General features: G+C 40.9%; 5 protein-coding genes and 6 long non-coding RNA genes across 16 annotated transcripts in view; 9 read left to right on the forward strand and 2 right to left on the reverse strand.

The window, feature by feature from the left end:
* Nucleotides 1-36,104, forward strand: part of LOC145422849 (NACHT, LRR and PYD domains-containing protein 3-like) — a 126,642-nt gene extending 90,538 nt beyond the window's left edge. The window contains exons 5-8 of the mRNA XM_080294710.1: nt 25,413-25,589; nt 28,595-28,774; nt 30,838-31,011; nt 35,596-36,104. Coding sequence (XP_080150836.1) covers nt 25,413-25,589; nt 28,595-28,774; nt 30,838-31,011; nt 35,596-35,788 — 724 coding nt within the window. The 3' untranslated portion in view covers nt 35,789-36,104. The remainder of the gene's footprint in view (nt 1-25,412; nt 25,590-28,594; nt 28,775-30,837; nt 31,012-35,595) is intronic.
* On the forward strand, nt 978-4,405 carry LOC145424516 (uncharacterized). Of its 2 annotated transcripts, XM_080297888.1 has the most exons (3): nt 978-3,256; nt 3,612-3,991; nt 4,088-4,405. In XM_080297888.1, the coding sequence occupies exons 2-3, from the start codon at nt 3,662-3,664 to the stop codon at nt 4,199-4,201; spliced, it is 444 nt and encodes a 147-aa protein (XP_080154014.1). In that variant the 5' UTR covers nt 978-3,256; nt 3,612-3,661; the 3' UTR covers nt 4,202-4,405. The 2 variants fall into 2 exon arrangements, with proteins under 2 accessions (XP_080154014.1, XP_080154020.1); XM_080297894.1 differs by lacking the exon at nt 978-3,256 and having other exon boundaries at nt 3,475-3,991.
* LOC113018450 (uncharacterized) lies at nt 11,748-14,699 on the forward strand. The gene is made up of 2 exons (XR_013905785.1): nt 11,748-11,917; nt 14,456-14,699. It is a non-coding gene; the product is annotated as an uncharacterized LOC113018450 (long non-coding RNA).
* LOC145426139 (protein NLRC3-like) lies at nt 15,205-21,209 on the forward strand. Its single transcript, XM_080299665.1, has 3 exons — nt 15,205-15,226; nt 16,132-17,932; nt 20,790-21,209. Exons 1-3 carry the CDS (start codon nt 15,205-15,207, stop codon nt 20,989-20,991), a joined length of 2,025 nt encoding a protein of 674 aa, XP_080155791.1. The 3' UTR covers nt 20,992-21,209.
* A 1,971-nt stretch (nt 36,105-38,075) lies between the features above and the next one.
* Nucleotides 38,076-44,090, forward strand: LOC145425138 (uncharacterized). Its single transcript, XR_013905806.1, has 2 exons — nt 38,076-39,434; nt 40,067-44,090. It is a non-coding gene; the product is annotated as an uncharacterized LOC145425138 (long non-coding RNA).
* Nucleotides 44,091-57,384: 13,294 nt separating this feature from the next.
* Nucleotides 57,385-67,939, reverse strand: LOC145424247 (uncharacterized). Of its 4 annotated transcripts, none has more exons than XM_080297421.1 (3): nt 66,628-67,939; nt 64,562-64,667; nt 57,385-60,600 (listed from the first exon to the last, which is right to left on the reverse strand). In XM_080297421.1, the coding sequence occupies exons 2-3, from the start codon at nt 64,577-64,579 to the stop codon at nt 58,795-58,797; spliced, it is 1,824 nt and encodes a 607-aa protein (XP_080153547.1). In that variant the 5' UTR covers nt 64,580-64,667; nt 66,628-67,939; the 3' UTR covers nt 57,385-58,794. The 4 variants fall into 4 exon arrangements, with proteins under 4 accessions (XP_080153547.1, XP_080153540.1, XP_080153550.1 ...); XM_080297414.1 differs by having other exon boundaries at nt 64,562-65,014; XM_080297424.1 differs by having other exon boundaries at nt 66,540-67,939.
* Nucleotides 67,940-70,666: 2,727 nt separating this feature from the next.
* Nucleotides 70,667-73,143, forward strand: LOC145425133 (uncharacterized). The gene is made up of 2 exons (XR_013905801.1): nt 70,667-72,286; nt 72,437-73,143. It is a non-coding gene; the product is annotated as an uncharacterized LOC145425133 (long non-coding RNA).
* LOC145424713 (uncharacterized) lies at nt 71,980-75,114 on the reverse strand. Its single transcript, XR_013905713.1, has 2 exons — nt 74,737-75,114; nt 71,980-74,113 (listed from the first exon to the last, which is right to left on the reverse strand). It is a non-coding gene; the product is annotated as an uncharacterized LOC145424713 (long non-coding RNA).
* Nucleotides 75,115-89,981: 14,867 nt separating this feature from the next.
* Nucleotides 89,982-99,627, forward strand: LOC145424745 (uncharacterized). 2 transcript variants are annotated; one of them, XR_013905717.1, is made up of 4 exons: nt 90,027-90,071; nt 97,313-97,453; nt 99,027-99,156; nt 99,412-99,627. It is a non-coding gene; the product is annotated as an uncharacterized LOC145424745 (long non-coding RNA). The 2 variants fall into 2 exon arrangements; XR_013905716.1 differs by lacking the exon at nt 97,313-97,453 and having other exon boundaries at nt 89,982-90,071.
* Nucleotides 99,628-100,132: 505 nt separating this feature from the next.
* LOC145422852 (protein NLRC3-like) lies at nt 100,133-111,945 on the forward strand. The gene is made up of 4 exons (XM_080294716.1): nt 100,133-100,154; nt 101,061-102,861; nt 105,426-105,599; nt 111,640-111,945. The coding sequence occupies exons 1-4, from the start codon at nt 100,133-100,135 to the stop codon at nt 111,860-111,862; spliced, it is 2,220 nt and encodes a 739-aa protein (XP_080150842.1). The 3' UTR covers nt 111,863-111,945.
* Nucleotides 111,946-114,503: 2,558 nt separating this feature from the next.
* LOC145425127 (uncharacterized) lies at nt 114,504-120,552 on the forward strand. The gene is made up of 2 exons (XR_013905794.1): nt 114,504-114,871; nt 115,859-120,552. It is a non-coding gene; the product is annotated as an uncharacterized LOC145425127 (long non-coding RNA).
* Nucleotides 120,553-121,896: the final 1,344 nt, after the last annotated feature.

A 121,896-nucleotide genomic window follows, 5' to 3' on the forward strand; every position in this document is an offset into this window, starting at 1 on the left:
CCACCCCCATGCTTCACAGTAGGTATGGTGTTCTTGGGATGCAACTCAGTATTCTTCTTCCTCCAAACACGACGAGTTGAGTTTATACCAAAAAGTTCTACTTTGGTTTCATCTGACCACATGACATTCTCCCAATCCTCTGCTGTATCATCCATGTGCTCTCTGGCAAACTTCAGACGGGCCTGGACATGCACTGGCTTCAGCAGCGGAACACGTCTGGCACTGCGGGATTTGATTCCCTGCCGTTGTAGTGTGTTACTGATGGTGACCTTTGTTACTTTGGTCCCAGCTCTCTGCAGGTCATTCACCAGGTCCCCCCGTGTGGTTCTGGGATCTTTGCTCACCGTTCTCATGATCATTTTGACCCCACGGGATGAGATCTTGCGTGGAGCCCCAGATCGTGGGAGATTATCAGTGGTCTTGTATGTCTTCCATTTTCTGATGATTGCTCCCACAGTTGATTTTTTCACACCAAGCTGCTTGCCTATTGTAGATTCACTCTTCCCAGTCTGGTGCAGGTCTACAATACTTTTCCTGGTGTCCTTCGAAAGCTCTTTGGTCTTGGCCATGGCGGCGTTTGGAGTCTGACTGTTTGAGGCTGTGGACGGGTGTCTTTTATACAGATGATGAGTTCAAACAGGTGCCATTCATACAGGTAACGAGTGGGGGACAGAAAAGCTTCTTACAGAAGACGTTACAGGTCTGTGAGAGCCAGAGATTTTCCTTGTTTGAGGTGACCAAATACTTATTTTCCACCCTAATTTATGTATAAATTCTTTACAAATCCTACCATGTGGATTCATGGATTTTTTTTTCACATTCTGTCTCTCACAGTTGAAGTGTACCTCTGGTGCAAATTACTGACCTCTGTCATCATTTTAGGTGGGGGAACTTGCACAATCAGTGGCTGACTAAATACTTTTTTGCCCCACTGTGTGTGTGTGTATATATATATATATATATATATATTTTTTTTTTTTTTTACATACATAGTTTTTTGTGTCCTTATGGTTCCAAGCGCTGTCACCAATCTTTGCATTTTGTTATTATCTCATGACACTTGTTTAATCAGCTACCATCTCTCCTGTGGACTTTTTAATGTTTACAGTCTCAGACCAACACAGCCCTGCCCTTCCCATATTAGATTCTTGATGAATGTGTGTTGTTGTTATTCAGCCTGGTTCAATGTGCCCCTTTTTAACTTTGAGCACCCGCCCCTTTAAACCTCTCTGCACAGCCCTGCACTGAACTCACTATCTTCTCCCTCTAACAGCCTCCACATGTTCTCACTGTAATTTCCCCTCATGAATGAATTTATGCTGCACTAATGTGAATGTTTGCAGGGAAATCAAACGCATTTCACACGCAGTACTCGAGCTGACTTACCTTTGTTTGAATGACGACTTGTACGCGCTGACTCCACAGATAAGGTACAAAAATATATCAGGCTACGTCTTCAGGGTTTCTACTCCACGGCCGTATTTCATACGGGTCCACATTTCCACTGCACGCTATTTTCTGCAAGTACCGCCGCTTCGCCTCTGGACGCAATCGGTCTCTATACAGTCCGTTCTCTTTTGAGCTGCTTTTAAGCATCTTGTAATCGTCGTTCCAACACAGTGTGTTTGTTTTGATTCGTAGACCTCGAAAATGGTGCCGCGCTCCCACAATGCATTGCGGCGTGACGTCAACTCCAAAGCCCTATAGAACATGTTCTTTTTCATTGTCAAAATAATCAGGAATAAAGAAGAAAACTGATTCAAAACCTGTGGAACCTGCCAAAAAACAAGTTTTACTGCAAAGGATTTCTAGATGTGAAGGTTTTGTGGCTTTTTTCAGTTTCTAAAACAAACTCATTTGTACAGAAGGATATGAGGATGTATATGTCCGGTGGTGGGTTTTTTTCTTCTTGATTTAATGTATTCATTTATCTCTTCACTTAATCTTTCTTTATGTTTTTTTTTTTTTGATTTGGCATGAGCGATTTCCGGTCCTCACTCCAAGCCAGTTGGTGGCGGTAATGCACCACATGTTCTATCACAGCTGCGTCCGAGAGGACAGGAAACGTCTGTATGCGTCTGCAAACCAGGTAACTACACTCAGCTGAGCCTCTCTGCTAGTCGTTATTAGTTGGAGGGTTTTGCGTCACTTTCTCTCGGCTTGATAAAGGGCTGTATAGAAATCTCTGGTACGTAACACGTAACGTCATTTTTAGGGAGCGTCGCAGAGAAGTGAGGCTGTTTCTTTGTTTTTGTCGAGTTTTGATTGAAGACATGTTTCCAGTCCGTTTTTTACTCGTTTGTTTTTTCATTAATAACTTTACATTATCACAGAGAACAAGAAGGCGCTTTGTTTGTCACATTCACCTTATGTCTGTGAAGGTTCTCAGTCATCCAGGTCATCGTAGTCAAAGAAGCTTGCAAAGAAAAGCGTCTGGACTTCTTTAAGTTACTTGAAGACGTTTCACCTCTCATCCGAGAAGCTTCTTCAGTTCTAAGGTCAAATGGTGGAGAGTCCCAGATATAAACCTAGTGGGAGTGACCCCCCACAGAGGGACAAAAGGACCCCCTGATGATCCTCTAATCACCTGAGCCAAGGTGTGAAACTGGGTGTGGGCCCCAATCAGCCAGAGTTTTGGGTGTGTTCATTGTGAAACCTGGCCCCACCTTATCATGCGAATTCCTGAGGTCAGATGGCCCAGGATGTGAGTGGGCGTTAAGGCGTCTGGGAAGGATCTCAAAACTGGATTATAGATGGCAGAGAGTTGGTGTCGTAAACCCCGCCTCTGTTCAAAGATGGTCGCTCACAGTGGACATAGATGGCTTCTTTCACTCCTCTTTCAAACCATCTGTCCTCTCTGTCCAAAATGTGAACATTAGCATCCTCGAAAGAGTGACCTTTATCCTTAAGATGCAGATGGACTGCTGAGTCTTGTCCTGTGGAGGTGGCTCTTCTATGTTGTGCCATGCGCTTGTGAAGTGGCAGCCACTTGGCAGCCACAGTGATAAATGGCTGAGATGGCTGCAGCTGTACGTGTGAGGTACCTACATGTTTCAAGATGAATTTGCAGAGATGTCATGTTTGGTGCTTACAGACATCACACTGCATTTTGTGATTTCGTAGCTATTGTTGTGATATTTTGGAGCTTCCCATGATCACCGTGACAGTCATTCATTTTAACATAACCTTTCTATTCCTTTCAGGGATCCTCATTTTTTTGGTGAGGAAGATCAGCAGCTGTGTCGACAGGCAACAGGTAACGGCATGCTTTTCTGTTAGTACTGTAGACCTTGGTCTGGTGCTCTTTTTTAGTTTAACACAGTATTTTCATTTGCCGAAGTGTAAAAAGCTTGTTCCAGGAGAAACAAACTTTAGTGAGTTCTGCAAAATGATTCCCACCATTGCACACTCTGTCAGCCTCCAGTGTGCCCTTTTTTTGTCCTTTAACTGAAGAAAATCGGTAGTCAGAACATATGAGATAAGTGAGATCCTCATTTTGCCTGCTTATTTCAAGATACAACATTTTCACAAACTGCTGTAGGATAACCTTGCTATTTGTCTTTTCCAACACTTCTACATTCATCCATATTTCCTTGTCTGCTTCTTTCCAGGTGAAAAGTACCTGAAATGGGTGAAAGATTTTGTTTCCAAAAACAAAAGCATGTGCGTTCACCTGAAGAAGCCAAGTGGTGCTGACCTGTGGATAGAAGAGCTTGAGAACACCAAATACAACGGGGATGATGATGAAGTTAACGCCTGGGGAAAATTCTACCTTCCCGAGATTGTAAAAATGCAGGTTATTGGTGTGGTAAAGGGCACCTCATGTCCATGTGACGAGCTTGTGCTGATGACGCGTGAGGACAAAAAGCTGTACGGCTATGACGGAGAGGAGCTGCATCTGGTGGCTTCCAGTTTCCTGGAACTATGTGACAAAACGATAGAGTATCCAGCATCCAAGCGCTACTACAATGGAGAGGCCTTCAAAGATATGGTGAGAAGTTAGACTGCTAAGAATAAGACTGGGGATGCCTAGTGTTAGAGATCAATCACCTGAGCTTTTCTTTGTATTGTTGTGTGTTCTGTTTAGACTGAGGAGGACTGGAAAAAAGTTAAGATGAGTGATGTGGGGAGGAAACTGCAGGAAGAACATAAAAAGCTGGTAAATGAAACCCAGTCAGCGTTCGTAAGCCTAATATCATAGGTGGGTATTGGAGCTGAGTATCATCACTGATTTCTAGAACCTGTTCAATTCCAATTCACAAGGTCCCAATTAGATTCCATTTAATTCTTACTCAGAGAGTCAGAAACATTATAATTCTGATCATTTATCAGTACTGACACTTGTGAAACTTCATCAGAGGTGTGAGCATCACAGCAGATGCTTTTGTGTCAAAGTAACTGAGGATAAAACACAAAAGCATGAAGCAGATTTTCCTGGCCTAGCTTTTTACAGTAGATAACCTTAAAAATATTATTCTGCAGTAGAACAAAAGCAGACGAGAACCACGACTCAACAAATGTACATTGGCTGATGCTGCTGAAGTGATTCAGAGGTTTTAATAAGAGGTTTTAATAGAGACACAGCAGAGCATTTTGCAGTTTCACTTAATTTGAAAAAAATAAATAAAATTTGGTATTGAACAGGAGAAATGAGGCTGTCTTGTCGGAAGTCATTAAAAAAAATGGCTGTAAACAACGGTAGACTGCTTCATAACAAGCAAGCGAATAATGCCAAAAACAGAGATTTGAGATGGGAAACGGTGTTCTTAAAGTACACTGAGAGAGGCAGAGAGCTGTGCTGTGTTGTTTTTCTGTGTGTGTTTTAATGGTGGTGGAAGCAAACCAGCAAAAGTAAGAGGGAATTCATGACAATGTTTATGTCAAGCGAAATGTGTCTTCTTTTGCTGCTGGTTTGGTTAGAGAGAGACAAAACGTGCAGCTTCAGGATCTGAGCAGCTTTCAGCACCAACGGCATCACAGCTCAGACTTGGATTCAGGATTAAGCCCTTTATGTTTGACTGTAGTGATTGTAGCTCTGTCCTTGTTATTAATCGCTTTAGTCAAACACAGCTATTGTTTGCTGGGATGTGTATATCCTTGACAGTTTGTATCTCAGAGTTATCAAAGACACTGTGGATAATCATCAAGAGATTGTTGTTCTCTTAATAATGACCTATTTGATTGTTTGTTTTTTCTTCTTCTTACAGATTCTGGTATTTGGCCAAAAGAGAGCTTCACAATTCTTGGCTTCACCTGTGGTAGAAAAATGACTAAAGTTATGCAACACTCTCTAAAATTAAAGCTATGCAACGCTTTAACATGAATGGCGAAGGAGTGCATCTCTTTCACTGTCTCTTCCTGTCCTCTTCTCAGTCTTTGTTGTGGCACCTCTGCTATGTGTTATAGAAAGCACTTGGAATCATGTTCAATACAAAAACACCAAACTCGTGGGATTGCCCTAGCAAGCAGTTGGTAAAAACTAATTAAAACTGATATATATCAGCTTCACTTTCTAGCTGCAAAAGCACGTTTCTGCAAAAGCATGCAGTTTCCTGTCAGCACTTTTTGGCACAGAGTGTACTCAGAGTTAGGCCTTTCTTATATAAAGCAATATAATCAGCATATAAACATTTAAGATGATAAATTTAAAGCTCAACAGTAACTGCTATAAATATTATAACTACACATGTAGTGCTTTTGCTTAAGTAAATTATAGTTGGGATCATAATAAGAAAACATGTGTTTTTATTTTCTGTGTACCCTGGGTACAGACCAGTATAAATATGGGATTCTTCCCAATAAATGCTGTCTGATAATGCTTCATATTGCATTAAACACTAGATATGTAAGCAAACAAACAAAAACCCATAGAAGCCAGTTTTAATTATTAAATGTGACAATTACATGGAGATGGAAAGTAAACATGCTTATACACGTCTCTGTGATTACAGAAAATCCACACAGATGCTGTCAGAGCAGAGAATCTTTGATTTATCAGAATGATGAATGCAAACGATTTCATGAAATCTCACTCTTGTTCTGGGTTGTAAAATTCACCTGTCCAGTTAAACCGAATCCTTTGCAACATGGTTCTAAGAACCCTACCAACCTCATCCTCAGCTCTCTGCCTGTTATCCTTTTCACCTGAGTATTCATCCACATGTGTTTCAACTTCTCTCTCATTTTCAAGCAAATTGCTCAGGCTCTCAGCTTCAGCACAGTTACCATATGGCCACTCTCTGAGGTCTTCTGTGTTCAAGCCAAACAAATTCTTACATGATCTGCAAGGCTTCATTCTGGCACCATCACGGAGACAAAAAGCCTCACACCTGATATTTCCAGGTACTTCAATTGTTCCATCAAAGTAATCTTTCTGGACTGTGTTTGGATAATAGGTCATCACCGCACCAGATACATATTTATGCCATTTGCTAAGACAGGAGGCAGCAATCATAATTTTCCCAGCGTTAGGACCTTTGGTGGACATGGAGACTCCGCAGTACCTTTCTGATTTGTTGGTTTGGGATTTTTGAGAAATGCAGATGGTGGACGAGACGAAAGCTGTTTTTTTTATTATTCTCTTCTAAGTCCAAGTCTGTGAGGAGATCTTGCAGACTCTGCTTTATTTGCTCTTCATTCTCTGAGTTATTTTGCAGGACGATCTGAAAACAGTTACAGATCTGGTCAAAGTGTTGCACCTGATTATATAGTTGTTTTTCATAGAAAGTTGATCAACATGTTTGTTTCGCTGCTTGACTTATTTAACTATGCAGGACCATTGGATGCTTTTGATTTAGACATTTTAAGATAGGGGGTGAAACATGTCACAAAAATCTATTTAATTTTAAATCAATAAGCAAAAATCCATCTTTGTTCTCACTAATTTATAATTAAATTTGCTAATTGACCTTTTTTTTTCTATTTTGCTATGCCGGGCTGTCAAAACACACTGAATTTAGAGTCTTTGAGCTTAACAGATCCAGCAGCTACACAGTGACAGCATCATATACGCCTTGAAGACTGTAAGCATCTCCAATAATGAGTCTGTTAGACATTATTTAGAACTAACAAATTCTGAAGCAAGTCTCCAGCTCTCCTGCAGTCTCTGTGTTTGGTGGAGAAGTATAGCTAGAAGCATATGTTGAAGTATAAGGTACAGTATGGATTTTCTTTGGATTTCTCAGTAAAAAAGCACTTTGCATTATACTTTCCTAAAAACTGGAAGTTTGTCAGATTGACTGACAATGTGAGAAGAGTTATCTTACCATGTCGAGCACACAGGAGAAGGGACTTCGCCTGGGAAGCTGAGTCGAATACAACTTAAAAGGCCTGGGATATCTTCTCATTAAAGAACCCAAAACAAAAGGATTAGGGAAGATTTCTTCTGGAGAAAAGGGGATGTTGTTGATTTTGCCCAGAAACAACATGCTGTGAAGGATCTGTTGAGTGAAAACATATTTGCTTATTGTTAGTAGTGATAAACAGGACTGTCTTAAAAGTGTCAAAGGTAACACACCTCATCCACCAAGTGTTGACTTCCCGGAGTCATGTAAGAGCCCCGAACCATCCTCTTGGTAATCTTGTAGGCATTAGTTTTGAACCTCCTTTGAGAAATTGTTGTCTTCTAAAATGATAATGATCGAGCAGTTAGGGATTTAAAGACACAGGAGATCTGATAACTTTGGCTACAGCAGAGTCTGCAGACATACCTATTTTGCTCTTGGTCGGCCTATTTTAAACATGAGAGAAAACATAGTTAGTGAAATGTTGATAACATACAATGACTATCATTGGTGGCTGAAAAGATGCCAGGTAACAAGTGAAAAGCTGCTACTTACCATCGCCACAGTCTAAGAATGAAACAGGAAACACTGAGCGAGTTGCCTCCATCTTAAAGCTGTTGATCATGTGATTTAAAGGAAAGCCACACCCAGCTCTTTCCTGGAATTTTACTCGACTGTAGAAAACTGCTCCATTTGCCCCGCCCACCCATGATCTTTAATATCTACCAAAAACAACCTTTTGGTTGTCAGTAACCAGTCGATCGTTTTCGCGATTAAAAAATGACTTTTTGCGGCGGCGTTCCCACCGCGAGCAGAACTCCGGCTCAAAAACCGCTGTTTTTGAACACTTTTATTTACTTAAGCATTTTAATGGGCTTACTTTGAAACAAAGTGCGATTGAATGATTATTGTTATGTGTTGCCTTGAATTCGGCTATGCTGTCTGTTAGACAGCTGTTTTCCTTTATTGTTGTTTTTGTATTGTTTGTAGCGAACGCTACTGGAATGTATAGATTAAGCTACGTAGCCAAGATAATTAATAATTTAACTGTTGTACATTGGTTGATGATGATTTGCATTGTTACATAGGCTTGCAGAAAAATATATTTGTTTACCGGTAAACTGAATCGAACTTGATGTGCTAATGGACGTTTTTCTGACCTACAGGTCAGGTTTTGTTCCCTCCCTTTGAATTAATCTTCTTCATATTGAAGTGGCGAGCCGGTAGGACCATTCTTTGTTTCCCCTCTTTCCCCCACTTAGCCGTCTTTGGATTACGGACATATTTCCCCATTTGTATGAAGCTGGACTCTAAGGAGGAATACCTTAAAAGTGAACTTTAAAAAGAAGAGGACCAAAAAGGACTTTTGCACAGAAAGATCACAGCATTGATTTATTATTTAATTGTGGGCATTTATGTTGTGTGTTGTGTTAATTATTTTGTTCCATTTCCCCTTTCCTCCATTTATTCAATATATTTTTGGTACAAGATATTGCAGTCTTTGGTCTCATCATTCACACCATCTAGGCTCCATAAAGAACTATTTCTTCTGCGCGTCAGTCAGTAAACTCATCCATTGAAATAAACTAGTCCTTAAATAACTTTGAGTTACACAGTGGCAAATGTAATAGAGAAAGACACAGGGCCACCTGAAATCTGTCGTCCTATCTGATTCAAAACCAACATGTAGGAGAATCTGGAATCTTTGATTTTGAGTTAAAAATAAAATATGGGTAAAATGCAGAAATGTTTTTACTAACATGTACTAACAGAGACTTGGAGGAGAGAGACCTAATGTTTAATAATCCACATTTCACTGTTTTACTCTTTGGTTCAGATGTGGATACTGTATTGTTCTTTCTTTGTGATTGTTTATGTTTAAGTTGTTTGTTGCTGGTTTTTAGTTTGTTTTTTGTCTTTTTGGAAGCTGACACAGTCTCTATGGAGATGGGTTTTTGGGGGGTAGCAGGAGGAGAGAAGCTGCAGAGAGGCGTGTAAGACTGCAACTCTGCTTCCTGGTCCCAACTCTGGATAGTCATATTTTGGGGGGTTTAATAAACTACTACTCCATGATGTAAAGCTGAAGTATTACACAGCTAGTTTAAATGCTGTAGGCTGCAGCCGTTGCTCTAACACTATAACTGTAACAGGGCTCAGTGCTGCTTCTAACAGTCTGAGCTGCTTCAGGCTTTATTTGTGAGGAGCACAGCAGCTTACAAACACGTGGCTGGGCCTGGACCCAAAGGAGTGTTTGTTAAAGCCTGCAGTGAATCCAGCAGCAGAATGATGGAAATGCAACACAGCAATGATGAAGAGGAGCAGCATTAAAGCCAAAGTCCAGTTCATACAGTTAGGTCCATAAATCAAATAAGGGAAAATAAAATGTTGTTGGATGCACCTGTCTGCACCCTTAATGCTCTCTGGTCGCTATGGTAACGCGTAAACATTTCTTTCAAAATAAGACACACGACTACAACACGGGAAAAGACCCAGGGAAACGAAGTTAACGATAAAAACCCTGAAAACCATTGTTGGATTTATATTTTATCATTGTCATTGTTATTGGGGAATATCTAACCATATATGCTTAGAGGTGTAGAACCAATTGTGTAATGATAGTAGTCTTTAAAGACTTTGTGTGACTCCAGAGTGTTCTGGCATTCACACCCACGTCCTGGGATCATGGGAGAGGTGCTACCTTCTTATTGTTTTGTGGTAGGATGTCTGTTTTAGTCTAAGTGCCTTTTGTTTAGATGAACTGCTGGACTTCCAGACCAGCAGGTTTAGGGAAGTCGTTTATGGGTCACACTCTGACTCCACACACACACACACACACACACACACACACACACACACACACACACACACACACACACCTACATAACATACAGACTGGTACCTTTGTTCACGTGTATGTTAATGAACCTATGTATATTCATGAAACCTCAATAAAAGAACAGTGTTACGAGGGAACGGACGAGAGCGACTGTGGTCAAGCGAAGGAACGGCATTGGTCCAGTTCTCTCCCGTGCACGAGAAACATAAAGAACTACTCGTGTCTTGCTTTGCTGTGTAGCTGGATTGAACGATCCAGCGAACAGGTTTATGCTACAAACCTATCAACCATCAATTTCACACCGAGCCTCGACTCTCACGGCCCGGTACCAAACGACTCACGGACCGGTCCGTGACCCGGGGGTTGGGAACCGCTGAGTTAACGCATGAGTAGTTCAGGGCTGCACGTCATTTTCATTGTTAATATCTTTGTGAAAAGCACATTGATGTGAAAATCTTCATGAGAGTCAGAGGCCCTACAACACGATTAAAGATTCATTCAAAAGAAAATCACAAGTTATTATCATCTTCAGAACATTTCATTAAACATTAGAGACAGACTGCTGTGTACATCTCATCTCTATCCAAACAACCTACAGTCCACAAACACATCATGAACCAGTGCTCTGGGCTGTGGTCTGTCCCCAGTTACATGGATCAGCTGGTTCCCTGGAGGTGACTGCTGCTGTGGTTTGGAGCGGATGAATAAACCTGAACTGAATCAGATGTCCAGTTACTTTTGGTCCCTTTAAACCAGGCTGTCACATGTTCAGGATGTGAAACTCCTCCTCCGTGAAAACGGGTGTGGGTCACAATCAGCCAAGGTCTTGGGTGAACCCATTGTGAGATCTAGCCCCACGCTATCATGTGATTTCCTGTGATCAAATGTCCCAGGATGTGAGTGGGCGTTAAGACGTCCATGTCCCTCTTCAAGCAACTTAAAGAAGTCCAGACGCTTTTCTTTCCAAGCTCCTTCAACAACATCATTCATAGAACAGCTTCCAGCTTCTTTTGCTCGGCTACAGTTTGGATGGATTTGCATTTAAAGATGCAACAAGACTAAAATGGTTAGGGTCAGGAGGTCAAAGGTCAGAGCTCCTGTGGGTCTGAGGGCGGCCTCACGCTGGAGAAGGATGAAGGAGTCTGACCTGAGCCAGTGTTTGACATGAACACATCAGCACTGCTGTCAGTGAGCCTAACGACAGCCGTTAGCATCATTTCAGTGTTTCAGTCATAAAAACACTTCCTGTCTCTGTGGTGGTTACAGTGACATCATGCAGTTTGTGCTTTGACCTCCAGAGGGCGACAAATCAGCACAGACAGAGAGCTCCATTCAAACTTTGCTGCCATCAGGAATAATTCTTCAAATATAATCATCAGTGTTTGAGCAGCTATGATATCAGGGACAATCTAGACATGTGTGACAATACTGAACATGTCACATGACACACCTCAAACATCATGTGATCCACTCTCAGTCTGCACTTTCATTCATGACTTCAACAGGTTGAAATGAGCTTTGAAGAAACATCAGTTCAGTGCTGAAACATTTAAACGCTGCAGGAAGAACAACAACAAAGTGATGACGGATGTTTGTGCTTCAAACAGGAAAACCAGCAGAAATAAATCACAGCCTGCCAGAGGTTGGGAGTTTCCCAGGTGCACCTGAACGCAGCACAGTGTCCCAATGCTCCTTATTGTCCTCAAACGTCTCTTTGGGTGTTTCCTTCCTGCTCAAAGTTTAATTTCACTTCCTGAACTTCGTGGAGTGGAGCTTGTTGTTGGTGTGTGAAGAAACTGTAAGTTTGCTTTGTTTCCTCCTTTAACAGTTTGTCTTTAGGAACTTTACTGTTTGTTCAGCTCGTGTTTGATTTCTTCACACAACAAACTGTGTGTGTTTGTATTTCCGGTCTCTCCATTAAAGTCAGTGTGTAATGTTTCCTGGCTAACATCAGCTGTGTGCAGCTTAGTTCAGCACAAATCTGCCGCTCCATAGTTCACGGTAACGGACTCACAGCTGGACCAACGAGGCCGAGTGTGTCCGCCACTCTGAGCTACGTTCGTGTTTGTGTACTTGTAGTTTGTACTTTGAGTTCACTCAGAGCCCACAGAGGACGCAGCGTACGTGATGACGTCACAGCCCTTTACCTCCTTTACTGTCACTGTGATTAATATTTACACACGAGACACCTGCAGAGCTCTGACGCTAAGCTAGCACACAGCATGCTAACGCTAAGCTAACACTAAGCTAACCTAGAACCCAGAGTGAGGTTAAAGCTGAGTAAACACTGACCCCAGACCAGCACCGTGATTTGATTTTGATTTTATTGATTCGCATTCAAATATCTCAGTGAAAACAGAACAAAAATCAACCATAAAGCAAGTAAGCATGAAACAAGGCTAATCAAAAGGTATTGGCTGAAGCATTTGCTTATTACGCCAACCCTTTTCACAAAATATCTTTTTGCATGCAGCTCCTGTACACAGGGCCTGAAGCAAATAAGAAAACAAAGCAAAAACCAAACAAACAAACAAGAAAAAAAAAACTTTCCACCTTAGATAAGTAACTACATCAAAGCAAAAGAATCAAGAGGTTGTTTTTTTTTTTTTTTTTGCTCTTTTCATTCTTGATTTATATATTTTTCTAATACTCTATTTTTAAACATGTTTTTAAACAAGGAAAATGAACTACACCTTTTTAAATCCCTGTCAGAACTATTCCACAGGTTACCTCCTCTGACAGAAACACATCTCTGCTTTATATTTGTCCTTATCTTGTTTTTTTTTTTTTTTAAAGAAATCTCTTCCCCTTAAGTCATATTGACTCTCTCTGACTTTGAACAGCTTCTGAGTACTGGGGCAAAGCAAGTTATTTTGTGCTTTATACATTATCTGTGCCATTTTATATTCAACTAAATCATAAAATTTCAGGGTATTCAGATTAATAAACAAAATGTTAGTTGGTTCTATATAGTTTGATTGGTTTATAATTCTTATAGCTCTTTTTTGTAACTTGAAAATATGAAGAGTGTTCGTTTTATATGCATTAGCCCATATCTCCAGACAGTAAGTCATATATGGAAGCAACAGAGTATAATAAAGTGTGTGTAATGATTTTTTGTTCAGCTTTGTTTTATAGAGAATAGCAATGGTTTTTGACATTTTTGTTTTCACAATGATAAAGTGAGCTGCTGCTGCTGAACTTGAACAGGTAACAAAGTGATGAGCAGTCAGGCTGCAGGTTTCTACCTGTTCATGTTTCTACAGTAGAATCACTTTGAAGTGTCTTTGTGCTGTTTCATCTTTGATTTGTGTTCATAAACACTCAGAGAAACATCACGTGACCTCATCAGGATCTGTGTTGGTGTGTGGGGCTGTACCTCAGCTTTATGTTGTTACATGCTCATTTGTTCATTTTAACATCAAAGTAATGTTATGAGGAGTAATGAAGTAACGTACTCCATTACTTTTAATCAAAGTGTTCTGTGTAATATGTGTAATAATGACTGTTTTGAGTAATGACCAACACTGATCACAACAAAGAGGAAATGCCTCCAACATGCACAAACATTTGAGCCACAACATGCAGTTAATGTGCACAAATGTCTTTGATATGCTGCTCAGTGATGGTGGTGACTGTCAGAGCAGAGCTACTGAGAATCAATAAGTAATATCAATGATGGGATCAGAATCACTAAATTCTTCTCATCCCTGTCAGTATCATACATGTGCTGTATAATGTGATAAATGTAGAGGTGCTGGCTGTTCTCTCACTCTGCTGTTTAGCTGTAAAGGACGCCTCCCTGCCTTTGTCTCATTCATGACCTTTAATAGTCTCTTCTAACATGCAGAGATCTGTATGATCTGTTTCATAGAGTCTAACCAGCCTGTACAGGTAACAACAACAGTCACTGCATCACTGACACACAAACGTCATCTCTGTCAATAACAACATTCATACATGGAATAAAAACACATCAGTGGATCATTGCTGGAGCTGATGTTTGTGCTCCTGGTGCAAAGGCTCTCAGTTTCCTCCTTGAAATAACATCAGTGGTGGGTCAGCGACATGCTTTCTTTCCCTCTCAGGTTTAAATATCTGGGACTCTCCACCGTTTGGTTTTAGAGCTGAAGAAGCTTCTCAGATGAAACGTCTTCCAGAAACTTAAAGACGTCTCTTTTCTCTCCAAGCTCCTTAGATCACATGACCTGGATGACTGAACCTACAGACATATTGACCTGGTTTCATGGTCACATGACAGGTCAGAGGTCAGCGACTGTAACTCAGTTCCTCCTGTTAATGTGAACTCACTGAGTGTTTGTGGTTTACCTCTCAGACTGACTGAAGATGATGATGGAGGAAGAGGAGGACAGAGCAGAGTCTGCAGGGTCCAGCTGTCCGTCTGTGAGGAGTGACCGGTCCAAAGATTTCCCTCCAGACTTCAGTGGTGAACCTGGAGCAACGAGGTCAGAGAGCTGTGATGACTCCTTTACATGTTTGTGTTTCCTGGATAAATATGACCTGAAACATCCTCAGATTGTTACAAAGATTCATTAAAAAGAAAACAATGAAAGAGAAAAGATCCAAATGTTCGACTTGGTCATTTGCTGTTTGAGGACAGTGATGCTCATATCTGTGGGGAAAGTGTGACCTGAGTGGGTTCATGTTTGTCTTTAAAGAACAGAGCTGCTCTGATTCTCTTTGTGTCTGATCTGTTAAACAGTCTGAGAGGTCACACAGAGACCCAGCAGCTAAAGCCTGGATCATACTGGCTGCTGTTACTCCATCAGGACAACACTGAACCACAGTGGTGTGGATGTAGTGGATAAATCCCACCATACTGATGCTCAGAGTTAACCACAGGGAACAAAACCAGATGTTACCTTCAGATTGTGACCTTTGGAGTGGACGATGCAGATTTCAATAGAGAATAAATGTTGTTGTTTTTCAGCTGTGAAGAAAGAATCTAATTTTCTGAACTTAAGAATTTATGATGCTGGAAACAACATGGAGACTATAACACAACATTTCCACTGTGTTCATAGAATGAATGTAAAACTGTCAGACATTCATTAAATATGCAAAATGTCTACAGAAGCATCAGAGGGTCAGACGTGAAGCACTCAGTGATTTTGATCAAATGACTCATCAGTTATTGATCTGTACTACACTGATCTACCACGTTAGTAAAGCTGGTGTTCTGGTGGTGGAGGGAGACTCGGATCATGTTCTGGTTTTGGAGCAGTGATCTGCTGATGGTTCAGTTTGATGAGCTTCTTCAAAATCATCCCTGACATCACCACTGAAAGGACGTCCATGAAAACAGACTGAAAATTACTGATATGTTCACAATCTGAGAGTTTAAAACTTGACAGACTTGATTCAGATGAGTTATTTGAGCAGAAACTCCTGGATCTTTATCCTGTGTTGATCTAATCCTTCATGGTTCCTCCACAGAGTGGACCAGCAGAGCTCAGAGGTTCCCAGTGGTCAGTCTGCCCAGCAGCATCAAACACAGCTGGACTCCATATTTATGGTCTGTACATGTACAACAACTACTGTTACATCTGTTCTGTTCACAGTCATCTCCATGCTGCTCTTTGTAGACCAGTGGATCGTCAGTGTGTCCAACATGGATCTGATGTTTGGCTCCATGATTTCAGTCTGATTGGCTCATTCATAAATATTCTGTTCCAGCTGCTGGAGGACAACATCATCACTTTTGTGAAGAATGAGCTGAAGAAGATCCAGAAGGTTCTGAGTCCAGATTACCCAGAATGCTTAGAGAGTCAGAGGAGCAGCAGCAGAGAGGCGTTTGTGAAGATCACAGTGGACTTCCTGAGGAGAATGAAGCAGGAGGAGCTGGCTGACCGTCTGCAGAGCAGTAAGAGGATTTATCTAAAGATTTAAGCTGCTGGATAAATGAACATTTTCCAGAGATGGAAGATGGAGCAACATGTTTTAAAGATTAGTTCTTTTTGGAATTGAGTGTTTATTTTTCTTCTCATTCAGAACTTCAAGCTGCAGTTTGTCATCGTAACCTTAAATCCACCCTGAAGAAGAAGTTCCAGTGTGTGTTTGAGGGCATCGCTAAAGCAGGAAACCCAACCCTCCTGAATCAGATCTACACAGAGCTCTACATCACAGAGGGAGGGACTGCAGAGGTCAATGATGAACATGAGGTCAGACAGATTGAAACAGCATCCAGGAAACCAGACAGACCAGAAACAACCATCAGACAAGAAGACATCTTTAAAGCCTCACCTGGAAGAGACGAACCAATCAGAACAGTGCTGACAAAGGGAGTGGCTGGCATTGGGAAAACAGTCTTAACACAGAAATACAGCCTGGACTGGGCTGAAGACAAAGCCAACCAGGACATCCAGTTCATATTTCCATTCACTTTCAGAGAGCTGAATGTGCTGAAAGAGGAAAAGTTCAGCTTGGTGGGACTTGTTCATCACTTCTTTACTGAAACCAAAGAAGCAGGAATCTGCAGCTTTGAAGACTTCCAGGTTGTGTTCATCTTTGATGGTCTGGATGAGTGTCGACTTCCTCTGGACTTCCACAAAACTACAATCCTAACTGACCCTAGAAAGTCCACCTCAGTGGATGTGCTGCTGATAAACCTCATCAGGGGGAAACTGCTTCCCTCTGCTCACCTCTGGATAACCACACGACCTGCAGCAGCCAATCAGATCCCTCCTAACTGTGTCGGCATGGTGACAGAGGTCAGAGGGTTCACTGACCCACAGAAGGAAGAGTACTTCAGGAAGAGATTCAGAGATGAGGAGCAGGCCAGCAGGATCATCTCCCACATCAAGACATCACGAAGCCTCCACATCATGTGTCACATCCCAGTCTTCTGCTGGATCACTGCTACAGTTCTGGAGGATGTGCTGGAAACCAGAGAGGGAGGACAGCTGCCCAAGACCCTGACTGAGATGTACATCCACTTCCTGGTGGTTCAGGCCAAAGTGAAGAAGGTCAAGTATGATGGAGGAGCTGAGACAGATCCACACTGGAGTCCAGAGAGCAGGAAGATGATGGAGTCTCTGGGAAAACTGGCTTTTGATCAGCTGCAGAAAGGAAACCTGATCTTCTATGAATCAGACCTGACAGAGTGTGGCATCGATATCAGAGCAGCCTCAGTGTACTCAGGAGTGTTCACACAGATCTTTAAAGAGGAGAGAGGACTGTACCAGGACAAGGTGTTCTGCTTCATCCATCTGAGTGTTCAGGAGTTTCTGGCTGCTCTTCATGTCCATCTGACCTTCATCAACTCTGGACTCAATCTGCTGGAACAACAACAAACAACCTCTACATGGTCTAAACTATTTAACAAACTAAAACTTCAATCTCTCCACCAGAGTGCTGTGAACAAGGCCTTACAGAGTCCAAATGGACACCTGGACTTGTTCCTCCGCTTCCTCCTGGGTCTTTCACTGCAGGCCAATCAGACTCTCCTACGAGGTCTGCTGACACAGACAGGAAGTGGCTCACAGACCAATCAGGAAACAGTCCAGTACATCAAGGAGAAGCTCAGTGAGAATCTGTCTGCAGAGAAAAGCATCAATCTGATCCACTGTCTGAATGAACTGAATGATTGTTCTCTAGTGGAGGAGATCCAACAGTCCCTGAGATCAGGAAGTCTCTCCACAGATAAACTGTCTCCTGCTCAGTGGTCAGCTCTGGTCTTCATCTTACTGTCATCAGAAGAAGATCTGGATGTGTTTGACCTGAAGAAATACTCTGCTTCAGAGGAGGCTCTTCTGAGGCTGCTGCCAGTGGTCAAAGCCTCCAACAAAGCTCTGTGAGTACATTTGTACTCATGTCTTTACTTTTAACATCCAACTGTGTCAGTAATTTATTTCACCAGGCTTTCTGTCTCTGTATGAAATTGTATCCTAAAGTTTTGGGATTTCTCCAATACAACTGTAACCTCTTTGATGCCTCCAGAACTCGAGACACTGGATTCACCATAAACTCTGATCATCACTGCTGCTGTTATGTTATCAGTGTTTGTTTAAACACTTAGGCTGCATGTGCCTGATGTTGTGATACTTTATATTCACATGCATGCTCCTAGATACATTTCTACTGCAGGTCTATTTTAGTCACAAATGTTGGTGAAACACTTGCGTTTACATGCATGGTGGGTCCTGCATTAAAGAAAGCATTTGAATTACTCAGTGAATCCTGGCAGCCAGAGAAACATCCTTAGTTCCACTTTAAACTAAACTCTGCTTCGGTCTTCCACAGTGTGTTTGTTGTTTCTTTGTTGTTGTTGGCCTGCTCTCTCCTCTCACTCCAATCTGGTTGCAGCAGATGTTTGTCCCTCCCTGAACCTGCAGACTTGGGTGCAGCACCTCAGTTCATCTTCAGTCTGAAACCAGCTGTTGTAGCTATATCCCCTCAAGCACACCTTCCCTGGTCATCTCTGCTGTGGTTGCTATAAAATTTAATCTTGATTTAAAAAAAAGAACAAAAAAACCTCAAGTCAGACTTGATGCCATTTGTTGGCAGCATGGTGCCTGTTTGTCTTTGATGATAAACTGCAGCACAGTCTAAAGCAAACCTTCTAACTTTATTGACTTTATGCATGTATATATTCTTCCTGTTCACCTTGGACACACAACAGCTCTCTGTTTGTTGTGATTGGATCTAGAACAGCCAACATATCCTAATCTAGATGATTTCTAAGGTGGTATCTGGGAGGAAAAGTTAAAATCAGCTTGGATGGCCTGTACTGTATGATGGCCTTGGTTGCACCACATTGATGGCCATGCAGGGTGGTTCACTCCTTGGGCAAGAAGACCGAGGAGTGAGCCACCCTTGGTCAAAGCTTGGTCATTCAAGCTCACTGTTTTCCCCTTGTTGGTTGATGATAGTATTTTTTTTTTTTTTACCTGACTTATAGTCATCATTGTCTTCAAATTAACTCACACACTGCTGACTGCTGTAGCTTACCTGGCTGAGCAGGTGACCCATGCACTGAAGGTTAGAGTCGTGACTCCAGGGCCTGGTTTGAGTCTGCCCATGACCATTTCCTGTGTGTTATTCTCCTCACTTCTCCCTCCCTTCCTGTCTTCTTTGTCCTATACAGTGAAGACAAAAGGCCTCAAGTTGTGAAAACTCTTCCCCTTCATCATCTTCCATCTCTCTCATCTAACATCACCAGTATTCTCTGAGTAGAGAATCTTTTCACAATCTTGAATGATAAGGATCCAAGTGGGTAAAGTTATTTATTTGTTGTGTTCCTATTTGCAGCTGGGATAGATTAATAAAAACTATCGGCTGCCCAAATTACATCCAGTTTAGAAGACAAACATTGAGTGAAGTGTTTGTTTCATCATCCTTCACAACTCATCAACCAGGTGTCACAAACTTCAGCAGAACAGTACAAAGCATGTCATACTGGATGGCTGCAACAACCAGAGTTTTACCTACCTTTGGTATTTCTTGACAGCATGAGCGTAATATTTACTGAACAGAGTCGTCTTCTGTAATCTTTTCAGATTCAGATTCAGAACACTGTATTTATTTTCAAGGGGCAATTAGGATACTGACCTTGCCAACCGTACATACAATACACAAACATCACATTGGGGAGACGGGTCAGGCTAGGTAGCTGGCCGGTCAGCTGCTAGAGCAGCGACCCGGAACCAAACAGCAGAAAATGCACAACATCAGGAAAGATGAGGAGAAAAAAGAACTCCTCCCAAACTGAGCTCCAACAGGGAGATCAGTTTGAGAACAGACAAAAAAAATGACCTTAGCGCAGAACACATGAAAACTCTTAATACGCCATAGAAGCACATGACAAGCAACAGGGATGGGTAAAAGGTGAGAGACAGCCGGTGTAGACAGCGCACCCGGGCCTGCAGCATTTGCGCTGGTCCCCTCGACCCACCGTCTGCACCGGGAGGGGATAAGCATGCTTAGGATGGGAAGGAACAGTCTAAACACCGTCTGTTATCAGGGTGAGATTTGTTATGTTCAGCTCCAGCCTTGAGACCACAGCTGGCGCCGGTATGTTAGCCGCATGAAATGATGGTGGCTTTCTTTGGTGCGAACAACTGCATGTCAATTTCACAGCTGATCTAACAGTCCGTCACTCGTCTCTCAATCTCCCGTTGGAGAGCCACGAGCTTCTCCGAGAGGTTATCGGTTTTGTGCTCAAAGAGCAAAGTCTGAGAACTCACGACCGCCATGAGCTTCTTCAAGATCTTATCCGTGCTGCGTTCAATGAGCCCATTTTGAGAACTCACGACCCGTCCCATTGTTTCAGTCACAGCGGGCAGCCTTGTGGGGGTTTGAACAGCTGATTCTGCTTTCTTTAATCTTCAATAAGCCAGGGCCAAGCCAGCTCAGATCAGCAAGAACCCTTTGCTGCTGTGAATGTCCGTGCTGCTATATTTCAGGATCAGGCTCTAAATGTACAAATGGATCTGAGAAGATTTCCAATCATGTTTCTACTAGATTTACAGTTTGTTTTCATGTCTTCTGACTCAGATGGTGGAGCAGGTGGAGCTTACAAGGAGTAAGTGCTGCTATAGAAGAAGAGTTGTGTTTTAATGAAGCTATTTAGTTAACCAATAATTGTATTGCATGCTGGCATTAAAAATGTTTCATTTGACTGATTTAATTGTTTGTTTGTTTTCTTCCAGACTGAGTGGCTGTAACCTCTCAGAGAGAAGCTGTGGTGCTCTGTCCTCAGTTCTCAACTCCCAATCCTCTAGTCTGAAAGAGCTGGACCTGAGTAACAATGACCTGCGGGATTCAGGGGTGAAGCTTCTGTCTGCTGCACTGCAGAGTCCACATTGTACACTGGAAACTCTCAGGTCAGGATCCAAACATATCATTAAATGATATTATTGTACAAACAACCAAGCTTTATAGAATTGGCAGGTGAACTTTTCTTTATCTTTGGATTGCTTAGGAGATTCTTAATTACTGTCTGAAGATTTTTTTACAGTCACATATTTTGTTTTAATGGTCAAACAGAATTATTGTTCAGTTCAATGAGCAGGTAGCTGTGAGATTCATAATAATGAGGTATATTTGTATTAAAGATGACTAAACTTGAACAGTAGCTGTGAGTTACTTTGTTTACTCATGTGTGCTGATGTTGTGAGTAATTTAAAGCTGAAGTAAACTTGTAATGAGTTTAATAGAGTTTCTAAAGTAAGTGTACTTGGAGACATTTATGTGTTTACTAAAGTCCAGGAGCAGGAGGCTGTGTGTAGCATAGAGGAACCCAGACCTCAGCTTTGTCTCCTGGTTTCTGTTGCTGCTGTTACAGTTTCCCCTCATCGTTCCTTCAACAGTCTCCTCACTGTAACAAATCAAAGTGTTACTGTATAGATTCACATCTGAATGTTGCCATGTGCTATTAACACTGAAAGCGATGTTTCATACACCCACGTGGTTCAGTCACACAGTAACTGATGGTAAATAATGTTTGTGTTGAGCACATCGTACAGGTCAGCTGCTCCACACAGATCTCAGGTTTACATGCAGGAACAGTTTGTGATCATGAAGGATAAACCTCACTTCCTCTTTGTTTCATACAGATGTGACATGAACAATAACACATTCATGAAATCCTTTTAGGAACACAAACACTATTGTAGCTGGAGAATATATTTGAATGTAGGATAATGTAGGGGATCATAAACAACAGTAAGAACTAACCACCACCTCACCATTTGGGTTGGTAGCTGCATGTTGACGGACAAAGTGTGGACTTTATACAAGTTTTTAAGTTGTGTTGATCGGCCACGTAAAACCAGAGTTATGATAAAATATCTGCAATGTTTGGTTTTCTTCCTGAATACTATCGTTTTTTATAACAACGATAGTATTCAGTATTTATTGCAACAAACTTTGTTGTTTGCAAAACTCAGTAACTTTTTTGAAGAAGTAACTATATAATTAATTGCCCAACATTGGTCATTATATCCTGTATTTTGCAGACAGAGTTACAGACTCTCTCCCAGACCACAGACTCATAATACAAGTCAGAGCTTTATAAGAATAGAAAAAATAAAGTTGTGTTTTCAAAATTGGAGTTCAAGTTATTTTTACTTCCAATAGTGTTAACATGCTACAGGTCATGAACAAGGTTGTTTTTAATTTTCATTGTAAGTGGGCTAAAGCAGTTAATTAAAAGTAGTCTAACATAAATGTAAATGCCGTAATTTGATTACTTTAATAAACCATGTAACTTGGATGGATAAGATGCTGGTGTGACCACAGTGCACACGTCTGCTGTTGCTCACAGAGGTCCAAGGGACGCTCAGGGAGTTTGTGTGTTCGCTCAGACACATGAAACATTAGAGGGAACATTGGCGGTGACTGGCAGGGAAAAGGGGAATGATAAGACTTACTGTAAATATAATTATGTATGTATGTATGTATGTATTGAAAAAGGAACAACTAAAATGTTCCAGCTGAAAAAATGAAATCAGTTTCAGTTTATGAGCTCTGTTTGTTTTCTTTACAATTCCAACCTTTTATTTTGAAATGAGCTGCTCGTTCCTGTTTAGAGTTGATGAGCTGGTGTGGGTGAGAGGACTCAGGCAGCCTGACAGAGTTCATGTCCAGGTCTTCCCTGCTTGTCCTGATATACATAAACATGAGTATCCTTGCAGGTCAGATCTCATCAGTCACACCTGTTCGTGCAGCTCTCCTCTAGATTGTAGTGTTTGTAAAACTAGGATGATTTTAGGAGCCTGGACCGCAGATCTAAGGGAAGATATGACTTGGAAAGACTAAACCAACCTATTAGAGGTGTTCGCACTAACATAGATTAATACTCAGATTTACACCTTTAGTGTCTCACAAAGGGTTGAAAAGTGAATGTGCACAGAGAGGTTGGTGGTGAGACGGGCACTTCCAGCACTGTAGATGTGATCCAGCTCAGTGTTCATGGAAATAATCTGGAGAGCAGGATTCCTTGATGAATGTCACATCTTCTTAAAGTTATAATCCACAGGGAAAACTGTGAAACTGTCGATCTGATATCTAGTCAACCAATCAGGTGTTTACATGCCCTTCACTGATCTCCAGCCCCACCTTATTATCAGTTTCTCTCTCTTTTACATCTGAATTACCTTCACTTCACATTTCAGTCAGTTCAGATTTCATTAGCACGTTCACTTTAGCATAATCCATTTTAATCCAAACACCTTTCTCTTTAAACTCTGTTTGTCAGTCACAGTATATCCAGTACAATCCTCTTTTTCACTGCGTCACACACATTCAGAGATCAGAGTGTCCTGTGTGTGCTCTCATTCACTCACACTCACTCTCATATGGCTGAAGTCTGTTTGTACACAGGCTGTCAGCTGGCCTGAGTTAGGCCTGTCTCTAAAATCATTATTTTATTACTTTTATTCTGATTCATCAAAGCCAAACTCAAACATATTTATATTTACTGATTATGTTCTCATCAATAATTAACAGTCAGTACATTCAGATATGAATCATAATTCAGTGTTTAACATATTATCACAGATGGACTGCACAGGAGATCTCCTTTATGAAGAAACTGTGAAAGTTTGTCCAACAGTGGGAAACATTTCAGAGAACATCTCAGAGAATATCTGTGAAGCAGAAACTAAACATAATAATAGAAGAAAAGCCAAATAATGATCCAAATCCTGCTCTGAGACTATCAGACAGTAAAGGCCTCCAAAGACTGCTCACCTCTCAGACTTACTTAAAGATGCTGGTGCTGTCCACAGATCAGCTGACCTGCTGGGTCTCCATGATCAGCTTTGTTTCTTGGAGATAAAGGCTGAAGCCTTTAGAGCTTCCGTTCTCCAGAGCAGCAGGATGTCTGAGGTCCGCAGAAACACAAAAACACAGCAGCTAAAAATAGTTGTTCAAAGAAAACGAGGTGGGAGCTGCTGATTCCTGAGCTTTGATACTGGATTAGCTTCAGTAGTTATTCCAATCACTGCTGTAGGAGCTACATTTAGTCACAGCTGACTGTCTTCTTTGAACAATCACAATGACTACTGTTGTAAAAAACAAGCACACAAAGAACCAATGAGAGTGTAGAACATGATAAAGAGCTCCTGTGATGGTGGCAAAGAAATGAGCAGCAGACGGCCGTCTACATGTTGTAGTGGTTTACAGTCACCAGGGGGCGCCGTCACGGCCACGCAGTCAGTGGGCTGCTCTGCTTGTGCTGTTGTTGGTGAAGCTGATGTGAAAGCGAATGTTAAAACAATGAAAAGTGTCCACTGCAGCCTCCATCTGAGCTTGTCATGTTCTTCTTCTTTGATCCTTCGTGTTTGTGCTGAACACTGCTGTCGCTCTCTTCCCTGTTCCCGCCCACTTTCTAACCAATCAGCATTGGAGCGCGCACAGCGTCGTCCACACTGAGCTTTGTTGTGAGCGCATGGACTCGTCTGCAGAACATTTGTATGGGCTCAAAATGTGGTCATAAATATTTTGTACTTGTAAATCAGGATTTGTATGTGTAAAAAGAATTTGTGTGTGCGTGAAAAAAATTTGTGTGTGTAAAAAAGATTTGTGTGTGTGTAAAAAAAAAAAAAAAAAAAAAAAAAAAAAAAAAAAAAAAATTTGTGTGTGGACTTAGCCAAAAAAAAACCCTGCAAGTTACAAGTACGAATTTTGACCCTATTTTTCTTCCTTTCATCTGATTGGTCAATGTCATGTCAATCACAAATGTAACTATCCAATCAGAGAACAGATGGGTTTGGCTGTCGGAGGGGCACTTTTTTGACCTGACGTTCCCGTCACAAGTGTCTTCTAAGTGAAGCTACCAGGTTCAGGTCCAGCTCTGTTTATCTGGAGCTGCAGTAAATGATCCGTCCTCACAAAGCAACACAGACACCAGATATGCAAACACAGCATCATACAACACAACCAAGAGATCCAAAGAATTATCTCTGCATTTCTGTGGCTGATGCTGCTGGAACGAAGCTGTTTGAAACCTTGTTGTTCTGCACTTTGGGACCTGAAGAGGAACCTGAACCTCTGTGCAGAGGGTTCAACTCTGAGGATTCCTGTTCAGTTTTTTTTATTTCACACGGCAAAACTTGACAACTTTATGATAAATGTACGACTTCAATGTGAAAAATTCATTTTTTTCTCTTGTTTGTTTGAAGCTGCTTCCTGTTGGCTTCAGCTGTTTGGAGTTTCCATTTTCTAAACTTCTACATTCTGAACCTTCTTCAGCTCTGAACAGATGATGAAACACTGAATGATTTCAAGCACTTTGTCTAATAAACTTACATCTTTCATTCTTTATACAGATTGTGGGGCTGTGGTTTGTCAAAGATCAGCTGTGATTATCTGGCAGCAGCACTGAAGTCCAACCCCTCCCATCTGAGAGAGCTGGACCTGAGTAACAATAACAACCTGCAGGATCCAGGAGTGAAGCATCTGTGTGGTTTCCTGGAGAGTCCAGGATGTGGACTTGAAACTCTGAGGTCAGTCAGCATGTTTTAGTTGTGCTGAGATGAATAGGATGTGTAGCTTCTTCCTCACAGTTCTAAGTATCAGACACAACAATGAATAATCCACAGCTGACTGTCTTTAGCAGGTCAAAGGTCACGGCACACAGCAGACAGTGGGAAATATTATAATTCTGATCATTTATCAGCACATATCCATATGTATAAAAACAAAGCTGACACTGTGAGACTTGATCAGAGGTGTGATCATCACAGCAGAGGCCTTTGTGTCAAAGTCACTGAGGATCAAACAGAAACACATGAAGCAGATTTTCCTCTTCTGGCTTTTTATAGCAGATAACCTTCAAAATATTCTGCAGTCAATCAAAAACTGAAGCAAACCATGAATCAACATGTGAACATGACCTGATGCTGCTGAAGTGAAGCAAAGTTACAGAGGTTTGATTACAGACACAGCTGAGAGTTTGTAATCTGTCATCATTTTAAAAGGTTTAAATTTCTTCAGTATTGAACAGCAGAAATGAGGCTTTGTTTTCGGAGGCCGACAGCAGTGGACACAACAGCAGACTGGTGCGTAATAAGCAGTGAATAATGCAGGAAACAGATTTTTGAAGGTAAACTGTTCTTGAAGTACACTGAGAGAGAGAGAGCTGTGCAGGAAGTAAACGTCAAAGTCAGAGAGAATTCATGACGATGTTCATCAAACGTAAAGCAGAGTTTGGATCTTCTTCTGCTGCTGGTTCAGTCAGTTTTGGTTGGAGACAGATGAAACCTGCAGCTTCAGGATCTGTGAGCTGTCCACTTTCAGCCCCGACGGCGTGTCCGTGTACGTGCCGTCGAGTGAACGATCCACGCTCTGTGTTTCAAATTCAATTCAAATTTTTATTTGTTACGTACACAGTCATACACAGTACGATATGTAGTGAAATGCTTGGACAACTGCTCGTGACCTAAAGAGAACAAAAAAGGAAAAGGCTATGAATAAGATAGGAAATAAATATGAAAAATTAAAAAGGGTAAATTTAACTAGGAAGGAATAAAATATAAGTTAAGGTTAAAAATGAAATAACTGTACAACAAAATACACAATATAGAACTATATAAGAATGTATGAACAAAATACACAAGAAGTATAAATAAATATATACACAATAACAGCAGCAGTGATTTAAGTGATGAAGTGAAAACAATGTCCAGAAAGTCCAGTGTGTGTGTAAGAACTGTATGTGTGGGTCAGTACTGTGTGGTGGTGTGATTGAGAGACCGTATCGCCTGCGGGAAGAAGCTCCTCCTCAGTCTCTCTGTGTTGGTCTTCAGGGAGCGGAATCGCTTTCCTGACCTCAGCAGAGAGAACAGTCTGTTGTTGGGATGGCTGAGGTCCTTCACCATCTTCCTGGCCTTGGTCCAGCACCGCCTGCTGTAGATTGAGTGCAGGTCAGGGAGCTCGGAGCGGATGGTGCGCTCAGCTGACCGCACAACCCTCTGTAGAGCTCGTCTGTCCTGCATGGTGCTGTTCCCGAACCAGGTTAAGATGTTTCCCGTCAGGATGCTCTCTATGGTGCACGAGTAAAAGTTCCTGAGCACCTTGGAGGGCAGTTGGAAGTCTCTCAAGCGTCTGAGGTGGTAGAGACGCTGACGGGCCTTTTTCACCACGGAGTTGATGTGACAGGACCATGACAGGTCCTGCGTGATGTGAACTCCGAGGTATTTGAAGCTGTCCACTCTCTCCACTGGGCACTCGTTGATGACGGGGGTCTGGTAGTTCCTCTCCTGCTTAGTGCTGAAGTCCACTATCAGCTCCTTTGTCTTACTGACGTTTAGAAGGAGGTTGTTCCTCTGGCACCAGTTCTCCAGATTCCTAATCTCCTTCAGGTAGGCCGTCTCGTTGTTATCAGAGATCAGGCCCACCACGACAGTGTCGTCAGCAAACTTTCCATCTTTGTGTGTTTAGCTGCTCTCATTTACTGTTTTATCTGTTTGCTTGTTGTTGAAATACTTTTGGGAGCTTTAACCTGAGATTCTGGCAAAATACATTTATATGAAAAATCGATTCAGGATTGAATGAATCAACATCGCTTTATTCAAATTAAAACCATTTAAATAGGAAAATCCATTTTTTTACAGCCGCCTCTAATGCTGGGTAATGTCAGCTGGTCCATGTGCAGCTGGCTGTGAGGCTCAGGGAGCATCTACAAAGTGCAACACTGAAAGAACATCATCCATAAATATTGAGTAATAACTGGACTCTCATACAGCGAGACTCAAATGCCTTTAAACATCAGCTTATCCTGCTGATCCAAGTCCAACACTGAGTTTGTAAAAACATGTTTGTCAATCATTTTGTTTGGTTTCTGAGGAAAATGATTCAATAACTTGCTGCTAATACACAACATTTCATCATATTTCCTCATAACCCTCTTCTGTCTGACTATTTGATCCCATTTGAATTTGCAATAAAGGATCCACAGAGTTTGGTGACAATAATGACAGTAGATGTTTGTGTGAAAGTGCTGGAAGCAAATGAGTGTGTGATGTTCTTTCAGTGTTGCACTTTGTAGACGCTCCCTGAGCACTGGTCTCACAGCCAGCTGCACATAGAGACCAGTGTTGTTAGTCCAGGTCAGATGACAAGATGACTTGTTGGAATGAAAATGAGCTTGTAGTTTGTCTGCTTTAATAATGTGACTGGAAAAAGGTGTTGGACTTCAAATATGTCCATTTCTTTCACACTTCACCTTTAAAAGTGAAGCCTTGTGGTTCCTGGAAGGAAAAACACGACTTTTTCAAGTCTTTGTCCTGTTTTTATGAGAAATGTACGACTTTAATGTGAAACATTCAGAGTTTTTTCTCTTGTTGTGTTTGTTTGAAGCTGCTTCCTGTTGGCTTCAGCTGTTTGGAGTTTCCATTTTCTAAACTTCTACATTCTGAACCTTCTTCAGCTCTGAACAGATGATGAAACACTGAATGATTTCAAGCTCACACTTTGTCTAATAAACTTACATCTTTCATTTTTTATTCAGATTGAAGGACTGTGGTTTGTCAGAGATCAGCTGTGATTATCTGGCAGCAGCGCTGAAGTCCAACCCCTCGTATCCCAGAGTGCTGGACCTGAGTGTAGACTGCAACAACTTGCAGGATTCAGGAGTGAAGCAGCTGTGTGTTCTTCTGGAGAATCCACGATGTCGATTTGAAACTCTGAGGTCAGTCACATGTTTTACTAGTGCTGAGATGAATATGATGTGAAAGTTGTGCTGACACTGTGGATCAGTAGGCCCACACACCTCTATACAGGAAGTCTGGTTCTACTCTTTGTAGAACTTCTGATCCCTGATCCTCTGAGTCTGACTCAGTAGATAATGCAGAGTTCTGAGCTGATGTGGGTGAGAGGACTCAGGCAGCCTGACAGAGTTGATGTCCAGGTCTTCCCTGCTTGTCCTGATACATAAACATGAGTATCCTTGCAGGTCAGATCTCATCAGTCACACCTGTTCGTGCAGCTCTCCTCTAGATTGTAGTGCTTGTTAAACTAGGATGATTTTAGGAGCCTGGACCGCAGATCTAAGGGAAGATATGACTTGGAAAGACTAAACCAACCTATTAGAGGTGTTTGCACTAACATAGATTAATACTCAGATTTACACCTTTAGTGTCTCACAAAAGTTTGAAAAGTGAATGTGCACAGAGAGGTTGGTGGTGAGACGGGCACTTCCAGCACTGTAGATGTGTTCCAGCTCAGTGTTCATGGAAATAATCCGGAGAGCAGGATTCCTTGATGAATGTCACATCTTCTTAAAGTTATAATCCACAGGGAAAACTGTGAAACTGTCGATCTGATATCTACTCAGCCAATCCGGTGTTTACATGCCCTTCACTGATCTCCAGCCCCACCTTATTATCAGTTTCTCTCTCTTTTACATCTGAATTATCTTCACTTCACATTTCAGTCAGTTCAGATTTCATTAGCACGTTCACTTTAGCATAATCCATTTTAATCCAAACACCTTTCTCTTTAAACTCTGTTTGTCAGTCACAGTATATCCAGTACAATCCTCTTTTTCACTGCGTCACACACATTCAGAGATCAGAGTGTCCTGTGTGTGCTCTCATTCACTCACACTCACTCTCATATGGCTGAAGTCTGTTTGTACACAGGCTAATCTGGGACTCTCCACCATTTGACCCTAGAAATAAAGAAGCTTCTTGGATGAGAGGTGAAAGGCGAAACGTCTTCAAAAAACTTAAAGAAGTCCAGATGCCTTTTTTTCTAAGATCTTTAGATGACTGCGAATCTTCACAAACACCTCATCAGTGGGACTCTCAGAGCTACCAGCCCTTTGCTACAATCACAAAGCTCTTCATTGAAATCAATGATATCAAAGCTGGAATTATATGAGTCCAAGTCTTCTGCTGATTCAGCATCACATTCATCTTTGCTCCTTGTTCTGCATCCCCAACATGGACTTCATTCCTTTCCAAGCCAGCCTTGAGTGTCCTTTATTCAGCTCATCCTCTGCTTTACTTTTACACCTGATTTTAGCTGCTTTTCTTCTCTCCCTCATAACAAGACAGCTTCTTCTGCCTGAGAACATGTTGGAGTGATTTACTAATCCAGGGCTGATTTTTGGGGAAAATAGTTCCTGTTTTCAAAGTAATCCCCATTTTTCCCAGAATGAAATGTAAGTAGAAATAAATGATCTAAGTGAGAACATGAGCCTTTAAAAAGGCTCTTCTGAGGCTGCTGCCAGTGGTCAAAGCCTCCAACAAAGCTCTGTAAGTACATATGTGATCATAGCTTTAGCTTTTAAATGTTTATTCTAGTTAACACAGATCAGGTGGAACAACTCAAATAAAATATCAAAAATATTAAGTGGTCATCGGTACTCAGTTTGTTCAATACTGAATACAATGGAGCACAAATTGTCCACGTTTCTGAAATATTTCTGGGTGTAACTGTCACCAAAGTGCAATTTAGACCTGGCCTGTGGTTGTTATCTAAGTGATAATCATCAATTCTACTAAAACAAATACAAAATAAAGAAGTTTGACACATTTTGTTGATATCAAAAGCACACTGAACAATTCAGTGTTGTTTTACTGCTGTTCTCTCTTCACTTCTTCTCCTCTGATTCTCTCCACATGTTGCTCTGCATCAGTGCTCAGTTTCCTGACAAAACAAGATGAAATATTGCTAAATATAATAGTATCTCATTACACTTCGACATAAGTGTTTTATTTTTGTAATTGTTTATCTGTTATTTTTCAGACTGAGTCACTGTGACCTGTCGGAGAGAAGCTGTGAAGCTCTGGCCTCAGGTCTCAGCTCTCAGACCTCTAATCTGAGACAGCTGGACCTGAGTAACAGTAACCTGAAGGATTCAGGCGTGAAGCTTCTGTCTGAAGGACTGAAGAGTCCACACTGTACACTGGAAACTCTCAGGTGAGATCAAGCATTTTTCTTTCATCAACTGACAGAATTAGCAGATTAATAATAAGGCAGTCCTCTAATAAGAGGAGAAGTGGAGGTGCTTTGAAGGGCAACGTACTCTTATGTTAACAAGACAGGAAGTAGTTCCTGGGAACTGCTTCCTTTGTTATTGTCTCAGTAGAAACATGATGGTGAAACAGTGATGAGTTTGCAGAGGTGGATCCACAGCACACAACACAACAATGCTGTTGCGTGCTGAAAGCAGACTTCTCACAGATTCTGAGGCTGCAGGTTTCATCACTGTCCAACCAAAATTCACTGAACCAGCAGTAAATGAACGTCCAAAACTACGCTTCATGTTTAAAAAACAGATGATCAGAGGGATTTGTGTTTACATCTTTTTTGTGTGATCTGTTCACCTGCTGTTTCAGCTGTTTGGTGGTTGTTGAGATGGTTTTGTGAACTTTTGGCTGAGATCCTGACGTTTCTGTAGATACCACACATGTCTAATTACTTTGTACAGCATGAATGGCCATAACGAGGTTTTTAACAGTAAGAAAAGTTGTAAAACTTCAGAAAATATAGTTAAAAGTCCAAAACCTTCTACGTCTGGTGGCTTGTGGTAAGGAGCAGATCAAACGAGTAAAGAATTACGTTATAATTATAAATGGCTTCAACAGCACATTCAGGTCTGTGAGACTCATTCAGACACTGAGCCGTGGCTCTGTGCTACATGCACATATTTCTGCATCTCTGCCATTCAGACACACTTTATATATAGTTTATTTTATGTAGTGTTCAATACTGAACTGTACATTTAGTCTTTTTAAAGGCAGCAATTTGTATTCAGTGTTTTCATAAAAGCCTTATTTTTATCCATTTACTGCTATTAGGAAGAACAGGTGAGGTTTAAGACCTGGACCAGTTTGAAACCTTTTGTCCTCCACAGTGGAAAATGGGTGGAAATAAAAATGGGTCTCACTTTAGCCAGCTCCTAATTTTATCAGTTCTGCTCTCAGCGTCTCCTGTATATCTCCTGTATAAATGTTGCACTCAGCTTTGTGGTCTCCAATATCACTGAAATGCAGCCAGATGCTGCTCATTTTGCCTTTTCACTCTTTCCTGACACGCTTGCATTTCAATACAGCTCCCATTTCTCTGTGTACTGGTCTCTACCACTACCCTTGCTGTCTATGGGACATGTCCTCTTTCACATAATGGTATGATCCCAGTCTGTCTCTGAAAGTGTTTGGCCACATGGTTTGCTCATCAGAATAAAATCTCAGCCGTGCTCACATTGATTATCAGCAAGCCTGAAAATTCATCAATATTTGACATATGAAATTATCTCATGGGCTGGATTTGGCCCACGGGCCATATGTTTGACACCCCTGGTTTACACAGTTTGGTATTCAATGTACAAGTGAGCTAGCTCTCAGCTAACTAGCAGACAAGCTAACTGCTGGGACTGCGTCTTTCTAACAAGAGCGTCAGACACTCAGACTGGTTTCCTTTGTGGATGATGATGTGTTCTCACACTGAGCCTTCATGATGATGCTGCCATCCACCCACTGCTCCTGGATTCCTCATCATCATCTCCATCAGCCCTCACAATACTCCACCTTCTTCAGCTCCATGTTCAGCAGCCTGGATGGACAGTAATTCTTTCCATGGGTTATGGTGGGACATTGAGAGCTGAAGTCAAACAGCAGTGAGAATGAAAGACTGATTCATTTCTATTTAGTCTTGTGATGTGCAGCTTTGTTCAGAGCATTAAGGCCCAGCAAAGATTACTGAGGTCATAGAGTCCTGATGAAACCTGTGTGCTTATAGAAACTGAGACCAGATGAACCAGAATAGAAGGACATTAAAATGAAGTGTCAGCTACACAAAGGCAAAGCTATTCAGTTGTTGCTGTGAGTTATTTAAATGGAGGATGGAGTCAGACTTTAAGCTGCTGGACTCAGTCACTATATCCTGTTGTCCTCATAGAACCTGGACACACAGACTCACCTGTGACACAGTGACACACAGTGTGGGCTACACACACATTAGAAAGTGGATCAGTCACACTTGTGCAATCATTTGTTGTGCTGGGAAACCATGAACACTTTGAATAACATTAATGGCTTTGTTACAGCAACATTCAATCATGAGTTCAAAAGTAGTGCATTGTGTACTTATTGTAATAGTACTGCAGTATGAGAAGTGCAACATTCAGTGTGCAGAAACAGATCAGGTGCTTTCTAACAGCAGTGTTCCCTTTAACACAGCAGCAGTTCAAATATTTCTGTCAGTCTGAGCTGAAACATGAATCTAATCAAATATCAAATCAAAGTTCTTTGCCTCTGCCAGGACGTTAACATTTGATCTAGTTTTTTACAAAGTTCCCTCAGCGTCCAGAGCCACCAACATACCTTTGATCAACAGCAAGTGAACATTTATAAATGTGTGTTTCCAGAACAGGAAGCAGCAGAACTATTGTTCTGTTATCAGGCAGCAGCACAAACGCTCATCAGCTCATTTACTGTGCAGGACTTTGAGTGTGTGAAGTGTGTGTTTGTGCTGGATTTCCTTTGGAGAATCTCAGTCAGAAACCAGACAAAGAAAAACTCTTTCAACAGTCCAGGTTGAGTTGACAACATGAACTGCATTTATCTTCCTCTGACTGACATGTTCTTCCTCCTCTGCACCGAGCCAGCTGCTAAGACTCACAAGCTCATTGACATTTTCTGATGATAAAGAAACTCTCTTCTTCTGCACAATATGAGCAGCAACAGAGAAGAAGCTTTCACAGGTACAGATGTTGCAGCTGTGGCCAAGTACATGTGCTGCATGTTGGAGCAGCACTCTAATGGACAGGCCTCTGTACTGATGGTGGGCTCTGCTCTGTGTCCACCACACTGTTCTCAGCTGAGTCTTCCTCCTGTTCACAATCACACTCTGATCAAGCATGTTCATGTTGTAACGCCGTGGCTTTCGTAGTCTCTCCTTTTTCTACAGCTCATGTGTTCTTCTTGTGATGCTGTGTCTTGAGGCTCATACATGCCGTCATTTGTTGATCCTAAGAACGTTCCTCAGACCGACTTCTTCAACAACAGATAACTTTAGTTGTATCAACACTGCCTCCTGGAACAGTTTAAAATGAACATGTCAAAGATCTGTACCTGTCTCCATGTTTCTGTCCCCGCCCCTTTCTTTCTGTCCTGGGTCATGTGAGCGCTGCAGTAGTATTAGGCCCACCCTCAATGCTCCCATTGGCTGAGACGCATAATGACGCCCATTTCAAGCCAGCACTGATCAACATCCCTCCTGTGACCCATGGCTGTTATATTCAGAGCCAGTGAGCACTTTCACAATAATCATGATTTTAAAAACTGTGATTAAAATAATTGCTGACGTTAATCAGTTAATGAGTTAACGAGATAATAACAGGTTAAGTTGCCCTAATAATTAGACTTTGATGACAAACTGATGTGATCTCCATGTTTCCTTTGTTGGACTGTGGGCGAGTGTCAGAACTGGATGTACTGAGTAACATGTGGAGTTTAAACATGTGTCAGTTCCAGTTTTAGAGCTCTAAAGTGCAGCTATCATGTTAGGAATATGTTAGGAATAGACAGGAACACTGAGCACACTGAGGTCAAATCTTTATTTTACCACTCGCTGCATTCTTGATGTTCATGAATTCAGCAGCTTCATGATTGTCTGCAGCATTAATCTCATATTTCCATTAAAGTGTTGAATTTGACTGTTTGATGTTCTTTATGATCTCTGGCACCAGTTCATCTGTAGGCTGAGCTCAGTCCATCCAGTTAGTGAAATGATGTTTAAAGGTCTCCTTGTTCTGTGAGCGTGCACAGATCCTGAAGCAGAAAGCCTGGGTTACAGAGAAATGATCATCACTGTGATGATGCTCATCATCTCTGACTGGGATTTGAGGTTTTGTCAAAGCAGCAAAGAAAGCCTGGCTATGTTGGACTGGGTGTGGCAGCAGATCCCAGTTTGAGTTCAGGAGACAGACACCCTCTCTACTTTGAAGATCAGCTTCAAACTTTCCTTTTTGATAAAACTTATAGTTCGAGCTGGATCAGGTGACCCTGAACCATCCCTTAGTTATGCTGCTATAGGCTCAGGCTGTTGGTGGACTTCCCAGGATGCTCTGCTTTCTTCTCCCCTCTTTTCACTCCTGATGCTTTTATATGTCACTACTGCATGTCCTTAACTTTTGTCTCTCTGTTTAGTTCTTGTCTCTCTGAGCTCATCTCTTCTCTTTCCCCTCACCCTGCAACCAGTCATGGTAGATGCTCCTCCTGGAGCCTGTTTTCACTGGGAGGATCTTTGTGTCAAAGGGAGTTCTTCTTCCCACCATCACCAAGTGCTGCTCACAGTCGATTGTCTGATGTTTGGGGCTTTCTCTCTAATATTGGAGGCTGTTACCTTACACTGTTAAACAGCTTCAGATGACTGTTGTTGTCTGTTGGGTATTGTCACTTATAAATAAAGTTACATTGAATGGATGTAAATGGATAGATGTTATTGTGACAAAGAGAAAACAACTGTTGACAGATAGATTGTTGTTTTGTGTGTCTGCAGTCTGTCAGGCTGTCTGATCACAGAGGAAGGCTGTACTTCTCTGGCCTCCGCTCTGAGCTCCAACCCCTCCCATCTGAGAGAGCTGGACCTGAGCTACAATCATCCAGGTCCCTCAGGAATGAAGCTGCTGTCGGCTGGACTGAAGGATCCAGGCTGGAGACTGGACACTCTCAGGTATGGAGAGAAAATCTGATAGAGGAGGAAGAGCTGGAAACATTTCCTGTGTCTTTCACTCACTTCCTGTTTGTTTCCTGCAGATGACACATGAACAATCACACATGCAGGAATATTTTCAGGGACAGACACACTAGTCTAGCTGGATAGTTCATGGATATTTATGTAGGGGTCTCCAAGGAGTCTGTTTGCAGGAACATTTAGGTCACAGGTGTACCTGATATAGATGCCAGTGTACCTAATAAAGTGTCAGCTAACATTTGGAAATGGAAGCTTAAATAATGACAAACTGTACATTCACAGCTGAATTCACAATAAATTTGTTCTGAAGTGCACATTTTTCTGTTATTGTTCTCAAACAACAGAATGAGAATGAAATATTGATTCTAACAGGGCCCATAAACAGCATTAGCTTAGCAGCATTAGCTTATCAGAGTTTCTATCATGGTCACAGAAATCTTTAGCAGAGAAAAGTGGCCTACTTAGCAATAACTGCTCAAGTTGTATAAAGAAAGGGAAAACAGTATTAGCATTAGCTGCTAATGGCAGCTTACTTAGCATAAACTCTTCACATCTTTATAATGCAAGGGAAAGGAGTCACTCATGGAAGCCTATTTAGCATTAACGTCTCACATCATTATAAAACAAGAGAAAAGGGTATTAGCATAAGCTACTAATGCTTATTCACCTCAAATTATCTTTAGCTGCTAATGGTAGCCTACTTAGCATTAACTCCTCACTAATATAATGCTAATTCATATCAAATTAGCATTAGCTGCTCATATTGTTATAAGGAAAGAGAAAACAATATTAGCATTAGCTACTAATAGTTATTCAGCCCTAATTAGAATAAGCCTCTAAAAGCAGCCTACTTAGCATTAACTCCTCACACCGTTGTTACCCAACGGAAAAGAGTATTAGTATTAGCTACTATCATTTTTAATAAGTAAGAGAAAACAGTGTTAGCATTATTGAATAATGCTAATTCACACTAAATTAGAATCACCTATTTACAAGAGCGTACTTAGAATTAGCTGCTCACATTGTTAAAAAGGGAAAACAGTATTAGTATTAGCACATAATGCTAATTCACGTCAAAGTAGCATTAGTTAATAATGGCAGCCTACTTAGCATTAACTGCTCACTAATATAATGCTAATTCACATCAAATTAGCATTAGCTGCTCACATTGTTAAAAGGGAAAACAATAATAGCATTAGCTGCTAATAATTATTCACCTAATTAGAGTTAGCCCCTAATGGCAGCCTAGTTAGCATTAACTCCTGACATCGTTATAATGCAGGGGAAAAGGGTTACCATTATCGGATAATGCTAATTTACATCAAATTAACAATAGTTAATAATGGTAGACTTCGTATCACTAGCTGCTGTCATTCTTACAAAGCAAAGGAAAACAATATGAGCATTAGCTGCTAATGCTTTTTCATCTAAAATTAGCATTAGCAGCTAATGGCAGCCTACTTAGCATTAACTCCTCACTAATATAATGCTAATTCACGTCAAATTAGCATTAGCTGCTAGCATCAGCCTACCTAGCACTAGCTGTTCACATTGTTAAAAGGGAAGAGAAAACGATATTAGCATTAGCTACTAATAATTATTCACCCCTAATTAGAATTAGCCGCTAATGGCAGTATACTTAGCATTAACTCCTCACATTGTTATAATGTAAGGGAAAAGAATTAGCATTATCTAATAATGTTGACCTTGGCCCACTGGAAAAGTTCAGAACTAAAGATTTAGGAGTGTTTCTCGATAGCTCTTTCTCATTTGAGAAACAAATTCTGTTATTAAAACCAGCTGTAAGGTTTATATTGTTGATTGTCATTTATACTTAGAAATATTTACTCATATATGCTTAGAGTTGTATAATTGATTGCATAATGATAGAGGATTGATCCTTAGTAGTGTGTAAAGACTCTGTGTGCCTTCCAGAATGCTCTGGCATGCACACACCACTTGGGGCCATGAGAGAGGTCGTACCCTCTCTTACTGATTTATGGTGTAGGACAGGGGTCTCAAACTCAATTTAGCTGGGGGCCGCTGCAGGCAGAGTCTGGGTGAGGCTGGGCCGCATTAGGTTTTCTACAAGAAAGGCATGGTTAAAAAATTCCAATCTTCTCAAATCTCTTTATTTTTATTTTTTAACACAAAATATGAAAAATAAATAAACAAATTAAGAATTAATAAGAAAATAAATCAATCTGTAATACATAAATAAAATAATAATAAGATGTTTTTAGTCAGTGAACTTGTGTGTATCTTTCAGTCTTCTATATCTGCTGTATTTAGATTGAAATGTCTGTATTAACAGTTCTATAACCTTCTTCTGAACATGAATGGAACACTGTAGAAAATGAACTGTTCTTCTGAACATGGCTTCTCTTGCCTACTCCTTGCTGCTAGAGACTAGAGATGGCACGATACCACTTTTTTATGTCCGATACCGATATCATAAATTTGGATATCTGCCGATACCGATATGAATCCGATATAGTGTTTTTTAATCAACAAAACTGTTTTTTAAAATATCTTGCTGCATTTTGAAAGTCTGCAAGTTCATACTCAAGTTTAAAACAACAACTACACTAAAGCTATTCTGTTATACCTGTATACAAAAAAAACATTTCATAGTTCAGCAATACTGATCAATCTAATAAACTTAGACCTACACCATCCTCCCTATTCTGGTATTTTAAAGAGTACTTAGCGTAAATATTAAGCAACCTAACTAATAGGGTTCCAACTCCCAGCAACAACAAAAATAAATAAATAAAAAATAGGGAACCACCCCTCACGCTCCACCTTATGATGCTCAATCGACGTAATCAACCTTAATTTGATGCATTGTGAAAAAAAATGCACAGAAATCAATTATTTTTCAAGAAATATTAAATAGATTCAACATCTTTCTTCAACAAAATTGCAGACTGCACAGATGGTACCTTCCCAAAGTAAAAAGTACTATAGCTTACTAGGGTATATATATTAGACTTAATAGTTACTATATACAGTAATTGACTTCTATTCATTTTACATCAAATTAAAACTTTGGGTGTAAGATTCAGATAATTATTTATTAAAAGCTCGACATTTTAAATGAGAATAAGAAAGAAAAGTCTGTCTTTGTGCCCCCTTTTCCCAGTTAATGCCCTATCGGCCCCCCTGGCTAAACTTTGCTAGAGTTTATCCGCCCCTGCACAGTTACCAGCCGTCAGCTACGTAGAAAAAGATCCTGGTGTAGAAAGTAATATTAAATAAATTGTAACAACAGCTTATCAAGATTAAACGTGCTGCTGTTGTTCAGCCGCTGGTTTCCTCTTTCTGGTGCAAAGTGGGCCAAAAACAAACAAGAGAGACGGACTCGCGACAGAAAAGCCGATCAGCTGATCATTGATCAGTTTCATGATTGAAGTAGCAGCAAGAAGAGGCAGTCGCTTGTTAAGCTTAACGCAGGAATGCTTTACAAACATTCAGAGATGGACTTACACACTTGCTTTACTTCTCTCGGGATAACTTTGTCGGAGATGAAATGCCGGGTTGCTAGCGAAGCTCCACATGCTATCCAGACCACCGACAGGTCCCGCATGCCACAGCCGCTCTATCACGTGATGCACACTGCTCCGACGTGCTAACGTTCTGAGGTGAGTTACGGCGTGTTGCAAGTTTTGTGAGGTGCTTTCGTGATATTTAATGGATCGGATTACATTTTTTATTTTTCTCCGATATCTGATCCAGTAATTTAGGTCAGTATCGGACCGATACCGATACGTAATATCGGATCGGTCCATCTCTACTACTTTTAATACAGGGGCTCAAAAACAACAACATCTTTATTATATATCAGGACAGAAAGTCATTTCATCTCAAAGGGAAACAGCTTTATTTGGAATAACCAGCACTATCAACTGGTTTGGGATCTCCACCAGTTTCATGTCTTTGCAGCTTCTCCAACAAAGTTCCTGTAAAATCAGCATGTTTGTCTTTATTGGTTTGATAGTGATTGATTATTCAGTCCCAATCTGCTGTCATCTAAAGAACAAAATGATGTTTCTATGAGTCACAAAGCTCCAGATGTTGTCGGCTTCACAAAGAAAACAAAGAACTTAAACACAAAGTGTTTGGAGCCAAAATGTTCCCAAGCTGCTCTTTTTGAAATGGCAGAGGTACAGTGGTGTCTAACAGCACACTGTGGAAGGCAAACATGTTATTGTTGGATGAAACTTCATGAATCCTTTGTAGATTTGAGCTGTTGGAGCCTTTCTTTTCTCTTCAGGTGTACAGATGCTGAGGAGGCAGGTGAAGCAGGTGGAGCTGTTGTGATGCTGGCAGAGGGTGTGTCTTAGTAACTCTGTGAGGCAGAACTGGATCCAACATTGTGGATGTGTTGATGTTGGAGCCATTAAGAGTCTCTGGCCACACTGTAGGATTTCCCTTTGATCCACTGTGGGGGCATTTTGGAGTCTGTCAGTGAAACTCTTCATGTTTGTGTTTGACTCCAGTTTATAGAAACAGAGAAATGTGTCATGCTTTTGTTCGGCCTCCACACATTTGTTCATTGGTTGGACTTTTTGGAAGGAGACACATTGAAAACCATGTTGTAACGGTGGACCCAAGAAATACCAGCCGGAGCGACTTTGACAGTGCAGAACTTTTTATTGAACTCGGGGTTGTACGTGGACACATATACTCCGCGCTCTCTTTCTCTGCTGTCACCTCCGTCTCCGTCTGTCACTGCCAACATATAAAGAGACACAATCACTGTCAGATCCCAGCACACCTGTTCACCCCGCCCCTGCGCCGCCCCGGGAGCTCACTGCGTCACGCCTCCTCTGCAGCTGGCCAAGGACCACACCCACGCCACACATGTTAATAAGATCTTGTTGTTTCCTGTGGATCCGACGCAGAGAGTGGACTTCAGACAGAAAGCGTGGAAGAGATTTTAGAGGCCGTGTGTGGCAACAGGAAGTTTCTGTGTGTTTGCTGATCTTACATGTGGAAAACAACACGTGATGTTTGTGAAGTTCTACAATGATCATTGTTCTCACAGCATTTTGAGTGGGAACAGTTCAAACTGGGAGTAGTGGGAGTTATTTACTGATTGAAACAAGCTGAATGTTTCTGTGACGATGAAGATCAGCAGCTCAGCTGATCAATGAACTGACATCTATCAGTCGTTTCATGAGATGAAGTCATCAGCAGACATTTGTTCTGACTGTGTGATGAATGTCAGAACGTCAGGGCTCTGCTTTAGTCACTGCTTGATGATCATTGGCTCATTGTTGAATCCAGGGGCCCAGTCTGACCTCTGACCTTTGCTGCAGGTCTTCTGTGTTATCTCCACTTTCATGTCTGATCTTCTGCTGTATCGTCCAAAATAAACATCTGGATCATTTCCAACACTTCAGCAGATCTTTAGTTTGGGCAGTGCAGCACAGAATAACACATATTGTACTATACTGCCCACTTCCTGATCTTATTGGATCTGTGTGTGAGGTTGGTGAAGGAAACACATGTTTACTGAGTGAGTCGCTGCCATTAGGAACTAGTTTTTATATCACAGCCTGGAAATCACACAGGACCATTTCTGCAAGTGAAAAGTCGTCATTGGAGGAAAATGATTGTGTAGTTTGTGCGACTGAAGAATTGTCCCAACTACATGTGCTGCTGACCTTTGACCTTTCTTTAGGTGCACAGAGGAGTCTGTGGAAACATCCAGAACTGAGGCAGTGCTACAGATGCTTCAAATAAAGTGGTGTATTATCCATGTTTTCTATGGATCACATCCAGTATCCTGATCTAACGAGCCCCCTTTTTGTGGATTTTAGAGCCTCTGACTTTTGCTGCGTCTCATTTCAAGCACAAGAGCAAGAAGTGGATGAAGAAATGGGGCGAGTGGGGTCAGTGTGGTGCATGTCAGCTGTGCTCACACATGCTTTCACAAAGAACATGTGTGTTCATCGGCAGCATTAAGGTGCACTTTAGTCTTCATAATAATAAAGTATTCTGACTTTATTCTTCTGAATCCTCACAGTTATGTTGCAGCTCTGCTCTGCTTTAAGAAAATGTTCTACCAGGATGGTACTTTCCTAAACGTGTTCTCCAAATGTTCCCAAAGACTTTGTTCTAAGTAGTTCTACATGATGAAACATCCACACTAAGTTTAAGAAGGACACACAAACACCATCTGTCCTTTCATCATGTGTACAAATGTGTTCAGATGTCAAATGTACCGTGAATGGATGCAAATGTGGATCGTTCCAATAAAATGAGACAGTTTTGTAAGTGGATCCCAGTTTGAAGTTCATTAAAACCTATAAGAACATGTTATTCAAACCAATTTTATCCAACAGGAAGAAGCATCAGGGGAACAGGAAACATTCAAACATGTTTACTGTAAGAACTGCACAAAGGAAGGAAACACAATCCTACACACGAGCACTTTAAAATGGACATTTAGCTTTTCAAACATCAGGGAGCTGCAATAACAACACTGTGCCCATTCTGATCAGACTGAAAGATTTATAGAGATTTATCCATGTGCTGGAAAAGGATTTGATATCAACATAGATGCAGATTAGCAGGAGCATTTTCTTCATATTGATTTAGAGTTCAGTACCAGGAATATGTAGAATTAACATCTGTGCGCATGACGAGTGATGAAAATTCAAAGTCAGGCTTTCAAAGGATGTCAGAATTGGTGTCTCTATCTGTGACTGTCCCAGAGGAACCTACCTGAGGGATTATTACAGATCTGTCTATATAGAAAGACTTGCATTGATTCGCAGTGTACAATTCTTTCTAATCTAATAACATCTTCCTCCAAATCCTGTTTCTGCTGTTTAATGACATATGTCTGAATACAGACAGTGGGAAAATGTCAGTTTTAGTTTTACTGGATCTCAGTGCAGCATTTGATACAGTTGACCACAACATATTACTCAAACGACTGGAGAACTGGACAGGTCTTTCAGGAACTGTACTAAACTGGTTCAAAACATACTTAGAAAACAGGAAATACTTTGTATCAATAGGTAACTTCACATCTGAGCAGACAAGTATCACATGTGGAGTTCCCCAAGGTTCCATCTTGGGACCCCTTCTGTTTAACATTTACATGCTCCCACTGGCACAGATTATAAAGAACAACAAAATAAACTGTCGTAGCTATGCAGATGACACACAAATATATATCACAATGTCACCAGGAGACCAAGGCCCCGTACAATTTTCTCCAGCTAAACAAAAACAAAACTGAGGTAATAGTCTTTGGCGCCAAAGAAAAACGATTACAGGTCACCAGAGAACTTCAATCTATACATCTAAAAACCACAAACCAGGCGAGAAATTTGGGTGTAGTGATGGATGCAGACCTAAACTTAGAAAAACACATTAAGACAATAACAAAGTCAGCTTACTATCACCTCAAGAATATTTCAAGGATAAAAGATCTGATGTCTCAACAGGACCTGGAAAAACTAGTCCATGCATTCATCTTTAGTAGGCTTGATTACTGTAACAGCATCTTTACAGGTCTACCTAAAAAATCAGTCAGACAACTACAGCTCATTCAGAACTCTGCTGCTCGAGTCCTCACTAAGACCAAAAAAGTGGACCACATCAGTCCAGCTCTGAGGTCTTTACACTGGCTGCCTGTCCGTCAGAGGATAGACTTTAAAGTTCTGATGCTGGTCTATAAAGCTCTGAATGGTTTAGGACCAAAATACATCAGTGACCTCCTGACCCAGTATGAACCTTCCAGATCCCTCAGGTCATCTGAATCCGGTCTTTTATCAGTTCCCAGAGTCAGAACCAGACACAGAGAAGCTGCATTCAGCTTTTATGCTCCTTATATCTGGAACAAACTCCCAGAAAGCCTCAGATCAGCTGAAACACTCAGTTTATTTAAATCCAGGTTGAAGACTCACCTGTTCTCAGCTGCATTTGAATAAAGCACCAAATCCACACTTTTAAGCTTAAATTTCAAAACTTACATTTAACTACTGATTTTATCTACTGTTCTGATCTGTTTTGATTTTATATACTGTTTTGTTTGTTTGTTTGTTAATTAGTTAGTTTGTTTGCTTGTTTTAATCAATTTTAAATCATGCTTTTTATTTGTTTTTGTTTCTAATGTCTCTGTAAAGCACTTTGAATCACCTTGTTGTTGAATTGTGCTATACAAATAAACTTGCCTTGCCTTGCCATCAGTAGGGCTCAAACCTCCTGCTGTTTCTACTGGACCATAAATTCTACTTTATGATCATCTTCAAAAATAAAAACGTGAGTTTATTTGTGAACTCTGTGAAATGTGTCTGATGTTTAGTTTGAACCAATCCTGTGTCAGCTGCAGCCACATCATTGCCACACATACAAATGGGTGCGTTCCTGTTTAGACCTGCTGGCTGTCAATGGGCTTCATTCCATTTCAGACTGCCGGTGGTTGGCTGTGATCTAAACTGAACATGGCTCCTGTGTTAGAAGAGCCTCTGATTTTAAACTTTGCACATTTAATAGTTTCTTTCCAACACTGTGGAGCTACCAGCCCAGTATATGTAGCCCACAGTAGATGGAGTTATCAAGCTGGACTGACAAACATCAGGACTCATGTGATCCCTACATGTGGACCTTTCACAGATGGATCCAAGTGCAGATTCAACTCTGCATCACATTTGACTTCAGCTGTTACACACTTTCTAGCTGTGTCACTTCCTGCTTTTTGGATCAGATAGTTTATTCATGTCCACAAATGTTTGGCTGCATGTTTTTATCATCTATATTTCCAGTCTTCATACAGCCAATATTTCATGTGAACTCCAACCTGCCAGCTGCCATCATGTTTTCAGGGTTCATTCAGTGTTGAAATGTAGGACAAACAGCAGCACATGTTCTCTAAATGTTTGCTGCAGTCATTTTAAATGAAGCTGATACTACATGAGACATTTTCCATATTTACTGTCTTTGAACAGAGAATAATAAAGCCATCAAACATATACAGGCTGTGCAAATACAAACTTCTGTGGTGCATTTGATGACCTGCAGAGGAGAACAAGTCGGGCTTTTCAGCCCTAACACAACCTCTTTGTTCTCAATACTACAAAACCTTCAAAGGCTGATATGCAAGTTTGCATGAATCACCAACACAGTTGTATTTGTTTCTAGTATAGTTATAAATAAGCTGATCAAATATCTGCTCACTGATTAGATCCAGTATCTATTACAGATGAACTGGATATCACAGCGCATGTTGTTAATCCGTCATATCAAACTAAACTGTGTTGCTTGTGTAAATATCCTCCAATAAAGTCAGATGAGGGCTACTGTTGCCAGGTAACGATGATGTCACACTGGATCTTCTGATCTTTAGCATCGTAGCGCTCGGAGTCTGATGTTGGCTCACGTGTTGTTAAACACCAACATGACGTTCTACTAGTCAAGGCCTCACCTTAACCCACTGATGCTGATCACACAGACCTACTAATAGAACTGTTTTATCAGGTTTATGCAGCGTCAGCATTAATGTCACATTTAATCAGACACATTTACATTACAAGCCCACTATAACCATATGGAACTCCAAAGTGTTCAAAATTAAATAAATAAATAAGTCATGATGAAATAAATAACTATGTGAATAAGTAAGACACAGATATGTAATGTGAGAATGATATTGTGAAATAATTGAACACATTTTGAAAAGAAGCTCATTATTGTGAAATATATTGCATTCTGCTATATAAATTTACTTATTATTGTGAAATATTATTTCATGATCATTATTTTTCACAATAACAGAGATTATTCCTGAGGCATTTTATTTATTCCCAGCCGTTTTTAATCCAAATGTCCTTTTTTTCAAAGTCAGTCTTTATTTCAAAATCCCGTTTTTCCCAATGGCCTATTTATTTCATTATTATTACACATTATTTGACCACAAGCAATATTTTCTGGTTTGACGCCGTCTTTGTAGCCAGAAACCAGCTCTCTCCTCGGCTTCCTCCACTACACGCTTCCCCCACGCTGGTCTCCTCTGTCACTATAAAGGGGAGAGTCATGAGCTCCATCACCCTCACCTGTGCCGTCCAACGTCCCGCCACCAGCCTCCACTGCAGCAGGCCAGAGACCACACCCCTGCCACAATAAGTAAAAGTATATCCTTGGTGTACCCTTAATGCTAAATATGCTAAATTAACCACTCCCTTTGCCCCTTTGGGATTATTCTTATGCCACTGGGATGTTGACCTTTGACCTTCACATTAGAGAGATGGGCAGACATAATTAGTGTATGAATTTTAAAGTAACAGGTAATAAAGAGAGTGTAGCAAATGTAGTCAGGTTTATTACTCTGTATCACACATGAGTGCCCGAGGGAGGCGGGGCTGACTGGGGAGACACAGGAAACAGAGAGACAGGGCTGACTCGACATGAAACGATGAAACGTGGGACACGGGAACAGAAACTAAACACAGGCTGAAATGAACACTGAGGGAGGGAGAACTAAGATTACTGAGAGCCTGATAAATAAGAAGAACAAAAACCAAGAAAAACAAGAGTCAAAGAAAAGCAAAAACACAAAGCATTGGGCCAGAACCCACTGCTGTGACATTTATATGTGATAAAAACATTAAAAACTGCTCAGATGTTGAAATCTTTCTACGTATACTTTAGGTTCAGCTCTCCAGCCTGGCATTTGGTTAAGCATGATTCAAACATTTGATTTTGTTTAACTGGTTTTAATTATAGTTACTTTTTGTGAACATTTGTTGCAGCATTTAAAAATACATCATTTATTTTCAAACTTTTATTTGATTTAGAGCATCATATTTGACCAACGTAAATGTTTTAATTTCATATAAAATAACTGAAACAGTGAACTAAATATCTGAAATCTTTCCTTCCTTAAAAGTTATAATCCTACTTAAGTTATAGTGCAAACGCTTAAGCAACAAATATACTTGATGCTAATTAATTAATATTTCCCTTTGATGTTGCAACTATGCGGTCACTTCTGTCTTTAAACAAAATAATATTTTCCAGTTACAGAAATCATAAAGTCCAAACTAAAGTGCTACTGTTGCTATATGCATTTTATATAAATCATGGATGATGGTCCTGACATGAAGGAAGAAAAAGTTACAGGTTGCATCCTTTGACTTTGTCTCCGTGCCTTTGGGCGATTTTCAGAAGGACAGATGTTTCTGTTCAATTCTTAAATCAATTTTTTCAAACACAAACACTATTTTAAAGCTTCTAGAGAGTAAAATATTAATGATAATTATAATAACAATAATAAAAACAAAAGCTCTCAGATCCATCAAACCAAGCAGCAGAAAGAACAATAACTGAAGAGAAAACTTTAACCTTGTAGACTTCATTATGTTCCAGCTGCTCTACATACGCTGTGACCTCGAACTTAAGCAGAGCGTAAGGATGTGCAGCTCAATAACTTCATAATCAGACCCTGTGGTATTTAGGCAGCAGAACAACTAAGAATAACAACTACAAATAATGTTTTTAGGTTTCTGTTGTACTGCAAGGTTCTGTACAGGAGAACCAAACCAAGAGCAAATATTACGTCTCATTTACACCTGAGCACGAAGAGCCATCAACATTTAGCAAATTGAATCATCTTTGTTTAGATGCAAGAAGAATCATATAGAAATGAAAAAGTATAAATAGAAATCCAGAGCAAAGATATCCTCTAATTCAGCGTAGCACATGTGCAGCTGCTGCGATTCACGTAAGCATTCGGCTCGTCGCTGTTGCAGATTTTTCTCTCGCTGTTCTGGCTCACAGCGCTGCAAACACAAAAATAACTAGAAAAATTTGCATTTCCTGCGAAAATGCTCTGTGGATGCCTTAACGCTGAAGATGTCTGCTGAAAAAAGCTGAAAAAATTGAAATTTACAAAAAAAAAAAAAAAAAAAAAAAACTGCCGTTAGCAGGATTTGACCCTGGCCCTCCTGGTCTAAGGGCGGTTATTTAGCTCACTGAGCCAAACTCTTTCTCACAAAGACGAGGTGGAGAGATTGCCAATTTTGTTGAAATGAGCAGAACCTGCTGAGAATTGTGCTGATAAGAGGTGAAAAGGCTGCAAATTTTGCAGAAAAGAGGTGAATAAGCAGAATTTCTGCAGAAACGAGGTGAAAATTCTGCTGAAAAGAGTTCAATCAGCAGAATTTCTGCTGAAAAGAGTTGAATCAACAGAAATTCTGCTGAAAAGAGGTTTTTGCTGAAAACAGCTGAAAAAGCTGGTATTTTTGCTTAAAAGTGGTGAAAAAACTTAAAATTCTAATGAAAAGGGGTCAAAAAGCTGATATTTGTGTTGAAGAGAGTTAAAAAAAAGTTTAACTGTTAACTGAAAGAATTGTTGCCATAAGCAGTCTGAGAACGGATGCTCATCTCACTGAGCTAAAACACAGGTCAACCTGGCAAGGAAAATCAGTGAGGCCACTGATGATATGGCAGAAATGGGCAAAAAATATTGCAAAAAAAATTCAATATCTCAAAAAGTATAGAAGTTATGAGCACCAAAAGTCATAGCCGGCATTAGCATAAAGAGCAGATTTTTTTAAAGTTTTAATGGCGAAAATCAGATGAAAAGTGTGGGAGTAGTTCCACGGCGAAAAGTGTACGGAAACACCCGGAATAATAAAGAACTAGAAAAATTTGCATTTCCTGCGAAAATGCTGTGTGGATGCCTCAACGCTGAAGATGTCTGCGGAAAAAAGCTGAAAAAGTTGAAAGAAAAAAAAAAAAAAAAAAAGCTGCCCTGAGCGGGATTTGAATCTGGGCCTTCTGGTCTCAAGGTAGCTACTCATCTCACTGCACCAAGCTTTCTCTCACAAAGAAGAGGTGGAGAGACTGACAAGTGTGCTGAAATGAGCAGAAGCTGCAGAGAATTGTGGTGATAAGAGGTGAAAAGGCTGAAAACTTTGCAGAAAAGAGGTGAATAAGCAGAATTTCTGATGAAAAGAGGTAAGGAAGCAAAAAGATGCGCTGAAAAGCGATGAATCACTAGAATTGCTTCAGACTGCTCAAAAGAGTTTTTTTCTGAAAACAGCTGAGATTTATGCTAATAAGAGGTGAAAAGGCTGAAAATTTTTCAGAAGAGGTGAATGAGCAGAATTTGGGCAGAAAAGAGGTGAAAATTCTGAAAATTCTGCTAAAAAGAGTTCAATCAGCAGAATTTCTGCTGAAAAGAGTTGAATGAGCAGAATTCTGCTGAAAAGAGTTTTTTGCTGAAAACAGCTGAAAAAGCTGGGATTTGTGCTGATAAGAGGTGAAAATGCTGAACCAATCAGAGGTACTGCTTCTGTCTGCTTCATCAGGCTGTGTACTTGTATGTATTTCTGCCATTGACTGTTAACAAGAATCTGAGGTCCATATTAGAAAAGCTGCTAAAATCATAAAACTTTGCAGAATTGTAATAAATTATCGATATGAATTACTGGTCTGTGATAGTGTATTAATTTGTAGTGGAAGAAAACATGTGGACAAGGTGGAATTGAACCCACGACCTTTGGGCTTCAGACCCGTGTCATTACCAACTGCGCCACTGGGAAAGAGAGGGGGCGCCTGGAAAACAGGGTGATGAGCAGTCAGAATTAGATCGCGTTGAGAGGCGAAAAACGCCATTTTTTTGGAGTTACAAAACGTTGTTTAACTCAAAAACTAGGTGGGATAGAAGCATAATTCTTGTACTGGGTGAATGACTTTGGTGAACTTTGACTGCGATTTTCATAGCTCTTTGTAACTCCGTCGCGGAGATATGACGAGAGAAAAAACGGCTTCAGTTTCGGAGTTTGAAAACTGAGAGGAGGACAGATTTCCTACCATCAAACAAGTCTAACTCATCTCAGAACGGTAATAGGTGAGAAAATATTTCTGCTGAAAAGAGTTCAATTAGCATGATTTCTGCTGAAAAGAGTTCAATCAGCAGAATTTCTGCTGAAAAGAGTCTTTTTCTGAAAACAGCAGAAAAAACTGAAAATTTTGCTGAAAAGAGTTCAATCAGCAGAATTTCTGCTGAAATGAGGTGAATGAGCAGAATTCTGCTGAAAAGAGCAGAAGCTGCTGAGAATTATGCTGATAAGAGTTGAAATGGTTGAAGATTTGGCAGAAAAGAGGTAAATCAGCAGAATTTCATCTCATACTCATCTCACTGAGCCAAACCGGTTCTCATATGATACCACTTCTTACAGGGTTCATGTTTACTAAGGCACTACCCAAAAGGCGCAACAAGAGGGCACTCCAACACAAGAGATGACCTACACTGATGCACTTAGTAAACAGTCAGCCCCCTACTTAGCCACTACATAATACAGTGAAATTACAGTATACAAATTTACACAAATACTATGATTTGGCAGAAATACTATGACTTAGTAGTAATACTATAACATAAAAGATTTCCTAAAAAAACTATGAAATTGCAGTAATTATATGACTTGGCAGAGATACTACGTTTTAGCACAAATACAGCAAAGAGGGACTCATCCAGGCTGGAGAAACTGATCAGGAAGGCTAGCTCTGTGGTCGGCATGAAGCTGGACACTCTGGTGACAGTGGCAGAGAAAAGGACATTAAAGAAACTGATGGACATTATGAACAATGCTGGGCATCCTCTGCACACGGCCATAAACAATCAGAAGAGTCTGTTCAGTGACAGGTTGCTTCTCCCAAAGACAAGAACTAACAGACTTAAAAACTCCTTTGTCCCACACGCCATCAAACTGTTTAACTCCTCTCTGGAGGGGAAAGGGAGGGGAAACAGGAGGACAAAGGAGGGGGGAACAACTAAGCTGTAGTGCCTCTTCACCTCACTGTACAATACCTTGTGCAATACTTTTTGTAAATAGTCAACAGTGCAATAGACTCAATACTTGAAATGTGCAATTGTGCAATTCACTTGTATTTTTATTTTTTATTCCTATTTATTCTATTTATCCCCTTTGTATATTTTATTTATATTTGTCTCTGTATTTATATATGTGTGTGTGTGTGTGTATATATATATATATATATATATATAACAATTCTGTAACTGTAACTTCGGTCGTTGCTGTGCTTTTTGGAAGTCGAATTTCCCAGAGGAACCCACCCGAGGGATTAATAAAGTTCTATCTTATCTTATCTTATCTTAAATACTATAACAACGCAGAAATACTATGACTTAGTAGTAATACTTTGCTTAGGCTGCTGCCCCCGCGACCCGGCCTCGGATAAAGCGGATGAAGATGGATGGATGGATGGATGGATAGTAGTAATACTATAAAATAACAGTTCAATGTTGTTGCACAAATACCACAATATGGCAGAAATACTATGTTTTAGCACAAATACTGTGATTTGGTATAAATACTATGATTTGGCACACATACTATATTCCACAGATACACTATAACATAACAGATATTCTACGACTTAGTAGTAATACTATAACATAACAGAATTATAAATTGGGCACAAATACCACGATTTGGCAAAAATATCATGATTCGGCACAAATACGATGACATGGCAAAAATACTATGATTGGGTACAAATACTATGATTTGGCAACAATACTGCACAACTACTGAGATTTGATTGAAATACTATGATTTAGAAGAAATACTATCACTCCATACAAATACGATGCTTTGGGACAAATACTATGTTTTGGTTCCAATACTATGATGTGCAACAAATACTATGATTTGGCACAAGTACTATGATTTAGTACAAATACTATGATTTGGCAGAAATACTATGCCTTAGTAGTAATACTATAACATAAGAGATATACTATGGTTTTGCAGACATACTATCTTTTTGCACAAATACCTTGATTTGGCACAAATGCTGTGATTTAGCAGAAATACTATGATTGGGTACAAATACTGTGATTTGGCAATAATACTGCGTTTTAACAACAACTACTGAGATTTGATTGAAATACTATGATTTAGAAGAAATACTATGACTCCATACAAATACGATGCTTTGGCACAAATACTATGATTTGGCACAAGTACTATCATTTAGTACAAATACTATGATTGGGCAGAAGTACTATGTTTCAGTACAAATACTATGATTTGGCAGGAATACTCTGGTTTAGCAGAAATACTCTGATTTAGCAGAAGTACTATCTTTTGGTAGAAATTCCTGCTAAAAGGTACTATTTCTGCGTTTTAGCAGAAATACTGTGATTTGGCATAAATACTATAATTTGGGATAAATACTATGAGTGCCCACTCCGGGTCGGGGATGAGTTCCTGCCCCAAGTGGAGGAGTTCAAGTATCTCGGGGTCTTGTTCGCGAGTGATGGGAGAAGGGAGCCGGAGATCGACAGACGGATTGGGGCTGCAGCTGCAGTAATGCGGACGCTGCACCGGTCCGTCGTGGTGAAGAGGGAGCTGAGTGTAAAAGCGAAGCTCTCAATTTACCGGTCGATCTACGTCCCTACCCTCACCTATGGCCACGAGTTGTGGGTAGTGACCGAATGAACGAGATCGCGGATACAAGCGGCAGAAATGAGCTTCCTCCGAAGGGTGGCTGGCCTCTCCCTTAGAGATAGGGTGAGAAGTTCGGCCATCCGGGAGGGGCTCAGAGTAGAGCCGCTGCTGCTCCACATCGAAAGGAGTCAGCTGAGGTGGTTCGGGCATCTGACAAGGATGCCCCCTGGGCGCCTCCTGGGTGAGGTGTTCGAGGCATGTCCCACCGGGAGGAGGCCCCGGGGCAGACCCAGGACACGCTGGAGAGATTATATCTCTCGGCTGGCCTGGGAACGCCTTGGTATTCCCCCGGATAAGCTGGAGGAGGTGGCTGGGGAGAGGGAGGTCTGGGCCTCTTTGCTTAGGCTGCTGCCCCCGCGACCCGGCCTCGGATAAAGCGGATGAAAATGGATGGATGGATGGATACTATGATTTGGCACATATAATATATTCAGCACATATATTATAAAATAACAGAAATATTATGATTTGGCCCAAAAACCATGATTTTGCACAAATACCATGATCTTTGCAAAAATACTATGATTTAGCAGAAATACTATGATTTGGCAAAAGTACTAAGATGTAGTAGAAGTACTTTGCTTTAGCAGAAATACTATGATTGAGGAGTAATACTTAAACATAGGAGAAATATTGATACACAGACACACATACACAGAGAGTAAAAGGAACAGGAGCTGTGGAGAGTCTGGGCTTGGTATATGTAGGTCAGTTAAATTAGCTGCACCTGCTGTAGTCAGCCCTTACACACACAGACACAGAGAGAGGTGTGAGTTTTCTTCAGTGTATTTCTGACATTCAGGATTCCCCTCGAACAAATGGCCATAATTTCCTAACCGTAAAGGCTAGAACGGTCATTCAGACATCGTTTTGTTCAGAAGAGATGGGGGGATCTTCAGGTCTTCATAATTCAGAGATAAAATATAAATTATTAAAGATATATGACTTGTAATACACTGTAACTGAGTAGAGGCGAAGCAAAAACTGCCTTGACTTGCTCTCAAACAACCTTTGGTAACTCTAAATCTATATGGAGCATAAAAATCATTCTTTCACCGTAAGAAACAGCAGCCTTTGGTGAACAGTCATGGAAATTTTCAGGGCTCTGTGGAAATCCATCAAAAAGATATGATGAGAGAAAAAAGTGCCTCATTTCCAGAATTTGAAATCTGATGAAATCTGAGCGAGGGACAAATTTCCTACCCTCAAACAAGTCTAACTCATCTCAGAACGGTAATAGGTGAGAAAATAATTCTTGAATTGTGAGCATCAGGAGTGTCTGAAGATATATCGGGACAAGCCTTATGTCTTAACTTCGCTTCGTTAAGGAGATATGACAATTTGAAAATGCCTCTCATTAGAGAAATCCAGCGGTGATTTTGAACAAACTCTCCATTGAGTTTATATGGAGAGTTTTCACACTTTGTGTTACTCTGAGGAGATTTGCAAAATATCTATAAGTCCCACAACAATTATAGCGACATTTTCTGAAAGCCAGCAAAAATACCTACGTTTTGATGTATAATTTGTGGGGCTTGAGTGGAAATTGAGCGAGTAGCAAGAAGTTGTTTGGACATGAAGAGAAAATTCAAACAGTTTCACTGTCCCCTCTGAGTTAATTGCATAGCAACCATAGCAACGCATGTATTTTCTCAAAAATCACAATTTTGCAACTGAAGACTTAAAGAGAGATAAGATGAAAACGGTAGAAGATCTGAAAAAGCTGAATCACACAGGAATAGCCCAATCATTTGAGAACGTTTTAAAGTTTGAATGGAGTTTCTAGGTGAAAGTATGAGGAAGTAGTTAAGTTTCAAAGACAAGAAAGTTTTAGCAGATGCCTATTAAGGCATCCATACAATAAAGGGAAACAGGAACTCAATAGTGTGGATGCCTTTGAGGGCATCCACACAAATATCCCCAAAGGTGTGATTTTTGTTTTTTGAATTTTGTTTAACTGGTTTTAATTATAGTTACTTTTTGTGAACATTTGTTGCAGCATTTAAAAATACATCATTTATTTTCAAACTTTTATTTGATTTAGAGCATCATATTTGACCAACGTAAATGTTTTAATTTCATATAAAATAACTGAAACAGTGAACTAAATATCTGAAATCTTTCCTTCCTTAAAAGTTATAATCCTACTTAAGTTATACTGCAAACGCTTAAGCAACAAATATACTTGATGCTAATTAATTAATATTTCCCTTTGATGTTGCAACTATGCGGTCACTTCTGTCTTTAAACAAAATAATATTTTCCAGTTACAGAAATCATAAAGTCCAAACTAAAGTGCTACTGTTGCTATATGCATTTTATATAAATCATGGATGATGGTCCTGACATGAAGGAAGAGAAAGTTACAGGTTGCATCCTTTGACTTTGTCTCCGTGCCTTTGGGCGATTTTCAGAAGGACAGATGTTTCTGTTCAATTCTTAAATCAATTTTTTCAAACACAAACATTATTTTAAAGCTTCTAGAGAGTAAAATATTAATGATAATTATAATAACAATAATAAAAACAAAAGCTCTCAGATCCATCAAACCAAGCAGCAGAAAGAACAATAACTGAAGAGAAAACTTTAACCTTGTAGACTTCATTATGTTCCAGCTGCTCTACAGACGCTGTGACCTCGAACTTAAGCAGGTCGTAACGTATGTGCAGCTCAATAACTTCATAATCAGACCCTGTGGTATTTAGGCAGCAGAACAACTAAGAATAACAACTACAAATAATGTTTTTAGGTTTCTGTTGTACTGCAAGGTTCTGTACAGGAGAACCAAACCAAGAGCAAATATTACGTCTCATTTACACCTGAGCACGAAGAGCCATCAACATTTAGCAAATTGAATCATCTTTGTTTAGATGCAAGAAGAATCGTATAGAAATGAAAAAGTAGAAATAGAAATCCAGAGCAAAGATATCCTCTAATTCAGCGTAGCACATGTGCAGCTGCTGCGATTCACGTAAGCATCCGGCTCGTCGCTGTTGCAGATTTTTCTCTCGCTGTTCTGGCTCACAGCGCTGCAAACACAAAAATAAATATCCCCAAAGGTGTGAAAGGGAGCTAATTAGTAAGAGTATTGTTACTCTCCGCAGGAGTAGTCCAGCAGTAGAAATCAGTCCAATAACAAGGTGTGTAACATCTAGCAGGGTGACAGAAAAACCCAGGGTAACTTCTAAGGACCTCAACGTCTCTCTCACATTGTGTTTTTTAAACATGCTTCCATTTGTCACTTCAGTCTTTACTCTGAAATACAGGAAGAGAAATCATGGCTGAAACAATTTCTCATGAAACCAGGGGTGTGGTCCAACAGTCAGTTTGGTGAGGAAGGTTCCTATCTACATCGTTCCCTCGCTCACCTGGAGACCGCTGGAAGCACTGTGAGAATCATGTTCTTTGATTTCTCCAGTGCCTTCAACACCATTCTTCCCTCGGTTCTAAAGGACAAGCTGGTGAACTCTGGAGTGGACCATCACCTCACTACCTGGATCCTGGACTACCTCACCGACCGACCACAGTATGTGAGGACTCAGGGCTGTGTGTCGGACAGGGTCGTCTGCAGTACGGGGGCCCCACAGGGAACGGTTCTGGCTCCGTTCCTCTTCACCATCTACACTGCAGACTTCTCCCACAATTCCACCCAGTGCTTCCTGCAGAAGTTCTCTGATGACTCTGCAATAGTCGGCCTCATCACTGATGGGGACGACAAGGAGTACAGAGGTCTGACCCAAGACTTTGTGGACTGGTGCCAGCTGAACTACCTCCAGATCAATGCCAGTAAAACCAAGGAACTGGTGGTAGACTTCCGCAGGCACAAGCATTCTCCACTGCAACCACTGAACATCCAAGGTATGGACATTGAGGCTGTGGACAGCTACAGGTACCTTGGTGTTCATCTGAACAATAGACTGGACTGGACTCATAACTCAGACACCCTCTACAGGAAAGGGCAGAGCAGGCTGTACCTGCTGCGGAGACTCAGGTCGTTTGGAGTGGAGGGCCCACTGCTGAAGACCTTCTATGACTCTGTTGTGGCTTCTGCTATCTTCTATGGTGTGGTCTGCTGGGGCGGCAGCATCTCTGCTGGGGACAGGAAGAGACTGAACAGGGTGATCCGAAGGGCCAGCTCTGTTCTAGGATGCCCTCTGGACCCAGTGGAGGTGGTGAGTGACAGGAGAATGGTGGCTAAGCTGTCATCCCTGTTGGACAACATCTCCCACCCCATGCAGCAGACTGGGACAGCACTGAGCAGCTCCTTCAGTGGGAGACTGCGGCACCCACGGTGTGGGACGGAGAGATTTCGCAGGTCTTTCCTCCCCACTGCTGTCAGACTCCATAATAAAGACTTTAACTGATCAAGCACACACATCCATACATATGCAATAGTACTAAGTGCAATAATCCTTTCTGTCATCGTTGTATTTTTACTCAGTTGTATATAGTATTTGTATTTGTATTCTATTTTTATCTTATTTTATATTTATTTTATTTTATTCTACTGTATATAGTATTTTATTTTATTCTATTCTGTACAGTTGTGTGCTGTATTTATTCTTATTGTATTCTAATTTTTGCCTCATAACTTTTGCACTGTCCACTTCCTGCTGTGACAAAACAAATTTCCCACGTGTGGGACTAATAAAGGTTATCTTATCTTAACTGAGAGAAGTGACCCAGAAGTATCTGTGTAGCAGCCACAATGAATCCAGATCATGAGCTTTATTAACTGATCAAAGTCTCTTCTTTCATCTTCTGTATCATTCAGTTTGCATTGGTAATGCCCATTATTGTAACGCTTTTTTAAGACGAGCAAAACTTTATTTCACTTTGGGTTAGCTGGGATAAGTGATGGATGGAGGGAATTTTACTTCAGCCACAGAAATCCTAAACAGGAAGGAGGAGCAGAGTTACAGTGGATCACTATCCAGCAGGGAAACAAGGTTTATTTCAATTTCTTGGCCATGAGTGAGATTTACTGAGTGGGCAAATTAGGGAGACGACACCATCAGATCCCGAGCCCTCCATGTGTTAATCAAGAGACGGCTGCTGTGCTACATCCATAAATAATGAATAAATTAGGAGCTAAAGCTGAAAGGACAGTTTATTTGTACCATCTTCACGTGAACACATTCAAGAACATCACAGATGAAGAAACATTAAAAACTTCCACACTACATAAAGCAAGAAAAATAGTTTTTCTTTCAGGTGGTTTCAGAAAAACAGAAACATCAAACATCTCCAAGACTCTCTTTGAAAGAACTAAAAACCTTTGTTCTCATGGTCCAATCATGAGTGAACTCCCCGATGAAGCCTTGTGTGCTAAAACATGTCAGAGTTTTAAAGGTTAAACATGAGTTTCCAAAACGTTTTGCTGGAGAACAATGAACTATTTGACTGAGTTTCAATCATTTACAGACGAGAAAAACCAGGACAGAGAAAAAAGGACAAAACTGACTCAGTAAAACAACAGAAAAGAAGATCCCATGTAGATCTGTATGTATGTAGAAGTTCAGCCCAGCAACCAGTTCAGTTCAACACAAGTTTAAATGATTCTATCTGAACTCTGTGGAGCCTGATCTCAAGCTTTTTGAGTCTGACACAGAAACCAGAGGATCTTTCTGTGTCTTCAGATTCACTGTGATCCAGTGATGGGAGTGATTTCAGCCCTGAGTGATCGCACTGATGTTTGCACAGAGCAGACAATGAGGTGAATGTTTGGGCACATTGGTAACAGTGAAACAGTTTATTAGTAACGTGGGATCGTTTGTGTGCAGAGTATGAACTGAGATTCCTGAAGCTCTTGTCACACTGGTCACAGCTGTAGTTTCCTTCCATGTGTGCACGTTCATGAATGTTACGATTACCTGACTGTGAGAAGCTTCTCTCACAGTGTCTGCACTTGTGTGGTTTCTCTCCTGTGTGGACTCGTTTGTGTGTTTTAAGCTGACTTGCAGTGGTGAAGGATGACCCACACTGATCACAGAGGTGCTTTTTAACCCCACTGTGAATCAGTTCATGTTGTTTTAAGTGATCCGATGTGGTGAAGCTTCTCCCACATTCTTTGCAGTATTTCAGTTTGTCTCCAGTGTGTCTACGTTGATGTACTTTTAGGGTCTTTTGCCGACTGAAAGTTTTTCCACAGAGGTCACAATGAAAGTGATGACAGGGTTGAGAACTGGATCCATCTGTGTCGCTCTGCTTCTAAACAAAGACACAAAGACAGTGTAAGTCAGTCCTTCAACATTTGTATCCTGAACGTCGCCTGAAATAAAGAGCATCTCTGCAGACGTCCAACTACATTTGACTGTTTCAGTTAACACACTCAGTTTACTGGGCTTCAATAACTACAATACTACCACCATAATACTACAGTAATACTAAAATCATAACTGAAAGGAAACTCTGAATAATCACTCAGAGCTGCTTTTCCATGCAGTAGAATTGCTAACATGCTAACACAGTTTAATGAGCAGAGTTGTTCCAAACAGTCAGGCTAAAATGACAAGATAACAATATAAATACATATCTCACAGTAGCTGCACTTGTAGAGTCTCTTTCTGGTGTGGATCTGTTGGTGTCGTCTCAGGTAAAGTGGAGATTTAAAAGTCTTCTCACACAGCTCACATTGATAAGGTCTCTCCTCAGTGTGGGTAAACATGTGTCGTTGTAAGTCTGCGTCTGTTGTAAAGTATTTGCCACACTGTTCACAGCAGTACACATCATGTCTGGTGTGAATGCGTAGGTGTGTATTTCGGCTCCCTCTCTGGCTGAAAGTTTTTCCACAGATGTCACAGCTGTATGGCTTAATTCCAGAGTGGGTAACTAGATGCTTCTGTAAGCTGCTACTGTGAGTAAAAGCTCTGCCACACTGATCACAGCTGTACGCTTTAACTCCACTGTGGATGAGTTGGTGTTGTTTTAGGTAACCCTTCAAGGAAAAAGACTTTCCACACAAGTCACAGCTGAACGGTCTCTCTCCAGTGTGGATGACCTGATGCTGTTTTAGTGAAGCCTTCTCAGTAAAACCTTTCCCACACTCGTCACAGCTGTATGCCTTAATTCCAGAGTGGGTAACTAGATGACTCTGTAAGCTGCTACTGTGAGTAAAAGCTCTGCCACACTGATCACAGCTGTAAGCTTTAACTCCACTGTGGATGAGTTGGTGTTGTTTTAGGGAACCCTTCAAGGAAAAAGACTTTCCACACAAGTCACAGCTGAACGGTCTCTCTCCAGTGTGGATGACCTGATGCTGTTTTAGTGAAGCCTTCTGAGTAAAACCCTTCCCACACTCGTCACAGCTGTATGGCTTAAATCCAGAGTGGGTAACTAGATGACTCTGTAAGCTGCTACTTTGAGTAAAAGCTCTGCCACACTGATCACAGCTGTACGCTTTAACTCCACTGTGGATGAGTTGGTGTTGTTTTAGGGAACCCTTCAAGGAAAAAGACTTTCCACACAAGTCACAGCTGAACGGTCTCTCTCCAGTGTGGATGACCTGATGCTGTTTTAGTGAAGCCTTCTGAGTAAAACCCTTCCCACACTCGTCACAGCTGTATGGCTTAAATCCAGAGTGGGTAACTAGATGACTCTGTAAGCTGCTACTGTGAGTAAAAGCTCTGCCACACTGATCACAGCTGTACGCTTTAACTCCATTGTGGATGAGTTGGTGTTGTTTTAGGGAACCCTTCAAGGAAAAAGACTTTCCACACAAGTCACAGCTGAACGGTCTCTCTCCAGTGTGGATGACCTGATGCTGTTTTAGTGAAGCCTTCTGAGTAAAACCCTTCCCACACTCGTCACAGCTGTATGGCTTAAATCCAGAGTGGGTAACTAGATGACTCTGTAAGCTGCTACTGTGAGTAAAAGCTCTGCCACACTGATCACAGCTGTACGCTTTAACTCCACTGTGGATGAGTTGGTGTCTTTTTAGGGAACCCTTCAAGGAAAAAGACTTTCCACACTCGTCACAGCTGTATGGCTTAATTCCAGAGTGGGTAACTAGATGACTCTGTAAGTGGCTACTGTGAGTAAAAGCTCTCCCACACTGATCACAGCTGTACGCTTTAACTCCACTGTGGATGAGTTGGTGTGTTTTTAGGGAACGCTTCAAGGAAAAAGACTTTCCACACAAGTCACAGCTGAACGGTCTCTCTCCAGTGTGGATGACCTGATGCTGTTTTAGTGAAGCCTTCCCAGTAAAACCCTTCCCACACTCGTCACAGGTGTGTTTTTTCTCTCCCTTTCTTCTGTGAGGTTTGTCGGCCTCCTGAGAGCGCTGACTTCTGCCTCCATGTTGGTCCTGCAGTGACAGAGATACAAACAGAGGCAGTGAGTGAAATGCAGTCGTGGAACAAACTCAACCTTCAAACTCCATTAACACTAGTTTTAAACCTGAAGGTGGAGCGTGGCACCAAACACCTTAAAGGTCTCTTATCCCCACCTGCTGGTAGTTCTAACACATTACATCCAACCTGCTGTTAAAGATAATTCATGACTGTTCAAACACTAAAATCATGCACACACACACACACACACACACACACACACACACACACACACACACACACACACACACACACACACACACACACACACACACATTATTTTATAATTTAGATTATTTTGTTGTTTCCTATGACATATTTCTATAATTTGTATAGATTTATACAGAATTATTCAGTGATAATAAATCCTATGTTTGTTTATTCTAAAGGAACCCCGTTAGCTTCCACAACAGATGTTGCTCGTCTTCCGTCAAATACTCACATAAAATATTACACAATAAAGTGGATTCAAGATATCCACATAATTTCACTCTTACATCCACAGTGAGGTTTCACAATTGTTCAAATATAAGCAATCAATAATAATAATAATAATATCAATAACATTGAGGCACATTACACAAATTTCAAAAACAAATCATGTCTTACAATATTTACAACAACTAAAAGCTCTGTAAATCGGCTTTTAAGTGTTCATTAAAGTTTTGAATAATTCTCTAATTTTTTAAGGCAACTTATTCCACTTAAAAGTTGCTCTAAATGTAACAGTTTTACAAAACGTTACTTTTAACTCGAGCATTTACTAAATTGCAGCTTGTTGAAAACTGTGTAATATGATGATGTATTTCATCTGGATACTGCAGCTGAGCAGAATAAATGTGGTGTGTTTAACAGAATTGCTTTCTTTAGAACTACAAGTAAGCCATAGAATATTTTAGCCTGTACAGGAAGCCAAGAAAGGTTATTATGCATTTGATCAATATTAGTATAGTATGAATATCTTCACACTAATCTGGACGCCTTATTCTGGACTAACTGAAGTCTGTTAAGATCTGTCTTATTAGCTGCTGACCAAATGATTGAACAATACTCCAGATGAGACATTACTAGTGCATTAATGACATCTTTCATAATGAAGAAGTGATACACAAAGAGCATTTCATAGCCATAGCTATGCCTTGTCGGCAGAGTTATGTGACATTAGTGATGTTTGTACTTTCAGCGTTAACTTGGTTTTAAAGCCTTTAAAATATACGCCGTTCAATAGTCGACCTTCATCTGACAGAGAATGTGATGATTTTGTGGATAATTAAAGTCAGTCATATATCCACAAACACAACAAGCTGAAAGTCAGTGATGCTGCTCGGTTTGCAGTCCTGAACATCACGGCACAAGCAGGATTCACTGCACTGTTAATGTTAGCTGTGTTATATTGCTGCCTCTGTTCGGTGGTGTCGAGCCAAACGCACTTTAACGTGTTTGAACGAGCTGACGGTTCACTCGTTAAGCTGAAAGAAAGATGCTTTAATCACAGCAGTCACACATGTGTCCACTGCACCATCTGGAACTCTTCTTGTTTACACTCGTAATAACACAAACACTAAATCCTACTTCTCTGCTGCTGTTGTGTAGCAGTGTGTACACCTGAGACTGTCACCTGTGTCTGTCCTGCACTCTCTCTCTGTTTCTTTCTCTCTGATTGTGGAATAAAAGTATGAACGTGTGTTTATAAGTTACACTTGTGTTTGAATCCTGCAGCTTATCACACATTTGATTTCCATGTGTGACGACTGCAAGTGTCCAGAGTGAGGACAGACTGAGGGACCCACTGCTGCACATCATCTGTGAGGCTTTGCAGCCCTGATTATCCACCAGGACAAACTCAGCAGTGTGTGAGGAAGAGGAGGAGGAAGAGCCAGCAGCAGCTGACAGATGGAGAGAATAGACAGACTGTTCCCTGTTTGTGAAGGACTGCTAGGAAAGTTTAACATAACTGTCTGTGCTGAATCAGTCTTATTAGGTAATGTTCAAATAATGTGATCATCCCAGTGTTTTCAGTGTGGGAGAAAGTACTCAGGGCCTTCAAGTTACACACTATGAAAGGCAGCAACAAGTTTAATGTTCAGAAACCTAAAGTCTGTATCAGCAGCAGGATGGAGCTAACAATAAATGTTGGTTTCAGTTCTATGAAGCTTTGAGTATTTTGGATCAGCAGCTGCTGTGTTTGTTGCATCATATTGCTGTAACTGTTTATATGCTTTATATATTCTGAGCTAAGTTGATCTGTAGTGTTACATGATACACTCTCAGAAATAATATAAATATATATATATAAATAACTGTTAGTATCATGGTTGCTAGGCAACCTGGGCAGCGCGACGGAGGTTAGACGTCCCATTTCACGAGCCTACGAGCCTCGCACTTCGGCCTTAGCGGTCTTTGAGTCTGCGGCCCTTGAGGACTTTAAAGCTGCAGAACCTGAATCGGGATACAGCCATGATGATCTCCAGCCTCGTGCTCGCCAACATTCTGACCTGAGTTAAGAAGACGATTACTGAAATGGTCTCAGCAGGTCCTTTGATGACAGCAATGAAATGCAGTGGTAAGGCTGCCACGATTAGTCGACTAGTCACGATTACGTCGACTATCAAAATCGTCGACGACTGATTTAATAGTCGACGCGTCGTTTGAAGCTTTGTAAGATCTCAAAAGCAGGAATAAGTAGCAGGATTTAAGAGTGTAATAACGGACTGAAACAGAAGATGGCAGCACTGCATGTACAAGGATGCCAGCTGCCGTTAAACCCCGACGAAGAAGAAGCTCTGTCCCAGAATTCATAGCGCGGCCCAGCGCAGTTTCCAACAATAGCGGCAGCTAGTTAGTTTTAATATTACTCTTATTATTCTTTCTGGGTCACAAAATAAACGTTTAACATATTTTCAGGCGAGAATGTAGCTGTGTAAACCTCAAATATCGGCTCAGTTTATCAAGACATCACATATTTTCAAAAGCGCTCCGACGTTTTCAGAGAAGTCTGTTACCCACTAGCTCGATAGCTAGCCGGGGACCATGAGAGCACCGGACTCCCGGCAGATCGTTTTCAAACCCACCGCCCTACTCAGGTTAAACATGATATATAAGTCACTTAGATAAACTTAAAAATGTTATTGTTTGGCTTTTTTCAGTATTTTATTTGTTCCTGAGTAATTCGGCTGAGTTTATTAAACTTCACCAAAACAATCTGCACATTTAATTAAAATTTAATAAACTACCAGCTTGTCTTTATTTTTAGTTAGCACATACCTTAAACACTTAAAGCTGTAAGCTAATGATAGTTATATAAGAGCAGATGCTGCTGGTGCAATAAGCTGTACGTTTTACGTCCAATGGATGATGATCTGATTAGTCGACTAATCGCAAAAATAATCGGTGACTAGTCGACTATCAAAATAATCGTTTGTGGCAGCCCTATGCAGTGGTAAGGCGTTTTGGGGATTAAGTTCGTTTTCATGGCAAAGAAGGACGATGCAGTTCATCTGATTACTCCTCATAACATTCTGGAGTGCAGGCAAAATGCTATTATAAAAACTTAAGCAGCAACTTCTCCAGGTTCCAATATTTATGCAATTCTCAAACCTTTTGGCCACGACTGTATAACCTCTTCTGAAGTTTAGTGGATATTATACATGGTTATGCTCAGGATGTGTCGGCCAGTTTCCACTGGAAACGCCTTTTGGTTAAACTGTCAGCGAGGAATTTGCATTAGCACTGTTACATTTTTATATAACTTTAATGCACATAAACAACAGCTGCTTGTTTCAGTGAAAATACATTGATGGGTTTTTAATAAAGTTGTGCAGCTGTAAAGTATTTTGTCTGCTGTCAATTATATCGTCAGCTACATCGTTATGGCAAATGTTCAAATGTATATGGTGATAAATATCTTTGGTCATATGGTCCTGCTCTGTCTGTCACCTTCTGTGTTGAGCTCATTGTTTCCTCTGTAGTGGCTGAGCTGAGTCCAAGTAGCTGAAAATGTTCCTCTGCTGCTCCGTCAGACTCTCCTCCTCCTGCTGATCAGCTGGGACACAAAACAGATCTTTGTTAGGCTCCACACTGCACTGAAGAGTCAAAGTGTCTCATATGTTCATCTGACAAGTAAAAGAACACATTTTTGTTTCCCGAGGTGGGCAACTTGTTGGAAACAAACACAAAAGCTTTGAGCACTGATACCTGCCATTGCTGGCATTGAAAGATGCAACGCCAGCAATGTGGATTGTCAAGACTCAAACCAATCATCAAGCAAAGACAACAGGGATCATTTGTTTCTGTTTATTTAGCATTCACAGCATTTGTAGTTGCCTTCTGTGCAGGGGAAGTCCACGCACACTGTGTGGTACCGCCATCCGCAGAAGGTGCATTCAACCTCTGTAAGAGAAACGAGATTGTCTGAGACTGAAATGATATTCACTAAAGAAGTGGTGATTTGTAAAACTTCAAGTGTATGATAAGGTGAAAACAAATACACAACTGCATGTCATGTAGTTGAAGGTTTTTTTTCTTTTGGAAGACCGGAAAACACTGAAAGTTACAAATTAGTCCTTTATTTATCCAGGTAAAAAAAAATCTCATTGAGATTAAAAATCTCATTTCCAAGAGAGACCTGGCGTCATGGCAACACAAGTCACATACCACACAGGTATATAACATTTAAAACAAACACAATATCCCAACATGTGTAACAAATGTATTGTGCTTGAAACAAATTCAGAATAGGTGATAAAGCAGCTGCACATGTGTGTCACGAGTAAATCTGGCTGTATAACAAACAGAAACAAGTGATGCTGCTGTCTTTGCTCAATGGTTGGTTTGAGTCTTGACAATCCACATTGCTGGCATCTTTCAATATGTTGAATGCACCAGTGTAAGTGCAGCCACTCAGACTCAATGTGTTCATAGAAACAGGTGCAGATGTCTCACGAGTTCATCCAGCAGTAGCTATGGCACTTGGCCACAGGGGGCAGCAGTGGACTGACCTGCATTCGAGACTGCTCCAGCTGCTCTGTGACAGTCAGTAGATCTGCTACAAATTGCAGATCATATGCAAGTTTTGGAAATGACATTTTAAATATTCTTAACTTAGCCACGGCAGCATTGTTGATGTATTACCTATATACTACAAATTATTCCACCTGCTGAAAAGTGGATCTAATGTGGGCGGACTCACACTTAGCAAATAAACCTGTGATGTGAGAATGTAATCAAACTGTTGATCAGAGGCAAAGTAATTTAAAGTTTATGATGCTATCGTCTAATGTTAGCTGACATGATGTTAGCTTGTAAACTTATGTTGTTGTCTGGGTCTCATGTCTGATCTGATGATAATAACTGTGACAACACAGAGATTAAATAAAGGACGTTGGTGGGACTTCTTATGTTAGAACTATAACTTCAGTTAAGGAGTGAGACGTAAGGTGACAAGGAGAATGAAGAGAATGAGAAAGAAGTAACTGGGAAGAGAAAATGAAAACAAAAATTTGAAATGATCAAATTTGTGTTAACAGATGATGGTGATTTTAGAAATTCAAGTAATTTAAAGGTTTTATCCTGTTTGTTGTTGTTTTTTTCATATTCTTCTATTTGCAAGAGGTTATTAATAAAACAGGTTCTCTTTCTGGTTTCTCTTTTTGGACGCACTCTCTACAGCTTATCACATCCAAAATGGCGGATGTCAAGTACAAAACCTCGACAGAAACAATCAGCAAGAATTTTAGCATCAGTCCAAAATAAAACTGTCCAACTACAGAGTTTTAAAATCCAACTAAACTATGAACAGAGATCTTTTACAAATAGGCTATTGATGAGATGACAGTGGTAACAAAAACGTACACATCCGCGCACACAGACAAAATGGCGGGAGAGCGTTTAACGGTCGACCTCATGAGTCCGTTACCGTGAACTATGGAGCGGCAGATTTGTGCTGGAACTGAGCTGCACACAGCTGATGTTAGCCAGGAAACATTACACACTGCTAACGTTACCTTCACACGGAGCTCCACACGGAGACGATCAGCGTCAGGCACAAACACCAAGTTCAGAAAAGAGGAACTTTGAGCAGGAAGGAAAGAGTCAGAGCGGCGTTTGAGGACACGTTTACAACCACGAACATCAGAATCTGTCTGTGCTGCATTCAAGTGCAAGTTGGAAACTCACTAATCTCTGTCATGTTGTCCAAAGATGATTTATTTCTGCTGGTTTTCCTGTTTGAAACACAAACATGTGTCAGCACTTTGTTGTTCTTCACCCTGCAGCATTTGAATATTTCAGGAGTAAACTGATCATAAATTCATGAAGTCATGACTGAAAGTGCAGACTGAGAGTGGATCACATGATGTTTGAGGTGTGTCATGTGACATGTTCAGTATTGTCACACATGTCTAGATTGTCCCTGATATCATAACTGCTCAAACACTGATGATTATATTTGAAGAATTATTCCTGATGGCAGCAAAGTTTGAATGGAGCTCTCTGTCTGTGCTGATTTGTCGCCCTCTGGAGGTCAAAGCACAAACTGCATGATGTCACTGTAACCACCACGGTGACAGGAAGTGTTTTTAAATGATGAAACATGTCAGTGATGCTGATAGTGTGTTCATCACAGACGTTCAGGCTTCATGTTGACATGAATCAAAGTTAATGTCATTATGGACCAAGGACAGTACTCTGGGTCTCCTGCAGAACAACTCGAGCTGTGATACCTGAATGAAGAGCCTCTGCTGCTTTAAAGAAGGAGGCTCGAGGCAGAGGTGAGGTGCAGACCAACCAGCTTTTATTCAGCAACTTTAACAGAAGGATCAGAAAAATAAAACTATACAGCACAGTGATGCTGACTGAAGCCACAGCATTAAACTAAACAAGCATCGGATCATCTTTAACAACATCTAATAAATAATGACAACTATTTAATCCTGTATTTCCTACAATAAAGCCTGTTCAGATATTTGTTGCTGATGGAAATGTAAAAGGCTCCCAGGAACCAAAGGACAAAAACAGAGGCAACAGTCACAACTGCAAAGGATCCCCTAACACATAAACTGGTTCGAAGATATTTTCTAGCTCTGCAGAGGAGCTTGATTGCACGGACAGTAAAAAGTGGATTCAATAACAGCAGCGAGCGCTGAGTGATATAACGGTGCTGCGAGCAGCAGTGCAAAGGCTCACACAGAGACAGCAGCTACACTGTGTGTGGATGTGATCCACAGTCACAGCTGTGGGTTTCAGTCAGTGTGTCTCTAACTTCATGGTCACATTTCAAAGCTTATTGGAGCCAGAAGATGTTCAAGTAAAAGATTTATTGATGTACTCGTCTACCAGGATAACAGGAGGTTCATAAAGCTGTGTAATACTTCAGCTTTCCATCATGGAGTAGTAGTTGTGTCCCTTTGTGTTTATTAGTGTGTTCACACGTCTACTTTAACTTCACTCTGTAATGAAAGGATTCAAATCCCTGATAAATACATACATGCTGACTCTGAGTCTCAGTGAAGGAGGAAAGGATGGATGAAGGCAGCCTAGTGTGGGTCATGTGTGTCCAGCAGTCATCCAGGGCCTGGATCCATCTGTAACAGGAAGACAAAGTCCAGCCTGTAATCATCCTATCAGGCACAGCGTTTCCATCCAGCATCCTGACGACGCTAACAACCCGTCAAACGTCTCCTCTGGTCCACAGAAGTCACACTTCCTGTGTCATGTTTACCTTTTTAAGTGTGCTATTCAAGCCTGTGTGACCAACTCTGACTCTCCAGATTCCATCCTGGTCTCTGCTGCAGCTTCTTCTACACGACTGTTTTCTGTATAATAATATCTGCCTTTCCCGTCTCTGTCCCAGTGTGCCTGCCACTCGTCCTTCATCTTTACCTTCATTATACTCTTCACCTCACTTTCACTCTATTTTATAGTCAAACCTGCACGACTTCTTCTTGCTGCACCTTTTTAAACTTATCGTCCTGTTCATTGCATCAACACCGATATTCACAGGGAGCCATAAGAAATCCACTTCTATCCCTGTGTGTTTGATTCTATACAGTAAATGAAGTATATCAAAAACAATATGTTGCCTAGAGTCTGAAGACATATCACCTGTGCTCACTAGCACGCTGCTAGAGTCCCAGCAAACCACATACCTCCATATTAGTGCGTCCTCCACCCAGTTCAAGCCAGTAACATCACTACCAGCTCCCAGTATAAACTGCCACATCATCTGTAATTCTTTTACTCATCACCAAACTTATTTCTGGGAGAACAAATGCAGCAGCCGTTCTTTTATCTGACAGTGTTGACGCATCAGTAAATATCCTCACATGACCTGAGGACTTTCCCACTATATGAACCTGCTTTTAGTCGCCCCTCCTCCCTCGCCACAAGCTGCCTTTACAACATAACTTATAAAAAACAACTTTATTGACAATCAGCAATAACAATTACAGACAGTCTAGAAGAAGAATCACATGATCAAGGAGCAGAAGTTTATGGTTTTAATAGCTTTTACATTTTGGGAAAGTTTTAAAAACATTGTTTGGTTTTCTTTCTAAAGCGTTGAAAGGACGGCTTTGCATCAGAAAAGTAAGATCAGCAAATGAATCCATTAAAGTTCTTTTGCCTTGTTTGCAAAAGAAGCCAAACAACATTTGTGTTACAAAGAGAGACTTCAGAACAGATCAAAGATCACAAACATCAGGCACTGATGGAAACAGCCAAACACAGAAACAGAGGCACCAGCAGGTGAAGGAGGCCTGTTGTAGAAATGACTCTGAGTGCTCAGGTAGAAACGCATGAAGAACCAGTGCGTCTAATATTTGGAGACCAGTCTGTGTTTGAGCGTCCTGGATGAAACACAGATCATGTTGCAGAGCGAGGACGTCGTCTTTCCTCCCGAGTGTGTAACTACAGGACGTGTGCAGCAGGTTTAATCGTCCTCCTGACAGTTACTGATGAACGAGTCCTTCAGGGAGGCTCCAGGATCACTGTGGCTTTTACCAGCTGCTGCTAAACTGAGAGGTGTTGCTGCTTCATGTGTGAAGATGTTTGCATGGCTTTAACAGTGCAGACGTTCCTCATGTGCACCCATTTCATATGTTTTATTGTGATGTTTAGTAACATCTGCTTCCCTCCTTCAGGCAGACGATAAAGTGAGCTCAGCCTTAAACATGTGGAGAGAACGTTTGACCGACAGTCCTGGGACGACTGCAGAACAATGGTTTGTTTTTAATGATAAAGTTTCATAATGGAAATAAATGCTGAGCCTGTTTCATGATGTTGGCCCTGCAGCATCAGGCAGGATTAATACTGTAACAAACGTGTGTCACAGTTATAATGACTTTAAATGAAGACTTGGGTTGGATGGAGATGTCAGCTGGATTTGTGCTGACTGTCACTTTAAATGTTTTCAGTTCAGCTTCTAAATCTACTTTTGTATAATGTTTGCTGAGTTTTGCACTTCATGACGCTTTTAAGAAGAGCCAATAAATCCTGACTTTACACAAAAATAAAGGTTTAATGTGTTTAGTGTGACAGTGGAGGAGAGCGCACATAATAAGAGTCATTAACAGAATGGTGACAATTATAATCTGTCTCATTTTAGGAGCAGCTCACAGGCACAACAGACTACAGAGCAATCAAAGCACCAGTTAAACGTCCATGTGACCGGCTTACAGCCAATGAACAATCAGTCCCCACTGTCCCCACCAACATCACTGTACTGGAAAGACTGTGCTGCCATGGTCAGAGATGAACTGGTACTAAAATGTAAGGCAGCTGATGTGTGTGGCCTTAGCAGCACAAATGCATCACGGCTGCAACGCTGCAGTGTGTTTAAACATTTGGACATTTCTGTGGCTTCAAACCAGCAGCTGCTCTGTACTCAGTCGTGTTTGTGTGTCTGTCAAAGTGATTGTTGTCTTTAAAAAGCCTTTTGTGTTGCGTTTTGTGAGCAGTGCCGAGCTTCTCTGTAGTCTAAGCCGAGTCGATATATTTGATTCCATGTTTGGTGTGATTTTCAAAGTCAGCAGCAGCAAACCCATACGGTAAAAAAATACATTTTTCCTGGCCAAAATATATTTCAAATATATGGTAAATATATTTTGTATTTGTGATGCTCCAAAAAAATATATTTTTGAAATTGAAAATATATTTCTTTCAAACCAAAATACATTTCAAAACATATTTTAGGGTGAAGAAAATACATTTCCAACCTTACAGTAGAATGTATATCAAAGTATCCTTTATTTAAAATATATTTAGTGCAATAATGATGATAATGATAACAATACTAAAAGTAACATGTTTTATGCACATCTGCAAAAAACAGTTGGATTCAAACAAAACAGAGTCAAAGGTCTATCACGAATTAGGTTGTTTATTCATTTGCTTACAGTATTTCACATTACACAATATCTCACTATAATGTAGCGTTCATTGACTTTGAAATTATCTGTCAGTGATACAGTAAACAAGATACAACAACTGCTATGTACACTTTAGTTTTTGACAATATATACAATTTAGTACTTAAAGGAACACACTCCACTGTTTTGGAAATAGGCTCATTCTCCATCTCCCTCAGAGTTAAAAATGCAGCGTCTTCTTTCTAGATCCGTACGTTAATAGGGCTCTGGAGCGTGATCTTACGGGATGGGGCGTAGCCAGGATTTTTGGTCAAGGCGCCATATTAGCAGGCCAAACAAATGCTTGCTGTGTGGTCGGTTGTAATGTTAGATTGCACTACCGACAAAGGAATAAGCTTGAAAACAGGCTCTCTTTTCATTGTTTCCTCACCTGGAAGCATCATGAGGGAGCTTATGTGTTGGATGTTACCAAAAGAAGGCGTCTAGCCTGGATAGCAGCTGCGAGACGAGCTGATATTCAGTTCTCTACCAGCCACAGATATCTGTTGGTGTGCTCCAGTATTTTCATTCAGGTAAGTTCTAAATAAGTTCATATTATTCTTTATAGCCTGTTAATTTTATTTTCAATGCGCTCTGAGATCATAGCACAAACTTAGAACAAACATGCAGAACTACCTTCTATTTATAGAGTTGCTAATTATTTGGCATTATTGCAACAAACCAGCCTATGAAATGAATGAAACAAATCCTGACTGGGTTCCAACACTACACATGGGGCACTACGAAATCCCTGCTTCAAACTACATGCTACATACCACCATGCCAATCAGATTACTTCTTCCATGTGAGGGTAAAAAGGTGACCTTCCTGGATAAGATGGCAAAGGTTTGCTGCGTTTTGGTGAACATGTGCCCCAGTGTGGTAGTAAAACCAGGGAAAAATGCTCTTTTTAAATACTTTTAAGTCTTGTGCTGTTTATGTAGTGATAAGTTTTCTTTTTTTTTTTTTTTTTTCCTTTTTTCTCTTCTTTTTTTTTTCTCCTTCTCTTTTTACAGTTGCAGAAACATATAGGTGATTGCTGTAACGTATGTTTTAATTTTGAAATTAAAGCAGCCTTTTTTCCGTTAAAAGGTTCTTTGTGAGGATCAATCCAGACATGGGAACAAAATGCCCTGCAAAACTTGGTACAAGCCGCAAGACAGGTCGTGTCGTAAAGAGGAAGGTTACAAGCATCAGCCCTCGGATCACCACCTTCCTCCAGCTGCTCTCTGAGTTTGAATGGAGGACTTCCAACTAGGTAAGAACAGAGATGATAATATCTTTTACATAGCTGATAATTATATACATACTGTACACACATCCATACAACAGTATGAATGATCTCAGACAGATGTGAACAAGTGAATAACCTGAGCAAACATGAATATTGATGATGTGTCTTTGACAGGTGGTGATAAAGACTACACTGAACCCGACCATCCTGGTAACGGAAATCTAAATCCCATGTCACATTCTATTTCCTGGGACCCACTGATAATTATTACATTTTGTAAATGAGTTTTGTTTTACAATTGTAATAGTTTATTTAATGTTCATGCTGGTGGGTTTGTCCTGTTTTTAGTGGAATGAAAAACTGTTTTCCTTAAAAAAATCAGACAGAAAGGTGAAGGACTGTGTAGTTTTCATGTACGCTTCTATTTATTTTGGTTATTGGCATTGTTTTTATTCAGTTGAAAAATGTTTTTCTTGTTAAAAAAAAAATCAACAATAAATGTTGGTTTAATTCACTATTCTGAGACTACTTTATTTATTTATTTATTTTTGTCCCGTTTGGATCTTTAGCCATCAGAATTGTTGTCTTGAGGCCAAGAAAGATGCCAGGCGGATTTATTTTACCAAGTGGATCATCATGGCCTTGCCATATTGGTCCATTTGATTGACCTTTATTATAATTATGAATTTATTTTATTTTCAGTTGCAAACGGGACAGACATGACTGTGGGATAGGACAGGGGGAAAGAATGAAAGAAAGAGAGGGAGAGAAAGAAAGAAAACCAAAGGGGAGAAGAGACGGTGAGAAGGGGGGAAGAGAGAAAAAACAAACAACAAAAAAAAAACTCCTGGGTCACCTGTATGGAGAAAAACAAACAAACAGAGGAGACAGCAAACAACAAAGAGCAACATAATAAGAGAAAAAAAAGCACCATCACAATAAACTAGCTAGCCATAGATATCAATAGTTACTAAATAATAAACGATATTGTGCAGCACGCAGGATAGACAGCGCACAGTGTGCTTTGAGGCAGCAGCCAAGAAAGCTGTAGTCCGCGTCTGTGAATACCCATGTGTACACCTGTGTGCATACCTGTGTGGATCAGCATGCTTGCATTCCAAAGGTTTCTCCATGTGATAAGTGATAAGTTTTCAAAAGAGACAGTAAATTACAGAATGCTAGTAGTGGGTGATATTATACAAATGCTGTCATGATTTTATGTGAACATTTTGTCATTTGTAAACTATACATAACATTTTTTCTACATTGTAACTGATGTGATGTTCGACAAAGTGCTTTTAATTAAAAATAGGCAAACATTTCTTTGTTTCTTTATTCAACTTTTGAACAGTGGTATTTAGTAAGTACATATTCAGTAAATGCAAAGTATTTACATGGCCCCCTAAATTAAAACATTATGGGTTATTCAGAACAGAACTATGCTTGGAAAAATATTGTCCCATCAGTTGATCCAACTCCTCCACAGTAGCAGGTGGAACTTTTCTTTTTTGAGGATGGCTTCTTTTACCTGTCACTACAGATGGTCTGTTTATGTTTTGATCAAGAGCCTTTTTTTGGGCAGCTGAAGAGGAGAAGTCTATCTTATGGCCAACCTCTGGCTGTATCTTGGTCATATTACCCAGCAAAACCCAGTATGCAGGTTCATCTGTAACAGTCCTTGTGCCACAGATCCTCACTGTTGCTTCTACATTAAACAGAAGAGCAGTGACATGGCTGCAAGTCTCCACGACTCTAGTCATACAGCTGCAGTGGGCGGCTTCAACCTTCCCTGTGATGCTCACAATGACCTGTGGCTGCAATGCTGCAATTCAGTCTTTAAGAGTGCAGGACCTGAAGCACACACAGACAAAGTTCATTTAAAGACAAGAACTATGAGCCAAGGCCGACACAAATGTGTTTTATTTACTTTCAAATCCATTTATCATAAATGTAACAAATAAAGTGTTTTTATGTATCCATCTATAGAACGCTGCATGTTATATTCTAAATCTGCATGTTTCTTTTTAGAAACCTATCAGCAAAAAATGAACCTAAAGTATGTAATGCAAGGATGTAATCACTTTCAAGAGGGAGAAAACATAAAGTTCAACTTTAAGTGACAACTATGGACACCTAATATGACAAGGAGATTCTGCAGGTCATTAATCAATGTATAAAACTAAAACAGAATGTATTTTTAGTGACACAGGACACAAACAAGGAAGCAAGATGTGTAATTAGGATCATTTATAATAAATATGAATTAATTAGGGCAATTTCTTTAACCATAAAGAATAACTAAATCCTTCAGGACAATGTCACATCAATGCACTGAACTCACTATGTTATCCCTCTAACAGAGCCTCTACATGTTCTCACTGTAATTTCCCCTCACGAATGAATTTTTGCTAGCACTAATTTGAATGTTGGGGGGAATCAAACGCATTTTACTCGCAGTACTCAAGCTGACTTACCTTTGCTTGAATGACGGCGTACTCACAACGTGGAGGCTTAAAAATAGCCAAATCTTGTACCCAGTCCTTGGTGAATTGGATGTGCGCCTCCAGAGATTTATAATTGCGAAATTGGTGCGCCGTGTATGCTCTGACTCCACAGACAAGGTATGAGAGTAGATCATGCTAAGTCAATAGCGGTTTGGTCTTCAGGGTTTCTACTCCACGGCTATATTTCATACGGGTCCACATTTCAACAATCAAGTACCGTCTCTTTGCATCTGGACAGAATCTGTACCTATATATATATATATATATATGTATCTATACCGTCATTTTCTTTTGAGCTACGTTTCAGAATGGTTCGTAGCAAACTTGTTTTGATTCGTGACCTGCCAAGATGGTGCTGCGCTCCCACAATGCATTGCGACATTACGTCAACTCCAAAGCCCTTTGCGTGCAGGAGTGTATGCGCATGCGCATTGCCACGGTGGTTTAAAAAATAAAGATATAATGAAAAGTAATTAATAAAAATTAAATATTTAAACATTCCCACAAATGTGCAATGAACGTGCAAAAACTCTCTTTAGTAGTTGTTGCTGTTTCTTTCTTTCTTCTTTTTTTTTTTTTTTGAAAAATAACGACGTCTCTGAGGCGCGAAATCTGACAGCGAGAGGAACGGCCGGATACTGGAGACGGGAAGAAACAAGCCGATTATGTTCGCGTTAATTAAGTGGTTGGAAGATGTAAAATTCTCAATTCTGCCAACTGAACATATACGAGATTTTAATGAGGATGAATAATTAGCCGGCATGGAGGAAACGGACCTTTATTTCGTGGAGTGGCGACAAGAAGCCAAGGCGGGTGGCCAGTCTAAGAAGCCTCCATCATCAAGCTAGCAGGTGCCTTTTCCCATATAATATTACTTTATTCTCGTGTATTTGGAACGGAAGCGTAGAGCTGCCACCCAGGCAAAAGAGAAATATAAGTATATCACGTTATAACGTGAAAAGTTTATCGTTCTAACAATATACTATCATGTTTGAACAACATTGTACGAAAAATGTACATAATTATCACGTCCGTACAATATTGTGCGAACGTGACAATTATGTATATTATAATAATGTGATATTATATTATACCAGTGGTTCTTAACCTGGGTTCGATCGAACCCTAGGGGTTCGGTGAGTTGGTCTCAGGGGTTCGGCAGAGCCTCCGCTGTGACGTGCACGGCTCATTTTGTGCACCAGTAAAAAACATATCTACGTCTAATTTGAAAAAAAAAACACACTTTATTTTTCACTAAAGAGGGGTTCAATGAATGCGCATATGAAACTGGTGGGGTACCTCCAACAAGGTTAAGAACCACTGTACTATACAAACATGAAAAGCATAATGTTAGAACAATAAACATTTCACGTCATAACGTGAAGCTCTATTTTTCTTTTGCCTGGGTGGCAGCTCCACGCTTCCATAATTTGGTAATCAAAATATGTAACTTAATTAATTATATTGTGACGTACTTTTGCCTTTTCTTATTATTCTGCCTTCTCAATGACTATCAAAGCCTATTCACATTTAATTTGGCTTTCACAGAAATCCTACCTCTCCTTCTGGCTACAGAGTACTTACCAAGGTTAGAAAGAAAGAACAGTTATGCTTTATTAATGTTCGCTAATTACAATGTTCCACATTTCCTTGCTTTTTAAGTCATTTTTAGGCTTTTTAGAGTTTTTGTTTTTTATTTTTTTTAGCAGTAATGTTTCTGCCTATTTATTTCAGCCCATGAAATCGAATGCAGATCTTCCTAATGTGAGATTTACATAAATGTAAGTAATTTTGTTTGTCATTGTCATTAATGTTGTTGCTGTTGTTGTTTTTGTGCAGTTTGCAATCATATAAACCTAGCAAACATCAGTCAGCACAGTGACTAACCTAAACAGATTCTTGCTTTATTCACATATATTATATGTAATTATATATACCTGCACATTGTACCTAGGGTTGCAGCCACTTGGCCCCACCCCATTGTTGTGACAGCCCTGATTGTACTTATACACTGCATCTGAACAGGGAACAGTCTGCCACATTAATGTATTTTTAAGTGACTTGTTTGTAATACATGAATTTGTTTTTTACAGATGTCAAAGTCTCAACCTCATGCTGCCCTCCCCCATCCTCCTAAAGTAAGTATTTGTTGTTGTAGTTTTTTATGCGGTGTCTGTGTCACATGCTAATCATAATTATTGAAATAACTGTTTTCTAACAGATTTTCCAAAACACTAGTTATGTTTGTTGTCATTCAGACCAGTACTACTGCTTAGACATTGTTTAGTGGTCATGCATGTTTGACAAGCTCGTTATGATACCAAAACAGTAGGCCTATCACAATAATCGATATATCGACTTAACACACAGTACATGTACATGACCTCAATAATTGTTGATAATGTAATTTATGTGCCATTATATTTACAAAAATAAAATATAATGATAACAAAACAATAACATTAAATATCATTGTTTTCTATTTGTTAGAAAATTTACTATTTATTCAAGTTTTTAAGGTATCTAATATTTTGATTCCTAATTTCAATGATCTAAATGCTTTAAGAATTAGATGTTGGTTTGTCAATCGAAAGTGTGTAGATCTTGCATTATTATGGTGTTATATTATGATTATACATTCAAAGACATAAAATGGTCTTAAAATGACAATGACATAACTTGTCGCAATTGTTTATGGGGCAATATACCGACCAACAAAAAGTCGTTATCGTAACAGGCCTTCAAAACACACAGTTTTATGATTGATAAATTAAAAAAATAAATACTATTAATTTCTCTGAGATTCTCTAATATTCAGTTACAGTTCACAACACAGTTACCCGTACATGCAGTATTATACTGTAAATATAAATCTCTGCATTTAGCATCCCACTAGAAGCGTCACAGTTACTGCCTCTTTTTTTTTTTTTTTTTTACAAATACCTGTTCTATCACTAACACATTTACTGTTTTACTTTTAGCCTGTGGATACAAATGCAGATTTCCTTAATGTAAGTTGTGCATTTTAATTACATCATGTTATTTTTATTATTATTTATTTATTTTATTTTATTTTACATTCAAATATTTCAAGCTTCTTGGTTAAAGAAGCTTGATTGCTAGTAGGTAAAGAATAGTTCACCTATAATTCATATTCCCAATTAATTTCTCACCTCTGATTGAATGCCTTTGTTTGTTTTCCTATAACAAAACATTTTTGCTGGATATATATGGTGAATTTATATGCATAGATACAGTCGTAGTGCTTGACACATGCAAACAGCAGTAGATGTACTAAAAAGGAAATAATTACAATCATGATGTTGATTGCTGATGTCAGTATATATATTTTAGAGGAATGTTTTGTTTTTCACCCAAAATAACTATATTGCTTCAGAAGAGATTTATTACCCTATATAAACAGTATCTATATATTGTTCTGTTTTTTGTTTGTTTTTGTTATTTTCAGGTTCAATGGTGCGTGTTCTTCTAATGGCCGCCTTCCCACTGGAGGTTTTGATCCACAGCAATTTAAAAGGTAATCAGCTTTGAAAGTCAGTTCAAATGGTTAGCTAATAGTACTTTAAAAAGCCTACAACTCTGTCACCAGTTTCTTTACCAAAAATTACCCATAAAAGTATCGCTCAATAGCATATATTGTAGTTCAAATGTTTAGTTGTACAAATATCAAATTTTTGGAAATCTAAAACTAGTCAAACACTCAAATGTTCATGCTTTTTATAGGAGGACAGAGCAAAACGGACATCGGCGCAGAGTGAAGAACTGCCCTTGATAAGGACACTATGACAGCCATATATAGTAAGTGAAGACTTTCTGTGTATCTAAAATTGCATACAGCACAAGTAACTTACTTTGCAACCATTAAAATAGGTTGTAAAGTAAGTTACCAATACAAATAGGTGATGATGCATTGTAGTGGTTGGTCTCAGACAAAGAAGGTCAACAGATTTATGAATGCTGGAAGGTAAGGAGAGACGACCAAAAGGGGTGTTAGCATTACTGTAATGTGAACTGGATAGACTTCCCATCTAGGAAAAAAAAAGAGGTAAATTATGCGTAAAATATATCTGTATTAATATCTGTATCTATATAAACAGAAATATCTGTTTGCTAAATGAAGCCAGCTAACATAAATCACATTTTTATTTTAACTCTGATAAAAGTAATAGAACTGTGACTTTTGTTTGTTACAGTGGGGGTAAGGAAGGGGTTTCCCAGCGTGTCCAGAAGGGCTTTGAGGATTGCAGTGAAAGCTGGGGGAACTGAGACTGTGTGTATATATATATATATATATATATATATATATATATATATATATATATATATATATATATATATATATATATATATATATATATATATATATATATATATATATATATATATATATATATATATATATAATATATATATATATACACACATATATGTATATGTGTGTGTGTTTCTTTTAGAATGTTTAAGTATGTAATGAGAATAAACTTATAAAATGAATATTCCTTGCTTGATTGATATGCTATATGTATGTTTTAAACATCAAATAAAGATTTCTTTCAGATGTTACATGTGAATGTGTTTTCTTAGAAATATATGAAGGGTTAAATTTATATTTTTTTGAATGATTTTAAATACATTTAAATTGTATTTTGAAATATATTTTATTAATATATTTCAAAATATACAAAAAATGGCCAAAAAATATATGTGCTAAAATACATTTTAAATATATAAATATATTTTAAAATGTATTTTAAAATATATTTTTTTACCGTATGGGCAAAGCTACACCAGAGGGTTGTGCTGTGTAACAGGTTGGTGCAGGTGGTGTTATCTACATTTGAACATTAGGCAACAGTCTCATGAAGACACTTTCTATTGTTCACTAAAGACCAACAATAACAGAGACAAAGGGAGAGCAGCAGAACTAGTGCTAACAATTAGCACTGCTAGCCTGCCCACCAACACCAGCTAATGTTCTAAAAACGATGATCAATGATTTTGCTGTAACGGCTCCAGCTGTCTGTGTCAGGGACACGTTGGAGATGAAGTGAGTGATCCAGTGACAAAGGTTTGGAAACCTGCAGTCAGCTGAGACTAAAGGAGTCACCTGACCGAGAGACCAAATGTTTCACTGAGAACGTCCAGATGAACAGAATCAACCTTTGGGATAATCTGTTCCACACATCCATGTTTCACTTACTGCATTATATTTCCTCATTGCTGTGCACACAGGCCTGTGGCTTATAACCAACTCCAAGTTCAGACTCAGAGGCTGCTGAAGCTGTTTTCTGGAACAGAGACGTGTTGGATATAAAAGCAACTCTTCTTTATGTGTCAGCACTGAGGAAAGGAGCAGCTTCGTTTCTAAGTGTATGAAGGACTGTAGCAGTGTGTGTGTGAGCTTTATTTCACAGACAGAACCATGTCAAAAACACAACTTCAGGTAAAAACAATACAAAATCAAAGAGTCTGATCAGAAGGATTAAACAGAGGAGTGTGGGACTGTTTTTAACAGACAGCAGGTTAAGCCAGGCTGGAGGAGTAAACTGAGCCTCGGTGTGAGCAGCAGTGTGTTTGACAGGAAGCTGAGATAAACAGTCTGGAGCCCATTTAGTGCTTCATATGAAAGTGTGAGGATTTGAAAGCAAATCTAAAATCAAGCAGGAGTCAGTGTGAGAATGATTTGTGCTTTTCCTCAGTCAGATGCTGGGAGTTTCAGTTCATCCATGTTCAGCGTGCTGTGCTTTGTGTAACAGGAGAATATGACAGTATAAATCAAGTCTTCATGTCACTGAAAGCCTCCACAGTCTGCTATGGAGGTGCATCAGTTTGGATTTACAAGAAGAACATTTCTTAAACCTGCCACAAGATGGCGCTCCAACAGAAGGGATGTCCACAGTGTAACACAGACACACACATACTGTGTGAATGTGTGAGTGAATGGGCTTTCAACACAAGGCTTCTGCTGCTACCTTTAATGACATAATTAGCTAACAAGAACAAACTGTTAATTACCACCAAAGAACGGCTCCAGATTTTAGCTGCTGACCATTTTGTGAAACGTTGATTACATCAGCTTATTGTTGATTTTTCAACCTTAATATCAGCTGCTTTAAAGGAGCCTCGTTCTCTCGCAGTAACACTTTTCTTCACTAGATGCAGTGCAGGCACAGTCTGTGTTTCTAAACTACACACTAATGTTCATTGTTGTGCAGCTAAATCCTCCCTCTGGATGGGAAGAATCCCTGTCAGGCTTCAAACACCTGGCTTGGTGTTCTGGAGCTAATGTGTCACCTGTGAGGACTCTGAGATGAACACACAGCAGACACTTCAGTTCTCCGTCTGTGTGTCCTCAGTTTCCCAGCATGCCTTGGCTGTGGTGGTGGAGGTGAATGAGGGGGAACATGCTGCTCTGTCAGCACTCAGGTTTCATACCTGGTGATCTCAGAGGACAAAGCGGCGTTACAGCAGCGCACGTTGATGAGACCTGATGCTCTGAACAGTTCAGACTTCAGCCTCACTCTGAGAAAACAAACGACTGACTGTCAGCAGCAACTACACCTGCTCCATCAGTGACGGAGAGAAGAACTGGGACTGAGAGACATACAGCTGCAGGTCAAAGGTCAGAAACGCCCGCTCTTTGTACGGGTCAGGAGTTAGTACTGCAGAGGTCAGAGGTCAGCTTGCTGACAAACCATTTGAAACAGTTTGGAGCTAAAAGCACAACAGCAGAGGAAAGAAGAGACACTGCAGAGATGATGCAAAATATTGTGTTTTGTTCTCAGCTGTCAAAAAGTGTAACACACGTGTTCCAGCACAGCCTTTGTGTACTTTCACTTCTCCATACTGTCCATTGGAAATCCTGTTTGTTCCTTTTTGATTTCAGTCCATGTGTCCAAAGCAAACTTCTGTCCCACACTTTCTCTGCTGACTCTTCACCGATGCTCAGATGATCTCAGATGATTTCACCAGAACTCATCAAAATTCGGGCTCCACAGAAACCCAGACGTCACTAAACAAGCGTAACAAGCAAAGTGAAAACTGGTCGTTCAGCTTTATTGACCAAAGATAAGCTCACATGTCACCTCATGACACAGACACTTATTTCCACAGCATGCACGAGGACTGACAATAAGTGTCTATAAAGCCACTTCTATCTGCCACACCTGTGCTTCTGTCATGGTTGCTCTCCTCTCACTCTGTCATTTATCCACAGTCTGCCTCCCTCTGCTCCGTCAGCTGACGTCCTCTCTACACCACCTGCTGTGTTTTATCCTGCAAAAACACATTTAAGAAGCGTTGCACCGAGTAACGGGAGGAACTGCTATAAAATCCATTTAAAGGAGGTGGTGCTGAGTGCTGTGACTGGGGTCCCACCACTGACATCACGGGTGGAGGACATGTTGGAAAACTGCTACAAAGTGCTGTGCAGCCAGCAGAGCTTACAGTCTGTCCTGTGTGTCATACAGGCTCTCACACTTAGTGTTTCTGTGACACATTGAAGAGAAGTTTGTGTTGTTCACAGTTGTGCTTGTACTGAGTGACAGCTGACATGACCTAACAGGAATAATGTGTCTGTGCTGAATGAGAAGTAACACACAATGAAGTCTTGATGCATCTCAATCATCCAGGAAAGTGAGTCTGTTGCTTCTGTTCATCTGGACGCAGCGTTTTGTGGGAGAAACGTGTCGTCATCATCAGGTGACGTCTTCAGTCTCAGCTGCAGGTTTCAGTCTTACAAACAGGACATTTGCATAAAGACTGAAAGCAGCTGCAGGAACGATGGGCTGGGAGCTCCGTTCCTTCATCTTAATTATGCAGATTCTCAGGACCATTGATCAACAACCACTGATCCATGTCCATGAGTCCCATTCACAGAGATGTGGGAATGGCTGCAGTCACAGCATGTAAGATGGAAATAAATGAGAAGTATTTAGCTGAAGTGGATTTGATTTATGTTACTTCTTTTTTAACTTGTAGTTCTACATTGGAAGATTATTGTGATATTGAAATATAAAAATACATTTATATTCTATTATTTTCTCAAAATAAGCGTCACACTCGTGGAAGCTGGTGTAGCCGCCGAAACGCCTGCATTTATGGAGACTTTCAGCCCCAGGTAGGCCAGTTATGGATCTTGGATCCACATTATGTCAGCAGCTGTTCTCCACCGTGAACTGTGTTCAAACAAACACGCTCACGCCTCACAGACGACAGCTTACAGTCCTGTAGAGATAAAGTGACTTCGTACAGCCCCGACCTGCAGACGCTGTGCGCAGAGGTTCAGGAGCAGAAGTCCCGTTGTAAACATATCACGGCAGACCCGACGATGTTTGCATGAACGCGCTTTTCAGCATCTCTTTATTGACCACTTTACACACACGGTTGCTGTGCGCACAAAGCCGGCTGTAGCTTTGCAGCTCACAGCCCGACACACACCAACAACAGCAGAGAGAGCACAGACGTTAAGGCGTGATTGCGGGTGCCGCTCAGGTGCGTCCGCCTCCCCTGCAGCGGCGCTGCAGACCACGCCCACCACACGCAGTAACCAGGTAAAATACATACTTAGGCAGAATTTTGCAAATATCTATCTTTCATTTTGTAGCAGCATAGAGCTTTTTTCCAAATATTTTTTAAAGTCAGGTCAAGGCTCCAAAAGCCCAAAGGCGATATAACAGTTTGTGTTTGTTCACAAACACAAACATTAATAGCATGTTCCTCATGCTATTAATAATTTTAACGGCAAACTGAAGAAAAGCCTTGACTCCGTTGCTCCACTCACCACCAAAAAGATTAACGTAAAACATGCATCACCCTGGAGAAACGAAGAAGTCAAAAAATTCAAAAGAAATTGCAGGGCAGCAGAAAGGAGATGGAGGAAAAATAAAAATAATATCAACCATCAAATATTTTGCGAGCAACTTAAAATGTACAATAATACATTAAGGAAGTCAAGAAATTCATACTTCGCCAAAATAATCAGTATTAACAAAAATAATCCCAAGGTCCTCTTTTCCACCATAGATCATTTATTTAACCCTGATTTTAAAAGCTCCAAAAGAACCCCACAGACTCGCTCTGTGAGCAGTTTGCAGACCACTTCAGGGGAAAGATCAGCGCCATCAGATCTGATATTTTATCTAATCGTGATATGATTTTAAACACATCTGAGGGCTCGATTGTACCTGAGGAGACACTGGACAGCTTTGTCCTGGTTAATGCTGAGAACCTTCAGAAAGTTTTCTCCACAGTGAGACCCACCGCATGTCTTTTAGATCCAATCCCTTCTTCACTCTTTAAAACACTTTATGGATTTTTTGAGGCTGAGCTTTTATACATGATGAATTGCTCTCTTCAGTTGGGTGTCTTCCCTGCTGCCTTTAAAACGGCGGTGGTGAGGCCCCTTCTGAAGAAGAGCAATTTGGATTGTAAAGATTTTAATAACTACAGACCTGTATCCAATTTACCATTTTTAAGTAAAGTCTTAGAAAAAATTGTTTTTACTCAGATTACTGATTTTCTCAATGATAGACAGATCCTGGAGATATTCCAGTCTGGATTTAGGGTGAACCACAGCACAGACTGCTCTCCTAAAGGTTTTAAATGATCTTAGATGTAACTGGGACTGCCAAAAGCTCTCAGTCCTGGTGCTACTGGATCTAAGCGCAGCCTTTGATACAGTAGACCACGCTATTCTTTTAAACAGATTGAAACACATGGTGGGCCTCTCTGGTGCTGTACACAACTGGTTCACTTCATCTCTCTGACAGATCTTTTATGGTGAGTATGGATACATGCTCCTCTAAGATCCATAGAATGACATGTGGTGTGCCTCAAGGGTCGGTTCTAGGCCCTGTACTTTTTAATTTGTATATGCTGTCTCTCGGCGGTGTCATCAGGAGGCATGGAGTGAACTTCCACAGTTACGCTGATGACACGCAGCTGTACATCTCCGTGTCTCCTGATGACACCAGACCAATGGATGCCCTTTTTAACTTTATTCTAGATATAAGATCTTGGATGGCAGAAAACTTTTTACAGCTTAACCAGGACAAGACTGAAGTTTTAATCGTCGGTCCTGAGGCTCAGAGAGAGAAACTCTTGTCTAAATTAGAGGCATTTTCGCTATGTCCTTCGCTACAAGTGAAAAACCTGGGTGTTATTTTTGACTCTGAGCTTGGTTTTATCCCACATGTTAAACATGTAACCAAAATTGGATTTTATCATCTAAAAAATATAGCCAGAGTCCGCCCTATTCTCTCTCGGGCCAACACGGAGATGCTGATGCATGCTTTTATTACCAGTCGCATTGATTACTGTAATGCCCTGCTCTCTGGTCTTCCTAAGAAGAATATTTCACCTTTACAACTTTTGCAAAACTCGGCAGCTCGTGTGCTGACGAAGACCAGAGGGCGGGCCCACATTACACCGGTTTTAGAATCGCTGTGGGGGTTGTTGTGTGCCTTGTATCAGAGCTTTGATTGTGAGACTCATGAATCGTGCTGTGGGAGAATCTGATACAAAGGCAGACACCATGATGCCACTTTTGGGAAATGGGGAGTCACACTATGAAAACATTATGGTGAGGGATTTAGTTCCAATTATCTATGAAGCCCACATCGATTCTGGGACACCACTCAGACAGCCAGCAATTTAAGGAGAACATGCGGCTAAACATGTCACTCCTGGTCTGATTGGGGAGGGGACCAGAGAAAACTACAGAGTCCGACATTGTTTTGGCAAAGTTGCACACCGATTCAATATTGATTTTAGTGACCTCCGATTGGCGTAACCGGGTGTCATTACTGCCAACGTGAATTATGATTTTACTGAATTTACGTTTACCCTTAGCCAGCAGTTTTAAATTTCCTTCAATGTCGCCTGCTCTGGTCCCTGGAAGAGATTTAACTATGGTTGCTGGTGTCTCTAGCTTCACATGTCTGAGAACAGAATCACCAATTACCAGAGTTTGACCCCCGGCGGGTGTGTCGCCGAGTGGGGAAAAACGGATACACCTGAACGGGTTGGTGGTGTACCTGGGGCTTCTGTTTAGGACTATGCTTCCTCCTCACCGACACCCAGCCGCCCTCTTTTCCCCAGCTGCTTGGGGTCTGCCGGGGAACAGCTAGCGGGGCTTACGCTATCTTCGGCTGCACCAGCTACAGGGGCCTGGCTAGCTACGGGTGAATAAAGGGTGCGAAGCCGAGTCTCCAATTCAGTAATCCTGGCCTCCAGAGCTGCAAATATGCTACATTTGTTACAGATATCATTACTGCTAAAGGAGGCCGAGGAGTAACTAAACATCTGACACAATGAGCAAGAAAGTGCAGGAGGGACAGGTGAAGTAGCCATGGTGCTAACGAGTCGGCTACGAGCTAAGCTAAGCTAGCGAAACAGTACAGAGACAGTGAGTGAATACTTTGGCTATAAATTAGGTAGTGAGTACACAGAAAGTGTGCTTCGGATGAAGCACGTGAAGCTTATACTATGAAAAAAGAATGTATTTAAAAGTTTTTATAAAGTTTGTATTTAAAAGCTCTCTGGTCTTCCTAAGAAGAATATTTCAACTTTACAACTTTTACAAAACTCGGCAGCTCGTGTGCTGACGAAGACCAGAGGGCGGGCCCACATTACACCAGATTTAGAATCGCTGCATTGGCTCCCCGTGTGTTTCAGGATCGATTTTAAAGTTCTTTTATTGGTTTTTAAATGTCTTAATGGTCTTGGGCCTTCCTATCTCTCAGATCTGCTTTTACCATACGAACCCTCGCAGACCCTGAGGTCCTCTGGTACTGGCCTTCTGATTGTCCCTAAAGTCAGGACACATACTCACGGAGAGGCAGCTTTTCAGTGGTATGGTCCTCGTCTGTGGAACAGCCTGCCGGAGGAGCTCAGGGCCGCAGAGAACGTACATGTTTTTAAGAACAGGCTCAAGACCACCTTTTTAATTTAGCTTTTACTTAGCGTTTATTTATTTTATGCTTATTTATTCTATCCTGTTATTCTATTATTAATTTAGGCTTTACCTAATATTTATTGATTTTATTCTTATTCATTTTTTAATCTTCTTACTCTATTTATATTTATATTTATATTTATATTGTATCCTGTTCTTATTTGTTTTATCATTTTACCCTCTATATATCCTATTGTTTCATATCTCCAGTGTTTCCTCGGAGGGCGCGCTCTGCACCGGGCTGTGATTGACCGTGGCTGCTGGGTCTCTGGGGGTCCTCTCAGCCTGGCTGGGGGGCTCCTTGGCCTCCCTCCTGCTGTGTGCCCAGCCTGGAGGTGCGGTCTGTGACCGGCTCCCGGTGCAGACGGCTCCCTGTTATAGTGTTTCCTCACTTGGCTCATGCGAGCCCAGCCCAATTTTTACTCTTTAAGTGTGTGTGTATGTGTGTGTGTGTGTGTGTGTGGGGGGGGGGGGGGGGGGGTATGTGTGCATTCACATAGTTTATGTTAATGAGAGTGTGGGGAGTGAGTTGGAGGGTGGGGTGGGCTGCTTTTATGTAAAGGACTTTGTGCTACATTTTTTGTATGAAAAGTGCTTTATAAATGAAGACTGATTGATTGATTGATGAAGACCCTCGAGAGGTTGGTTCTAAACCATCTGCGCCCCCTAGTGAGGTCTTCATTGGATCCGCTGCAGTTTGCTTACCAGCCTGGCATCGGGGTGGAGGACGCCATCATCTACCTCCTGCACTGAGCTCTGACTCACCTGGAGAAGCCTGGAAGCACTGTGAGGATCATGTTCTTTGATTTCTCCAGTGCTTTCAACACCATCCAGCCACAACTTCTGAGAGACAAGCTGGAGCTATCAGGAGTGGACCACCACATGTCCCAGTGGACACTGGACCACCTCACAGAACGTCCACAGTATGTGAGGTCACAGGGCTGTCTCTGACACGCTGGTCTGCAGTACGGGGGCCCCACAGGGAACTGTGCTGGCGCCGTTCCTCTTCACCCTCTACACTGCAGACTTCTCCATCAACTCCCCACGCTGCCACCTACAGAAGTTCTCTGACAACTCTGCCATAGTCGTCTCATCACAGGTGAGGACGACTCAGAGTACAGACAGTGGACTCTGGACTTTGTTGACTGGTGTCAGCAGAACCACCTGCTGATCAACGCCGGGAAAACCAAGGAGTTGGTGGTGGACTTCCGGAGACGCAGACCCACCACACTGACACTGGTGAACATCCAGGGAGTGGACATTGAGATAGTGGACTCTTATAGGTACCTGGGTGATCACCTGAATAATAAACTGGACTGGAGCCACAACACTGATGCTCTTTACAGGAAGGGTCAGAGCAGACTCTACCTGCTGAGGCGGCTGAGGTCATTTGAAGTCCAGGGAGCGCTTTTAAAGACCTTCTATGACTCTGTGGTGGCATCTGTCATTTTTTACAGTGTGGTATGTTGGAGCAGCAGTTTATCGGCAGCTGAGAGGAAGAGGTTGGACAAACTCATCAGGAAGGCCTGCTCTGTTCTGGGATGCACCCTGGACCCAGTGCAGGTGGTGGGAGACAGAAGGACTCTGGCCAAAATAACATCTCTGATGGACAGAGTCTCCCACCCCATGCATGTAGATGTTGCTGAACTGCAGAGCTGCTTCAGTGACAGACTGCTGCATCCTCGATGCATGAAGGAGCGTTTCTGCAGGTCCTTCCTCCCTGCAGCTGTCAGACTGTACAATCAGAACTGCTCCCAACTAACACAGATGTTTACGTCAGCACTGTAACTGCAATAATTTAACTATTATAATAACCATTGTCCTTAATGTAAATATGTAAGAAAAATTGTGTATATTTCTGTTCTGTGTCCTGTGTACTGTTTGTTTGTATATTTGTCTTTTTGGCTGCTGTTACAACCAAATTTCCCCTTCTGGGACAATTAAAGGATTATTCTATTCTATTCTATTCTATTCTATTGTGCACGGTGTGTTTAGATTCAGTTTAAATTCAGGGACACGGAGCCCCTGTTGATCCTCTACCTAATCACACGAGCCACGGTGTGAGAACGGGTGTGGGTCTCAATCAGCCAAGGTCTTGGGTGAACCCATTGTGAGATCTAGCCCCACCCTATCATGTGATTTCCTGTGATCAAATGTCCCAGGAAATGAGTGGGCGTTAAGACGTCCATGTCCCTCTTCAAGCAACTTAAAGAAGTCCAGACGCTTTTCTTTCCAAGCTCCTTCGACAACATCATTCATAGAACACCTTCCAGCTTCTTTTGCTCGGCTACAGTTTGGATGGATTTGCATTTAAAGATGCAACAAGACTAAAATGGTTAGGGTCAGGAGGTCAAAGGTCAGAGCTCCTGTGGGTCTGAGGGCGGCCTCACGCTGGAGAAGGATGAAGGAGTCTGACCTGAGCCAGTGTTTGACATGAACACATCAGCACTGCTGTCAGTGAGCCTAACGACAGCCGTTAGCATCATTTCAGTGTTTCAGTCATAAAAACACTTCCTGTCTCTGTGGTGGTTACAGTGACATCATGCAGTTTGTGCTTTGACCTCCAGAGGGCGACAAATCAGCACAGACAGAGAGCTCCATTCAAACTTTGCTGCCATCAGGAATAATTCTTCAAATATAATCATCAGTGTTTGAGCAGTTATGATATCAGGGACAATCTAGACATGTGTGACAATACTGAACATGTCACATGACACACCTCAAACATCATGTGATCCACTCTCAGTCTGCACTTTCATTCATGACTTCAACAGGTTGAAACGAGCTTTGAAGAAACATTCAGTGAAATAAATCTTTCATGGATTCATGTGAGCAGCAGATGAACTTTGTACCAACAACATCTTCAATAACAGAGTCTGAATGAATCTCAGGTGTTGATGCTGCTCACTGATTGGACGCTTGCTTTCAGCTCTGCTCTCAGTCTTTACTGCACAGGTGAAGGTAGAAAGTGTGACTGGATCTATAGACTGGAAACAGAGAAACATGCTGAACATTTGAAGCTTTGCAGCAGAAATGTTCATGTTACAAATACAGCAGAGCTGATCTGGGATCAGTGTGTTCACACCTGCAGCTACAACAAGGTTTCATGTCTCCACACGTCAGCATGTGAACTTTACTCTGACTCAGTCTGAGCAGTCAGATGGCATATTTTTAAAGTTAACACATCAGCACACACAGAGCTGAGCCCCTCCCACCTGTGCTGAGTTTCAGGTGAAGTCCCGCCTCCTTCCAGGAAGCAGCTCACCTGTGTGTCCGTGTTTAGTGTCCAGGTGTGGAGTGGAGCTTGTTGTTGGTGTGTGAAGAAACTGTAAGTTTGCTTTGTTTCCTCCTTTAACAGTTTGTCTTTAGGAACTTTACTGTTTGTTTAGCTCATGTTTGATTTCTTCACACAACAAACTGTGTGTGTTTGTATTTCCGGTCTCTCCATTAAAGTCAGTGTGTAACGTTTTCCAACAAGGCCGAGTGTCTCCGCCATTTTCTGGCCTTGTGTGATCAGAGTCCGGGAATCAGACTAAACACACTGAATGTGGCCTGAGCTCAACCGGAGAGCCGCTGAGCTCCGGATGTTTTTATTTACACGGACAGCAGGAGACAGAGAGCGCACTTTGTAAATGAATACTTCGTATAGATGTGTGTTAGATACAGGTTCAACATGTCGGTCTTAAAAATACTGCGTCACAAAGTGTTGGCTCCTCTCCAACAGGAAGAAGTGTTACAAAACACACAAAACTGAAACTCAACTTAGAACTACAGCTAGATCTGAAAAAAGTTAAAGTAGAAATAAAAACACAAACTAAAACTAAATTATTGAGAATGATCAATGAAATTATTTTGGAAAACTGATTAACATTTTACAGGAAATGGCCTGTGTTATAGACAGTGTTGTTGTTAATGTATGTTTGGGGGCGTTGAACCCCGGAACCTTCAGAGGTTTTTCAGGGTTCTCCCTGCCGGAATGTTATGTGTGGGACAGTTTCCTGTATGTGTGCGACTAGCTGTGGTTGTTTCTAAAAGTGGTCAGTAAACGTCCTAAAACTGGCACTTGAGTTTCCGAGCATTTTTATCCTGAGGTTATAACACCTTTTTGGCGACGAGGATAAAAGCCGAACGCGGACAGTTTTGAGTTTTTGCTACGGATTTTGCAGTCGGACTACCACTTCGCATCTATGGCTACGATCGGATCGCTCACGGAGTTTGCCGAGGGAGACGGCGACTGGATTGAATATGTCGAGAGGCTTGAACACTTTTTCTTGGCAAACGACATTTCGGACGAAGGAAAAAAAAGGTCAGTTCTTCTCAGTGCGTGTGGAGCGAGGACCTACAAGTTGATACGTAACCTGACGACGCCTCGGAAACCCGGGGACTTCAGTTTCAAAGAACTGGTGACGTTGGTGCAAAATCATCACTGCCCGAAACCCTCCGTGATTGTTCAGCGGTTCAAATTCCACACTCATTCACGCAAGCCGGGAGTTTCGGTGGCTGCGTATGTGACGGAGCTGAGACAGCTATCAGAGCACTGTGAGTTTGGAGGCGTGCTGGATGACATGCTCCGCGACAGGTTGGTGTGTGGTATAAATGATGATGGCATGCAGCGTCGGTTGTTGGGGGAGCCCACACTGGACTTTAAGAAAGCTTTGGAAATTGCTCAGGCAATAGAAACGGCAGCTAATAACACTAAAGACATTCGGAAAGCTAACAACAATATGCACTCAACCGAGGTGCATCATGTATCTCGGAGTGTGAGGGGCAAACTGAGGGAGCTTTTGGAGTGTTACCGGTGTGGGGGGGCACACTTTGCCAAGGACTGTGTTTTCAAAGACAGTACCTGCCATAACTGCAAGAAAAAGGGGCACTTAGCCAAGAAATGCAGGGGCACTAAGGAGAAATCAAAGAAGGAATGGAAGACAAAACACAAACTAAACACTCATCACCTGCAGGGCATGGCGCCTGAGGAGGATGAGTGTGTTTTCAACATGTTTAATCTGGTTGGCTTTAATAAGTGCTGTGCGGAGCCCATCTATGCCACTATCCAGGTAAATGGGAAGGAGCTACAAATGGAGGTGGATACAGGGGCTTCAGCTTCGGTGATCAGCCAAGCCACCTACCACAGCTTGTGGCACTCGGGCGGGGCACCAGCCCTCCAAGCGACTGAGATAAGCCTTAGACAGTACACAGGTGAATGCATTCCCCTGCTTGGTGCTATAGAGGTGCATGCAGCATATCAGGGTCAAGAAGCTGCAGCAACACTGCTGGTGGTGAAAGGGGAGGGGCCTAGTCTGCTGGGTCGTGACCTTCTGCAGAAAATCCGCCTGAACTGGAGGGAAATCAGGTATGTAACGGTAATAGCAGAGTTACTGGGAAAGTATGCAGATGTGTTCAAGAATGAATTGGGCACTCTCCGGGGCACCACTGTGAAGCTGTGTGTGGACCCTTTTGCCCGGCCACGCTTTTTCAAACCACGCACTGTACCATACGCCATGAAGGCCAAGGTGGAAGCAGAGTTGGAGAGACTACAACAGATAGGGGTCATTGAGCCAATAGAGTTCTCGGACTGGGCAGCCCCGATCGTACCAGTGTTGAAAGAGGACGGAGGGGTGCGTATATGCGGTGATTACAAACTGACAGTGAACCAAGCCTCTCAGCTCGACGCCTACCCTCTGCCTCGAGTGGATGACCTTTTTGCCACACTGGCGGGTGGTCGGACATTCACAAAGTTGGATATGAGTCATGCTTACCAGCAGTTGCTGCTGGATGAGGAATCAAAAAAATATGTGACAATAAACACACACAAGGGGCTGTTCAAGTACAACCGCCTGGTGTTTGGCGTTGCATCCAGTCCGGCTATCTTTCAGCGCACTATGGACAATCTTCTGCAAAACATTCCTGGTGTTGCTGTTTACTTGGATGACATTTTAGTTACAGGTAAAACAGAAGAGGAGCATCTGCGTAACCTTGAGCAGGTGTTGAAGAAGCTCTCAGAAGCTGGGTTGTGTTTGAAGCGCAGTAAGTGTGTTTTCCAAGCCCCTAGCGTGACATACCTGGGTCATCGCATTTCTGCACAGGGCCTGTCCCCACTGGAAGAGAAAGTGAGGGCAGTAAAAGAAGCCCCGAGTCCAAAGAATGTAGCTGAACTAAGATCATTCTTGGGCTTAGTGAACTATTATGGGAAGTTTTTGCCTGACCTCTCCAGCATGCTTGCTCCCCTGTATGGGCTGCTGCACAAAGACAGTCAGTGGAGGTGGTCCCAAGCACAGGAGAAGGCCTTCAGACAGGTAAAAGAACTGTTACAATCGGCACCACTCCTGGTGCATTTTGATCCGGAGAAGGAGGTGGTCCTGTCCTGTGATGCCTCCCCGTATGGCATAGGAGCTGTTCTTTCCCATCGTATGGAAGAGGGGGAAGAGAAACCGGTCGGATATGCGGCACGCACGCTCACAGCAGCAGAAAAGGGCTATTCACAGCTTGAGAAGGAAGGCTTAGCAATAGTTTTTGCTGTGAAACGTTTTCATCAGTACCTGTATGGCCGCCCATTTACTGTTGTTACAGACCATAAGCCCCTCCTGAGTCTCTTTAGTGAAACAAAAGGCATCCCACCCATGGCTTCAGCCCGGGTTCAGCGCTGGGCATTAACACTGTCGGCATACCAGTATCGCATTGTTTATAAGGCGGGACCTGAAAATGCGATTGCAGATGCTTTCAGCCGCCTCCCCCTCCCGGAAGTCCCCGACCAGTCGAACTTGCCCCCAGAAACTGTGGTTTTGCTGGACAAGCTGGCGAACTCTCCGGTCTGTGCTAAAAACATCAAAGCATGGACTGAACGGGATCCAGAGTTATCTCGGGTTAAACAGTGGCTGTTGCAGGGCTGGCCAGCAACAGTGGAGCAAGATCAGCTCAAACCGTATGCCAAGCGTCAGCAGGAGCTCAGTGTTCAAGATGGCTGCATCCTGTGGGGTTCCCGAGTCATTATTCCGCCTCCAGGTCGGTCACAGATCATTGAAGTGTTGCATGAGGCTCATCCAGGGATTTCTCGGATGAAAAGTCTGGCAAGGTCATTCGTGTGGTGGCCGGGAATGGACAGTGCCTTGGAAGACAAGGTAAAAGCCTGTTCTCAATGTCAGTCAAACCAAAAAATGCCACCACCTGCCCCACTCCACCCATGGGAGTGGCCTGGCCGTCCATGGTCCAGGCTTCATCTAGATTTTGCCGGCCCCTTTTTGGGCCACATGTTCCTGGTGTTGGTGGATGCGCATTCAAAATGGCTGGATGCCCACATAATGCCGACCATCACAGCCCCAGTCATCGCAGACACACTCCGGAGAATCTTTGCAACACATGGATTACCAGAGGCAGTGGTCACGGACAATGGGCCCACGTTCACAAGTGGGGTTTTCCAAGAATTTATGGAGAGAAATGGGACCCGACATATCTGCACAGCACCCTACCACCCTGCCTCCAATGGCTTAGCGGAGCGCGCCGTGGAGACGCTGAAAGACGGTCTAAAAAAAATGCCAGGTCTTTCCATAGAAAAGAGGCTCTGCCGTTTCCTGTTTCAGTATCGCATCACGCCTCATACAACCACAAGCTTGTCCCCGGCGGAGTTGCTGATGGGGAGGAAGCCCAGATCTCATCTGGACCTTCTTCGCTCAGATGTGGGAGCCAGAGTCGCCCAGTCACAAGGTGGGCAGAAGGTGAGACATGATCTACATGCCAGAGGCTGTGTTTTCAGGCAGGGAGACTGTGTGTATATCAAAAACTTTACGGGTGGCTCACGGTGGCTGCCTGGCGTCATTCACCACAGTTCAGGGCCAGTATCTTTTGTGGTGGAGTTGTTGGATGGCAGACAAGTTCGCAGGCACAAGGATCATGTGAGAGCCCGCACGGATGGAGCTGAGAAGAGGGCTCAGAGTGGTTCGCACGCACATGGTGGAGACAGGGCTGTGGACATTGTGGGGCCTCAGAGTGGTTCACCCGAAGGGGAAGTCGTGTCAGCAGCCCCTGAGATCGGGATTGGTTCTTCAGTATCACCAGAAGGGCTGGTGGAGCAATCTAAGTCACCTGAGCCGAACCCGGTCACAGGAGCTCAGCAGGCTCCTAGCCTAGAGAACCCAGCAGCAGGACTGAGAAGGTCAAAGAGGCAGCACAAGCCCCCTGATAGACTGAATTGTTAAAATAATGTGGTGTTGAATTCTCCCTCTCTTTTTGTACTTATGCATAATTGCTATGTTGTGGGTTTTTGCTTAAGGGGGGGGAAGTGTTATAGACAGTGTTGTTGTTAATGTATGTTTGGGGGCGTTGAACCCCGGAACCTTCAGAGGTTTTTCAGGGTTCTCCCTGCCGGAATGTTATGTGTGGGACAGTTTCCTGTATGTGTGCGACTAGCTGTGGTTGTTTCTAAAAGTGGTCAGTAAACGTCCTAAAACTGGCACTTGAGTTTCCGAGCATTTTTATCCTGAGGTTATAACAGCCTGTTAGTGTTGTTAGTTTGGCTAAAAAAAAGACTAAGTCACTGCTTTCAAAAAGTTCAGTTTTTATCATAAAATCTGCATTAATCTACGTCAGTCCAGCCTCTGACCCCGTAAATATATAATAAATAGAAAATCAAATATAAACTGAAACAAACAGTTTATATATATATATATATATTCACCGTGGAAACTAAACAGAATTAAAAACACAAAGTGAAAAAGAAATGGAAATAAAAACTAATTAAAAATTACAAAACTACAACAACCTTGCTGTCTGTGGATATGTTTTGGGTGGAGGTTTCAGCCACCACAGATGTCTTCCTTCATTTGTCTGTAAGTCAGTGAGATCATTTAAAGATGGTTACATATCTGCCACAGTGTTAATTTAAAGTTCTCACCCTTTGTATTCAGAGGCAGCAGGTGGAGGGACAGCAGAGGACTTTGTTTTTTAAAACAAATTTGATTCAGCAGGTCGGCCTCTGTTAAAAACATCACGAACTGTCCGCTCAGACTGTTCACACTGAAACAAAGATGGAGGATAAAACATGTTTTACATTTCTCAGACTGAACAAAAGTTACTGTATTAAGTTTAAAACACTGTTAATAAATCGGAACATTTAAAGATGCTTCAGTCACGGTTTTTATATTAATAGTAAGTCAGATGTTGAGCTTTGACGTGAAAAAAGTTTTTCTTTTTTCCTGGTGAGGAAAAAAGTTTGAAAGAAATCAGTTTAAAGTTTTATATATAAATATTTGATTTGTACGGGACTCATATTTTAATACTAAAGTAAACCTTTTGTCTTCTGTCTGTACAAAATAGCAGATATTAAAGTGCAGATGTTACAGATGTTTATATCTATATTTTATTATGAAACGGAACAAATGAACAGTTTAGCACAAACAAACGTTAACATGTAGATATTGTACTAAACTGCAGTGAATATGAACTCAAACTCTGACTTTTACAAGATTAAACTTTATAGTGACGTGTAGGAGAGGAACAGATGAACACGAACTTTGACATTTGAATACAAACGAGTGATTCTGAGCATTTTTTTTCTCACCTCTCATCTTATAATATATTTGCTTATTCTTCATAAACAGTAAAAAAAAATCAGATCAGTGGATCTATTTTACCGTTTTAATGGCAGAATGGACAGAAGTTTCATATCTCTGTGTTTATTTTTGAGGGGATCACTGTATATCAGTACTGTTATAGTTTAATATTATTTCTGTACAACTGCTTCAGCAAAAAAGCTTAAAGTTTGAAACCAGGAGTTTCCATAGTGAGTTAAAAATATTTGCACAGCAGCTCCGAGAACTTTTATCAATATTTCTTTGAATCCTCTAAATTTCATTCATAGCTGTTGGACTGTTCATAGGTCTCAATAAAGTTTGTTTCAAAAGAAAAAGACTGACACAGACACGTCATCCGTCTGTGTTCATGTCACATGAAACTTAGTGGAAAATTCCTTCTTATGCTGCATTCAGGAGCACCAGTAAAACCTCGGTTCTCCAGAGATTACAAACACTTTGGGTCACGTGAATGGCGGCCATGAAAACGACATTCTTGTATGAGAACCAAGAAATGTTGATTTCTCAGGGAACATTACTGATAATTAAGAATTTAGAGAAAGACACAAACATATTTATTTTAATAAAAGCTGAACCTGCTCAGTGGAAAAACAGAAATGTGTTACGGCCCTAGCAGGGCCTCCTCCTGAAGGTGCCTGTGTGGGAGTGTCCTTCAATGGCTTCTGCCTGAGGTGCCAGCTTTCCCTTTTACACAGCTGACTCTCGTCTCGTCAGTGATCAAAAGTATTTAATCCCAGGGAAAGGTGAGCTCTGGGCCAGAGTGCCATGTGAGTGGTTACAGCTAGTGAGCTGCTCTCTTTCTTTCTGGCTTACATTTTACTTTATTGACCAACGCCTGAGTTTTGTTTGTTTTCTTAAATGGTGATAGCGGCTTGTCCGTCTCTTTTAGTTGAGCTACTTTAATAAAACTCTTTAATTTAACCCCTTTGCCTTCTTGTCTCCTTTTTCTGACCCGGACACTTTTTGTTACTTCCCCCTCACCGCCTAGACCCCTCAGGGGAACGTAACAAATGAGATGAGATTAAATCTGATATCACGAAGTTAAACAGTCAGAAACTCTTCTGAAAATCTGCCTCCTCCCCCCCTGTGCTGAGCTTCAGGTGGAGTCCTGCCTCCTTCCAGGACGGCTGTAAGTTTGCTTTGTTTCCTCCTATAACAGTTTGTCTTTAGGAACTTTAGGGGCTTTTTTTCTCCTCATGAACATGATGTGAGACAGAGGACAGAGCTGCTTGTGTTCTGCTTTTTTGGGTTTCCCTCAATAAGCTGCTCCCTTTATGTTCTCAGTTCTTCTGTATCTAATGTCAGCATGTGAGTCATCTTCAAACACAAGCTGAACATGTTTTCATGGTAGCATCGGTAGGATTCATGGAAAAAGCACTGATTCAGGTCACTAACCAGGTTCAGGGGGATGACTGGAGTATTTCCCAAACAGAGACATCCTGCGGGGACCTTTGTTCTCTTGTAGACTCTGATATTGTTTCCAATGTTTCCAATAACAAAAGAGAAAATCTGTTTGATTCATTTTTCTTTCTTTCTTTTGTAGATATAGAGATATACCTCTAGGTTAGATTTATTTCTCTGAACCTCCACAGCTGCAGGTGGAGGAGATGGTGTCTCCATCAGCAGATTCAGTGGAAAGGCCGGACTTAAAGGAGGCTTCAAAAGGCTTCCAGACAGGATGAACTGGGCTAAGTGACAGAGAGGATAGAAAGGATTGTTTTGAACTTTGAATCATATAAAATCATTCCTGTAGTCCCAGAATAAAAACATTGTAACATTTGAATGTCACAGCATATCTGAGTGAAGAAGAAGTCAGTGTCATTAGCTTGTATAAAACAGCCTCAATTCACCAAAGACATCTTGCTTAACTATAGCTGAGAGCCAATAAGCAGATTTTTAGAGCCCAGATCTAAAAATGTCTAAGAACAGTTGGTTCATGGACCCTTGGTCTGAGGAACAGAATATAACAACACACTACTTAATCTAGTGAGTAACTAAGTAATGTACTGCATTACTTTTAAGAAAAGCAAGAAGAAGAACCCGAACAGAGCAAATCAGCATGTGAACTTTACCCTGACTCAGTCTGAGCAGTCAGACGGCTTTTTTTTTTTTTTTTGGAGTAACACATAAAGGTGTGACACACACACTTAAATCCAATCTGAAGTGAGACTCAAAGTTCAGTTTGTACATAAACAGTAAAAGAAGCTGCATTTACAGTATTTCACAGAACTGAGTACACTGATTTTCCTGCCTCCATCAGTCTGTGGAGGAGGTGGAGCTGCTGCTCTCACTGACACACTGACTGCAGAATGAGCTCAGCTGCTGTTCCACAGTAACTGCTGCGAGGTGGACACATCTGTTTGACCATAACCAGTTACTGTGTCAACAGCTGTTGGAGGTCAGGGGTCTTTATAATTACAGTGCAGGTGGATATGCATCCACCTGCACTGCCCCATATGCATGCATATCTATGAAGCGCCTTGAGGCGACTTTTGTTGTGATTTGGCGCTATATAAATAAAATTGAATTGAATGTAGTGCTGATTTGTGTTTCCTCTACAGGTGAAGGTAGAAAGTGTGTGTGAGCTGATGTGAATCATGTGACCTGGTTTCTAGGTTACATGACAGGTCAGAGGTCAGCGACTGTAACTCAGTTACTCCTGTTAATGTGAACTCACTGAGTGTTTGTGGTTTACCTCTCAGACTGGCTGAAGATGATGATGGAGGAAGAGGAGGACAGAGCAGAGTCTGCAGGGTCCAGCTGTCCGTCTGTGAGGAGTGACCGGTCCAAAGGTCTAAATCCACACTTCAGTGGTGAACCTGGAGCAACGAGGTCAGAGAGCTGAACTCACTGAGTAACAGAAATAATTCTGCACTGACATTATAATCAGTGTTGACTCTGGTTGATTGTCTGACTGTGTTTGTGAGCTGAGAGGAAATGAAAATGAGTTTGTAACAAAAATCAGTTTTGTCCAGTTTTCCTGTAAAAAGCTGAACTCTAATCTAAGAGGATGTTACTGACAGGAAACAGCTGCATTATCTGCAGTCTGTGTGATCACAGCTGCTTCAATCATGTTTGTGTCTGCAGAGGTCAGAGGTCACAGTCTGCAGGGTCCAGCTGTCCATCTGTGAGGAGTGACCGGTCCAAAGATCTAAATCCACACTTCAGTGGTGAACCTGGAGCAACGAGGTCAGAGAGCTGTGATGACTCCTTTACATGTTTGTGTTTCCTGGATAAATATGACCTGAAACATCCTCAGATTGTTACAAAGATTCATTAAAAAGAAAACAATGAAAGAGAAAAGATCCAAATGTTCGACTTGGTCATTTGCTGTTTGAGGACAGTGATGCTCATATCTGTGGGGAAAGTGTGACCTGAGTGGGTTCATGTTTGTCTTTAAAGAACAGAGCTGCTCTGATTCTCTTTGTGTCTGATCTGTTAAACAGTCTGAGAGGTCACACAGAGACCCAGCAGCTAAAGCCTGGATCATACTGGCTGCTGTTACTCCATCAGGACAACACTGAACCACAGTGGTGTGGATGTAGTGGATAAATCCCACCATACTGATGCTCAGAGTTAACCACAGGGAACAAAACCAGATGTTACCTTCAGATTGTGACCTTTGGAGTGGACGATGCAGATTTCAATAGAGAATAAATGTTGTTGTTTTTCAGCTGTGAAGAAAGAATCTAATTTTCTGAACTTAAGAATTTATGATGCTGGAAACAACATGGAGACTATAACACAACATTTCCACTGTGTTCATAGAATGAATGTAAAACTGTCAGACATTCATTAAATATGCAAAATGTCTACAGAAGCATCAGAGGGTCAGACGTGAAGCACTCAGTGATTTTGATCAAATGACTCATCAGTTATTGATCTGTACTACACTGATCTACCACGTTAGTAAAGCTGGTGTTCTGGTGGTGGAGGGAGACTCGGATCATGTTCTGGTTTTGGAGCAGTGATCTGCTGATGGTTCAGTTTGATGAGCTTCTTCAACATCATCCCTGACATCACCACTGAAAGGACGTCCATGAAAACAGACTGAAAATTACTGATATGTTCACAGTCTGAGAGTTTAAAACTTGACAGACTTGATTCAGATGAAGTTATTTGAGCAGAAACTCCTGGATCTTTATCCTGTGTTGATCTAATCCTTCATGGTTCCTCCACAGAGTGGAGCAGCAGAGCTCAGAGGTTCCCAGTGGTCAGTCTGCCCAGCAGCATCAAACACAGCTGGACTCCATATTTATGGTCTGTACATGTACAACAACTACTGTTACATCTGTTCTGTTCACAGTCATCTCCATGCTGCTCTTTGTAGACCAGTGGATCGTCAGTGTGTCCAACATGGATCTGATGTTTGGCTCCATGATTTCAGTCTGATTGGCTCATTCATAAATATTCTGTTCCAGCTGCTGGAGGACAACATCATCACTTTTGTGAAGAACGAGCTGAAGAAGATCCAGAAGGTTCTGAGTCCAGATTACCCAGAATGCTTAGAGAGCCAGAGGAGCAGCAGCAGAGAGGCATTTGTGAAGATCACAGTGGACTTCCTGAGGAGAATGAAGCAGGAGGAGCTGGCTGACCGTCTGCAGAGCAGTAAGAGGATTTATCTAAAGATTTAAGCTGCTGGATAAATGAACATTTTCCAGAGATGGAAGATGGAGCAACGTGTTTTAAAGATTAGTTCTTTTTGGAATTGAGTGTTTATTTTTCTTCTCATTCAGAACTTCCAGCTGCTGTTTGTCACTGTAACCTTAAATCCACCCTGAAGAAGAAGTTCCAGTGTGTGTTTGAGGGCATCGCTAAAGCAGGAAGCCCAACCCTCCTGAATCAGATCTACACAGAGCTCTACATCACAGAGGGAGGGACTGCAGAGGTCAATGATGAACATGAGGTCAGACAGATTGAAACAGCATCCAGGAAACCAGACAGACCAGAAACAACCATCAGACAAGAAGACATCTTTAAAGCCTCACCTGGAAGAGATGAACCAATCAGAACAGTGCTGACAAAGGGAGTGGCTGGCATTGGGAAAACAGTCTTAACACAGAAATACAGCCTGGACTGGGCTGAAGACAAAGCCAACCAGGACATCCAGTTCATATTTCCATTCACTTTCAGAGAGCTGAATGTGCTGAAAGAGGAAAAGTTCAGCTTGGTGGGACTTGTTCATCACTTCTTTACTGAAACCAAAGAAGCAGGAATCTGCAGCTTTGAAGACTTCCAGGTTGTGTTCATCTTTGATGGTCTGGATGAGTGTCGACTTCCTCTGGACTTCCACAAAACTACAATCCTAACTGACCCTAGAAAGTCCACCTCAGTGGATGTGCTGCTGATAAACCTCATCAGGGGGAAACTGCTTCCCTCTGCTCGCCTCTGGATAACCACACGACCTGCAGCAGCCAATCAGATCCCTCCCGACTGTGTTGGCATGGTGACAGAGGTCAGAGGGTTCACTGACCCACAGAAGGAGGAGTACTTCAGGAAGAGATTCAGAGATGAGGAGCAGGCCAGCAGGATCATCTCCCACATCAAGACATCACGAAGCCTCCACATCATGTGTCACATCCCAGTCTTCTGCTGGATCACTGCTACAGTTCTGGAGGATGTGCTGGAAACCAGAGAGGGAGGACAGCTGCCCAACACCCTGACTGAGATGTACATCCACTTCCTGGTGGTTCAGGCCAAAGTGAAGAAGGTCAAGTATGATGGAGGAGCTGAGACAGATCCACACTGGAGTCCTGAGAGCAGGAAGATGATGGAGTCTCTGGGAAAACTGGCTTTTGATCAGCTGCAGAAAGGAAACCTGATCTTCTATGAATCAGACCTGACAGAGTGTGGCATCGATATCAGAGCAGCCTCAGTGTACTCAGGAGTGTTCACACAGATCTTTAAAGAGGAGAGAGGACTGTACCAGGACAAGGTGTTCTGCTTCATCCATCTGAGTGTTCAGGAGTTTCTGGCTGCTCTTCATGTCCATCTGACCTTCATCAACTCTGGACTCAATCTGCTGGAAGAACAACAAACAACCTCTACATGGTCTAAACTATTTAACAAACCAAACCTACAATCTCTCCACCAGAGTGCTGTGAACAAGGCCCTACAGAGTCCAAATGGACACCTGGACCTGTTCCTCCGCTTCCTCCTGGGTCTTTCACTGCAGACCAATCAGACTCTCCTACGAGGTCTGCTGACACAGACAGGAAGCAGCTCACTGACCAATCAGGAAACAGTCCAGTACATCAAGAAGAAGCTCAGTGAGGATCTGTCTGCAGAGAAAATCATCAATCTGTTCCACTGTCTGAATGAACTGAATGATCGTTCTCTAGTGGAGGAGATCCAACAGTCCCTGAGATCAGGACGTCTCTCCACAGATGAACTGTCTCCTGCTCAGTGGTCAGCTCTGGTCTTCATCTTACTGTCATCAGAAGAAGATCTGGATGTGTTTGACCTGCAGAAATACTCTGCTTCAGAGGAGGCTCTTCTGAGGCTGCTGCCAGTGGTCAAAGCCTCCAACAAAGCTCTGTGAGTACATTTGTACTCATGTCTTTACTTTTAACATCCAACTGTGTCAGTAATTTATTGCATGGTGGGTCCTGCATTAAAGAAAGCATTTGAATTACTCAGTGAATCCTGGCAGCCAGAGAAACATCCTTAGTTCCACTTTAAACTAAACTCTGCTTCGGTCTTCCACAGTGTGTTTGTTGTTTCTTTGTTGTTGTTGGCCTGCTCTCTCCTCTCACTCCAATCTGGTTGCAGCAGATGTTTGTCCCTCCCTGAACCTGCAGACTTGGGTGCAGCACCTCAGTTCATCTTCAGTCTGAAACCAGCTGTTTTAGCTATATCCCCTCAAGCACACCTTCCCTGGTCATCTCTGCTGTGGTTGCTATAAAATTTAATCTTGATTTAAAAAAAGAACAAAAAACCTCAAGTCAGACTTGATGCCATTTGTTGGCAGCATGGTGCCTGTTTGTCTTTGATGATAAACTGCAGCACAGTCTAAAGCAAACCTTCTGACTTTATTGACTTTATGCATGTATATATTCTTCCTGTTCACCTTGGACACACAACAGCTCTCTGTTTGTTGTGATTGGATCTAGAACAGCCAACATATCCTAATCTAGATGATTTCTAAGGTGGTATCTGGGAGGAAAAGTTAAAATCAGCTTGGATGGCCTGTACTGTATGATGGCCTTGTTTGCACCACATTGATAGCCATGCAGGGTGGTTCACTCCTTGGGCAAGAAGACCGAGGAGTGAGCCACCCTTGGTCAAAGCTTGGTCATTCAGCTCACTGTTTTCCCCTTGTTGGTTGATGATAGTATTTTTTTTACCTGACTTATAGTCATCATTGTCTTCAAATTAACTCACACACTGCTGACTGCTGTAGCTTACCTGGCTGAGCAGGTGACCCATGCACTGAAGGTTAGAGTCGTGACTCCAGGGCCTGGTTTGAGTCTGCCCATGACCATTTCCTGTGTGTTATTCTCCTCACTGCTCCCTCCCTTCCTGTCTTCTTTGTCCTGTACAGTGAAGACAAAAGGCCTCAAGTTGTGAAAACTCTTCCCCTTCATCATCTTCCATCTCTCTCATCTAAAATCTCCAGTATTCTCTGAGTAGAGAATCTTTTCACAATCTTGAATGATAAGGATCCAAGTGGGTAAAGTTATTTATTTGTTGTGTTCCTATTTGCAGCTGGGATAGATTAAGAAAAACTCTCGGCTGCCCAAATTACATCCAGTTTAGAAGACAAACATTGAGTGAAGTGTTTGTTTCATCATCCTTCACAACTCATCAACCAGGTGTCACAAACTGCAGCAGAACAGTACAAAGCATGTCATACTGGATGGCTGCAACAACCAGAGTTTTACCTACCTTTGGTATTTCGTGACAGCATGAGCGTAATATTTACTGAACAGAGTCGTCTTCTGTAATCTTTTCAGATTCAGATTCAGAACACTGTATTTATTTTCAAGGGGCAATTAGGATACTGAGCTTTCCAACCGTACATACAATACACAAACATCACATTGGGGAGACGGGTCAGGCTAGGTAGCTGGCCGGTCAGCCGCTAGAGCAGCGACCCGGAACCGAACAGCAGAAAATGCACAACATCAGGAAAGATGAGGAGAAAAAAGAACTCCCCCCAGACTGAGCTCCAACAGGGAGATCAGTTTGAGAACAGACAAAAAAAATGACCTTAGCGCAGAGCACATGAAAACTCTTAATGCGCCATAGAAACACATGACAAGCAACAGGGATGGGTAAAAGGTGAGAGACAGCCGGTGTAGACAGCGCATCCGGGCCTGCAGCATTAGCGCTGGTCCCCTCGACCCACCGTCTGCACCGGGAGGGGATAAGCATGCTTAGGATGGGAAGGAAAGTCTAAACACCGTCTGTTATCAGGGTGAGATTTGTTCAGCTCCAGCCTTGAGACCACAGCTGGCGCTGGTATGTTAGCCGCATGAGATGATGGTGGCTTTCTTTGGTGCGAACAACTGCATGTCAATTTCACAGCTGATCTAACAGTCCGTCACTCGTCTCTCAATCTCCCGTTGGAGAGCCACGAGCTTCTCCCAGAGGTTATCGGTTTTGTGCTCAAAGAGCAAAGTCTGAAAACTCACGACCGCCATGAGCTTCTTCAAGATCTTATCCGTGCTGCGTTCAATGAGCCCATTTTGAGAAGTCACGACCCGTCCCATTGTTTCAGTCACAGCGGGCAGCCTTGTGGGGGTTTGAACAGCTGATTCCGCTTTCTTTAATCTTCAATAAGCCAGGGCCAAGCCAGCTCAGATCAGCAAGAACCCTTTGCTGCTGTGAATGTCCGTGCTGCTATATTTCAGGATCAGGCTCTAAATGTACAAATGGATCTGAGAAGATTTCCAATCATGTTTCTACTAGATTTACAGTTTGTTTTCATGTCTTCTGACTCAGATGGTGGAGCAGGTGGCGCTTACAAGGAGTAAGTGCTGCTATAGAAGAAGAGTTGTGTTTTAATGAAGCTATTTAGTTAACCAATAATTGTATTGCATGCTGGAATTACAAATGTTTCATTTTACTGATTTAATTGTTTGTTTGTTTTCTTCCAGACTGAGTGGCTGTAACCTCTCAGAGAGAAGCTGTGATGCTCTGTCCTCAGTTCTCAACTCCCAGTCCTCTAGTCTGAAAGAGCTGGACCTGAGTAACAATGACCTGCGGGATTCAGGAGTGAAGCTTCTGTCTGCTGCACTGCAGAGTCCACATTGTACACTGGAAACTCTCAGGTCAGGATCCAAACATATCATTAAAGGATATTATTGTATAAACAACCAAGCTGTATAGAATTGGCAGGTGAACTTTTCTTTATCTTTGGATTGCTTAGGAGATTCTTAATTACTGTCTGAACATTTTTTACAGTCACATATTTTGTTTTAATGGTAAAACAGAATTATAGTTCAGTTCAATGAGCAGGTAGCTGTGAGATTCATAATAATGAGGTATATTTGTATTAAAGATGACTAAACTTGAACAGTAGCTGTGAGTTACTTTGTTTACTCATGTGTGCTGATGTTGTGAGTAATTTAAAGCTGAAGTAAACTTGTAATGAGTTTGATAGAGTTTCTGAAGTAAGTGTACTTGGAGACATTTATGTGTTTTCTAAAGTCCAGGAGCAGGAGGCTGTGTGTAGCATAGAGGAACCCAGACCTCAGCTTTGTCTCCTGGTTTCTGTTGCTGCTGTTACAGTTTCCCCTCATCATTCCTTCAACAGTCTCCTCACTGTAACAAATCAAAGTGTTACTGTATAGAGTCACGTCTGAATGTTGCCATGTGCTATTAACACTGAAAGCGATGTTTCATACACCCACGTGGTTCAGTCACACAGTAACTGATGGTAAATAATGTTTGTGTTGAGCACATCGTACAGGTCAGCTGCTCCACACAGATCTCAGGTTTACATGCTGGAACAGTTTGTGATCATGAAGGATAAACCTCACTTCCTCTTTGTTTCATACAGATGTGACATGAACAATAACACATTCATGAAATTCTTTTAGGAACACAAACACTATTGTAGCTGGAGAATATATTTGAATGTAGGATAATGTAGGGGATCATAAACGACAGTAATAACTAACCACCACCTCACCATTTGGGTTGGTAGCTGCATGTTGACGGACAAAGTGTGGACTTTATACAAGTTTTTAAATTGTGTTGATCGGCCGCGTAAAACCAGAGTTATGATAAAATATCTGCAATGTTTGGTTTTCTTCCTGAATAGTATTGTTGTTTATAACAACGATAGTATTCAGTATTTATTGCAACAAACTTTGTTGTTTGCAAAACTCAGTAACTTTTTTGAAGAAGTAACTATATAATTAATTGCCCAACATTGGTCATTATATCCTGTATTTTGCAGACAGAGTTACAGACTCTCTCCCAGACCACAGACTCATAATACAAGTCAGAGCTTTATAAAAATAGAAAAAATAAAGTTGTGTTTTCAAAATTGGAGTTCAAGTTATTTTTACTTCCAATAGTGTTAACATGCTACAGGTCATGAACAAGGTTGTTTTTAATTTTCATTGTAAGTGGGCTAAAGAATCAGAATCAGAATCAGAAAGGGGTTTATTGCCAAATGTTGAGCAGGTTTACAACATTAGGAAATTGCTGCGGTGCTTCAGTGCAAACATAGTGTCATAAATTGCGCTTAAATAGACATGAAAAAATTAAAAGTAAGAATAAGAATTAAAAGTGCTACGTAGAAAGATATGTGCATGAGATATACATGAGAATAAGAATTAGTTAATTAAAAGTAGTCTAACATAAATGTAAATGCTGTAATTTGATTACTTTAATAAACCATGCAACTTGGATGGATAAGATGCTGGCGTGACCACAGTGCACACGTCTGCTGTTGCTCACAGTGGTCCAAGGGACGCTCAGGGAGTTTGTGTGTTCGCTCAGACACATGAAACATTAGAGGGAACATTGGCGGTGACTGGCAGGGAAAAGGGGAATGATAAGACTTACTGTAAATATAATTATGTATGTATTGAAAAAGGAACAACTAAAATGTTCCAGCTGAAAAATGAAATCAGTTTCAGTTTATGAGCTCTGTTTGTTTTCTTTACAATTCCAACCTTTTATTTTGAAATGAGCTGCTCATTCCTGTTTAGAGTTGATGAGCTGATGTGGGTGAGAGGACTCAGGCAGCCTGACAGAGTTGATGTCCTGGGGCCTGTGCTTCGTACCTCGCTAAGTAAGTTAGCTGGATTTGATTGTTGACAATTTCGCGTGATCTTGGATCGTTCGGTTCCCCGAAGCTCATCCGGGACTTGCTGTCATAGCAACAGAGCCGTAAGCGTAAACCTGCTCGGGAGCAGGTTTACTTTATGTAAACAGGATTAGATCGCGGCCACGCAGGTATGTCCACTTCATTTATACGAAAGCAACAGCGATATTCCACCACTGTTTCACCATAAATAAATAACATCAATGTAACCAAAGATAATGCAGCACTTGATCCTTTTATTGATGTCACACAGATACATACAGGGCATTCCCTAAAAAAGGGAAATGTACTATTAACATTCTATTACATGTATGTGATTATTGCAGATGTAATTCATATTTCAGAGTAGTAATTGTAAATTACTTCGTGTAATCAAGATGAGAGACCACGGCTATAAAAGCGAAGGTGGATTTGGGAAGTCTGTCGCAGCCATGTCCTGTCCGTTTACGCGAGCAGCCCATTGCGGGAGGTGCAAGATTGATAAGGAGAGTCCTCAGAATTCAGCGTATATTGCGGGATAGACAGGATCCTTTAGCTCAGCGCGACAGTGTGCTCATTGAGAGATATCGATATTCCCGTGAGGGTATTATTTACTTAACCAACTTGTTGACGAGGGGGTGCAGGACCACCACCTGTCTTTTTTGTGCTCTGCCCTTTTCTTGGTTGCTGTTATGAACAAACAAACAGATTATTTCAGGGTCTCTTTCCAAGAGACGAAAAGCAATATAAGTGATAAATATTACCATTCTGTAGAATATTCTTATATTTCACTTTTACTTGTTCCCATGTTCTAGTGGGTCCTGTTGTGGCTCTAATGTGAAAGGGGATATAATATAACATATTTTAATATAATATAATAAAATATTGGATAATATAGTGTAATATAATAAATCTATAAATAAATAATAAAGTGACTGAATAGTGGCATTGTAAAGCGCTTTGGGTGCCTTGGAAAGCGCTATATAAACCCAATCCATTATTATTGTTATTATTAAATTACGTACGAGTTTAATTTGTCAGCAACTTTCTGCCAGCCCTCTCTCCTTGCTTTTGCAGCCTTTGCAGTGTTCCCTTGCGTTTTAATTAAACTCTGAAACTCCTGAAATCCCTCACTCAAGAGTTCTTGCTCTGCTGCCGGAAAATACCGAGCGCGCCCCTTCGACATTTTCGCCGACCAATCAGCGGGTTGCCGATCAATGTTTCTACTATCGATGCGTAGCCCTTTTTACGACACCCAGTGATGTCACATTACTGCGTCCAGCTGTACTAATCGTCAACAACAGGTGTGTTCGGGGAACCGGATTAGCGAGCTCACGGTTAGCGCGATGGTTTGGTCTTGGATGTAGTAAGCGACGTACGAAGACCGGGCCCCTGGTCTTCCCTGCTTGTCCTGATACACATAAACATGAGTATCCTTGCAGGTCAGATCTCATCAGTCACACCTGTTAGTGCAGCTCTCCTCTAGATTGTAGTGCTTGTAAAACTAGGAAGATTTTAGGAGCCTGGACCGCAGATCTAAGGGAAGATATGACTTGGAAAGACTAAACCAACCTATTAGAGGTGTTCGCACTAACACAGATTAATACTCAGATTTACACCTTTAGTGTCTCACAAAGGGTTGAAAAGTGAATGTGCACAGAGAGGTTGGTGGTGAGACGGGCACTTCCAGCACTGTAGATGTGATCCAGCTCAGTGTTCATGGAAATAATCCGGAGAGCAGGATTCCTTGATGAATGTTACATCTTCTTAAAGTTATAATCCACAGGGAAAACTGTGAAACTGTCGATCTGATATCTACTCAACCAATCAGGTGTTTACATGCCCTTCACTGATCTCCAGCCCCACCTTATTATCAGTTTCTCTCTTTTACATCTGAATTATCTTCACTTCACATTTCAGTCAGTTCAGATTTCATTAGCACGTTCACTTTAGCATAATCCATTTTAATCCAAACACCTTTCTCTTTAAACTCTGTTTGTCAGTCACAGTATATCCAGTACAATCCTCTTTTTCACTGCGTCACACACATTCAGAGATCAGAGTGTCCTGTGTGTGCTCTCATTCACTCACACTCACTCTCATATGGCTGAAGTCTGTTTGTACACAGGCTGTCAGCTGGCCTGAGTTAGGCCTGTCTCTAAAATCATTATTTTATTACTTTTATTCTGATTCATCAAAGCCAAACTCAAACATCTTTATATTTACTGATTATGTTCTCATCAATAATTAACAGTCAGTACATTCAGATATGAATCATAATTCAGTGTTTAACATATTATCACAGATGGACTGCACAGGAGATCTCCTTTATGAAGAAACTGTGAAAGTTTGTCCAACAGTGGGAAACATTTCAGAGAACATCTCAGAGAATATCTGTGAAGCAGAAACTAAACATAATAATAGAAGAAAAGCCAAATAATGATCCAAATCCTGCTCTGAGACTATCAGACAGTAAAGCCTTCCAAAGACTGCTCACCTCTCAGACTTACTTAAAGATGCTGGTGCTGTCCACAGATCAGCTGACCTGCTGGGTCTCCATGATCAGCTTTGTTTCTTGGAGATAAAGGCTGAAGCCTTTAGAGCTTCAGTTCTCCAGAGCAGCAGGATGTCTGAGGTCCGCAGAAACACAAAAACACAGCAGCTAAAAATAGTTGTTCAAAGAAAACGAGGTGGGAGCTGCTGATTCCTGAGCTTTGATACTGGATTAGCTTCAGTAGTTATTCCAATCACTGCTGTAGGAGCTGCATTTAGTCACAGCTGACTGTCTTCTTTGAACAATCACAATGACTACTGTTCTAAAAAACAAGCACACAAAGAACCAATGAGAGTGTAGAACAGGATAAAGAGCTCCTGTGATGGTGGCAAAGAAATGAGCAGCAGACGGCCGTCTACATGTTGTAGTGGTTTACAGTCACCAGGGGGCGCCGTCACGGCCACGCAGTCAGTGGGCTGCTCTGCTTGTGCTGTTGTTGGTGAAGCTGAAGTGAAAGCGAATGTTAAAACAATGAAAAGTGTCCACTGCAGCCTCCATCTGAGCTTGTCATGTTCTTCTTCTTTGGTCCTTTGTGTTTGTGCTGAACGCTGCTGTCGCTCTCTTCCCTGTTCCCGCCCACTTTCTAACCAATCAGCATTGGAGCGTGCACAGCGTCGTCCACACTGAGCTTTGTTGTGAGCGCATGGACTCGTCTGCAGAACATTTGTATGGGCTCAAAATGTGGTCATAAAGATTTTGTACTTGTAAATCAGGATTTGTATGTGTAAAAAGAATTTGTGTGTGCGTGAAAAAAATTTGTATGTGTAAAAAAGATTTGTGTGTGTGTAAAAAAGATTTGTGTGTGGACTTAGCCCAAAAAAACCCCTGCAAGTTACAAGTACGAATTTTGACCCTATTTTTCTTCCTTTCATCTGATTGGTCAATGTCATGTCAATCACAAATGTAACTATCCAATCAGAGAACAGATGGGTTTGGCTGTCGGAGGGGCACTGTTTTTGACCTGACGTTCCCGTCACAAGTGTCTTCTAAGTGAAGCTACCAGGTTCAGGTCCAGCTCTGTTTATCTGGAGCTGCAGTAAATGATCCGTCCTCACAAAGCAACACAGACACCAGATATGCAAACACAGCATCATACAACACAACCAAGAGATCCAAAGAATTATCTCTGCATTTCTGTGGCTGATGCTGCTGGAACGAAGCTGTTTGAAACCTTGTTGTTCTGCACTTTGGGACCTGAAGAGGAACCTGAACCTCTGTGCAGAGGGTTCAACTCTGAGGATTCCTGTTCAGTTTTTTTTTATTTCACACGGCAAAACTTGACAACTTTATGATAAATGTACGACTTCAATGTGAAAAATTCATTTTTTTCTCTTGTTTGTTTGAAGCTGCTTCCTGTTGGCTTCAGCTGTTTGGAGTTTCCATTTTCTAAACTTCTACATTCTGAACCTTCTTCAGCTCTGAACAGATGATGAAACACTGAATGATTTCAAGCTCACACTTTGTCTAATAAACTTACATCTTTCATTTTTTTATTCAGATTGAAGGACTGTGATTTGTCAGAGATCAGCTGTGATTATCTGGCAGCAGCGCTGAAGTCCAACCCCTCGTATCCCAGAGTGCTGGACCTGAGTGGAACCTACAACAACCTGCAGGATTCAGGAGTGAAGCAGCTGTGTGTTCTTCTGGAGAATCCACGATGTCGATTTGAAACTCTGAGGTCAGTCACATGTTTTAGTTGTGCTGAGATGAATATGATGTGAAAGTTGTGCTGACACTGTGGATCAGTAGGCCCACACACCTCTATACAGGAAGTCTGGTTCTACTCTTTGTAGAACTTCTGATCCCTGATCCTCTGAGTCTGACTCAGTAGATAATGCAGAGTTCTGAGCTGATGTGGGTGAGAGGACTCAGGCAGCCTGACAGAGTTGATGTCCAGGTCTTCCCTGCTTGTCCTGATACACATAAACATGAGTATCCTTGCAGGTCAGATCTCATCAGTCACACCTGTTAGTGCAGCTCTCCTCTAGATTGTAGTGCTTGTAAAACTAGGAAGATTTTAGGAGCCTGGACCGCAGATCTAAGGGAAGATATGACTTGGAAAGACTAAACAAACCTATTAGAGGTGTTCGCACTAACATAGATAAATACTCAGATTTACACCTTTAGTGTCTCACAAAGGGTTGAAAAGTGAATGTGCACAGAGAGGTTGGTGGTGAGACGGGCACTTCCAGCACTGTAGATGTGATCCAGCTCAGTGTTCATGGAAATAATCCGGAGAGCAGGATTCCTTGATGAATGTCACATCTTCTTAAAGTTATAATCCACAGGGAAGACTGTGAAACTGTCGATCTGATATCTAGTCAACCAATCAGGTGTTTACATGCCCTTCACTGATCTCCAGCCCCACCTTATTATCAGTTTCTCTCTTTTACATCTGAATTATCTTCACTTCACATTTCAGTCAGTTCAGATTTCATTAGCACGTTCACTTTAGCATAATCCATTTTAATCCAAACACCTTTCTCTTTAAACTCTGTTTGTCAGTCACAGTATATCCAGTACAATCCTCTTTTTCACTGCGTCACACACATTCAGAGATCAGAGTGTCCTGTGTGTGCTCTCATTCACTCACACTCACTCTCATATGGCTGAAGTCTGTTTGTACACAGGCTGTCAGCTGGCCTGAGTTAAGCCTGTCTCTAAAATCATTATTTTATTACTTTTATTCTGATTCATCAAAGCCAAACTCAAACATCTTTATATTTACTGATTATGTTCTCATCAATAATTAACAGTCAGTACATTCAGATATGAATCATAATTCAGTGTTTAACATATTATCACAGATGGACTGCACAGGAGATCTCCTTTATGAAGAAACTGTGAAAGTTTGTCCAACAGTGGGAAACATTTCAGAGAACATCTCAGAGAATATCTGTGAAGCAGAAACTAAACATAATAATAGAAGAAAAGCCAAATAATGATCCAAATCCTGCTCTGAGACTATCAGACAGTAAAGCCTTCCAAAGACTGCTCACCTCTCAGACTTACTTAAAGATGCTGGTGCTGTCCACAGATCAGCTGACCTGCTGGGTCTCCATGATCAGCTTTGTTTCTTGGAGATAAAGGCTGAAGCCTTTAGAGCTTCAGTTCTCCAGAGCAGCAGGATGTCTGAGGTCCGCAGAAACACAAAAACACAGCAGCTAAAAATAATTGTTCAAAGAAAACGAGGTGGGAGCTGCTGATTCCTGAGCTTTGATACTGGATTAGCTTCAGTAGTTATTCCAATCACTGCTGTAGGAGCTGCATTTAGTCACAGCTGACTGTCTTCTTTGAACAATCACAATGACTACTGTTCTAAAAAAACAAGCACACAAAGAACCAATGAGAGTGTAGAACATGATAAAGAGCTCCTGTGATGGTGGCAAAGAAATGAGCAGCAGACGGCCGTCTACATGTTGTAGTGGTTTACAGTCACCAGGGGGCGCCGTCACGGCCACGCAGTCAGTGGGCTGCTCTGCTTGTGCTGTTGTTGGTGAAGCTGAAGTGAAAGCGAATGTTAAAACAATGAAAAGTGTCCACTGCAGCCTCCATCTGAGCTTGTCATGTTCTTCTTTGATCCTTCGTGTTTGTGCTGAACACTGCTGTCGCTCTCTTCCCTGTTCCCGCCCACTTTCTAACCAATCAGCATTGGAGCGTGCACAGCGTCGTCCACACTGAGCTTTGTTGTGAGCGCATGGACTCGTCTGCAGAACATTTGTATGGGCTCAAAATGTGGTCATAAAGATTTTGTACTTGTAAATCAGGATTTGTATGTGTAAAAAGAATTTGTGTGTGCGTGAAAAAAATTTGTATGTGTAAAAAAGATTTGTGTGTGTGTAAAAAAAGATTTGTGTGTGGACTTAGCCCAAAAAAACCCCTGCAAGTTACAAGTACGAATTTTGACCCTATTTTTCTTCCTTTCATCTGATTGGTCAATGTCATGTCAATCACAAATGTAACTATCCAATCAGAGAACAGATGGGTTTGGCTGTCGGAGGGGCACTTTTTTGACCTGACGTTCCCATCACAAGTGTCTTCTAAGTGAAGCTACCAGGTTCAGGTCCAGCTCTGTTTATCTGGAGCTGCAGTAAATGATCCGTCCTCACAAAGCAACACAGACACCAGATATGCAAACACAGCATCATACAACACAACCAAGAGATCCAAAGAATTATCTCTGCATTTCTGTGGCTGATGCTGCTGGAACGAAGCTGTTTGAAACCTTGTTGTTCTGCACTTTGGGACCTGAAGAGGAACCTGAACCTCTGTGCAGAGGGTTCAACTCTGAGGATTCCTGTTCAGTTTTTTTTATTTCACACGGCAAAACTTGACAACTTTATGATAAATGTACGGCTTCAATGTGAAAAATTCATTTTTTTCTCTTGTTTGTTTGAAGCTGCTTCCTGTTGGCTTCAGCTGTTTGGAGTTTCCATTTTCTAAACTTCTACATTCTGAACCTTCTTCAGCTCTGAACAGATGATGAAACACTGAATGATTTCAAGCTCACACTTTGTCTAATAAACTTACATCTTTCATTTTTTATTCAGATTGAAGGACTGTGATTTGTCAGAGATCAGCTGTGATTATCTGGCAGCAGCGCTGAAGTCCAACCCCTCGTATCCCAGAGTGCTGGACCTGAGTGGAACCTACAACAAGCTGCAGGATTCAGGAGTGAAGCAGCTGTGTGTTCTTCTGGAGAATCCACGATGTCGATTTGAAACTCTGAGGTCAGTCACATGTTTTAGTTGTGCTGAGATGAATATGATGTGAAAGTTGTGCTGACACTGTGGATCAGTAGGCCCACACACCTCTATACAGGAAGTCTGGTTCTACTCTTTGTAGAACTTCTGATCCCTGATCCTCTGAGTCTGACTCAGTAGATAATGCAGAGTTCTGAGCTGATGTGGGTGAGAGGACTCAGGCAGCCTGACAGAGTTGATGTCCAGGTCTTCCCTGCTTGTCCTGATATACATAAACATGAGTTTCCTTGCACGTCAGATCTCATCTGTCACACCTGTTAGTGCAGCTCTCCTCTAGATTGTAGTGCTTGTAAAACTAGGATGATTTTAGGAGCCTGGACCGCAGATCTAAGGGAAGATATGACTTGGAAAGACTAAACCAACCTATTAGAGGTGTTCGCACTAACATAGATAAATACTCAGATTTACACCTTTAGTGTCTCACAAAGGGTTGAAAAGTGAATGTGCACAGAGAGGTTGGTGGTGAGACGGGCACTTCCAGCACTGTAGATGTGTTCCAGCTCAGTGTTCATGGAAATAATCCGGAGAGCAGGATTCCTTGATGAATGTCACATCTTCTTAAAGTTATAATCCACAGGGAAAACTGTGAAACTGTCGATCTGATATCTACTCAACCAATCAGGTGTTTACATGCCCTTCACTGATCTTCAGCCCCACCTTATTATCAGTTTCTCTCTCTTTTACATCTGAATAATCTTCACTTCACATTTCAGTCAGTTCAGATTTCATTAGCACGTTCACTTTAGCATAATCCATTTTAATCCAAACACCTTTCTCTTTAAACTCTGTTTGTCAGTCACAGTATATCCAGTACAATCCTCTTTTTCACTGCGTCACACACATTCAGAGATCAGAGTGTCCTGTGTGTGCTCTCATTCACTCACACTCACTCTCATATGGCTGAAGTCTGTTTGTACACAGGCTAATCTGGGACTCTCCACCATTTGACCCTAGAAATAAAGAAGCTTCTTGGATGAGAGGTGAAAGGCGAAACGTCTTCAAAAAACTTAAAGAAGTCCAGATGCCTTTTTTTCTAAGCTCTTTAGATAACTGCGAACCTTCACAAACGCCTCATCAGTGGGACTCTCAGAGCTACCAGCCCTTTGCTACAATCACAAAGCTCTTCATTGAAATCAATGATATCAAAGCTGGAATCAAGCTATAGCCATATACACTGGTAAAGACTTCTTATCTCGAAATAATATACTGAAGTGGCAATGCAGAAATTGAAAATAGGCGGACGTGCTACCTATGCTATTAGTAGAATGGACATTGGCCTGCTGGCTAAGGAAGGCCCTGTCTCACATAGAGGTGAGAGAGGCCCCCCTCGAAGCCCCCTCTTTTATCGGGGCTTACTTAGGGTCATATCGGGGACCCCACAGTTGGAAGTCTTTTTTTTTTCTTTTATTTTTCTTTGACCAAATAAAGCTTATTTCTGTAGCTGTTGTTTTATACAGCTTTAATGTTAATATTAATGTTTGCTTATGTATGTTTAGGGAGTGGTCTGATGGTACATGTCGTTGTTACATTAATAATATTCAAATAGTAAGGGTATGCTTAAAGATAAGGTAAAAATCATATCATATAATGTAAATGGCCTGTCGAATCCAATTAAACGTAATAAAATTTTAACTAAAATGAAGAAAGAACAAGTACAAATAGTGTATCTACAGGAAACCCATCTAGACTGTAAGGAGCATGAAAAACTGAAAAGAATGGGTTATACAACAGTTTTCTCCTCTTCCTATAAAACTGGACGAAGGAGAGGAGTGGCTATCCTGTTATCAAGCAAATTACTCTTTGAAAGAATATCCGAGATAAGTGATAAAGAGGGACGTTATATTTTGGTAAGGGGAAACATTGAGGAGAACCCAGTCACGTTGTTAAATATATATGCACCCCCTGGAAGCGATATTTATTTCTTTAAGAAAATTATAGATGTGATGGTAACAGAGACAGTAGGTTTCCTAATTTGCGGAGGAGATTTAAATATACATCTACAACCAAAGCTAGATATTTCCAATAGAAAAGCACAGAATACTAAAACATTAATTAAGAATATAAATACATTGATGAAGGAGGTGGGACTAATTGATATATGGAGAGACTTGCATCCCTACCAAAGGGATTATACTTATTTTTCCTCACCGCACTCGTTATACACAAGAATAGATTATTTCATAACTTTTGGGAAAAATAAAGATAAAATAAACACTTGTGCAATTGGAGCAATAGAGTTAAGCGATCATGCACCAGTATACCTGTCTGTTGATTTGAACGTGCAACCAAAACTCAATAATTGGAAATTAAATTCAAGCTTACTGAATGATCCTCACTTTAAAGGACAAATTAAGAAAGAGATTCACTTCTATATGGAAACTAATGACAATGGTGAGGTGTCTCGTCCTATACTGTGGGATGCCTTAAAAGCTGTCCTGAGAGGGAAAATTATAGCAATATCCTCTTATAAGAAAAAGATGAGAAATAAGAAATTAGAAGAGCTATAAAATAAGAATTAGAGAAAAGGCATGAAAGAAAAACATCTCAGGATATATTGGAGGAAATTAGGAAAGCAAGAAATGAAATAAATGATTTGACCACATATGAAATTTAAAAAAAATTAATGTTTCTTAAACAAAGGTATTATGAGGGAGGATCAAAAGCAAAGAATGTATTAGCCTGGAAACTAAAAAAGAAAATAGCAGATAATACAGTTCACAAAATTAAACATCCAGTGACAAAACTAATAAAAAATAAACCAATAGAAGTTCAGAGTGCATTTGAAACATTTTATAAGACTCTGTATGCTAATAACACAGAGAGTAGTATAGTTGAAATTAACAGTTTTTTAGATTCTCTTGATTTACCAGTACTGAATGAAGAACAGAATAAAACTTTGATTGAAGATATAACAGAAAAAGAACTAAGAATAGCAATAAGTAAAGTTAAAATAAATAAATCTCCAGGATCAGATGGATATACGGCAGAATGGTACAAGGAGCTAAAAGAAGAATTAATACCAGTGATGCTTCTAACAATGAATTGGATCCTAAAGAAGGCTCAAGTACCTTCTAGCTGCAAAGAAGCAATTATCTCTGCCATCCCAAAAGAAAACAAGGATAAATTAGAATGTGCGTCATATAGACCAATATCTGTTCTTAATACAGATTACAAGCTGTTTACATCTATCATGGCTCGACGATTAGGAAAGTTCTTACCTAATCTAATTCATAATGATCAAACAGGTTTTATTCGAGAGCGCCAAATACAAGATAATGTACGACGGACATTACAAATTATTAATCATATTCAAAAGAATAAAATAGAAGCAATGGTAATCAGTATCGATGCAGAAAAATCATTCGATTCAGTTAATTGGAACTTTCTTTACCGAGTCTTGCATACATTTGGCTTTCACGAAAATATAATTAAGACAATACAGGCACTTTATGATAACCCTACGGCAAGGATTAAAATTAATGGCTACCTATCAAATAGTATTAAGCTGCAAAGAGGAACAAGGCAGGGCTGTGCGTGCTCACCATTATTATTTGCGTTATATCTGGAACCATTGGCTCAATATATAAGACAAAATAAAGAAGTAGAAGGTATTAATATCCAGCATAAATTAGCCTGCTATGCAGATGATATTTTAATATTTTTGGGTCAACCATCAAACTCTTTACCTAAATTAATGCAATCATTTGAATACTTTGGTCGACTATCTGGATATAGGGTTAATATGAGTGAAACACAATTGCTTAAGTACAACTATATTCCATCAGAAGAAATTAAAAATAAGTATCAATTAGCATGGCAAACAGAGTACTTTAAATATCTAGGAGTCATAATACCTAAGGATCTTACAGAACTATTAGAACGAAATTATTTACCAATACAGAAAAAAATTAAGGAACATATAGCGAGATGGAATCTAATTCCATATTTAAGTTTATATTCGAGAATAGACTCAATTAAAATTAATATTCTTCCTAAATTATTATATTTATTTCAAACATTACCAATAGAAATTAACCAGAAACAGTTTAATGAATGGGATAAAATTTTGCAAGGAAAAAGGCCCCGAATTAGATTTAAAACCCTACAACTTAACAAAGGAAAAGGGGGGTGGGGCTTACCTTCTCTTAGGGAATATTATTGGGCAGCACAATTAAGGCCTATGATATGCTGATGTAATCCTTCAAATGACGCTCAGTGGAAAGTTATTGAGGAGAGTCTGACCTCCATCCCCATATAAGCTATTATAGCAGACAGAAGCTTGCAAAATTCAATAAAAACTATTGAAAATCCATGGATCAAGTTGACTTTTAAAATTTGGGAAACAGTAATAAAAGAATATAAACTAGAAGAGGATATAGCAGTTCTTAAGTGGTGTGCATATGACACACATTTTGCTCCAAATAAATTGGACACCAGATTCAAAGATTGGACATATAAAGGATAAACAGCTTTATGTGTGGTAATGGAGGAAGGCAGACTAATTAGTTTTGATAAAATGAAAGATAAATATTCATTAGAAACACAGGATTTTTATAGATGTCTACAGATGAGGCATTTTGTCAATAAAACGATAAAAGCTAAGGCTGAATTGAGTAAACAGCTGCTAGACGTATTTAAAAGGGCAGTTCAAATAAAAATAGAGGTATTATAGGTGACCTCTATAAAGGATTAACAAATATGAAATTACACTCAACCTTGTATATCAAAACAAAATGGGAAATGGAGGGAGGAATAGAGATAAAGGAGGAAGAATGGACAACAATATGGGCATATCAATGGAAATGTAGCAGCTCACAGAGCTGGTGGGAATTTGGGTGGAAATGCCTGATAAGATATTTTATTACACCTCACCAAAAATCTCACTATGAAGGTAACCCTCCCGCTTGCTGGAGAAATTGTGGAAATACAAATGCAAATCACTATCATATTTTCTGGGACTGTCATGTTATTAAAACTTATTGGAAGGGAATACATGCAGCAATACAAGAGACATTTGGAAGATATTTACCTTTGGAAAGTAAAACTCTACGTTTTGGACTTATGCCAGAAGGATGGACAAAGAACGATAAATACTTGTTTAATATTTTACTGGCAGCAGGCAAAAAAGCCATCACAAAAAAATGGCTTTCTTCAGAGAGCCCAGCTATGAACACGTGGATGAACATCACACTGGACATTTACAGAATGGAGAAAATGACAGCAGATGTGAACTACAAGAGGGACCTGTTTGTATCACGATGGAAGAAATGGATGGACTACATTAGAAAACGCAGGCCAGTTTTTGCTTTTGCATTAGATTTTGACTTTGTTAACTACTAGAAGACTAGAGGAAAAATTAGTTACATTAATGGAAACAAAAACACACTCCCTATATTTATTTATTTATTTTTCTTTCCTTTTTCTTTTTCCTTATGTATTTTTTATTTATGTTGTTTGTTGTTTCCTGTTTTGCTTCTTTTTCTTTTCTTCTTCTTCTTTCATTCTTATTGTATGGGTATTTTAGTTGTTTAAATATAGAAAAAAAGAAAAAAATATATGTACTGAAAGATAGCTGAAGTTGATGGTATTGTATAGTGATTCTAAAATGTCAATAAAAAAAAAAATTAAAAAAAGCTGGAATCAAATGAGTCCAAGTCTTCTGCTGATTCAGCATCACATTCATCTTTGCTCCTTGTTCTGCATCCCCACCATGGACTTCATTCCTTTCCAAGCCAGCCTTGAGTGTCCTTTATTCAGCTCATCCTCTGCTTTACTTTTATACCTGATTTTAGCTGCTTTTCTTCTCTCCCTCATAACAAGACAGCTTCTTCTGCCTGAGAACATGTTGGAGTGATTTACTAATCCAGGGATGATTTTTGGGGAAAATAGTTCCTGTTTTCAAAGTAATCCCCATTTTTCCCAGAATGAAATGTAAGTAGAAATAAATGATCTAAGTGAGAACATGAGCCTTTAAAAAGGCTCTTCTGAGGCTGCTGCCAGTGGTCAAAGCCTCCAACAAAGCTCTGTAAGTACATATGTGATCATAGCTTTAGCTTTTAAATGTTTATTCTAGTTAACACAGATCAGGTGGAACAACTCAAATAAAATATCAAAAATATTAAGTGGTCATCGGTACTCAGTTTGTTCAATACTGAATACAATGGAGCACAAATTGTCCACGTTTCTGAAATATTTCTGGGTGTAACTGTCACCAAAGTGCAATTTAGACCTGGCCTGTGGTTGTTATCTAAGTGATAATCATCAATTCTACTAAAACAAATACAAAATAAAGAAATTTGACACATTCTGTTGATATCAAAAGCACACTGAACAATTCAGTGTTGTTTTACTGCTGTTCTCTCTTCACTTCTTCTCCTCTGATTCTCTCCACATGTTGCTCTGCATCAGTGCTCAGTTTCCTGACAAAACAAGATGAAATATTGCTAAATATAATAGTATCTCATTACACTTCAACATAAGTGTTTTATTTTTGTAATTGTTTATCTGTTATTTTTCAGACTGAGTCACTGTGACCTGTCAGAGAGAAGCTGTGAAGCTCTGGCCTCAGGTCTCAGCTCTCAGACCTCTAATCTGAGACAGCTGGACCTGAGTAACAGTAACCTGAAGGATTCAGGCGTGAAGCTTCTGTCTGAAGGACTGAAGAGTCCACACTGTACACTGGAAACTCTCAGGTGAGATCAAGCATTTTTCTTTCATCAACTGACAGAATTAGCAGATTAATAATAAGGCAGTCCTCTAATAAGAGGAGATGTGGAGGTGTTTTGAAGGGCAACATACTCTTATGTTAACAAGACAGGAAGTAGTTCCTGGGAACTGCTTCCTTTGTTATTGTCTAAGTAGAAACATGATGGTGAAACAGTGATGAGTTTGCAGAGGTGAATCCACACAACACAACACAACAATGCTGTTGGGTGCTGAAAGCAGACTTCTCACAGATTCTGAGGCTGCAGGTTTCATCACTGTCCAACCAA

The sequence above is a fragment of the Astatotilapia calliptera genome, chromosome 3 (genome assembly GCF_964374335.1).
Source record: "Astatotilapia calliptera chromosome 3, fAstCal68.1, whole genome shotgun sequence".
NCBI classification, from domain to species: domain Eukaryota; kingdom Metazoa; phylum Chordata; class Actinopteri; order Cichliformes; family Cichlidae; genus Astatotilapia; species Astatotilapia calliptera.

Excerpts from the sequence above, each read along its gene's own strand:
- LOC145424516 (XM_080297888.1), top strand. The coding sequence starts at position 3,662 with ATGTGCGTTCACCTGAAGAAGCCAAGTGGTGCTGACCTGTGGATAGAA. Across the intron at positions 3,992-4,087 it reads GAGAGGCCTTCAAAGATATG|ACTGAGGAGGACTGGAAAAA; the intron begins GTGAGAAGTTAG and ends TGTTCTGTTTAG.
- LOC145426139 (XM_080299665.1), top strand. The coding sequence starts at position 15,205 with ATGTCTACAGAAGCATCAGAGG. Across the intron at positions 15,227-16,131 it reads GTCTACAGAAGCATCAGAGG|AACTTCAAGCTGCAGTTTGT; the intron begins GTCAGACGTGAA and ends CTTCTCATTCAG. Across the intron at positions 17,933-20,789 it reads AAAGCCTCCAACAAAGCTCT|ACTGAGTGGCTGTAACCTCT; the intron begins GTGAGTACATTT and ends GTTTTCTTCCAG.
- LOC145422852 (XM_080294716.1), top strand. The coding sequence starts at position 100,133 with ATGTCTACAGAAGCATCAGAGG. Across the intron at positions 100,155-101,060 it reads GTCTACAGAAGCATCAGAGG|AACTTCCAGCTGCTGTTTGT; the intron begins GTCAGACGTGAA and ends CTTCTCATTCAG. Across the intron at positions 105,600-111,639 it reads TGTACACTGGAAACTCTCAG|ATTGAAGGACTGTGATTTGT; the intron begins GTCAGGATCCAA and ends TTTTTTATTCAG.